Raw genomic sequence first — 144179 nt, 5'->3', positions numbered from 1 at the left:
TTGATACATTAAATAATATCTTGCTAATGGAGAAATGTTTGGTGAATCTGATTCAGATTCTTCAGATTGAATGATTCTGAATTTCAGTGATTCATCTTCATAAATTTCTGAAGTATCTCTTGCTTGTGATGTTTGACAATTTATTGAAATGTTAAGAGATTCTGAAGGCCGCACAAATAGCTGCTAACTCAAAGACGAACACATCCGTGAATTTGCAGAAGTTCTTCAAAGATTCATTAATTTTTTGAGAGTTAACTCATGTTTCGAATGTTTTTGACTATTTTCGGAAAAAATTACAATGTTTTGAAGGTACGTGATTTTTTACCAAGATTTAAATATATAAGATGTTCTTTGATATTGGAGATCTTCCACGTGTAAGACTCTTCGGTGGTTTGGTATTGAGAACTCCGTCTCTGGATCCAAAACCTCAAGGATTTCGAGATCAGCTACTGACGCTATTTGTAGAATGTTTTTCCTCCTTCTGACTATTGTTAAGTGATTATTTTAATGAAGAATTAAATACAGTAATATTCTGGTGGTACTGGCTACCACTAATTATTTGCTTTGAATGACACAATAATTGACGAAAACGCTCTTATTTCTCGATATTTACCAAACCTGACATTGAAGCTCTATTCTGTCGTTTTCTCCAACTATATGATTTTTAATGTAAAAATTTAAATGGAATTCTTACTTCTGTTTCAAGTGAGTATTGGCTACTTCCTACAGTGCTGTTGCTTGTCTCAACCATCCTCACAGGAAGAGAAACAGCATTATATTGTTCTATTTCTCTTCTTTTAAAACGCTTCATCTAGCAAATGATGCTGCCCAGCGCCGCTTCATCCTACATGCAGTTGGTGGCAGCAGCTGCTATTACAACCACGAATTTTCCTCCCTCCGTCTAATGTCAATGGGTAGCATAGAAGAGATGAGAAAGAGAGAAAGAGAGGGGTAAAATTCCGAGGGCGCTTTATGCCGCATGTCCCTGGGTCTCTCGTGTGTATGTGTCATCCTGACTTTAAGGGGCCCGGCGGAACATATGTGCGTTTTTGTCGTCAGCCACTGTTCTCCGTCCCCTCGGTGGGTCTGTCCCTAACGTTCCCTCCCTCTGTTCGGCTGCTGTGTCATTGAGTTTCTGTCCCATTTTCGGTCTTTACAGTTGCCGGAAATTCGATGCCGTTCGAAATTCGAAAAATCAGAGGTGCTCAAGCCCTTCTCTTCCTCTCACGCAGCAGCATGCCTGCAATCTGCACCCGTAGCGACGAAGAGAGGCGCGTTGAGAAAGGCGCATATACATTTCTGGGTGTCCCAAAATTGGAAGCCACACACTTTGGTATTGTGTGGTGGTGATGATGAGGATGGTGGGTTGGTGTGCGTTACATGCAGTTGATGCTGTCGATCCTTGACACGGGTTGAGGCGGACGACCCGAAAAGTGTGATCAACTGTGACGCTACAGCGAGATTCCATCCTCGATACGAAAGGGTCCGCAAGCGAGATCTTTACACTGCTGATCCCTCATGGAATTGCTTCGTGGGCTAGGACCAGGTCTTGTATGTGTGTGTATGTGTATTTTTTTATTGTGTGTTATGTTAACTCCCTTTCCGCTTTCCAGATTTCCGACCTTCATCGCAATCAGCTGCAGTTTGCTATGCGCATTCAATTGCAGGAAATGGGTTCCGTAGGTAAAAAGAAAAGTACACACGCCCGAAAAAAAAACTCTAATTGATTGCCATTTTGTTACCGAAAGGTATAATTTTTCCCCTCCCGTCAGCTGAGCCCAGGAGAGCGTCGGGGAAAACTGACAAGAAGCCCCCTTGTCCGATGTCAGCTGGGGAGGAAAATTTGCGTGAAATTACTGCTTCGATTTGGGTTACCCATGAATCGGCACACACCAAAGAAAATCAGTAGCTTCGTGTGCTGTCGATGGGAGTTCGAACGGTAAAAGCCTGTCGGATTATCCACGGTGTTGTTGTTGCGTCAGGTAACGTTTAGGTGCGTTTAATGCTATCACGGGGTAATAATTCGTTGTGATGGTTTGATGACAGGATTTTAATGTTCGTTTCTTCTACAAACTGCAAATGTGTGGTCCCAGGTGGTCTTTTGGAAGAGTTTTTTTTGTTTTTGTTTCTTATTATCTTTGCTTTCGCGAGAGCTTTTTTTCATTTCAACCTATAGAAGTCTTTAAAATAGTAATATCCTCTGTGAGTTACAAGGGATTTTTTTATTATTAAATTTGTATGGAGTTTGTACTTAAACATAAATTTCATCCGCATTCAAGCAGATATTCCGCTGCAAAGATAAGGCCGAAAAGCCTATTAAATCCTCAAACATTGTTAACGATTATCTGAAACGCAACGGACATCAAAGATCACAAAGGGTTTCTTCGATGTAAACGTGATTAAGTTTTCGAATTCGATATATTTTATAAATTTAAGCATAAAATAATGTAAGTTTGAGTATAAAATATCAATTTTGCTGAAGATCCATCCTCGATCCTTTATGATGCACTGTGGCTACCGTTACAAACTCGGCGCTGCATCTGGTGTACCGCCAGTCTGAAATATTTTAATAATTTTAAATTAGGTTAAATATTTTAAATTTACATTAAATACACTAAAAACAATAATTAAACTGCATCTGGTTGAACCGCTCGTCTGAGATACTTAAATAATTTAGTTAATTAGGTTAATTTGCTTATGTTTAAATTAACAACAATTTAAACATAATAATTGTTAGCATATTTTGTTTATTTAACAAATCCTGAACATCAATTTAACAATGTATAAATCTTAATAATATTATTCATCTCTTAAGAATCTCAAAAAATAGTCTCATGACCATAACAATTTGTAATATATCGTACACGTGGATTAACAGAGCACAAATTCACTTCGCAAAGTGGCATTTAATAACTTTCCTTTTATACAGGATCAGAGGAACAAAAGTCATACAAAATGGCGCCTGGTGAAAGGGACATTCAAAGCAAAGAATGTCACAATTTGGTGCGCACAAAGCAAGGGGAATGCGTGCGTGTTCGTACTTACGGCCTGTTTGTAATAAATTTTCTGCACGCTCGCCTAATGCCAACGAAACACGGCCGTGTAAGCCGAACCAGCGCAATTGTGAGATGTTATCAATTATCAAATATTTTAATAGGGATTTACGCCTCGGGCAGAAACATTGAGACACGCTCCTGTTGGTATGGTTTCTTCGTCGTGGTTTCGTCACCTTCCCTTGGCGGGTTCTACAGCAGGTCAATGTATGGTACAGAATGCTTAAACGATGCCTGAAGGGCTTTTTTGTATTTTGGAGAAAAAAAAAAACATAACTGTCCTTTTGTTTTGTTGGGGTGACTTCCATTTGGTTTCGGGCTAATCGTCTAATTCCTCAACAAATCGCTGGCACTATGTAAGAAATTGAGCATGATGTTGATGCATCTCCTTTTAGCGCTTGAAGGATCTTTACGCATAATTTAAACCAATGTTGTTGGTGGTTGTCGAAACAGAATCTCCCCCTATTCTGTTATCGAGGTTAGTATTCTAGCGGTAGCCAATATCAGCCATTACATCACGGTTTTATGTGCTTTATTTAAGTCAACTGGTACGAATGGAATAATTTGGTTTGGTTTTTATTCGTACCGAACCATACGCGGACGTTCTGTGTGAAAGATCTGCTACATTAATTATAGCAACCGTAGTTGAAGAAACTTTTACCAAGCAAGTATTGCGAAAGAGAGTTTTCTTAACTGAAATCTTTCGGTCGGCCTAGGGGGTAGTGATGCGAGATGGTAAACATGGATGGTAAACTTTGCTAAACGATTTATGTTTGCAAAGATCGGACACGTGACCAGAGGAAAGATTGGTCGTTTGTTTGAACGCTAGACGCAGCACCAAAGCAGTATGTCCATCGATAAAGTAATATCAGATCAGAGCAGCAAATTAAAGGGACAACGGACACGCGGACACTGTGAGATATTGAGGGTAGTCGTGGTAGTTGCTCAAGATTCGGCCGGCGAGACATGCGATAGGATTAGGTTGTAATTGGCTCTGCTAGGCAATTACTTTAACTGTTCGAGCACATCGGTATTGATGTTTGTTGTGCTACGCATCCTTCCCTTTGACAGATGGACGCTAATTGGTTGATACGAATTAGTTTGTTGGGATGAAAGGAAAAGTCTGGCAAGCGGGAAAAAGCAACGCCGTAAGCAACGAAGAGCTTAAGACATTACTCGTATGTTTGTGTGTGAGTTAAATTTTGTCAGATTGTGAAACCGACTATATTGTTGGCAATTTATTTATCAAATTATTTCTCTAATTGGTTCAGTGTAATGTTAAATATTGGCTAGGTATTCCGGTGGTCTCAATTAGTTGATGTAAATTAATCAGTAGACTTCAAGGTTTTTATTTTAATTATTCGATGTGTTTATTTATTATAATCATTACGGACTATGTCGTATTATATTTTTTATAACAAAAATATTTTATTAACTATTTTTAGTACAAAATCCAACTGTTTTTGTTATGTTTAAAATGGTTTAACGTTTTAACTAACACACACAATTGTTTTTGTAATTGAAGCAGATCTTATCGCAATGTTACCAATTGATATCGAAATAACGGAAAAGAATTTTTCAAAATCAATAGCAAAAAGTTCCAAAGAATGGAATTATTTCTCCATAGTAATATATATGTTTTTGTTATCGGGGTTTCAGTGCAGTTTTTCTTATCATTTAATTTATTTATTTTTAGTAACTTTAATGTAGGCCGCATCTTTTTAGATTGCCATGTCGCAATGTTTTCGCCGTTTCATGACACAAATATCTGAACTGTTTTCCTCAGTTTTAATCATACTTGCGCCCGCAACGTTCAAAGGATTTCGCTTATTATGCTTTTTTTTTCGGCGGAAACATTTAACACACTTCCATTGTGTCTCATTTGCATGTCCTGCTATCATGCGCGGTTCATCTCGGCTATTACATCTGTCCGGGTACGAAGTGGAACAATAACCTGAACACACAGGAATAGTGTCGTATGGAACCATCAAAACAAAAATAGTTCTTCTGGCCCTTTCTGCTCGCTGCTACACCTTCGAATCTATTATTTTCTCGACTCGTTTTACATCGCTCAGCCTTATGCTTGTCATTGATTTGTACGCCCGACCGTTGTACTGCATCTCGTATGTAAGGCTATGTTGTTTGCTTGCGCTGTCCCACAAACATAATCGCTCAAATGCATTCGAATTGAAGATGGCTCTCGACTGGCCTGGAGAGGTTCCGCGATCACGTGTGCTTGGCCTCCGGTGCTAGAGGGCTGGTTCGCTTCGGGTGTGAGATTCCGGAAAGAGGAGACCATTCGTTAAAAGGGACCCCCTTTATCCACAATTGCCATCCCTGGTGGAGTTAAGGGGGAGGAGAGCGTTAAAAAGGGGAAGCGGCTTGAAGTCTGCCCACAGAGAACCGGTTCATATTGTAATGTTTTTAGTTCCAGTACAACATGCATTGGTATTCAAAACAAAAACAAGAATAAATGCTAGAGCCAGGCCCGGGTTCCTCGTACACCTAGAACCCCCGTATTATCCTCCGGCATGGTGTGGCGTTGCAGGTCGCGATATGAAACCCGCTGGAGTTACCTTTACAAAAGCGCTGGAAAGATTCTACTCTCGCGTTGGACAGAACCATTTGGCTGCAGCGATGGTCTTCTTCAAATCATCCACCATATGGTTAGTGGTTTTATCGTTCGTCCGTTTCGTTTGCTCTCGTTTCGTTTTCGTTTCTTTTTTTCTGTGTAAATGCCACTCTTCTATTGCAACGCCGGGGTTTTGCCTTCCGTGTGTTGGCTGCGTGGTACTTTTATAGTAATGATATGCTTAATGTATGCACACAGTCATACCCGAATGCATATGTAACGATGGCTTTGCGGAGAAGGTATTGTTACGGATAGACGGTAAGCGTTTCCAGACTTGGTAAGCATAAATGAATGCATGAGAGCCACCAGCCGTCCAAAGCTTTTTCGGGCCAAAAGAAAAAACAAAAAATGACAGGAACAAAATGTGAGCGAGTCTCGAGGTTTGCCGGCAAATTTTTGCTCATGACCATGAAAAGTAAACCCGCTCTCCCCCCGCATCCGGGGCGGGTTGTGTGTGGCAAGAGGAGTCCCGCGTCGTACCGCGCCAACACGACGGTGGTTGGCGAATGTCGATCAACGGAGAAACCAGCGTCGAAAAAGGAAACAAAATTGCACAAAAATAAAAAAGCATATTATGTTTGCCGAGCAGAGGGAGGCCAAAAGCACACGTTTGGGAGACGCGAAACCATCTCACAGGCATTATGTTTATGGGCACCGACTTTGGGAAAGGATCAGTTTCGGTAGCTGTTGAAGGCACACCGAACGCGCTCGGTCCCGTATATGCACCATGTTCGCATTGTGCTCTAGCTTCTTCAGAATGTGTGTTTGTTTGCGCTGTGCGGAACGTGCTTGAAAAGTTTTGTTCCTGTGTGTGTGTTTTTTTTGGCACACTGCCATGGTGGAACTCTCTTCGTACCCGACCATACTTTTTATCCTTTATTAAGTGCGATGATATGCAACAATCGTTCCGGATCAATTACATTTATTGTGGGTATACTGTAGGCGGGCTCCGGGGTGTTAAACGGTTGAGATGAAAACATCAGCCATCATGTTGGTCCTGAGATTTAAAGACGGTGTAGAGAAAGAAAAAGCATTCCCTAAGAATGGGTAGTTTTGTGGTGCTGTAGTACTGTTTACAAATATTGTGTGTTTGGTATATGAAAGAAGATCGTGTTGTTTTTTCTTTGATTTATTTTTGTGTTTACATTGTTGCTTGTCATGTATTTTTGTTGATAGTTTTATTTATGGCAACAAGTCTGATTTATTTACTAGGATTTTCTTACAAAATTATTTCTTTTTTTAATATTATTCGTTAAGATTTGATTTGTTGTGTTATTTATGTATTACATTTAACGACTGATTCATTGGACAGTCCCATGGTCTTGTGCCTCAGCATTTGGCATTGCACACCGAAGACCGTGGATCGAATCGCAACCGAACCTACGAGAATTATAGATGCGGACCCATTCGTTATTTGTGAGAGCGCCTTTGGACGATAAGCGACAAATGCGTTTCTCTCACAGCCCGATGAAAGTAGCTTTAGTGTTTCCTTAACAAAATTCGTATTGAGCTGTCAAAGTACCACCCACAAAACATACATACACAGTTTGTTTAAGTTTACGATACTATAGCGCATATCTGCGTACTTTCATTTGCAATATATTTTTTTTCATGTAAAGTTGCATTTCAGATAATTTAAATGGAATAATTAAAAAAAAAATCGATTAAAAGCTGCTCGTTCCGCCTTGAATCACAGATGGAACTGTCGTAGTATGGAAATTGCAAATGTTTGTAATGTTCACAAAAAGCGATTTAGCGCTTTTTTAAGTTGAATTTAAGTATAAAATGTCGCAATCGCGTTATTAATAGCATGGTATATCGCATACGAGGTTCTATGTGACGACCTGACGGTGTGCTAAACCGAATGACGATCTATGAGACCATCGGTCGGCTCCAAGCATCCGCAATTAATGAATGAAGTTTGAAAGAGTTGCTTCGTGCAAAATGAACGAAATGAATGGCATAATAAATTTAATTATGATTTCATTAGAATTAAAATTATTTGACAATGCGTTCACCTTCCAAATATTATTGACTGCAATATGGTTTACCTTTAATAAATCTCGACTAAGTGGTTTGCTTTTTGTTACATGAATTATTTATGTAATTTATTATCCTCCAATCTACTTGTAAAACAGCAGCAACGACGGCAACTTCTTCGAATTTCGTAGATACCCCGTTATTAGCCCGGGAAGCGAATCGCTTGATAGGCAAGAATGCGATGGGTTTAGACTGGTAGCAAGACAAAAAACCGCTTCACGATTTTTTGCAAATGCTTCACTCGAATCAAAATGTAACCGTTAGCGGTAGGGGGGAGGTGATTTGCAATCCGTGTAACGGTGATGGGTTCGGTGAGTTTGGTTAGCGCGCGCTGTACGAGGTGCGGTTGTTTGTAAACAGCGAGAGCTACATAATTATTATAATAATCTAATGATTGTAGAGCAGCGAGATGTTTCCATCGTAGCAAAGGTAGCAGCAACACAGAGTTCGGACCACGCGCAGTGGGTAGTGTATGGCTTATAGCGTGAGCTGCTGCAAACGGTCGTCCGAGATGTTCCCGGGCGCACGCGGGAAAATCACGGACAATCATCTTGGATTGTAAGATCTTAGATCAGTCGAGCGCGCAGACCCACATCAGCTGGACCTAGAAATGTGGATCCCAATGTGTGAGGGTAAGGTGCGCAGGCGTGCTCGCGCGTGTACTTCGCCCGATAGGCCAGGCAAAGGAGTTAATAATGCTCTATATTTTGTGGCTGGCATTGGCCGGTGGATATTTCCTTCTTATTTGCGAACCAAATCCGCTTCATCCGCAACGGTTCGTCGACATTCATTCGGTGCTCCATTTCGTCATTGTGGTCAAGCCCAGTCCGCGCACCATTAATATCTTTTGGGGCCACCCGATCACGAAATAGGCTTTACTTGCTCCGGGGTCCTCGCACGGGGTGGTGGTGAAGGTGTGAAGCAGAGCGCGGGGTTGGTTGGTTCGGAGGGTAGTAGCTGTAATTTGGGTTGAACATAATTTTTGCTTTATGCCGAGGAATTTGTGCACTAATGTTTTATTTTTTTGTTGTACTTCTGTGTTTATGCGCGCAGCTGTGGACGGATTTGTGTGCGAAAGGGAGTACGCGTCTTCTACCTGCTTGCACCAAATAAGGGATTGAGCATGGCAATGGTTTTTAGATCGATTTGGTTATGATTGAACTTTGCATAAGCGAACCTTCGGATGGGAACACGCGGGGTTAGATGACGGGTAGGTTGCACGCGCGAACCCGCGATTTGCTAAAAGGCTGACTATTGACCCGCGTGTGCAAGCGCGATGCCGCTGTGTGTGATGGTCGTGGTAAGCGCAGCGAATGGAGAGTCCATAAAAGATTGGCTGAGCAAAAAAAAGGGCTCCATGCGAAGGTGGTGCTGTAGTTGTGCGAGCCAAGATAACCTTCCCTTTTACCTGATTTTTCCGTAAGCGAAGCGAAGCCCCATGGAGTCACCCAGGTCCAAAGGAGGATGCTTTTTCGAGAACAATGACCATTTAAGGGAGCGTAAGGGATTTGTACCGAAAGTACTTTACAACCTGGCTGATGCGGCGTGGTGTACTCGTTGGCTATGATTCAGCCATTTGGCCGGTTCCATCGAGCATCCTCTGCTCGAGTGTTTTATGGTGGTAAATGGAATGTCGTGTTATTTCCTGTCTTCGGTTTGTTTTTTTTCCTACGGTGTTCGTTTTGCCTGTCGGTGTCGTCTTCATGCACGTACAGTCAATAATTGAACGTTGCATGCATGATTTCTGTAATTGGAAAGGAAGTGTGTATGAAAATGTTGTTCTACAACTGGTTTGATGGCGTAGAAAACCAGCGAAGCAACAGAAGATGAGTTGAAGCGAGTGAAATCGAAGCTGTCACTCTAGATTTTTAATATTTTCTAGAAATGTAGCTTATTCAAGCAGTTTGAAGATCCGTTCGAGCAATAAAATTCACAACGTTTCTGCTTTTAAAGGTTGTTAAAATTATCGCTTTATTGTTGCCTATTAGCTTTGCAAAAATTGAGTGCAACAAATTATAGCAATTGATATATTATAGCAGAAGTGCTCTAATTGCAAGATAAATTATTGTACTAAAATCAGTTCGATTCGGGCACAACCCTCCGCGAGTCCTCACGAAAAACGTCTGACTGTACTCCAGTACGTGTACCTGTCACACTATGGCTAAGCTAGTAATGGCCGGGATCATACTTTATGCCAGTTTTTTTGTATGCATTTTGACGTTTCCAGGCTTATGCGCCTGAAGCTAAAGATCGTTCCGTCCAAGAATTAGATCGTTTTCCTAATCAAAGCTTCTGTCAGCTGCTAGACAAATGTCAAAACAAACCATTTTGCCTGCAAGTCTGAATCAGGTTAGGACATGTTGCTAAACATGCTATGCTAAAAATGTAAATAAACATTTTTAATGAAAACAAATAAAAAAGGATTATTTTAATAATCAAATTTATATATTATTTCAAATGACTACACTTCTACACTAGGCGACCCGGTGGCATGATGGTAGCGGAGCCGGTCTTCACACGAACGGACCGGACCAAAATCCCATCCGGGCCAATCCCCCGTAGCAAGGACTGACTATCCGGCTACGTGGTAAAATAAGTCGATACGGCCAGGCCGTTCTAACGAAAAAATAAAATACACTTCTACACTACAAATGAAATCTAAACTTCTCAAATTGTAGTTCTGCAAAATTGATCCTCAATGTCGCTCTCTATGTCAAAATGCTATATCCTCTAGGAATCAATACAGAATTGTACATCCCGGTACATGGATTATTTGACAGATACAAGCTGAAAGCTTAAGCTTTCAAACTTATTGTATGATCTGTCTCAATATACTTGGTACAAGCAGTCCACGAGATACACTATTATAGTGAATCGCTATAATAATATAATGAAAGAACTGCATGTCTGGAATCAGGAAATAAAATCGTTTATACTTGAAAGTTCTAACGTCGACTTCTCTCTTAGCTCGTAACTGTGCTAATAGCATAAGTGGCTAGTAATATTGCTAGTACTAATAATATTTCGGATGGTCTTTGTTACGTGGACTGATTCAGATGAGATTTTAGCCTCGAGTTTCGTTGTCCCAGATTCGAACGAAGAAGGATTGTGAATGGAAATGTGGAATTTCTCCATAAAAAGCTTGAATTTTTCTTATATGAACTACGTTGTAGCTAGTTGCTCACTTAGTGTATCTAACGAAAGATTCCTTGGTTTCGAAAAGTGACGTTCCTTATATCTATCTATATTTTTTATCTTATTCTTTTTAATATGAACAATCAATTGCATGTAAGTTACTCATGCCTTATTTTTGTTTTCCTCTTTCAGTCCTGTTGATGTGGAATACAGCTTGAAAAACACGTAAGTTTTATTTATTTTTATGCAGTAGTGGAACATTCAATAAATAAGTCAAAATTAAAATAACCATCCGCACAATTAAGCAAACGGTTGATAAGAATCTCCACGTAGGTGTTGCGCTGGTAAAAGTTGCACCTCCATCCAGTGGGGGATATTTAAAGAGGTCGTGCACATATCTACCGTGACGATATTCATCCGCGTTTGCCGGGACGCGGTGTATCGGCAAAAAACCCCCTTCCGTGCTGGACAAACTTTTCCCGTCCAGCTGGTCGTGGCGCGCCACCATGACGCAGTATTTCATGTGATTTTTTTTCTTCTCCCTACTGCCGGACAGCACCCCAACACCGCATGACGTGATACCAATTAATTCGCCGCCTTATGACGCCACACGGGCACATACGACGCCAAAACTTTTTCCACCGCCGCGGGGACGATGGGAGCGGAGTGTGGCAAGAAAATGTTGGATACTTAATTTTAATTTCTACGAAAAGCCCTTATGCGAAGACTTAGCACGATTTGTGCATAATTCGCTCCCTGATGGGGGGCTTGTTTGTAATTTCTCGTACCAACAACCACCATCATGTTGGTAGATAAGATTCCCGATTTGTATGAGGCGGCAGAAAGTTTGGAAGTATTTTGAGATTTTTTCTGTGTGTGTTGTCGGTGTATTTTTATTTTTGTGGGGTGCAGTACCTGTATGTTAGTACGGAAGACCGCTTGATGAGTGTGAGAGATGTGGTGCCGGCGTATATTCAGGGCCTAGGGACAGAGGACCTAGAATACGAATTCCATTTCTGAAATCCCGGGAATATTGCTGTGGTTTCGCTCAAAAAACACACTGACCTAAGATTTATTAAACGTTTCGAAAAGTAAATTGGAAGCCGGCTCTACAGGGATCCGGCAAGCATTTACGGACCATCCGTCGTAGTTATCGGAATATCCTGCTGGTATCTTCATTGGATTTGGTAACACCGGTCCCGCTGAAACCGTTGGTGCGTGATGAGTGGTACCGTCTTCTAGCGCAGTTTGAAATACGCAGTATTCAACACACGACGTTGCGTTGTTTCGTGCGCAACATCACCCAACATCGTGAGTCGACAAAATTGATGTAAATAATCCAATTAATAGATCTGGTACCTAAAGGGGCGCACTGAGAACGCTCTCCGACACCCGGGCGCGAATGAGGCGAATTTGTTTAAAGTATTTGCGCGAGAGTGAAGAAGTTGTATTCGGCCAGAGGTCGCTGCAAGAAGGTCGTATCACACACCACTCCGTTCGAAGTGGTATGCCCCCCCGTTGGTCTGGTCGATTTCCGCAATAGACAGGTATTCGCTCAGGCCCTGCGTCAAATTAAAGTCAGCGGAAAAATCTTGACCACGAACACGGGCGGGCGCGTGTATCGTTCGCCGTTTTGCGGTTCGGGCGGAAGCCTTCCCATGCTGTGAGGCCTGTAATTAGAGTGTTTTAGCTAAATAATAGCATTCCCCGGTTGAGTGACGAAGAAAACGTGCACAACGCGTGTCCGCAGCCCGCGTGTCTTTGGAGGTGTTTTGCGGTTATGGTTGCGGTCGTCGCCGTCGTTTGCGAACCTGAAAGTAGGTGCCCGTTTGTTTGGAATTTCGCTCTGGATGAGTGTCGCTTTTTTGACAGCCCACAACACCCCCCCCCCCCCCCCCCCCCCCCCCCCCCCCCCTTCCGAGCTCGGGCGATTCACGCTGTATCTGTGCATGATGCTGTGGCCGACGATTTGGACAAGCGTCTTTTTGCGGTACGGAACAATGCCTTACGGATGAGGTTTTTTTTTTGTTGTGTGTTAGGATGGCTGGAACTCGCTGAATCACGCAGCCCCAAACACTGACATGATATTCCTCTTTAAAATCCCACCCCGATGTGTGTGGTTGGGGAATTGGAGGGAAGGGAGTTCGTATGTTTTCTGGACATCATAGTCACGAGTCCGCGCACCATACGATGAGAGGTCTCCGGGATTCGGCCAAGGTGTTTGCCGATAATGCTGGGGTCCAATAACGGTTGACTCGTGATACCCCAGCGTGGAACTAAAACGTCAAGTGCGGAATCAATTACGTTCGCTATTAGACGCGTGTTGGATGCAGTGAATGCTTGTCGAATTTTGCCAATCGCTCTTACACACACCTCTCGGGAAAGATGACTGGTCTAAAGGGTGCTACGCTTAAATCGTTGTTTTGGCTCCAAATTGTTGATGAACCGTTATCAGATGCCACCCGTTTTTTTTTCTTCTTCGACATTGACTTTGCGTTTTGTACTTCGCACACGCGCGTTTGTGCGTGGGTAATCGATGATCCATGAAATGGAGAAAGGTTGCCCCAAAACGCAAATAATGTCAAACTTTGGAACCGTCCAGTTTGTTGATTCATTTAAGGTTATGCTGTTTTTTTCTCTCTCCTGATGTCCGTAACTTTTGCTTTAGTATCTGCCGATGAACTGATCTGCTGATAGATAGTATGTGCGGGTACGCTCGGTTATGGCTTGATGCATGTCAATCGAATTGGAAAATTGGGATCGTAGTCGCTTGTTTTTTGTTGCTGCTCGTTTGCCGTTCAAACTGTGGAAAGATGTCAGCATCCGTGGCACTCTTCGAAATGGCTCGCTTTATATCGTACTGCTGCTAGGAGTTTGTCATGTCGTCGAAACCCTAGTCTCCACCCGAACGGTTTTGTCGTTGGTGTCCGTCCGTTGGCCCTACGGTACGTCGCCTCGGTTTATAATTCCATGCGGAAATAAGAGCACGCATCGGTTAAATAACTTCAACTTTAGCATGAAATAAATTCTGGACCGTTACGTACGGTACGCTGGCAGTAGCACTAGCGGAAGTGTGGGAGATTTATAGTACATAGTCCTGTACCCCAACTTCTTCCGTCTATCTCCCTTCCAACTTCATCTTGCATTTGGTTTACTACCTAGGAACGAAACCTCATTTATTGGACGGAACTCGGTTGCTGGCTGATGGTACTTCAGTTTTGGGATGTTGCTCTGGTTATGTTTCTTTCCCCCCCTCCCGACGTTCGACCGGAACAACTTCCAAACGCTCGGGCAAATAAGCCCACTTAGTGTGTTGCGAAGGAGAATGAAAATGTCCGTGCTTCTATTTCGGACGATGAAGACACCCCCGAAACGGCAAACTCGACTTGGTTACGGGTGATGATCGGACTAGAGACACTCACACACGGCTCACCGCCACTTCCCATTCGGGAAGCGTTGCTATCTTTCATACGGCCATCCCATCATCCCGTACTCCTCGAGATCTCGTCTCGTTACCATGATGGCGAAAATGAACATTTACCCGCACACCGAACACGCTTGGCGCGCTTCCGTATTTGGAAGCGGTCCGCGCTTCGGTGCCATGTCCTTGATTGCCACTGGTGCTGCTGCCGCTCCTAGCGCCGTCCCATTGGGGAACAATTTTTCGGCTGATTCCCTTTCCCATGGCTTCATTCGATCAAGCTAAGAAGATTGCTTTCTCCAAACACTTTCGGTCAAAAAACAGGCACCGAAAATCTTCTGCACACACCACCGCCAAGCTCTGTTTTTTTTTCTTCTGTCTGCCTCTCGCTACTGTAGCGCACACAAGGGAGACCGACAATGCCCAGGCTCCTCCATGATGGAACATGGCAAGCTTCACTGTGTTGGTAACTGTTTTCGTTGATTTGGCAACGAGGAAATAACCATCAAAATACACCATCTCCCTTACCATCGTTCTATTTTTCTCTGCTGCTGGTGGTGTCCAACCGTTTAGATTTTCCGTTTTTTGGTTGCTGTGTGTGTTTGCGTTGGGAGTGCGAGTTTGGGGACTAGTGTTGAAAAATTGTCGAACCTTTTTTGTGTTTTTTTCCTACTAGGCCAACACCAACATTCGCTCGAATCCCGCAAAAAAAAAAACAGTCAATGGTTTAGAACTCTGTTTTTCGCTATGCCATCCTTTCGGAAAATGCCTCCTTTAGGGTAGGAAAAACGAACCTTTTTTGCACAGTGTGAGTGGTGAATGTCTATCCCTTGCGCCAATCGTGCATGCGTTTGCGAGGCGATGTTTTCAACCGGACGACAGAAATCGGAAAATTTATATACGTTATGCGATTTTTTCCATTAAATTAACGTTTTTCCCCGTTTTTTTTTTTTACTTCTGACAGTAGGTTTTCCGGTTGATTTTTTGCATTTTCTTGCCATAAAAAATTTCACCGATTCATCCCTGGAGTAATTTATATCCCAGATTTGTCCGTCCGTGTGGGTGCGTATTATAAGGCGCTCTTTCGTGTGGCGCGTGAATGGGCGCTTGCTTGTGATGATATCGGAATGATTACATCGTACCGATGGTTTTGCGCTGTGTTGCTGGGTTGTATGAAATGGGAGAGATAGAGAAAATTCTTCCCAACCTTTATGCACGTTCTAAGCGTCTGGATGTTTTTCACCATTCATACCGTAAGGCTTTTGAGAAGTTTGTGGAGTGGAGGATGTTCTTTTTTTTGGGATGTGTCCCATCCAATCTATTTTTTTCTTGGCCAACAACAGCATCACGGTCTTGTTTTTGCTTGCGCTTTTATAGAAAGAAAGCGTTGAATTGGGTGAGAAAAGTTTTCTCTTCCGTGTCAATGGAAATTCTGCTTTGGGTTGCAGACAAATTTCAAAAATGATAAGAAGTAAACGATGACAGTGACAAAATAATTGTTTTTTGTGTGTTAATTTGGCTTGTATAAAAATTCGTTGTTTTGGCATACCTTTATCAATATAAGACATAATATGTTGGTTTGTAAATTGGTTTGTAATGTGTTTAATATTTGAGTATTGTACATGTTTTAAGGTGATGTAAATGCAATTAACATTTTTTTTATCTGATTTTTTTTTATTTATTACCTCGTTTTCGTTGACTTTTGTTCACTAAATCATCTTAGAATTAAAAATATTACTTAATTGTACATGACTTTTGCATTTACAACACCCCTGATTTGTTGCTGAAACACTCGACACGTTGCACCCTTTCTTGTAGAAACCCCTCGTTGATGCATAAACTTTTAATAAATTCTAAAAAATAAGCCGGCTTTATTCACTTGTGCAAACATGGCATTTTCTACGTAAGTTTGAAGGGAGATTAATGCAAAGTAATGTTTGTTTAACCGCTGAATGATTGTGTTTTTGGAAGGGGTTTTTTATGCATTGGGCGAAATTGATACACGAAGGTATATTTTATCTGAAGTTTAGATGATTTGGCCATATGACACTGTTTGATGTACTGTGGTTTGATTGCCATCTGATTTGTCTTACGACAAAAAATGGTACGAAAATGTTTACTTTATTTAAATTAAAACAATAATTATATTACATGCGTTTATAATGTAATTGCTTACTTTAATTCCTTTCCTTAATTCCACATCGTGCACAGTTACCAATTCCCTAAACAACTGAGTTTAAATTGTTTAAAAATACTGCTAGATCATTTGTTCATGTATTTGTTTAAGCAGTCCCATAAGAGGATTGTTGTTGTTGTTGTTGAAAATATTAAAGAGACTTTGAAACATGAGAGTTTCTTTCGTCTCTGGAAAAAAAAATTAAATAAAAGATATAATAATAATAAAAATAATAAAGATAATAATAATAATAAAAAAAATAAAATAAAAATAATATTAGGGTGACCGAGTAGACATATGGGGAGCAGGAGACTGCTACGCATATGTCTACTTATTAAGTTGTAAGGTAACTTAAAATAAGAGGATTGTGCCGCTACAAATTGAATTGGATAGGAGCCTTTGTTAAGAGTTGTTGTTTTTTATTTTGCAATAGTTGTGATAAAGTGCCGGGCTCCCAAAAAGGATCGGCGTACAATAATGTTTTTCCCTACAATCCATTACAAAAATACGGAATATGTTTTCATTTGGGGGAGTGCGAGACACACAGAGGATCACGGCTAATCCACAAAACAAACAAGTGACACTTCCACGGCCCCGAGGCTTTTCTTTCGCCGACCGGATGGCGACATGACAGTGTTTTTCATTTTCTTTCGGTAAGCCTAGTGTATTCGGCACTACCCCGCAAGTTTTACTTACACGTACGGTTGATGTATACCTACGACTTTTAGCCCAAAGCGACCAATGTTTCTGTGTGTGTGTGTAGTTGTTGAAGGGCGAAGAAGTTTCATGAATATGTAAAAGATATTCGGCGTATGATTTATGGTTCATTTCAATCCAGTGTCAGCCGTGTGGGGGAGATTGGATTTGGTATGTGCGTTACTAACGATTTCTCGCGATCGACCGTGTCCTGCGGAAGGCCAATTAGCTGACTGGTGCGGGTTTAGCATATTGGAAGGATCAGGAACGCGGTGTATTAAAATTAGAATGACAATAAATTATTGTGATTTTGTCTGTTTGTTATGTTTTTTTTGCTGTACTGTTCTAGTGAATGTGTTCAACTTACAATTAGGTTTGTCAAAATGAATTTGTCTCATATGCTTGTTTGATTAATAGTTTAAGGATTAATTAAAGATGAAAAAATAATGTATGTACAATTTATCCAATTATGTGACAAAAAATAATAATTTTATACAACATTAACTTGATCAAGTGTTTTAAGCTGTTTTAATTGATGCTTACTTTATCGATGCTTCGAAATCGGAAATTACAGCTTGAAATGAATGTCGAGAAATTTCCATTTTCCATTGGAATAATAACTATGAGTAGTCTATTTTTATTATCATTGAGTTGTACAAAACTAGATTTGAATAAATGAAAATAAAGGACGCTTTTGAAACTAAATTAATGTGGATTGTTAACAATTCATTAAGCGCATAGTATAAACTTATTGAAAGACAAATTAATTATAGCAAATGATTTATGGCAAACTTTTGTCTTGATACTGGATATTCTTATGAGTCTAATGACATGTTAGTATAAAATTAGTTGCAAACCAAATATCCCAATTAGTATAATTTATTTATTATAGTATAATTCGATTTAATCTTTCCCACACGAAGTGCTGTGTTATTATATTCATTCTCAGCATTGCATTGAAATCGCATTACTTTTGGCCACCATTAAACTCAATCACTGACATCAATCATCTCTAACACTTCCCGTCAAGACCGCTCGTGGTTTGGTATCGATTGTATTCAAATTGTTTTATGGAACCTCCTAACCAGAGCTCCTTTTCATGTTAATATCAGCGGTAACATAAATTTATATGACCTGTTTTTACTCCTTCCTGCAACTGCGCCCGGCTTGCTCTCCCACCGTCAGACGGTGAAACAAGGCGGAAGATGTTTACGGGTAACCGAGTGCGCACGAATGTCATTCGGTTTTGCCATATTTTATTGCCTTTTACATGCATCGTTGCACGGTGCTTATGCTGTGTGATATGTACCCGAATACCTTACGGTTTTAAAGCTAGAGCGCTGTTTTTTTTTGCGCGCGCGACCGAAGGAGATGCGACCAATTGTGGATTAAACAAATGTAAATAAAGCCACAAAAAAGCTTCATAAACTATGGCATAAAATGCAACACCGCCACGCCGTTCTTCTTCGCCGTACCTTGTGTTGTGCACCATTATAAAACCGTCATTGTACATAAATCATCGGCTCGGGAAAGCATTACACCGCGCGCACTCTCAGGGCACACTCGCTCGCTATGCATATGGTTCGGTCGTTTATTTTCCGAGAATCAGATCATCTCGCACGGTGCCGTTAAAGCGAACCATCAGGGAACGATGCGACCGGTACGGAACTTACCAGCATTATCCATCCTAATCCATCCGATTCCTCGCCCGGTGCCTTTGCTATAGCGTTTCGCACTTTGTTACTGTTAGCGCGATAGTTTGCTTAGTGGGGTGTATCAATATTTAATCAACAGCCAGCGCATGATAATTATTCCTAAATGTTTGTTGGGTTAGGGCTTATTATGTCTGGCCATGGTAAAGGCTTACATGCACATGTCGTTTTGGAAAATGACTGCTCTTCCACATGCTATTTCAGGTTATTTCGGGACTTAAGACTCGGGACTCAATGAATGAACGTTCTTTTCGATTGTGGTCGATTTTGATGCGAACAGCATGAGGAATGTACATCAAGCAATGTGTGTATTTTTGTTATTTGAATGCAGTTTTCTTCACGTGAGCAAATGTTCAACTTTTCGGTGCATTGCCAAGGTACAGTAGAAAGAGCCACTAGCTAAAATAATACATAATATTTTACACAACAATAAATTGTCTATCTGTAATGCGGCCTCGGCGTTATTCATGAATAAACTAGAAGAAAAAAGCGAAGAGAAAAAGTTGAGTTAAAAAAGTAGATGATAAGAAAATAGGTTGTTTTGTTAAAATTTTTGAAAACAGAATGTTGTGTCTGTCGTAGTTATTTGACAATTGCTGACTAATTTAAAATATACCTGATAGTCCTTGAGATACACTGTACTTCGTATTCGTGGATTAGGGGATACTCGTCTTTTAAACTTAGCTTAGTTTAGCAACAGATTTAGTTTATAGCATAAAAATAGATAAATAGTTTGATAACTGCTTGGAAATGCCATTTATTTTGATACAAAACATAAGTTTTTAATTAGTATCAATGTATTATTTCGAATCGAGAAAATCGACTTTGTAACACTGAAGTATAAACGATATTGCACTGGGATTCAAGATACATAAATCTCTTGTGGATTATAGCGATGCGCTATAATAGTGCACAACGGAGTATATTCTGTACTAAACAGTTTTGTGCTATAAAAATATTTAACCTTGGCTAGATTATTTATAGCATATCATTAATGTGCCACCTTTATGATACCTAGGCAATGAATCACTTCTTTACAACTTGATCATGGTACAGTGACTGTGCTCGTGTAATTTATTCAATTGCTCAATTGTTTAAATCCCAAATAAAATGTAATAAAATTCGCTACACTAAGAAGAATTTCTGCAACCCCCGCACACATCATGATCGGTCGTATAATTGCTGTGACGTTCTGCTTCATTCGGCATATTGCTCCGCGGTCGTTTACGCTTTGTTTGCGGATGGTGGTGTTTTATCCTCTTCTTCCTGTTGATTTGTGCGCCATGTATGACGTTCCAGTCCCGTCTGGCAAAACATGCTGGCAGTGCACAACACTACGGTGTCTGTTTAGCAGGAAATGACTGACAGAGACGCTCTTTTCTTTCCCTTTGTTCGTTTATTTTCTGCCTGCACAAATTTAATTTGCATCTTGGATGAATGTTTATTTCTGCTGATTGATTCGGCTTGGTTCGATCCACCTAAAAAAATGGGTTGTTTATGAGTTTCAAAAGTAAATTTTATTTTTACGAAACATCAGTGTGTGTGTTGGGTGAAAGTCCGAATAGTTCGGAATGGAAAGTTAAACACGGTAGCTTCTTGTCTTTTTTTTCTTCTAAGGGTGACAAATTATCTTCAAGCGTTTAATTGACATTTCTTTTTTGTGCCATTTCTGCAACGATCATAAAGTTTGGCATGAATGAAAGGTGCCACATAGGGTTGGGGTTGAGCCCCGGGTTGTATGTGAAGGGTTCCTTTCCCTGCTCATTATCAGCACCATCATCATCAGATGCTGCAACGCTCACGCCCAGCAAATATCCCTTCGGTGGGAGCTGCTTGCATCAGTGTTCCGCCACATCACAGTTCTTTCTTCCGATCCCCTGTTCCCTTTTGATGCTTGTTTTGCCGTTTTCAGTGCCTCCAGTATACTACGGTTCACTGTCACCACCACCCGTATGTTGTCAGAAATATGAAATTGAGCATAATTCATTTTTTTTTTCGTTTCATTTCGTTTGTCTTCTTCGGCTCTTGCACCGTGCACCGAAGAGTGGAAAAAGGGGGAATGAAGTCGATTTTTTCGTCCCGTGACACACAGCGGAGGCTGTGAAATTCTTGATCCGAGAGATATAATGTGCACTTCCACCACATGGTTGATATTTGCGCGTCATCTCTCTGTGGGCCCCCTTGGTATATGCCGCGCGAGGTTGAGCGGAACCATACGGTGCAACGGCGACCAGTCTACTAGCACACATTCTGGTGACATAAATACAACGGTGCTGAATAGTCCGAGCACGGTGGCACGTGGTGTCGCGACACATGGTGTTGACATGCTTGGGTTGGAATATTTTTGCCTGCCCCGTACATATATAGCATCGTAAGAGCGAAATCATAATTGCTCCTAAATGACTTCTTCGAACACCATCCTCTGCCCGTTCTGGTGCATGCTGCGAACGAGAGCGGGTTGGAAAAAGAAGCACATTAAGCCACCTTCTCCCTCGTGGCTATCATCACGCCCTGTCCTGTTTGGTGGTCCCGGTGTCCGTATCCTCAACCCCCCCCCCCCCCGCGCTTCGTCTTGCTTGTCTGTAAAAGTCGATTGCAATAGGGACAGTGGCAGCATATTGGAACAGCAGCGCATAAATGTCAAGCGTCATCATTAATAATGCTCTGCTACAGACTCTAAATTTTGCACATCCTTCTTCACCAGCCGTCGGGCGGGGGCACCGTGATGAGCGAGAGCACACACAGAGGGAGTTCAATTATTATTGTCAGCAGCAGGAGGCAACATTTGAGCCATTGATATATACTGCGAGACAAAGAAAGGGACGCGCAGTTCGTACGGAGGGACTCGTCGGGAGGATGTTGTTGAGTGAATTTCTTTCTCCGCCCTCATGATTGCGCTTTGGTTTAGAGCGGGCTAGAGTGAAGTTTAATTCACAACACTACAAATCAAATACCAGCTGTTGCTACTGCTACTGGTGGAAGGGCATGCTTTAGTACCTGTTGTGTACCGACTTGGATGTCTTTCATTCATGGAGATGTGCGATAGAATTGCTTTCACATTTGGGACATTGAAGAATAATGTTTCGAATATTATGCATTTAAACTTTTATTGTAATGAATGTTATTACAACCTGAAGTATATACACATAAAATTGATTCGGATTTAAAGAATTTAAAGTTTTATTTAAGAATTTTAAGTTTTATAATTTTTGATGTCAAACATGATCCAAGATGTATGTCAAATAGAGTTATATTCTTAGGTTCGTTCGTTTCCCTTTTTAATATAACAGTATAACTTAGGGTATAGCAGTATAACTTTGATCGTAGACCTTTATTTAAAATCGCCTTTCCTCCTGAAAAGTTCTGATACGGCCGACTTTCTCAAAACACTTACATACAAGTTTACATTATTTTCTGTTATGAAAATAACGTCGGCTAAACAATAGGTTTTTAAAAGAACTGCAGTAAACGATGATGCACCATAAACCAAAGATATGCATGTATCACCTACCAAAAACTTTGGGGATTTCTTTTCCTACAACCAGGAACGATTGTTCCAATGCATATAACCATCGAACATATTGGTTGATTTTTTATTTTGTGTGACTTTTGCCACGATTTCGGAACGGAATATGATGTTGGTAGTCGAAAACCGGAGAAGTTGTCGGCTCCCTAGTCAAAGAGAGTAGTGTTCCACTCAAACAAAATAACGAAAACGAAAAAGAAGAATTAGGAATCAATGACTCCGAAATTTCTCACGCATTTCTATTATGTTGTTGTGAATAGTTTCTTCATTTATCATTGGTTATCTTATCAATCGCGGTGTTGTTGTGGACCATCAGGTTAAGCTTCCAGCAGCAAGTGCATTGTGAAGATGGTAATTAAAAACAAATCCAACCATTATCTTAATTGCGCTAATGAACGGTCTTAGCGTTGTCAATTATCTACCTCGTAAAGCACTTCCCGGTTACATGCGTTCACGATCCAATGTGGGGGGGAAGGGGGCATCGTTCCGATGGGTTTTTTTTCGCTGTTGTTGTCGTTTGAAGTGATTAATTAAAATGAAATCTCACCGAAATAAAATACACTTTTAACAATCCTGCAACCTGAACTGAACCTGCAAATGCGCTTATCACGAAACGTCGCCAGGGAAACGCGTTCGACCACCCAATACGGTCGCTGCTGCGGATAATCAATGCGAAAATCGCGCGCGGCACCTTTAACGAACTCTTTCTTTATCTCGAATTAATTGTGGTTTTTTGTGTGGGAAAGGTGAACGGGAGCGGCACAACCCCCGGGGCAGAAGGAATAGAAGGTGCAGTGAACGAATTGAATATTACTGGGCGCTTAATGGCTTGCAGCAAACCGCAGCGCAGTTAGTTCTTGGCGTTTGGAAACATCGGCCGGTTGCTGTGTTTGCTAGCGTAAATTGCATCCTTTGCTGATTATCTCGTTGCCGTAATCAAAGCTGAATGCGCAGTGTGTTTGTGTGTGTGCACCGATTGCTTCGAGCGACATGGCGCATAAAATGCCTCATTTTACGGACTCCAACTGACAGCATCCGGTACGCTTTGGGGAAAGGCACCAGCTTTTTCTATGTGCTAGGAACGTACATGTTCTTGGGGGAAATTTCGTTAATATTTAAATGCCCGCTCCTGATGATGTCTCCCTTTTTCTTGTAAGGAAGCTTGCCAGTCTATTCGTTTAGTGATTCTGTGCAGTTTCTATGTCTACACGGACGAGTAGCATGATATCGGCATTAAATTGGTTGAGATACTTCTTATCATTACCCTAGAAATTGAGAAATTATATTGTAACACTCAACTGCGTTCAACGCTTCAAAGCAGTTCAACTTCACAATGTTCACCACGGAATTCATTGCAGTCGTACTTACGGGCAGTTCTCGTCCTAGCCTAATCTAATATTCTAGTTCATTTTAAGCTCTCATTGTTTGCTACACATCACGCAAACACAATTAGTTCACTTACCATTGCTGTTTCTTTATTTATATTTTGCTTAACAGCATATCTTCTATATTCACGCAATTGTTTTATTTTACGATGTAAACTCGTAAATGCGTTTGTTAGGCTGGAAAAAAGTGTTTGTTTTCATTGCGCACTTGTTATGGACGGAAAATAAGTCCATTGTTTCAAGCTGTTAATTGGTTTTCATTATTTCTTTTTAATTCAGTTCTTTGTGGTGTGAAAAACTTTCGATAAGATGAGATTTATTTAACTAAATAAAATTACTGTTTTATCTTGTTTAATGAGAAAAATATCTAATTTTCTAACACATATTTGAGTTGCTTAATGCGTTTTTTTTAAATTAATCAATACCAATGTTTCGTTCTACTACGATGGCAAATCGATCGTAAAGGTTTGAAAACAAACATGTGCTTTAATTGAAGATGTTTGTACCGAATGGTCCCGTCTGTGTGTGTGTGTTAGCACATCTCACCATTTAAGGTTAACCACTGAATTTACTTCAATCACTCGAAACACACAATCGGCTATAAAAAGTACTCCCTTCAATCGCGTTGCGGACATCAACAGACGGGGAAGGGCATGAATGTGAGCGTTATGGGTTTATTTCGTTGCTCTATTCAAAACAATCGTATCAGTGGCAGGGGCCATCGTCCATCCGTCGTACCCACTGTAGAAGACGGCGACACCGCCGGTATACATTCAACCGTTACGGGTTCGGAGCGGTTCCTCAAATTTAATAATAAAATAAATGTACGTCGATCATTTTACCACCGGCCACACGGCGGAGGGGACTCTTCTTCAATTGCGGTGTCATATCAAACCGCTGGAAACCTCTCTTGAAGACGCGGCTCACGCAGACACAGCCCCAGCAAGCGTCCCGGGCCGACCGACCGAAGAGGCTTCAAAACGCCTTACGCCAACAACGCCTTCGCTCATCGTTTTGACATTCAATGCTTACGAGTAAATTATGTTTATTTATGTTTAAAACATACATTCACGCACTGCGCACGGTGACGGGGTTGCGCCTTCCCTTTTCGGCTGGTCACGGAACCGATGCGCTCCATTCCTCTAGGTGGACGGCGGAGGATTACCGCGTCCCCTGTTCGCTGTTTTCTTCCATTCTCCATTCACACCATTCCCCTGCTTTCCGAAAAACCCCAGTTGCATTGCTTGCGTTTTCCGTCAAAAAAGGCCATTAACCCTTTATTGCTTTATTTTTTCTCGTTGCTTCGGGTTACACATTTCTCTATTTCAAACGTTCTATTGCTCTATTGTGTCCGTCCGTCCGTTGATTGAACCCGCCCGGGTGTGTTTACATCCACCCACCCGATGTTGGGGGTGTCTGCTGCATGTGATACGTAATCGATTTTCTATTTCCCCCCCTGTTTTTGTTTGTCATTATTTATGTTGGAGGATAGGTAGGTTTATAGGTGATGCCCTTCTAGTTTGTTGTAGGCAAATTGTACCGCCTATGCTTGGTGGAGCAATGATGGTTTTTGGGGAAGAAGCAATATTTATAATGGCTTAGCAATAGTCATAAATTTCTGCAACACGAATAAGGGTTCTTTTAAAAATATCTATGTATTTTGATGTACTTCATATATGTCTACATCTCTCGATATATCTAGTCAATAACATTGAGAGCTGGGAATTTTAAGAAGTTTTTGACTAATTCACAAAAAGTAGAAACGTAATCTAATGTCTACAGCATTAGAAGAGCAAATAGAAATAAATACGAAAAGAACGTTTCGTTTCAACTATATCTTTATTCTCCATCTTCACTGAGTGTTGCTTGAGAAGGTAGAGTGTTGTTTAGAAGGTAGAGTTCGTATCATTCTGATAACACCTGATACCCTTGTGCTTAACCTGAAGAAAATTGTGGAAGGTACCCCTGGAATCCGAGAAAGTTAATGGAAACTTCCAATACTTCTTATCGTATCTTCGCCTGCACGGTTTGACTCTAGAACCCTGCGGAAGGTAACGATTATTTCTTATAAGATTGAAGATGCGCTCTACCGTCCTAGAATCGTGCCCCCGGACCAATGATGAAGGATTTCACCGTTTTCAGGACACACTGCTTTTGCTCGTATCGCCGATCCAAGCGCTAGTATTTCATGCCAAGGGTTTTTATCGGCAACCAAACAATTTACGGTGGGGTTACGTCCAAAAGGATTCCCCGACGGTTAGAGAGCGGTCTTGGTGGTGGAGAAAGCAGTTCCCTACCCGAATGTGAGAGAAATAGACGAGAAACCGGCTTACTGTGAAAGGCGTCATTAGGTTTTATGTGCCAATGTAGAAGCGAAGGTAAGATAACGGAAATAGATAGGGGCGCAAGTGAGCGTAAGGATGGATAGGTATTTTATTTCACGTATTTTCCAGAATCCGTCCGTCCGACCAAACTACGCAGTGTGTCGTCCCGTATGTGGCGTAGAGGACAAAAAAAAAGGATCTTGTGCAGTGGAAGATCCAGACGCACGGTGATGATGAAAGATGGCACTCTTCAGACCGTTGAGAGACTCATCGTCATCGTGTCCAAGCAAAGGTGGCAGTGCTTGAGCATCAGCAGCAGCAGCAGCCTCGTAACTTGAAGATGGTGCCGTATCCCGGTGGTGAATGTAGCGGCGACTCACCAATCCACTTAGGACAAAAATGTGGAAAAATTGTTCCCAAGATAAGAGCACCACTTCATGCCATATGTGTGCTGTGTGTTCTTTATTGTAGGAGTAGTTAGTCCGTGCTTTAGTTTTCCGTTGCCTTTCGCCTCGATAGTGAAAGGATAGGGAGCTTCGGCGGTGGACTCTTCGTTAAGCTAGCGAAAGGTACAGGATGACTAGAATTGATCGTGCCTCGGTCTTTGATCCACCGTTTATTCCGAGTGGCTTTGAGAACTGAGCAATGGTTAAAGGTAGCTGTGGATCTAGCTGTGTGGGGAAAGGCTGAAAAAAAAGGAAGGAAATGTAAATGATATTCTCTTAGCTTAAGCCTCAGGTATATGCGGCAATGAAGTGGGAAGGTATCACGATAGCGTTGGAGAGGGCAATTAAAATAAAGTTACTAAGTAAGGGATTTAACGTATGCCCTGGCGAAAATGGTTCTCTATTCTTATGGAGATATGGAAGCGTTCTTGGGTTGTTCCGGAAGGATGGAAGGAAAGCTCATTTCCCTTCGATTTACGACACGGAACGCTAGATGGTGTCGTCTGTAATAGGAGTGTATAACTAACAGGTTAAAGCAATGTGCATTTTTATGGCGACGCTTATGACCATAAGTGTCCAGAAATGTTACTTATGCGTGATGATGGCATTTTTTTGATACGACTTTCGGTTACGGAACGAAGCCTCACTTCGCTCGAGTGCATTTATCTGATGGAAATTTACTTGGTGGCAACGTCTGCGTTAAACTGCTTTAGCTTTCGTGGCGGGTGTTCCTCGAAACTGTCACCGCGCGGTATGTTGAGTAATGTACCGTTCAGAATCTTCAGGCAAAACTTGAAGCCTAACAGGTTTGTGGACAAAACTTGTCTTGAAAATCCATTAATTTTTCGTTAACATTTCCTGCGCCTATATCGACGCGCTCTGGTGTTCAGATCGTTATGCGTTTCGAGATTCGAGAGTGTGATTAATGGAGCCACAGGTGCCGGAATTTACTGGCGTTAGCGATAGCAGCAACGGGGCCACACCAATCGGATATTACACTCCAACAGCAAGAGGCCTCCGCCGACGCGGGACCTTTTTCGTTCGAATCGTTCTCGCAGCGTCTTGCGTCTATCACTTCCTGGAAGCTTCGAAATCTTCCCGCCCGTAATGCCCGAAATCACCTTAAAAGTGAAACACAAACAAACTTCAGAGATCATTTTCCAGGGCCCATCATTCAGAAGCCGCCAAAGAGAACATCAAAAAGGACAGCAAACAAAGTGCGACCCTGCGGATTGGTTTTGCTGGTTTTTTGGCATTGCGTCCCTCCCGCGGCTATTTACCGAGGAATCCCTGAGTTTTTCTAGCTCAGTAAAATTTAGGCCCTGTGTTGCTGAAGCCTCCTGTTTATTTTTTTGCTGTTGTCGTTTTAAAATTCCCTTCCGGATATGAGAAGTCTGTGACCAAATTGGTGTGGGGGAAAAAAAGGGAGATCGTTAAGGAAATCTAATTTCCCAGTGGATGGCAAAAACAAAGGGAACACACAAAATGAATGAAGTAGCAAGCAAAAATTGAATGCAAACATTCCTTGTTGATTCAATTTAACGCCAATTTGAAGGATAAAACCATTTTTCGCTCAGGATGTTGGTTTTTGTCCTTTGCGAGTGTGGGCCCAGGTAGATATTAAGTGTCTCGTCCCCTCCCCGGTAAGGGAGACTTTGGGTTTATTTGGTTATGTGGTACTTGGGTTTCGAGCCGATCCATAAACCTGGTTTATTTATCGTGATTACTTTTGTTTGGTTCTTTTGATGAATTTCGTTTAGTTTTATCGCAAAATCTTTTTGATGTAAGCGCTGGGCCTATTTTATGCAATTTACCTAGACACGTGCCTGTTTAGTTATTTAAGTATGATAATTTAAAATTATAATATAGAGTGTAGTTAATTTCTTTCTTTTATAAATTAAGATACGGTTATGGAAATATTAGGTTGATATATTTGGAATATATTCCATTTTCGGAGTTGTTTTAGAACTGAAGTGAATAACATAAACGCCGAAATAAAAATTACAAAACCGATAAATGAACAACAGGAATGAACTCTATTATCTATTCTCTCTACTATAATGAACTCCACTTTTAAGAAAACATAAAAAATATTCAGAAATAGTATAAAAAATCCATAAAAGTACACTTGTGGAAGCTACAGAATCTTCCCCATCATATCACAACCAAATTTTTGTGATTCGTCTCACAATACAGTCAAATGTTTTCTCTTGATTCTTTGAAGTGTATATCCCATATGCAATGGAATATTTTCTTGCCTTTGTCGGAAATGAAATTTATTATATTAAGGCGTGTGTCGCTATGAAAACCTGCTTGTACAAATTTATTCCACCCGATGAGTCTTGGTAATAAAATTTTATTACTTTCTTACTTCTGGCATTCAACAATAATGATGCATAAGGCTCGCCTCACTCGTTTATTTTTTGTTCGTTACGAAATGGCACCCAAAGCCGAAAGGGGTTAAAATAATGAAAAATCTTATGACATAAAATTAAAGAATATAACTCATCTTCAAACTGCAAAGCCCCGTGGAAGCATATGTAGCGGAATCTAATGTGTTATTAAAAATCAATTATATTCTCAACGGGAAGCCAACGGTTGCGGAGGCGCTTCCTGGCGGTGGTAGTAATTTTAAATGAAAAACAGTAAAATACGTTGGTTTGAAAAATTTTCTTCAGACTCTCTGTTCACCGTCGGAAACAAACGACATCGATCCCGGGAGAACGATCAGATGTGTCGTAGTATTTCATGAAAAAGTGGCGTTTATGAAGATTCTTTCGCACCTCTTTTCGGGCGCGAGGTTAGGGTGATACCGCGCCCCCACTGCCAGTGGAAAAGACCCCAAGGAGCACGACCTCTAATCGGTGTGTTTCTTCTGGTAGCACCACCGATTGCGGAGCGGGTTTGAACGATCCGCTACAAGTTGGTAGGAAATTTATGCGATTGTTTATTAAAACGTAACCCACGGTCACATTTAAGCGAGAGAATCGGTCGTTATTCGTGTTTCCTTCCAATATGGCTTACCGGAGGTTTTCGGTCGGTCGGATCCATGGCAGAAAAGAATAAACTGAATCGTTTTTCTTACGGGTTTTGTGTGAATTTGGGACGGCAGCGGTGACGGTTTTAAAACGCCGGTTTGTTCGTCTTGCTCTGGTGTTGCCTGTGTGTGTGTGTGTGTGTGTGTATGCATATGACCATACCATACCATACGACTGGCACCAGCATCGTCAATGAAATTCTTCTCAACTCTGGTTAGAACCATTAAAAATAATCGGTGGCAGCGTTACCATATGTTTCCGTTGCCGGACGGGGCAAACTATAAAGGAACGCTCAAAATGAAATGAGAAATGCGAAGGAAAGAAGCATCGATGCAGATGGATACGGAGGAAGCGAAGACACAATTTAAACAAGATTCTACCGGCCGGGGCATGCCAACCGATGGGTAACCCATTTTTGGGTTGGGACTCTCTTGAAGTTACAAGTGTGTGCGTCAATGCGTTTGTGGTCAAGATAAAGGAAACGATTTTTCTTCGACTATGTCCAAGTGTACCAACCGAACCTGACTCGAGAAACACACTCTGTAACATGTGAGAATATATCATGGCTGTGTTTTTGTGTTGTACAAAATAAAATGTTTTCTTTTACATCCTTTTTGGCACAACACTAGTGTAGTTTGTTGCATTTTGCACACGAAAGTAACGAATGAAACATTTATAACTTAGGACTTCGAAGTATTTTACACTCGCTGTTGTGAAAACAACGCGTCAATGTAGTGGTGCGCACGCGGTGACAGCGAAGGTTACTGCAGTAATAAGTTCACCGTTTGATGAAATGTCAAGCGAGATAGGATCATGACGAAACAGTGTGCGAGTCGACATTGGAGAAAGATGATGGCCGTTAGGAGAGCGGAAAATTGTATAAATAGGGGGTGAAAGGGACGATTTCGTTCTTTTCCAAACTAAGCGGCAATAAAGACCAATTTGTGGTTGCTAACGATTAGCACAACCGACAAAACCTTTTTTCGCCGTTACTTTTACAACACTCGCCTTTATTGAAGAATTTTATTACTGAGCCAAAATAACTTTTGCTAACAATCCCTACTCGTTTGTCTCTCTGACCGTGAAATGATAATCCTTTTGTGGTGTTATTTTCTGACATCGTTCTGACTTTGACGAGCGAACTTCACAGCTGTGAAACGAAACAGCAATTCAAAATTTGTTTGGAAAAGGCCACGTTTTTATATCGACCAGAATGAGGCATATGGTTAGGTTTGTTATTTTTGGCAGGGCATAAGTGATATTATGAATTCCAAGGAGTATGGTCCATCACTTGGACGTCCGTTTTTCAAAATAAGAATTCTTCATTTTCTGAATATTGTTTATCCTTTAAGAGTTCTGTGTTATTAAAGAACGAGGAAATCCTTCGGGTATTCGTAGAATCGATTGAAACATTATATAGGTTGGTTATATTTTAATCCATTTACCACCCGAAAGCCATCTCCCCAAAAAGTCATCGACGCCTTGCCTAGAATTTGTGGAGAGCCGTATACAGATGTTAACGTCGAAATCTATGGAATATTGTTCTAATCTTTAGAACAAGATTTATTTGAAATGTTCTTCAGTGATCTACTGACATAATGAGTCCAGATCCAATTAGAACAACGTGGCTACATCCTGTTTTACGGTGATACCTTTTGTAGAAGTCGGCAACTTCTTCAATCGAGCACAGTGAGATCTATAAAGGGTTCTTCCTGAGGTATGTAATGTGGATGTCGTAAAGGCAAAATTTTAAAGATGTTCGAATCTTCAGCTGTAATGGAGATGATACTGTTTGTGCCAGTTCGGATATCCTTCAAATGGGTATGGGACCTCAAGATATTCAAACTATATTCATCCGCTTGTGGTTTAAATAACGATCCAGCTTTTCAAATAAAATTATAAGGTTATTCAATGTTATCCTTGTGTAACATGATTGCTACCATTTGGTATCGCTTTGGTGTCGAATTGCAATATTGGAGGATATTGAACTATCTAAATACTGGAGCAGAGGGAAAAAACGTGTGTTCCAGAAAATGTAATATATGAACAAATCGTGATACATAAATTTTGTGAAATTATTCCGTATGCACAACGCAATTGGCACCAAACCCGCGCACAACTATGCGAAAAGAAGGTGGCAACAATCATAAGCCCCGAGGGAATGATCTAGCCTCGGTTTTGGTAGCAGCGAGGTGTAGTACGGTCAAGTCGCGCAACCTTTGCTGATATGGGTAGCTTCCAACTCCTCCGTACGTAACACACGTACCCCGAAACGCTGCGGGGTGAAAATCTGTCGATTGGTACGGCGGTTGCTATTTCGCTGCCGATCTCCCGCACAATCTAAACTTTAGCATTTAAGCGGCAGTGGTTGGCAATTGTAAAATCTGCCCTAGCCTGTGAGTGTGTTTCCTTATTGGTAAAATGCAGCTTACGCCTGGAAGCTCCGATTGGCCTTTGCGTGTTTGATCTTTAACGCGGGTGCGCGCAAGCTCACGACTTTATTTGCAATCATTTGGATAGAATTCGTTTGAATTTCGACTCCACTATCTTGCAAGCGTAGCAAATTATTGGTTTGGATTGGTGCGGTTTGTGCAAAATAAACAAATAAAAAGTCAACGCATTACACTTTGTGCTGTTTATTATAAATTCAATTCTACATTCCAGGTAACTCCTTCAATTTGGACGAATATTTCATATGATAAACGATAGGTTCGTAATAACTCTACTGCGATGCTGAATAATGAATTTCAAGCTACTCTCTTTCCTACAAAATGAATATAGGAAATGAAAACATATGATTTACATATCTAAGCACCATAATAAACTGATCTCGTATTTTATTTTCCATTTCTTCCAGAGTTCCTGTTGAACATCTTCCACAGCGCGGTGTCGGCGAGCAAAAGGATTTTCTCGGAAAAGAGAATAGAGGGAACAGAACTTGTGTAAATAGAAGGAAATAATTGGTAAACAAATTCGTTACCCTATCACGCATCTTGTCGCGTCTCCCTTCGCATACATCTTACGACATCGTTTTCCACACAAAAAAAAAGCTCACACATAACGAAACCCAAACCAACGAAGCCCTCCAGGTCCAATTAGAGAGCGAGAGACCACCGGTTCGAGGTTTTTGGGCTGTGGATGCGGAGTGCTGGAGAGGTGGTGTCGAATTCAGCACACACACTCAACACTTTCCTTGCCGAGCAACAATGTTTTGCCGGTTGCCGTTTGATGTGAGCGTTGATGCTGGAAGATGAGCGCGCAAGGATACGCGGCGTTGTATTTTCAACGCACCGGCCTAGGACCTCTCGTTTGTCTGTTCGTTTGAAACGCATAAAATATATGATAATGATGAGTGAAGATCGCTAACGACACGACAACGCATACCAAACGCATCGCAGCGGGGTGAAAGAAGTGGATACAATGAAAAATATTTAACACTAATGTTCCAGGTGAAGCACGCTTGTGTGAGCGTGACGTGTTTTATGTTGTGCAAAGGTGCTAAGTATGGTAATATTGAGCGAGAGGCAAAAAGAAGTGTGAAAATATTCTAAACCGTACCGACGGAAATGGCAGGTTTTGTTTTTGGTTGTTATGGGTGTTGTGAAGAAAATTGCTTATAATCGATAATGATAAAATATTGAAACGAAAAGTGAGATCGTGCGAGCCCCGTGTGTGTTTGTGTGTTGAGAATAGTGCTTATTCTGTTGTTCTGTGTAGGAGCAAAGTTGGTGTGCACAAATGTGCTTGATATAGGGAATAGTTTAAGTTTACGCAGTGTGTTTGCCGCTGAGTGGAATTCCAGATTCCACTAATCAAACATGGATTACCTGGTGCTAGTAACGACGCTTATAGCACTGTTCATAAGCCCAACGATACAAGGTAAGCATCAATTTTATATCTGTCATCTTGCTTCATTTAACAACTGAGAATTTTTAAACATTCTAAAATCTAGAATTTGGACCATTGATTTATTTAAAGTATTTTTTCGTATGGCACATAGTTTGTTGCCTTATCGCAACAGGCTTTTCGAATATTCAATTTTAAAATACGCTTTTCGACACCACAAATCCTTAAACACTTTTATTAACCTTTCATGAGAGTACACGAGGGTTAAAAAATTCACTTATGTTCTGCTAGCCAAAAAGAGGTTCGAATGAGGGCCGGCACGTGCTTATATCTTGTCGATCCTCGGTCGACAATCCAGCCTCTCCAGTCATCGCTCCAACGATGCTTCGGGATCCTTTGGGTTTTGCGAGTCGACTTCTGCGCCCTCTGTGGGGAAATACCGTAACCTCGATCGGCAGGGTATAACGATCTCGGTCGAACTGTTTAACACAGTTTTATATAATTGAGCTAGTTTAAATACTGGAGTTTGGGGCGGCTGGTAGGCGCCGGTCTCCACACGGCAGGACCGGTGCAAAATCTCTTCCGGATTAATACCGCGTAGCAAGGACGGACTTTATGGCTACGTAGTAAAATTAAATTTAGTAAGCCAAAAAAGGCAGGCATGACCTAGAAGGTCGTTACGCCAAGAAGAGAGCGAGATATAATGGAGTTTCCCTTAACGCTCAAACCCATCATTAATGCTTACTATCGCTGAAAACAAAATTTTGGTGTTCATAGTTAATATCACAAAACATTCAGATGTAATGCAATATGAAGATTTCGCATTAGTGAAATATAATGACGAAATTCTTGTAATACCGCTACAAAAAATTCGAGACATCCTTCAAAGTTTCTTTAAAATTTTACATTTTTTTTATTTTTTAGTTAGTTATAAGGTGTTGGTGATTGAAGATATTGTGGCTTGAAATACGTAGATCTTCAATACAATTTTTTACAATTTCATACACTTCAGGTATTCAAAATATACGTTATGTTTCAATCAATAATCATAAATGTCTGGTTTTCATGTTCTAATACATATCTATTAAATAGCAACGTTGATAATCTACCAATACCTCAAGAAAAGCTCCTCCTGCTGTGAAGAAAACTTTTCCATGAAACTCCCCTAATTTGAAGATGGAAGTGAAAGTCTAGTTTACCATTCGTAACGCGCTAATTAATTTAACAATGTCATTTCGTTGACATCAATCAGATTAACTTTTTTCTTTTCTCTCGTCCTTGAAACACCTTCCCTTTTGGTTTTCGCTTAAGTGTGGAATGTTCGCGAAGCGGCGAAAGTGAGCAGAATGTCGGCAACGAGCGGTGCGTTGTTTTGCGCGAACCTTGGTTGGAAAACGGATGAAATATTTAATTTAATTTGAGCACCTCTTACCAAATTCCAAACCCTGCTTAAGCCGTTCAGCTCCCACCATCACCGCAACACTGTCAGGTGGAAACTTTACAGGAGGGGTAAAAACATAAGGATCGGGAAAGTATTTGTAATGCACTTGATGATGGGGCGTAGCGAAGATGTTACAACCGAGAGAGGCGTTGGTGGGTGAGCTTCAGACGAGAGCAGTGAAATAAAAAAGTTTTATTCTCAAGAAGTGTAGCACCAAACCATGCGCCAGGTACAAGCTCGAGGGCACGTTAGGTGCCCAAGTCTTTGAATTTGTTTTGTTTTATTCGATGTCTGTACACGGGGAGCACAGCACAAGAAGCAACAACACTTCCGACAGCGTAAGAACGTTGATCTGATCGTTCGCCTCGGTGTACTACGGCTGCCACTCGACGTGCTACGGTGGACAACGTAATTGAGATCAAAGTTGCCGCTAGCAAAGCACAGAAGCTGTGGTGTTCTTCCGAAGCAGCCCGAACCAAACCTTGCCACGGGTACCCCAGGAGGACTTTACTGTTACTGATGTTTCGTCCATCGTTAGCAAGACTCCGGCTCTCAGGGAAAGAACATTTCCGGTCCCGAAGAAAGTGCAAAACATTTTGCTCTTATCGTAACCCATCGAGCGGCGGGACCATCTAACTGAAATGGGAGGGAAATGTCTTGCCAAACGCTGGAGCGTTTCGCTCGCCGATGATGTATATAAGCGTTACCACAGACCCGCTTGGTGAAGCTCGGTGGGTTGGAGATCTTTCCTTAATGAATTTACTTGTGCAAAATTTTCGGGAACGCTGGGCTTAAATTAAAAGATACTTATCTGCATAAAATTATCTCCGATATTCAGTGGCAGCATCACCAACCAACGACTCTTCTCCGCTGTGCTGTTGTTGTTTTGCACCGCCTGGTGTCCAATCACCAAGCGCGAGAAGGGATGTGAAATGTTCAAGACACCTTTCGGCATTATTTGTGCCTGCAATCTTCCTGTGCCAAACGGAGCAGCTACGAAAAGACGTCGTAATAATATTCCTTTTTGGTAGGCCTTAACATCGGATGGCCGGGTCCGGGGGTGAGGCAGGTTGGATGGAAAGTTTTAGCGCCTTTGGGGTGAATGCGATAAGAACAATTTCCTGCATTTCGGCCGGGGGGGCTAGGAAGAGGCTGGGTGGGTGAAATGTACCATCAACGACCCAGGGAGCATAACGGAGGCGGTGAGTTTTTGTGGGATGAAGAGACAAAAAGAATTTAATGAAAATTACCCGAATTAAACGACAGTTTCCGTGAGCAGGGAAAAATGACTGCGGCTAGTTTGTTAAACCGTTTGCTGGTTGATTACACGATTAAAGTCTTTCTGCAAACCGAGCACCGATGGAGTTTTGACTGAATAGACATCCACAATGTTAATCAGTTTGGGTGAGGGTTTTGGGTGAGTGCAGGTGAAGTAAGCTGCAAGACGCATAATGATTTGAGAGAAATTTGAGCAACTGGGTTGAAGGATGATGTTTGAGCTTTATTTTAAGATACGGTGTGGGCAAACCTTGTCCGTGTTGATTTCACAAGAAAAGGAACAAAGTAATGTTTTTTTTGTTGACAGACACATACGCAAACGTCGTTAATGTTTCACACAATCAAGCGTGATTTGCTGTGATGTAGTTACTACTGAAGTTAATGCTAATGTTCCATTCAGTTAATTAAGCCTAAATTGGCTTAAAGTTGAACGTGTACAGCGTCCAGCGTGAATCAGTGAAGTTTCCTTAGGCCCAAAATGCCACTATCGCAAAATGCAACAACAAAAACAATCATCGACAATTTTGCTTACATTGCTTGGAAAAATGATTGTGAATGTACTTATCTTACGATGGTTTAAAACAGTGCATTAATAAAAACAGGAAACTTACGAAATTTTTGACAAAGATTGGTTGTCGCAAAACTATATCTCTCCGGGAACCTAACAAGCGCAGTTGATGTCAGAAAAAAACGACATATTTTTGATTCGTAATGTGCAAAATTTTGGGGAAAACGATTTAATAAAAAACATAGAATATTGTTGAACAAACGAGAAAATAGTTCTAGTTCTAGCGACAAAAACGTAAACGTAAAATAATGGCATTTTTTTGTTATGAACTAAAATACTTTTTTATATCAGTTTAACAATTATTGTTTCGTTGCTTATTCGCAAATAACACAAAGAACCTTGTTTTATTGATTCCGTATCAAAAATGGAAACAAATAAACACTCAAGAGCGTCACCCATATTTTGGGTGACGTGGTACAGAACTTGTTTTAACCAAGTGTTGGCATATCTGTGCTACTCAGAAACCTTATTTCTGAATAAGATTTTAGTTATGGACTTAAACACCACTAATATAAAATAATAAAACCTTTGCTTACGAATGATTTCTTTAAAATTCTATTTTTCTAGTCAAATCCTAGAATCCAAATCTTGTCAGAAACAGATGTGTCCGCTTTTTCCAGGCCTCAAGCTAGATCCGATGAGCACGAAACAGTATTAAACTATAAAAAGTTTACTCTAATTTCGTTGCCTGAATGACATTCTATTTTTAGTGCAACAATTTCAGTTCAAATTGATTTCCCATAAATTTTCAAAAATGAAAGACATCTTCCTAAATTTTAAGACTCCGGTTTTAATGCTTTTCCTACGATCAGGTCCAGAAATCGATGACCAGTCGTAGGAAAAAGTTTTCGGGAAAACTTTCTTTACTTCCCTATCGAAATTCATGGTCTTTGTCGTTACTGCGAAATCGGCAAGGGAAACTTTTTATCAGCGTTTCCAAATTAATGGTCAAGCCCCAAAAAGGAAACCAAATCATGGTTAGAATGTGAAACTGCCTTTTAAACATGAACCAGAAGAAACGAGCTAAACAAACAACCTCTGAATTCTGGCTGCAGGCAAGCTATGCACAGCAACCGTTTGCCTTGAGCTGAAGCTTCCTCCACTCCTTGTTATTCCTTTTAGTGGTGCGGCAGGAATATTTTCATTTCCCATTTGCCCAGCAAGAGAAATGCTCTTGCGTGTGCGAAGCGAATGGAAGATGATGATGGTGCTTTGCCTGCGAGGCGCTTTGCCGCTGAACGTTAGCTATTATCAAGTGTTTCGCTTTCGTTTATTAGATTGGAGCCAAAGTTTAGAAAGTGCGAAGAAAAAATAAAAAAGGATCCTGTGAGAGGAGAACGTTTAGACCGGAAAGTTCATCAGGGAAGGCGTCACTTCTTCTGCACGAAGATCTTCTTCTGCAAGGATGTTTTTTTTTCGGAAGCACTAAGAAGCGAACAAAAAAATCAATAACAAACTTTACTGCCTTTGCCGTTGCTATTACCTTTACGCACGCAGAAAGAGGCGGAACTTTGTTCCGAACTTTTATTTGTGATTTTATTCTGCCGAGATCCCTTTCTAACGCGGCACGGTGGTTTCGTTTTCCGAATGGTTTATGGTTCGATTTCGGGGTTTGATTGTAAATTTTCGTTCGTTTTCATTAAAACTCGTAAAAGTGAAATCAATTTACGCGTTCGGGATGGAAGATTTTCCTGTTGTTGTTTTTTTTTCGTTTTTGTTTAGCGAGTTTATTGATGTGGTTTGAAATGTTTTCTTTTTATCGATCCCTTTTCGGGATACGCTTTACGGTGATAAGAATTTTAGATCGTTTTGTAGTTTTGCTAGAGAAACTCTTGAGTTGTTTTGTTTTCCTTTGTAATTGCTATTGGAGCTCCAAATCCTTTCGAGAATTATTCAGCTTCAGGATATTTAGTGAGGTGTATTTTCATGTTTCTTTCGCTACTTCATTACTTTTCAAGCTCCTTTCGGCAAAATAATCTGGTTTATTGTTATTCGATTTAGTAACACACAGAATGAGCCATTTCCTGGTGCTTACCTTTGTTCGTTTGTATGAATGAAAAATTTAAAGCAAACAATAGCAGCCAAACGAGACGTGGAAACGTTTGTTAATTCGACAAGATATGACCTATTCTTTTCGAAGCAAGATTTATTTCTATCCGCCGCTTTCCATTCATGCCGTGTCTCGGTGTCCGTTTGCAGAAATTCAAAAGGTGGCCCAGAAGTGTAGTTCTTTCGCTCGATTTCCTTAGGTCCTTCCGATGGCGTCCGAGTTGTATATTGCTCGAAGGATGGCCACCGGTTTGTGGTAGCAGGTGGAATTGATTAACTTTAATTTTCCGTCCATTGTATTGTTTGTGATGCCCGGTTTCACCAACCACCCCCTCCGGCACCGCAAGCCTTCTGGACGTTGGATATTATTTTTGCCTCATTTCTTATTGCCCTTTGTCAATAATTTATTCCAAAACAGTCATTTTTGGAAAAAAACATGGCTGAAAACATGGAACCAGCGATGGGGTGAGAGCAAGAGCAACAAGAGCCTGGCCAGTATCCTGGTGTTGGGCAACGACCAGAAGCAGAACCAGTCGATAATTCTTTGGCTGGGCCCGTAATTTATGACTTTGCTGGCGCCCTTCGAAGCATTCTTCCTTGCTGCCCGGTGAACCTTTAAAAAGTAGCGTATTTCCCGTGTGCTTATTGGCGAACCGCGTGGCATCCGTTGGACAACAACCAATTACTCTTTCTCCCTTCGGGTGAGTTCCCTTTTTTTTTTTCGTGGTGCCGTCTTCTCCGCCATTTTACCGTCGCATTGCTACCGGCGCCAATTCGATTGTGTTGCTGGTGAGCCTTGGTGTTTTCGGGATGTAGTTTGGAGCAAATGTTTGATAACATCCAAAACCCCTCCCGGTAGCACTAGGTGGCTGGAGGGGGGTTCTCGTTGTCTCGTGTACGTGCCTGTTGGAAGGGATTTTCGGCAGCAGCGGTAAAAATGAAAGTGTATTTTCCTGTCAACAACACCACGGACGGTAAAAACTCGGAAGTCCCCATCGACGGTGGATGAAGAAGCGCTAGACGCGGGTTTGCATTGTTTGAACATGACAGCATCTTCTTTGCAGGAGCATAAAACAGGTATTCTTATTATATCCGAATTTTATATTTTAGGTGAACAGTGGTAGAGAAATAAAATGTTTATCTTGTTGCAATATTGACATTTTGTGTAGTACAACTCGTCGCAGCCATGTTAACAATGGCGTTGTATTTATTTAGCTGGGATACAATGTAATATTCAGTGTCCTGGATTCGTTGTTTCCCCAATAAATGAGGTTTTGCTTATTCTGTTAGCACCATCGTTCCTAATCCATCCTACCTAAAGCAATGGAAACCGTAAAGGTAGTGCCCTATACGAGCGCTTTGCTTCCACCCTGCAGACAGAAACAAAGACCGAAAGGTATTTTTATTGATTCAACCTGCAAGCGAACCGTTTTCGGCCAAATGTTACTGCTGAAGCCTGTGGCGTGACTGTTGTCCTTGGAACCCTTCGGACCATTTCGGTCACAGTTTGCTTGAAGGTGGGGAAACGTGAAATGAACAGAAGGAGACGTACGTTCTGAATCCCTCACGTCCCACCGGACGGGCATTGTGATCCGACACTCCCGCACACAAAATACCGCCCAATGTGCTCCCGTCCCCTTGTACCGTCAAATGCAACACCACCTCCCTGGGTCTTCGTGGTGTAGTACACATGCGCGCCCCATCCCCTCAGGACAGCATGTGGGCATCATCGAAGGGGGTTGTTTTTTTTCGGGGGTCGTTTCGACCTTATCTTGAACTTGATCTTGGATACCACCGTCTCTAGTGCGACCGGCCGATACTGGCCGAAATTCCATTGTGGAACGTGGACGTGAACCAGGAAACCAACATTCATTCGACCGGGCACACACAATGGGTATTTTCTCGCCTACTTTTAAGGATGATCGGGGTAGATTTCGTGTGCCCGTTAATGGGCAAGGAAACGTGGAAAAATGATGCAGTGTTTGGGGGGTGGGCAGCGTTGTAACAAAGAGTAATGTACAGTGCGTAAAATGGCATTAAGTGCAGATATTTCTGTCGGAACTACCGAATGAATATTAAAATTCACTTACTTTAACAACAATTTGAATCGGTTTCGGTTGAATTTGATGTAATTTTGAACGGAAGTTTCACGTTGTCTACTTTTAATTTTTAAAGGTGTTTTCAAAACAAAATTAAAACACAGAGATGCAGAGCGCTTCGTCCAATTCCATACGACATTTGTTCGAATTTGACCTATTTGAGCAGCTTAAATTCGTAAAAAATATTAAATTATAAAAAAATTAGCATAAGAGCATTGGCGAACTGAAAATTAATAAATTTTGCAGCATCGTGTATAATTCTACTATTTTTCTATCATTTAAACAATCAAACAAATCTGATTTGATTACTAAAAAAAATCGTGATGTGTTTCGATAATTTTGTAAACGCTCTGCCTTTCAATTGTTTATCACTTGCGTATATAATTTGTCCTACCACTGTACACATGCACTGTATTTCCTTTTTGCGGGTATTCTACACCATTTTCATCAGACGGTCGAATGAAGAAAAATGGAAGCGAAACTAATTTTCCCAATTTTCTTACGAATTTTTCTTTTACACCCTCTGCGAGCTAGGGGACTAAGGAATTGAAGCTCCGTCCTGTGTAACGCTTTCCTTACATGAGACAGCGAGCATGTGAAAATCCTTCGCACAATTTCCTTTAAACATGCAACCATGTAGTGAGTTTTTCCGTTCGAGGGGAAAGGGCATGGAAAAACGCACTATCTGCAGCCAAAAGCTCAACCCCACTACCTCGTTTTTCCACCCTTCGGTGGAATTTTCAATTCTGGTGGCGCCTCTTTTTAACATCGTGTGCGCCGGTTTTCACCAAATTGTATCTTTCCTTCGCGCCACTAATACTCCCGATCACGTGACAAGAATTCGTGAAAAGTCTGGCCTGATGAGCCTTGAGTTGGTCGTCCTTTACCGTTTCCCTGCGATTTTCGTTTTCTTTTTGTTGTTGGTTGTTGATTCGTTTGCTCCTAGCTACACCAGTGCTGTTCGGTTGGATCCTTTTTTTGGGGTAGTTTTTTTTTATGCTGTTGTTGAATCCGCTCCAGCAGTCCCTTTTGGTTTTTCGAGACACGCGCACTTGTGACTGTCAAGGAAGAGGAAGCAGTAAGTGTGTATCTTTGACACGGTAGCCGTGGGTAGTGTGAGCGGAGTTCGTTGGCATGTGTAGTGTATTTGTTTGTCTTCGCGACGGTCACCCCACCCCTGCTGGCCAGAGTTGGCGGAGGGTTGGCCAGGTTTTTTTTTATGGCACACAACACCCAACCGGGAAACAAAACACCAGCGCCCAAAGTGTTGATGGGTGTTTTCTTTGTTTCCGCAAAGGACGTACTTTTACGTTGTGGGTTTTGGAGCACCTACATGAAGCTTTTAGTAGTGCATCGTGTGCCTTCTGACTTAGCGTTTGTCTCTGTCTCTCTCTGTCTCTGTCTCTGTAGAAGTGATGACAGGATACGATAAGTTACGGTTATGCAGCGTAATTCAGGAAGGCGTACAGAGTAAGGACGCGTATTTGCCCAACTTTTCGTTTAGGGGTTTTTATTTTATATTCGTGCCTTGTTTTGTTGCATGCGTCGATGTTGAAAGGTAGTGTTAGATAAGCGTTTTTATGTCCTGTACATGGTTTGGTTTCGTTTCGCAATTTGTGCATTAGAAAAATTGCTCAGTTGGAATTACTTTTTTTTTTAATGTTACTTATACTTTTCTGTTACTTCGTGCAGTATGTTACTGGAAGTTAAGAAATGTTCATGGTTGACTTATTCTTCATGTCTGTCATCAATTATTATGCTGTTGAAATTCAAAATTTTACCTTTTAAAGCTCCTTTTCTTCGACATCTTAATCGTTCGTTTCGTAATGACATTTCAACCCTGACATGTGCCTTGCTGTTGTTGGCAGATGTCAGTACCAATTTGTGCATGAACGTGTTTCGAAACACTTTACGAAAATACGCGTCGAAGGGGTAGTGAAGCGTCTACTTGTTTTTTGTTTTCCAAAAAGCACTGGCGTTGGGTGATAATTTAAACGTCGCTTTCTTCGGTGTGTCTTACAGGGCTCTCGCGCAAGTTTATTGGAGGCCACCGAACAGCAGGGCAATTCGATCTGATCAAGGTGATTAAGCGAATGGGCCATAAAATTTAACTCCCTCCCACCCCCTCAGTATGGGCGGTCATCTGGCGAAGAATGTCAACTTCATCAGTTAAATTACGCGTTTTGTGTACACCCTTCTCTCGCAGACTTCCGATGTTCTCGGTAATGGTGCTCCGGACTTTGAAGGAGCTGGCGCGAGTGTTGCCCCGGGGTGTACCCTTGAACGCACGATATCAATTTCATTCGGCATAAATGATATTTCCAGGTGTGCGGTGAAATCGTAACCATAAATATTGTACGATACTTTCCAGCTTTACACACAATTTCTCAATCTTTATCTGCGCTATTGACATGACGTTGTCAATGGGTTACAATCATTAAGAAAATAAGCAACGAAAATAGTGTATCAGCTTACCGTGTTTCAAAAGCGGGAGGGGCACGTTTAGAAAGTTCAAAATTATTTTTCCTGTTTGTTTGCAATATTGAGCATATTTTGTGAAGAATATTTACCATCAACCATTTAGAGCCGCGGAGCGCTACAGAAAAGTGTCTGATGTTTGTTTAGCACTTGATCGATACTTACATTTATTTGAATTAGTCGTCGGTCACATCTGGTGTGACGAAAACTCTTCTAAACGATTACAACGCCCTCCTTATTTATTGTGGCCCGCCTTGGTTTGGTAAATGGTGCTCCACTGCCGAATGGAGTAGTATGTTGTGTTTGTTGATAAATTGTGAGTCCAATGAAATAAATATGCCGCCCGTGACAAGTAGTGTGCGTGTGTGTGTGCATATTAGAAGAAGTGTACAAAGCGTAAGGGAATATCATAAAACAGTTCATTCCCACAGATTGAAACGAATGTGTGGTGTGCTGGATGCGATCTGGATTACATCAAGCCACCGATTAGACTGTCATAGAGGCTCAAACCCAAGAGGCCACGAAGAGGTCACTTTTCCAAACACGCTGACATATGCTTTTTCTCCGACTTTGAGTGATGGCGGCCGAACACCATGGTGCAGATCAATTCGACTGCGGCTGGTGTGCGCTGAAGCATTGAGCAGTGAGAATGTCAGTAACGAGCGGACAAAATTCCTCTGCTCGAATTTCGGTCTTAAGGCTTACGAAAGATATAAGTCATATCAATTTATCAAAGTTTATTTCGTAAGGAAATACATTATTTTTTGTATGTGTGTTTGTGAAGAGCAGAAATGCCACATGTTTTCTGATGACTTCTTACATATGCTATAGATATATTACTACTGCAACATTAGCTAATTATTTGCAAACTTTATTTTTCTTAAATTTTTATTGTAATTTGTAATCATTTTACATGTTATTCTTAATGACTGACTAAATAGGTTCTTTTAAATATTATTAAATCTATAATAATTTCAACCATTATTGTTGTACACTTTGTGACGTTTGGAGAAAACAATTGTCCATTTTCAAAAATAGATTAGTCTGTTGATATTTATATTGAAGAATTATCTAAATGTTCTGCTACATTTGCTAAATTGTTCTTCAAGATCAAATAATAAATTTCGAACACTGACACCGATACTAGAGGTGGATCATTCCTAGAGCGACTTAATTCGCGGGTGACTCTTTTGAAATGTTGCTTTGCTAATTCAAAGTTAAAACCTCAAATAAATACAAAGTTCCGTGCTACGAAAAGTCCACGGGATCAGGCGGGATTCTTTCCTTACCTTCCTCATGGATCCACCAGGGAGTGAAACGGTCCAAACTCAAATAAAAAAACACTGATCACGATAATGAGAACAGTTTCAAACTGCAATCGAATTTTATTATGCTAAATACATTAGCACACACCGCACAGCAGAAATGTATTGTTCCGCAAAACGACTTGTCCACGGTCAATATTAAATGGCACCAATATACGGCTAATGCCGCTGCTGCACTTATGTTCTAAATGTTTCGAAATTAATTTTATTACTTCATTGCAGACAAACGCTACGTAATTAACGTGTGCAGCATTATAATGGCATCATATTCTGCAAATTTTCCGGACGTGGTTGGTCTTGGGAGAGGGCCGGAATGGTGGGAGGTTGTCGTATTTAAAATGCCACTCTGATGGGCGTTACTCCAGTCGATGTGCATGATAACGCATCGCAGCATCCAGTTGAATGGGGTGTTCGGAGTGCAATTATGGGTGATTTGTGTGCATTTACATTTCAGTAGTCGGCAAATGAGCATTCTCACACCGCGCCGACCAGTCAATAAAAGTCAATTCGTATTAATGATGATGTGGCGGTACGAGAGTGCCAGACAAGATCGGTTTCAGTTAAATGTTTATTAGGGAACAATAAAAAAAAGATTGCATGTGTTTCGTTTGTTATCAAATTATATGAAAATTATTTTAATTTGTTTTTGTAAGTATTTTTTTTATTTGTAAACATCATAAATTCTAGTCCTGTTATTCAATTTAAAACATCACTTTCAAACAGCAAAAACAAATAAAACACATCGAAAGCATATTTTTGTTATTGTTGCTGTATTCAATTTGCTTGCTGCATAAACATGCCAGACATGTATGCATTGAAATGGCAAACAAATAAAAACATACTGACAGAAGGTAATTAAAATTCGTACTATCGCAAACCAAACGGATCCGCATCCATCGCAAGGCAACATCGCGTGTACCTACATTTTAATTATTCGCAATTAAAAATGTTATTTCCACTGAAACTATCGAATCCGCAATGGTGCAAACAACCCGGGGGCCCAAAGTGGTAGTGGAAAAATAATACAAAATAACATTTTGCATGCGTAACTACGGGTTTCACACGCGTAACTCTCGTTCCCTGCATTTCAATTTCTCCGGCTGACATTCATCACGGTTTGTGACGGATTTGTTGGAGGGCACGAGTGTGTGCCGCGGTGGTTGCAGAACCGTTTGCTGTTTATTATGACTGGAACGATGTTTGTATTGGCATATGCCAACATACAAGCATGCAGCGCACAAAGCATGGCGAGGAGGGCTGTAATAGGCGTGAAGGTCTGTCCGGTGTCCAGCAAAACTACAATTTATGATGGAAAAGTACACCTGATTCTAGCATCAATTCGTAGACGTTTATGTTTCGCTTGGTCTGCGTGTAAAAAGCTTTTTTTTTTACATGGCCATCGTTCGTTGCTGGCAGGCATGTTTTTAAATACTCCGCCGAGTCCTGGAGTTGCCTTTCCTTTAGCCCATGGAACCACCCCCCTTCCCACTGGGGCATGTAGGGAAAGAAAAGCATGCAAATTTTGTCTTCACGCGCCGGCTGTAATTTTTATGAGTACTGTTTAACGTCGCCCAAACAAGCAAACATACAATTTTACCGCCTTGTTTGTCTCCTCTCTCGCGTGTACGACGGAGTTGCTACCGAGATTTTTACGGTCATACTAGTGTGTAGCTGTATTTTTTTATGCTTGTACTCCTTTTCATACGTCTGACTTGGTTGGTTTGTGATTTACGATAGTGTTCTAGTTGGGACCCCCCCTAGCATGTGTGTGTGTGTGCGTCCTCGGAACAGCGGTTTAGTTTATGGCGCATTTTATATGGTCTCCGGAATGTTATCATGTTTTTGGGGCAAAAATATACCCTAATAAAAGCATTTCATCAGCCTACGGACGCCTGCGTATGTACATGGAATTTGTGGTCAGACCAACCGATGGTGTGGCCGTGATTTTCGTGCCATAAACTGGCTTGACTGTGGAGTTGTGGAGGCTTAATTTTTCTGCACTGGGAAACATTTTTCGCGCCGGTTTAGTTTTAACTGCGCTCTTCCATACAACGGCCTAAACATTTGTGACTTCGTTCCAGCGCGGTGACATGTGTCGGTGTGTCTCATCCATCGGTTAAAGGGAAGTGTACTTAACGGTGCTAAATAAATTAGCATTGCATGCAAATGAGGATCTCCAACGAAATCCAAAGGTGGCTCATGTGTGCGAACGGGTATCGCACTTGTGTGGTGTACGAGGGAATGCTCAAAGTGTGTACCATCACTGGAATTCGAAGTCCCAGCACACAACATCTCTTGTACATTTTATTGCATTTTTTGTTTTGTTTTTTGGTCCATGAACTGTAAGATGTGTCTCGATGATGCTTCACCTAGCGCCATTACTTTTACATCACGCTACTATGTATTGGTGTCACCACTAATGGTATTTCGTTGTTCTCTTCCTTTTACCCCTCAGGTATGTGCATCTCATTAACTTCAAAACACCGATGAGCGGAACGTCTTTCTGCGATGGCCCCGGTGAGGGATCTTCGATCTCTGCTGAGTGCTGTTTAATTTGCTCCAGCTTGTGTGAAACTTCCCGCCAGGCGATCCGGGATGAAAGTACATGGTCAAGAAAGTGCCACAGAACACTCTCCAATCCTCTGTGCGGGATGACCTTACGGGACCGTGTCGTTGCAGGCACAACAAAGTGCATTAAATTAGTGATGCATTCTATTAACTTAGTTTCTGCTCCTTTCCCGGTCGTAATGCTTGCCATTATCATTACCCGGAACACCTTCACAGCATCGGATGTATTCATTTATAGTGTCACGGTTAGTCCTATGCCAAGCCCTGGGTTCAGTGAGGTCTGGTTCAGTTCGGGGACCTTTTGGGTAGGACAATGAAACACGACACAGTGAGGCTCTCGTTACTGCTGTGGAACGATTATCATTTTTCGTGCCAAGATCATTAGCACGATCTGATGCACCTTTTTTCCCCGTGTATTGTCGTTCCCTGGCTTTGGCGCCTTTCCTTTGAAGTTCAAGCTGAGTTCCAGCTGAAGATGCGATCAATTGCGCGAGATTGCGGAAAGCTGTGATATGTTTTCGGGTGCAAGTAAATTAAAACAAATTGCATTTTAAGCAGCTGCACAACCATCTAGAGCTACTGATTTGGTAAAAAAGCGATTAATTTAGCACCTCTTCGGTTTTGGGTAGAATGTGTTTACGAAGTGCAGATCGCGCCAGATCGATCGAAGTCTCTTCTTGGACGAGTCCATTATTTTGCATATAAGACCTGCTAATGACCAAACCCCGTTTTGGGTTGAGCCTGTGATTACAGATTTGGATAAACGGTTTCTGCGGTTTGATTTCATTGCAACCTGCCTCCAGAGGACCTTGTGCATCTTTCCGCCCGGTGCGGGGTGCAACCTGGGAACCAAGCCTTAGATGGTAGTGTTGGCATTTTCGACCCGAAAAATATTGGTTTTACTGTGCTGTGGAGCGTGTCACGATCGAATCGTTCGACTGCAGCATCTCCCCCATCGTATGATGGCTCTATTTGGGCATTTTTATTCGTCCCTCGTCCTATTCCGCCACCGGTCGCACCAGGGAGCGGACGATGTTACGCTCCGAGACTACCGTGCACATATATACCGCACGCCTGGCGGTTGATGACCAAATCGTGATATTAGCGATCGTCGGACAAACGATTCAAATGTTGTTTCTTGTTTTCTTTTTTTTCTGTTTTGCTCCAATGGTTGATCTGCTCGGGCAAACGTTTACCTTTAATCACCTTAACCAGCCGAGGGAGTCGTGTGTAAAACTTGTTGCCCAAGTCGTCAGTGGTCGCCCACCGATCGGCGAAAAAAAAAGATGTCGTCAAATCGGTTTTTGGCCTGCGGGTTGGCACGATTTCAATAACAAATGTTTCAATTTAGCTGAAAGTTCGTGGTTGATGCTTTTTTTTCCTTTTTTTTAAAACCATGCCCCGGTTGCTTTTATTGGTTTTCGTTGTGGTGCGTGGGAAAGGTAATTTATTGTTGTAATTAGTTTTTCCCTAAATTACTTTACACAGCACCGTGGATTTCTTGGGCCCTGTGGCGGGAACTAGTGAAAGGCATGTGCAATGGGAACGAAATGCCAAGGAATCTGGAGCTCGGGTTTTACGTTTGCCGGGCGAAGAGGACGGCATGTTAATGATCAAGACCGGGGGAAATGGTCACTAAATTAGCTAACTAGTGCAGAAATGTAACAGAATTGAGAGAGAAAATAGTTTTACTGCTTTCAATGAAATATTTCCCAATTAGCCGACAATAATATGCTCTCATAAGAAGAAGAATGCCTTGCGCACCGTAAATATGTAGTTGCTTCCGGGTGTTTAGCATATCTTCGCCAAGTTTTGATTGCATTAGAAGCGTAAAAAAGCTTTGGTCCGTTCGGTCGCAATGGCCCAAATGGCGAAAGTTAGTTACCCAATCCTTTGCCTAATGAAAGTATGATTTATGTGTTAAATTTAATGCTAGCCAAATTATGAACTATAAACGGAGTTTATGGTGCTATAAAATTTTTAGCAATGCGAGGTGATGCGCCCTGAAGATGTCGTTCGGAGTTGACTGTTTTATTGTTATAGCTACCGAAACTTTGAACACATTATGATTTTCATTTCGTGGCACGATTCTCATTACATTAGGCTTCGGATGGTTGCCCGTGGTGCGGTGTGTGAAAGCTGTAATTAACTTGAGTTTTACGTTTCAATTACATTACTTTTAAGAGCGTGGAGTGGACCATTGACCTAAACTATTGGTTGAAGCACCCCTAATTAAAATAAAAAAGAATTCATATCGTTCTAAGTAGCAATGTTGGATTTTTTAATAATTTACTTGATCAAAGCAGAATATTCACTTATCGCGTAAAAGAGAGAAATAAGCTGCATATTTTTGTGGATGAAAAGTCACCTGATTTGCAGAATAAATTAAAAAGTACTAGTAGAGTCAAAAATTGTAAAGTGTAGAGAAGGATTTCAACTATCTAACTTTGCAGTATAGAAATTTTATTCCTGGTTTCGACTTTCTCGGAAATTTGTGATACGCGGATTTTCCCCGGGTTATAGCGGTCCGCTATAATAGTGCATCTCGGAGACTGTTTGTTATTTGTTTTGATTCATAGTTCATTCGACTAGTTTTGTAAGTTTTTGCAATAATTTATTTGCTATAGTTACATTTCAATTTGTGTACAGCTCAGTTTATATTTTTAGTTATCAACCATTTTTTGTGCTATAAACTGCACTAATTTTGAGCTATAAAATGATTCAGCTGTCAAACTTCAAACCCTCGTATTACCGAACCCGCACATAAGTGTTACTGTGTATCTCAAAGAACCACCTGAATAATTCAGTTTATGCTACTTGTTTGACGGGTTGTTTAATTCCATTTTAAATTTATCAATAAACAGTACAACTCATGAAATATGTGTTATATCTGTTATGTTGGATTATCACTTGTTGTTGTAAAATGCATATTTCACATAAAGTTTAAAAAAATTACTTTGCAATATTTATTTTACTTCCTCCTTAACAATTTATTTTTACTATCTTCAGCATCAATTACATAGTGAACAGTTTCAGGAGTCCTTCCACTCACATCATAAGGATACGTGTTACCGTACAAATGAGTTCTGTAATGGGTTAGAAAGTAATAAAATTGGCTGAGAAAATGATAAACTGCCGTCGGAGCCGAGTGTGGTCCGTTTAACGCGCTTGGTTTGCTCCGCTCGCTAGGAAAGCTTTCATTCTCTCCGGTTTCTCCACGTTGGGAACCAGCACCATGTCCTGTTGCTGGCCTTCCGTGGGGACACATAAAATCCGCCACCTAATCTGATGCTGATGGCCATTAACCAACCAGTTGGGTTTGGCTTCCTGTGGCCGTCTCGAACGGGTGGTGTTCGTGCGAATGATAGCGCTGCTGCGACGACACACACTGTCGGAAGGTTTGTCTCGTCGCCCTATGATACACCACATCCGGAAGCTAAACTAGCTCTTGTTGTGCCGTTTTTTTTTCGTGTACTCCAATGTTTTAGGTAGCCAACGGACGGAGGAGACCTCAACCCATGGGTCGATCATCTTTTTGCTCGTATAATTTACTGCCGAACACACGTCGTCGCCGGCGATATGGACGTTTTCAGTTCGCCTCAGGATGGAGAACACAAAAAAAGAGTTCTTTCTCCACATGCCTAGACGAGGAAGATTGAGCTACAGGGAGGCGTTGATCAATTAAGCATTTTACGAGTGTATCTAACGGAGAATGCGTTTCTTCTGTCTCTCTCGCTATCATTGTGCATTTTGGTTTGAAACGAGCGATCTTCTTCATCTGCTTCAAGCCTAACGGTGGGAGGAAGGTCTCGGTCAGGTCTGGTGCAGACGTGCTGGGTCCATCGCCCACGTTGACACAGTTTGTCCCTAGGAATCAAATTTAACTCTATCACCACCGGTGTTGTGTGTGTGTGTGTGTGTGTGTGTTCGGCAAAAGCAACGATAACAACTCATTTACGAAGGGTGTTGTTGTTGTGTGACGCAGCTATAAAATACGGTCGAAAGTATGATAGTAAAGCATCAAACAAGCACCTCGGTTGCAGAGCGTGCGGACCCGTTAATCCGGGCACACCGCAGACGCCGAAAAATAAAACTAAAAAAAAAACTGTTGTTCGGGATGATTAAGACGCGGAAGTATGCCATAAATAATTATCAAAACAAATAGATGAGAGCCCAGCTGCCGTCCGAAATGGTTCATTATCAATTTTAATGTCTTGCACCGGGTCCGGTACACCATTCTTTTGCGTTGTTCGGCGAGATATACATTTTTTTGTTGTTGCTCACTCAAAACTTTATTTTCTGGATTGTCTGCCACCGCTCGCTAGCTAACTGGCGGGCGAAAGTGGCACAGTGTGCAGCGGAAGCTCTCAGCATTTTCGCTCGTTAGCTGCTAGTCTGTCTGTGAAAGACCCCAAAGTAGGGGTGTGTATCCTCCATCGGCGTCAAAAATGAACGATTCTGCGGGACCTTTAATCCGGTAATTAGTGAAAGAGCAATGAGAGAGCAGTGGATAAAAAAGCATATAGTGCACCACTTCCCACAATTGCATTTTGTAGCTAAATTAATTGCTCATCCGTTTCTCCAACTCCGTTGGTTGTGTCAGTTGCGCGCGGCCCGTATTTAATCCGCAACGACCACAAGACCTCGCTTTATAGTCCGTGCCTATCCTATGGCGTCCATCAACATACAATTGCACTTTTTTTCTGGTTGCTGGCCAACAAAACGAGGCGCTGCTGTGCCACGGGGAATGGTACCCAGCTTCACGATTCCAATTTGTTTGTCGTGGCAGAAAGCGACGGTTTGACCGAGACGGGGTCAAAATCATGGTGCGGGTCGGGAAGGGTATAATTTAACCAGTTGGATTGGGGTGGTCACGCCGGCGGATACTACGGTATCGCGATGGTGGCCACACCGGCGTGGCGTGAAGTGTCGACGGTGATTTCTGATGGAAAGGCTCCGTCTTCATCGCGAGCACCGACGCTAATGGTGCTGGTAATGGTTATGGTTTGTTGATAATGTTGTGTGGGCCTCTCTCCAATGTGCTTCCCGAAAGTGCAACTCTCTAGGTCTGGGCTCCGGGAAGGATCATTTCGTATTGACGAAGCGCATAGATTATGGACAGTGGGGGCGGCACACCCGTTTGAATGAGGTGAAATGGTACGTTATTTACACTACGTCTCTTAAGACTTCATCTCACCCTCAGCACAGTTCCTGGTCGTAAACTGATGAAGGCCTTTCTCAACTGTTTAGGAACGGCCGCATGTGAAAATAGTGCAAAAATATATTTGCTCGAGGAAGCTATCCTACTTTGTCCGGGAGGTGTATCAAACTGTATTCCCACTGGTTACGGTTACTGTATCTCTTGTGCTCGTTCGTTATATCATGTTTGATCTAACAGAAGCTCTTGCCACTATTAACTTCTATGTATTTATCCCACTTGCTTTCGATCGGAGATAGCAGCCAGCTACCTCAAATGAGGGTTTTGGAGTGTGATGGAGTACAAATTTGCATACTTCGCAGTACGTTGATGGAAACCGGGTAATGCACACAAGCACTGTTGTGAAAACAACGCGTCAATGTAGTGGTGCGCACGCGGTGACAGCGAAGGTTACTGCAGTAATAAGTTCACCGTTTGATGAAATGTCAAGCGAGATAGGATCATGACGAAACAGTGTGCGAGTCGACATTGGAGAAAGATGATGGCCGTTAGGAGAGCGGAAAATTGTATAAATAGGGGGTGAAAGGGACGATTTCCTTCTTTTCCAAACTAAGCGGCAATAAAGACCAATTTGTGGTTGCTAACGATTAGCACAACCGACAAAACCTTTTTTCGCCGTTACTTTTACAACATTCCACAAATTGTTAATCGTGTAACGCGATTCACCCGAGTTCGTTTTTTTGTTCACAATTTCACGCAGTTAAGTCACTCGCGGGTAAAGTGCAAATCGTTCGATCACCAAGTAGTGTTACGGTACGCGCGCGAAAACTACGAAAGTGAAACCGTCAATCGACAGTGGATTTTAGTGCACTCATACGAGGTGAAGCGTTTGTTGTAAGGGACATGGAAGAAGCAAAAAGTTCAGGAAGTGCGAGTGTGGACCGGGAGCTTCAGCCGGAGCCACTTCAATATACTTCAGGGAGGCGTACTGATACACATGCGCCATCCGCTGATGAAGAGTCCATCTGCTCAAGAAGGACGAATAGATCCGACCTGGAAGCCAGAGAGCTCAATCTGGCGCGAAAGCAGCTGGAGTTGGAACGTCGAGAGCTGGAACTAGAGCGTCGCGAATTCGCACGAGAACGCGAAAGAGCTGTTTCGGACGGAATACCGAGCGGAAAAGTGGAAGGATTAGAGGGCTGGGTGCGAGACACAGAGAGGCTGGGAGCGACGCCGACAGATCGGGTCGCAGCCACAATAGCGCAGCTTGACCGGCGAGTTCATCACCCCTTGACCCCAGTATCGTCCCCGGATGGATACGGAGCACGAATGGCGCAACCAAACAGCAGCAGGATGGCGGTCAACCAACGTCGCTGGCGTCCATTCGAGGGCGCGATGGCCGCATCACCGCCATGCTACGACCAAACGTTGGTCATCGATGAAGCCGCAGCAGCAGATCAGGAATACGCGGAATGGCGTCGCGCGGTCGATGAATCCCTTGCAACGCACCGTGAGACGCAGGACGGACAACAAGAGAAACCCGGAAACACGACAGCAGGTGAGCGTGGTGTGTCTTTCCAGGTAGCAAAGCCGTTGGATGTTACCCCAGAGGATGACACGTTAACAGCTCGTCAAAAGGCGGCACGAAAGATTGTAAGCAGAGAGCTGCCTACCTTTTCCGGGGTACCAGAACAATGGCCGATGTTTTACTCCAGCTACGAGCGATCGTCTGCAGCTTGTGGTTTTAACGAGGAAGAAAACCTACTACGGCTACAACGAGCCTTGCGGGGTCAAGCCTTGGATTCGGTCGACCACATTCTGCTAATGCCGTCGGGACTGAAAAAGGCACTGGACATCCTCAAATCCGAATACGGTAGGCCGGGGCTCATTGTGGAGAGTCTAATACAGAAGGTGAGGAAAATGCCCGCACCTAGGGCGGAAAGTTTGGAGACCATAGCAGCCTTCGGGAAGAGCGTACAGAAGATGTGCGCAACGATCCAGATATCGGGGATGCGGCAATACAACTGCGACGTCGCACTACTCGAAGAGCTGGAGGCAAAGCTACCCCCGGAGCGTCTACTAGAGTGGGCCCGATACAAGCTACAATTGTCGGAGGCTACAGTCAGTGAGTTTGGCACTTGGATAGGAGAGATCGCAACTGCGGCCAGATTAATGGCGAAACCATCGAAACGGGGGCCGATTATTGACCGTCGTGAATCGAACTGGCCGCCGAAAACTCGAAACGCTCACGTATCCGTACACACATCTGAACCATCCACCAGCCGCGAGTGCAAGTTGTGTCATGACTCGTGGCACAAACTGGTGGACTGCGAACTATTTCGAGAACTACCGTTATCGGAACGACGTGCACACGTACAAAACGAAGGCTTATGCGTACGATGTTTGGCAGCGCATCGAGGTGTGTGCTTCATAAAAACGGTGTGTAACATCGACGGGTGCAAACTAAGACACCACACACTGTTGCACGAGAGAAATGACACTACGCGTAAAACCGGCACTGAACACAACACTAAACAAGGCGCCACACGTAACGGTAAACAATGTAACACACACTCAAGCACAGATGCAAACATCCTACTACGCTATGTACCGGTGATCCTCTACGGCAACGACAAGGAGGTGAGGACATACGCCCTCCTCGACGAAGGGTCAACGGCGACCTTCATTGAACATAGTTTGATTGGCGAGTTAGGTGTTGAAAGCAGGCCGGATCCATTGAGCTTGAGGTGGACGGGAGGCACAACTCGGCAGGAAGTTGGCTCAGTCCGTGCGGCACTTCGCATCGCAGGCGTGCGCGATGGGTCAAGATCATTTCACCTAAAAATAGTGCATTCTATTAATGACTTGTCTCTTCCAGAACAATCGCTAAACATGGAAGAGCTAGGTGAGAGGTATACTCATCTGAAGGGACTGCCCATTGCCTCGTATAGTAAGGCGAGACCACGCATACTGATTGGAGTGGACAACTGGAGTCTAGGAAGGCCCCTCAAGTATGCAGAAGGACGAAGTAGTGAACCGATCGCCACAAAGACGAAGCTTGGCTGGACAGTGTTCGGGGCACGCGGCGGGTCGATGCATGAAGATGAAGTCCGCAGCTGCTACCATGTCTGCATATGTGACGACGCCTCGAACGAGCTTCTACACAATACGTTGAAGACACACTACGCTATTGAATCGCTGGGAATTAGCAACGTAAACCATCTCGTTCCGAGGGAGAGTGAAAGGGCCAATGCAATACTGGCCTCAGAAACCCGGCTGCTGGATAATCGCTACCAAACCGCCTTGCTATGGAAATACGACGATGTGCGGTTACCGTGTAACAGGAGCATGGCGTTGAGGAGATACTTGGGCCTACGGAAGAAAATGGAGAAGGATCCTACGTTAGCGAATGCCATTATCCAAAAGATGAAGGACTACGAGGAGAAGGGCTACATCCGCCGAGTGACGGAGAGCGAGATTGCCGAACGGGGACCCAGAGACTGGTTTTTGCCGATCTTCCCAGTCTTTAATCCAAATAAGCCTGGAAAGCTTCGAATGGTGTTCGATGCTGCCGCGCAGGTCCAGGGAGTTAGTTTAAACAGTTTTCTCCTCACAGGACCAGACCAATTGGTAGGATTGGTTGCAGTACTCTACAAATTTCGCGAGTTCCGGGTTGCGGTAACGGGAGACATTCGCGAGATGTTTTTCCAAGTCCGTATGAAGCCAGCCGACCAGCGGAGCCAAATGTTCTTCTGGAACAGCGATACAACCCCAAATGGATCGCCAAAGATTTACGCAGTCTCCGTCATGACCTTTGGTGCGGCATGTTCCCCAGGTAGTGCCCACTATGTGAAGAACATCAACGCGGATAGATTCGCAGACAGATTTCCTCGAGCTTCGGAGTGTATAAAGCTTGAGCACTACGTAGACGACATGCTGTCCAGCGTTGAGACGGTCCAGGAAGCGGTGACGCTAGCAGAAGACGTTCGACACGTACATGCACAAGGTGGGTTCGAAATCCGTAACTGGCTATCCAATTCCAGGGAGGTCGTTGAGCGCTTGCGGGGGGGAGCATGCAACCAAGCAAGCATCGAGATGTGCCCCGAGCAAGGTACTGAGAAGGTGTTGGGAATGTGGTGGAACACGGAAGACGACACGTTCACATTCCGACTCAGCCCGAAGAATGACCAGGAACTATTAGCTGGAATCCGGATGCCCACGAAACGCGAGGTACTTCGAACATTGATGGTCATATATGACCCATTAGGCCTGATTGGCCATTTCCTGATGTTTTTAAAGGTCTTACTGCAAGAACTGTGGCGATCCCGACTGGGATGGGATGATACACTGGAGGGTGACGTCGCGAAGAAATGGTTGAAATGGGTCGCCGTGCTGCCCGACCTGCAAAAAACAACCATCAGAAGATGTTATCGAAAACTATCATCGTACCACACCAAGAACATACAGCTGCACATATTCTGCGACGCCAGTCAAAATGGTATGGCAGCGGTGGCTTACCTGCGTTTCGAAGAAAATGGTGTAATAGAGTGTGTGCTAGTCGGCTCGAAGACGCGAGTGGCGCCGATCAAGTACCTATCCATCCCGAGACTCGAGCTGCAAGCGGCGCTAATAGGAACCCGTTTTGCCAAGCACATAGAAGAAGAACATCGATTGAGTATTGCTAGAAGGGTATTCTGGACCGACTCGAAGAACGTCATTAGCTGGATCAGGTCCGATCACAGGCGATACTCACCATTTGTGGCTGTGCGGGTAAGCGAACTGGTCGAATCTACTAAGGCGGAAGAATGGCAATGGCTTTCAACTAAGCTAAACGTCGCGGACGACGCGACTAAGTGCGACAATACAAACCAATACCGGTACGATCGAGCGACCCGCAACTAAAATAGCAGTATTAGATGTAAAACCGCGGAAGGAATAAGGACTTATCAAACGATCAGAACATACAAAACTAGGAACCGCGTGGTTTACAGTGACGTTTCGTTAAGTGAAGCACCGAGCTGCAACACTGGAGGGGAGAATGTTGTGAAAACAACGCGTCAATGTAGTGGTGCGCACGCGGTGACAGCGAAGGTTACTGCAGTAATAAGTTCACCGTTTGATGAAATGTCAAGCGAGATAGGATCATGACGAAACAGTGTGCGAGTCGACATTGGAGAAAGATGATGGCCGTTAGGAGAGCGGAAAATTGTATAAATAGGGGGTGAAAGGGACGATTTCCTTCTTTTCCAAACTAAGCGGCAATAAAGACCAATTTGTGGTTGCTAACGATTAGCACAACCGACAAAACCTTTTTTCGCCGTTACTTTTACAACAAGCACTGAGACCTAAAATCCTTGACGGCTTGATTCGGTGCAGCCTGCCAGCGTGTATTGCCGGTAGCAAACATCGACTTCAATTAGCACGCCCCTTACACGACGGCCACCGATAGATGATGCGCTTCCACTTATTCTAGCCACGTTTGCATCCAATTTCCGTCGACGAAGACGTCCAATTCCCGGGAGCAATTATGTGGGAGATGTGTTCTGCCGAACGGTTTCTCGGTGCTGTCAAACGCAATGCTTGAGTAGGAAGTGGAGCAACCAAGTTGGAGTGGGAATGGGAGAGATTTGAGGTTGTATGTTGGAGTTGAGATACATGTTCGGTGAGCGGTGTAGTGTTAGCGGTGCATTATGCTAAATCTGGCCTTCGTCGCTAGTTTGTAGGACATGGGTCTCGCGTGTGTCACCCGTGCAACTCCCGTGTGTGGGCGACCATTCATTTTAATGCCGGTTGGTGTATCGATCTGTGAAAACATAAGTTGCTCGTTGAGAAGAACATCTCCTTTTGGACTATTAGCACCTATTAACCTAGCGGTAGTTTACGTGGGTGTGCCATGCATATTGCCATTGCGTTTGACACTTACCTATTCTAATGAAATGTGGTGTATGTCGAAGGTATCGTTTTAGGGATTTACAACCTTCAGGCGTAAGGAAAAATGCGTCTGATGCTGGGTAATGTCTGAAGCTAACTGAGATGGATGAATTCTACCAGGTTTGGGTCCTATTTGGAATAGCAATAGAACAGAGGAGATGCCAAATTCCATGAGATGCCTTATTCCATGTAAATTCTTCACCGCTCCATCATAGCTCCATAGGCAATCTATCAAATATAACGTTTTCAGATGTGGAAGACAGATGGTGGAATTGCCTGATGTTGTTCCTCTTCGAAATTTCCCAAAAACTCCTAGTCCCAAAGGTGTCCCAATAGACCACCAGCGTACTGTGATAATGAAAACATACCACGCTGTTACCCAACCGTATACGTGTCCTTGAGCTCCTTCTCATGATTTTTGTTTCTCTCGTTTTTGATATGCCTTTTCACCAGGCGTGTGCGGTGGCTCCTCTCTGTATGTTACTCTTTATCAGCGGCACCTGTTACGGTTACTTGCGTTTCATTATTCTTCCCGTCGGAAAAGTTACGCGTTGCGTGATGCTATATAATTTGGATTTTGTTTTTTCGCGTCTGAATTCGGAGGCCATTACTCACCGCATTTTGGACGGCTCGTAATGGATGATAATGGCAGTTGACAAGCATCACCGGTAGCGGAATGTGATTCGATATGGTGCTATGCAACAGTACGCGCGCCGTGATGTAAATTTGTGCATGATTTGTGGAACTGGCCTTTTTAGCCTCGAATTTCATATTCCAGGTGAATATTTTGATGATAAAATTTGATTGAAATAGTATCAAATTTAGAGATTTGAAGTTTGTTTTTTAAATTCTTTTATAAGAATTTAATTTTCTTATTTTCTTCTATTAAATAAAAAAATATATAAAGTATAAATAGTATATAAAAATATTTTGTAAAAAAAGTTATTACTGAAAATTATTAATGAATCCATTTTGATTAAAAATGGCAATTGATTACTCGTGATTTTTTCATGCATGGTACGCAATTAATAAACGAAAACAGATGTTCTGTTAGGCGTACTTCAATGTTATGAAACAAGCTGCATACAAACAATCATTAACTGAACATAATAAACTTCACCCTCTGTGCGGATTTCTGCCCTTTATACGCATTAATACGTGAATTTCATCTTCCCTACGAACGCTTTCCATCAAAATATTGTAGGTGGGAAAGCAATGTACAAAACACAACAAAAAATAAAAAACCATGCACAGAGATGAAGTACCATGTTGAAGTGCAGCTGCAACAATGCACAATTGTTGTGCGCGAACAAACAAATATCTGGCACTGCGGGCACACTCTCCACTTCAGACTTGCTGAGCTGTCAGGCAAAACATACCCAGCGCCGAGAGAAGTTTGATTGCGTATGTTCTGCTTGCGTTCGCTGTTAAATCGCGTCTTCTTCTCGCAGCGGTAAAGAATAGCTTGAGGATTTGTAAATGCGAGTGGTGCAGGTTGAGAGTTTTTCCTTTCATTCAGTCCTTTCGCTTTTTTCAATGCATATGATTTTGCTCTGTGCAGAGTTTTAACAGATTGTTGGGGTAACGCTCCGTTGGAAACTTCGAGGAAAAGAACGCGTCGAAATGAAAATTTTTGAATGGAAAAAGCGTGAGCTTTTCAGGGTTTATAATTTGATGATGATATTTTGAAGTTTATTTAAATACTATTTTTTACTAAGCATAGTTTTCATGTTAGTTAAAAAAAATTTGTACAAAAATACTACAGTTTCAAGAATCTCTTATAGCAGGGTTTTTAAACTTATTTTGTTACATAAACTTCCACGTGTTAAAGATGAACAAAGGCAGATACCTCATTTGTCGGGATGAGAGGATGATAAAGCCTTCTTGAAAACAGCAAAAAAGGTGAATTGTGGTAAAACTTCCATAATTACTTTTGGTCGACTATTTATAGCAAGAAAAAAAAACCCGCTATCTGCTTTGTTTCGATGGACAACAAAATTGTAAAAGGGAGGAAAAAAAAGATGAACTTTGTGTCTTTTCTTCTATTCTCTTCGCGCGGAAAAAGTATCTTCAATTTTCCAGCACATAAACCAGAGACTGGAAAAAAGTCCTGTCGATGCTGGTGGTGCCCATTACTTTCCCCCCGCTTATGCTCCCTGCGAACGTCGATTGTGTGGCGAAGAAAAGTGAAAGCAAAAATCTGGGTAAACACCACCCTCAGGTGCGCGACTGATGTTGTTGCTGTTGCAACCCACTTTTTGCACGTCTGGTCACGAATAACTCGCGGGGATTTGCCCAGAGATTGCAATTTTTTTTGTACTTCCACTGTAGCTTCCGGTCCTGCCACAGAAGGTACCCGTCCCTCTAACGGGTAATGTTGATGATATTCCTGCCCTTGGTCATATCGTCACACGGGGGTCGTCGTCGTTTGGATCAGACAAGTTTTGCAGAAACCTCCTGGATGGGGTCTCTTCTCTTTAGCGTGCTGGATTGCATCCTTCTCGAGGCGGAATTGATGCTGCGTTTTGTTGGTGGCCGCATGCGGGGATACGTGGATAAAGTTTCTCCCCGCCATGAACGGTCAATCCTATGGTATTTAATTATTAACAATGTAATTATGAGTTATGTGTCTAGTTTTCTAATTAGATTACCAGCCAGCGGGAAACTTTCATCGAGCGAAAAAGTGTCTGGAGAAAGGTTTAACAAACGCTATTTTGTAAAGATTGAACACTTCTGCCGATGGTAAATACAGCTATGATATTGAATAAAATTATCACTGGTAGTGTTTTGCTTAATAACTCTTATGAGAAGAATCATTCATATGAATATTGAATGAGTCATTTAAATCTGCAGTTGATATCACATGGTTCATGAATCCTCAGGGATTTTTATTTATCAATTACGAAGGATGTGAGCATTTTCACAGTATCCAGGGTGCAATAAAGATATGGTGTTGATTAAATTCTTATATTATACGAAAAAGAATAAAAATAAAACTCAAATCATGTTTCTGAAGCGATTCATGAATCCATGAGGATTGACGAAGCTTTGGAGATTTGCATATCTCTGAGAAACCGTCACGCAGGACTGACTAGCCGGCAAAATAAAATAAAAAAGGTAATAGTAAATAAAGTCAAAGAGAGCCAGAAATGACAGGTTGACCTGACCTGTCAAATGACCTCTTGAGGTTGTTGTGTCAATAAAGAAGAAGAGGAATTGCGAATCTTTGAGGATATGTGATTCTTTGCGAATAGGAATTTCATAATTCTGTTTAAAGATTCATTCAGATTCACTAATCTGAATCAGCTTCAATCAGACCCTTATTCTTATGTATTTACTTATTTCATCCAATGACATTTGACGACATTTGTCGTATTATCAACATTGTGTTGAGTTTAATACAAATTTTACGCATTTCCTCCTCTCAATTTGCCTTTTTCCGGGCATGCTCGGTTCAGATCCTTATTCTTCTTCGTGGTAAAATTATTTCTGGTAAACCGTTAAGTTGTTGCCATTTCTCTAATTATTGATCTGAATCAGTTACGTAACAAAATAGCCTATTGACAACCCTTGTTTACTATCTGCAGCAAACGATTCCTGAAGATCCTGGTGTATCCTGCAGGTGCGTCTGCAATATCGTCTCTGTGTCTCATAAAATATCGTTAAACAGCACCAACAAATTACAGGCATGGACCCCGCCAATAGCATAAATAAGGTACCAGAGGTACCAGATACTCGTTGCTGTAAGCGCGCGCGAGTTCGGTTTGCGGAAAATTTAGCCGTCGCCAGCGTATCCGTATTCCGGGGTTTTGGGCTGAACATAATTAAAGCATAGCTGCAGGGTCCTTTGGTCGGCTTTTAATTAAAATACAACTGCGCGAGTTCGCCCGTGGTTTACACTGAGGTACACACATACACAAACACATACTGTTTGCTCGACACTTTATTGCACATTAAATTTCTGGCTGACTGGGTTCACTTGGTAGCGCACTGGGTTGTAGCTTAATACACCACTGCTGGTTTCGGGAAAAAAGGTGAGATTGGAATGTAATTTTACCACCTCCGCTTACACGCTGTTTCGTTGGCGACTAAAGTGTTGTAGTGCGATCTCGTACGTGTAGCTATGCGTGGATAGATACTACCAATTGTCTAGGTGGTTTTAGAAATAGTGTTTCATGTATTCGTCGTCAGGCCTGTGAGCTGCTTCTAATTAGACCGTACCACTGTTTGCATATAGATGCGCCAGCGGTGCAACCGTGTGTTGAGGGTGCAGTTGGGATTTACATCGGCAAAAGCGCACCTGTTGCGTTGCATGAGCAAAAACTAATTATGTTCATCTTCATGCAAAGCACCGTAACAGTTTAGAATAATTGCAGCAGCTTAGATGAAGCGGCTATTGTGATGTAACATTTGTCGAAATTAAGGAGAGTTTACACTTGTCTCCACATGTTTTATATAATTTTAAATTTATTCTGCGTCATTCAGGCATATTAGAATATTCTGTGCCAATATCAGATGCAATATCAGATTGAGCTTATGCATACATTTTGCTCGAGTGATGGTTCAGCATTCTTTGATTCCGTTTCCCAAATTCGATACGGTTGCAGAAGGTCACTTGCTTACCAGAAATGGGCAAGTGAACGTGGTTATCGATATCGTTGTTGTGTCGCTTCAAAGGCATCCAAGTCCGGCATTTTATATGCCCTGCGTCCGACTGGTGACATGGTTTCGCTCGTTACTTTCCCGAGCCGAGTTCTGATGTGTGCCGTCCCGAGGCCCGGCCTCGTGGCTTTATGGGCGATTTGCATAATGCTTACTGTTTCATGCTGCTGCAGCATGGTGGAAAATATGCATGAAAAATAAAACATTTAAATAAAACGAAACACTAAAAGGCGCCCGCACACACACACACACACACACACACACACACACACACACACACACCCATCGAGCAGTGTTATATTGTGTGTGCTCATCGTTCACAACAGTTGAAACCATTGTCCTGTGGATGGTATCATTTGTTAGGCAGTGGAAGAAAAATTTACGCATACATCAAGCTCCACACGCCGAGCATCGTTACATCCGTGGAGGGAACAATTTGTTTGCAAATGAGGCGAGATCTGCTTTGGGTGCACACATTTCACTCACTATCCGTTCCGACGGCTGGCCCCGACTGATGCTGTGGGGGGCGTCCTGGGAGGAAGCAGTTCGCGCGAGAAAACCCCTCATATATGGCGCTGAACATCTCGTCGCAATGTGAAGATGAAGCTTCCTGGAACGCAATCTATTGATGGCTCCTCGCGGTCGCCACGATCAGCAAGCCGGACTGCTGGGTGTTACCTTTTAATAAACCGAAATATGATCCACTTTCCGTGATTCCCACAATATATGGTCCGCCGAAGGCAATATTTTTGTTGCTGTTGAAGCATTAATTTATTCAAAGGTGAAGAAAAACCGTCAATCTCGTGTGTAACCATATCTGACTCGCCCGGATAGAGTGGCTACTCTGGATTTATAAAACATAATAATAGGACCATCAATTCCCACTTCCCGCTTGTTTGTCACCCAAAGTTTGGCACATTCGTTATTCCTTTGACTTCACAACTTATTAAGCACGCTTCTGTGAACTTCGCCGGAGTTCCAGAGCTGTGTGCGCATTGCTGCGCAGCACCGCGAGAAGTCCCCTGCTTTGGACATTCTTTACCCAGTGCTCCGAGCCGGTGAAACGAATCTGTCAAGCTGCGATGATAGATTGTGCTGTCGGTTATGCATGATGATAGTGGAGTCAAACTGGAGCAAAGACTATTTTTCACTATCCATCATGTGTCCTAGTTAGGGATTTTCATGTTTTCCTTCGGCCGGTTTGTGCAAGGCAAAGGCAAAGAAACCGAGCTGGAAAGTTTCTTTTCATCGACATTGGACGACGTACATTACTCACCCAGTGGAGCACAGCACGAGGAAAACTCTGGAAAATTACTTCTGGCGTTAATCCGAAAAAGATGGAATGGTCACGTTGTAATGAATAGTGTGTGTATCTGGTGACAGATGGGATCTCCCCGGAGTTCGGTAGTGGCCCGGAAACTTGCCTTTCGATACTGCCCAAAGTTGGGTTTGCGATGTCAGCTTTCGAGATGGCGGCAATCTTTCTTTGTCCTCCAACAAGGGGTCAATACGTATCTTTCCGGATGCGCCGACCACGATAAGATGGGAAAACGATAGCTCGTTCTTTGGGGTAAATACATCGTAGCAGATTTTTTAACCAAATAGAATGTCTTGTGTGTGTGTTGCCTCTGTGAAATTAGAACGAATCTTCCAAACTTATTCGGTCCTACGGACTAGCAGACTATCCCCAAATCTAGCGATTATCATGTGGCAAGTGAGATTGATTACATTGATATGCCAGGCACGTCCTTTCGGTTAAACCCTCCGAGTTCTACCCTTGCTTAGAACCGGAGCATCAAACAACTCCGACTTCGACTCCATCGTGTGATGGATATTGTCGCCATGAACGAGACGGACGCGAGATGGTTCGGGATAAATTTCATCTATCAGCACATTTGTTTTACGACAACCTTGCACAAAGCAGCTAATTTTTCTCTGCGTCTTTGTGCCAAAACCCCCCCTCCGCCGCAGACCATTGGGTTTATGAGCATGCGATGGGGGTTGCGTTTGTTTTTATGGTGAATATTTACATTTTGCTGAAATCGAGCCTCGTCCGCGTTCGGCTAGAATTATTCATCTGTGATCTGCGGCGCACAAATAATGAAGCACAAGCCGGTGAGTTTATCTTTCTGCAGGTTTTTTGTTTTGTTTTGCAGTTTATCTGTTAAGTTTATTTTGTTCGAACGTTTGTATATTGGAGGAAGAAAGATTTTCGGTTGCTGTAAATGTTTTGTTATTTTGTTTTCTACATCTGAGGCAGAAGGAGTCTCATATTAATTACCATTCTCACAAACCATTTTCTATTCTTCAAAGCTGGCAGACACACCGATTTCGTGATCGAGCATCTTTTTGATGTTCGGAGAGGTCGTCGAGTTTGTCATTAGCTTTCTGACAGCTTCATTAAAAATGCCACAAATTTTATCTCACATCGCAAGCTCCACTCCACTATGGAGAGGTTCTAATTTGTGTGTGTGTGTGTGTGTGTGTGTGTGTTTTTGTCCGTCAACCGCAGCTAGAACGGAAGTTCGACGAAATGAAGCTATTTTTCCGCCAGAGAAAAACCTGTTTGATGTTGGAAAGCGATAATTTGATGTCTTCACCGCAGCAATTATTTTGAATATTTGATGGAAAAAAACCCCCCGATCAAGGGACGATTCCAAACGCAGGATGATCAATTTTTTATTGGAATTGGCTTCAATGTCACCGGTGTTTATAGAAATGGGGAAGAAGAAATAGCGGATGAATTTTAATTGGGTGATAAATGAAACTAGTGGGGCGGCCCGGTGGCGTGATGGTAGCGGAGCCGGTCTTCACACGAACGGACCGGACCAAAATCCCATCCGGGCCAATCCCCCGTAGCAAGGACTGACTATCCGGCTACGTGGTAAAATAAGTCGAAACGGCCAGGCCGTTCTAACGAAAAAAAAAAAAAATAAAATAAATGAAACTAGTCGATAGGGATATCAAAACTACTCCGAGGCACAGGAAAAAAAAAACGAAACAGGGTATACAAATCTGAAACGCTTTAGTTTTGCGTTTGCCCCATAATAATTACTATGGTACGCGCGATTAAAGATTAGTGGGGCATCGTAAATCATCGTCTCCATTATATTGCTGGACAGCTCCCTAACCCACGCACGTACAACTTGGGCGCGTGCTTGGGTATTTTCACGTACAAAATATGCGATATAAAATTAAACTGGGACCGATGGGGGTAAACGCGGCCACCAGACGGTGCGGTGTGGTGGGATTGACTGAGTAATACCTCCAAGGATGGATGGATACATATAAAATCTGCTTGCCGTCGCTGGTCGAACTGGCTGCGCCACCTGCCATACGCTCGCTTTGCTGCAGTTTCCCGCGTTACGTATGCGGTAGCCGGCGGTTGGGACGGGGAAATATTTCATCCACGTTTCGTTTTCATCCTCTCGCGCGCGCGCCCCAACACAGCCCCAGTCCGGAGCTTGCCGTGCCGGTTTTACCAGATAAAATGATAGACAAACAAATTGGAATGCATTACTCGTAACAACATCAGTTTTTAGTTGCATGTTGAATTACGAAGTCGCTGAACGACAGGTTGAGTGATGGTTTGTTAAGAATTAATAGACTAATTTCTGCCGGGTGAAGCTCTTGGAGCATACGTGGAGTGGTTGCTGTTAATGTGAATGTTGATGGAATGCGCCGGCAGTCAATTTTACAGGTCCAAGAGGATGAGTGTGTTTTTTGTTGTCGGTTTCGTCTTAGTGCCAAATGGCCGTTTGCATGTACGAAATTTGATTGAAAGTACACAGATTAGGTTAAGTTTGTTTAAATAATTAAGAACATTAAGTTGAAGATGTGAAATGCAAAAGTGCCAGAACTTTGCGATCGAATGGAAGTTGTTTAAATGCCGGAGTCAGCGATCAAAGGGATGAATTTAAAATTAGCTCCTGTTCTGTCTGATACTTCGTTCATAGTAGAACTAATCTGTGATGTTTATTTGGGACTTCTAGTTCATCTACCCTTCTCATTACTTATCTACTAATTCTGTTTATACCATTACCTTTAGTACTTAAGCTCTAACAGAAATTTTCAGAAATTCATTCTTAAAACATAAATTTTACACTAGTCTTTACGATTTTTTTGAAAGTTTCTACTATGTCTATGGCGGCATTTGACTAATTATTAGCAAAACACACTGTGACGCATCCGTCCAACAGAAATTTGCACAATATACCAAATAGTTCGCTACTCCAGCACATGTTTATCTCATTATCAGCATGATCAAAAGGAGCCTCCCCGGATGTGGTGTGTATCCCGAGTGCGGCATAAAATCAAATGGGCTCATCATTTCGGATTTTACCCAGATCTTTCGACGAGTACACTCTCTGCGGAGACCTATATATGATGCAGTCATTTACGGGAATCAATTCTGGATGCTCCCCGTTCTTTTTGTCGCGTAAGAAAAATTGGAAAAACGGCGAAACATGGTTGAATGAAACGGGCTTTAGATGTTGTTGTTCATTTCCACAGTGGGGTTACGGCTTATACGGTGTCTATTCGCGATTTTTCTCCACCAAGTCCCCCCCCACCGGCAACTATGGCGCAATCGTATCGCAATAGAGGAAACATCTCATTTTATTTCATTATTAAATCCGATGGAAAGATAAACACACACGATGGTCACAGTCTTGCCGATTGTGCACACTTGACTGACATCGTCACCCATGATAAGTGTGTGAGTGTGTGTTTGGTTTTTGCTATGGAGTGATGGAACTCCCCCGGACTGGTTTGCTCTTTTTTACTGGTGGAGTTGACACTAAGGGAATTTAATATCGGTGTCTGCTTTAGGGGAAGGCTAGAATTCGACTCCTCTGTCTGCTTTCGGGGGAGATTGGTAGCTTCAGTGGTAATATGTGGACATCCGTTTGAAATTAAGCCAGAAGCACAGGGCGACACAAAACCCGGAAGTCATCTCGCATCTATCTCGGGCTGGTACGGCAGTGATATCGCAGCAGTATGTCCCAGTGTCTTATCTTGCGTTGGTAATCGTTTCCAACAGCTAGGGTGCTTCTGGAACCGTTTTGGGGCGATATTCATGCCCGCCACCATACGGCACCGGAGCGAAAGATATATTAATCTAATATTCCTTTAGGGATGCTGGGAGATCACTTCGCTTTTAGTATTCCTGAGTTGTTCCCACTTTAATGCGAGAACTCGTGTATCCCTCGCGTTGCCCTGGGCAGAAGGGTGTCAATTTTTGCGGTGTTCCGACAGTAGATACAGCAGCTAGATTAAACGGGCTCCAAAATGGAAGCAGCGCGTGGTGGTACATTTAAAGGTTCAGTTTGGTCGATTGGCTGAAAACAATGGCGACCCTTCATGATTTTCGGTGTTTGGTTGAAAATTGATAGCAAACTCAACACACACACAGACACGCGTCGCATTGCGATAGAGCTAAAGGGCTCTAGGACATTCATTGTTCTTTCCATGCTCTGCTGGGAGGGGAGAGGCGAGAACGTAGTATTTGTGTATTTAATTTTAATTTTAAATGCATGGTACACAAATACACAGCAACGTCAGAAATTAAGTGAACAGAACAAAAGTGGGAGTTTGAGTGCCATAAAAGCAAGTCCTGGAGCCGTACCAAAGTCAGGAAGTTCCGATAGTAAAAAGGGTTATGCCGGTATCTCGTTGCTAAAACCAAGCTCGAAAATATTGCGGGGGAGAAGTTGTTCGAGTTTAGAACTTTGGAAACCTATCACTCCTTCGTAGGCTTCATCAGGTTCTGGTACCGAGGGGAGAAGAATACTACATTCCAACACGGACTCTACTCGAAACAGTCAAACAGTGGGGGAAATGACGATTACAGAAATCCTTTTGGCTGGAAAACGATTCCACATCCCTGAATTCCCCCATGTGCCCTGGGTATTGTATAAACAAATGGGGTTTTGCGCTTGTGCGCGAAGCGGGGCAGACACACGATGATTTGCATTTTAGATTACAATTTTTCCGACGGTCTCATATTTTCACAATTTAATTTCTCTCTCCCTCCAAACACTCGCCCCCTTCAAAGTTCTGTAGGGGGGCGTCTTACTGATGCGATATTTTAGAACGATTCAAAGAGTGGGATTAAACCGGTCCTCTCGACGACGCTTTCGATCGACATGGTGCCCATAACACGTAATTGTAAAGGAATGATGGCATGAATTTTAAGCACTTCGTTCGTAGCAATTGTTGTTTTAAAGCTCTTCAGCTCTTGCCCCTGTACGATGATGATGTGTTAACTATCGGATTCTTTTATACATTGGAAGCGAATGCGGGAAATCTGGAAATGCCTTTATTACAGTACGAAACGCAGGACGTGATTTTGCTTGCATACTCCCATGGAATATTGATAAGCGTATGAGACTGACGAAAACTCCGAACTTGGTGTCACCGGCAAAAGTGGACAGACGTTGACGACACTCAAACTTGTTATGCTTTGCTGACACTCATTTCTTCACCTAATGACAGGCAAAGTTTTCACCCAGACCACTGCCCTTACCGGTTCAAGTGATCTACCCAGCAGTTCTGACAGGTTCCGTTTCAAACGTATGACTTATTGACATCCAGTTTTGATGTCTACCTTGTTTTTTTTTTTTGGCTCGGTGCGTTAAACTACAAACGAATGTGATCTGTAAGCCGCGACGATTGTCATCAATATTTCAGCAGGACCTAGATCCTCTAGTCGAACTGGTTAGGAGATTTGTGAGGCTTCCGCTAACAAACCCACCATTGCCATAATCCTTAATTTGCTCCAATCACCTCAATCAAAAAACAAGTTCAACCCCACTCGAAAAGGCCCGGCTAAACTAAACTTGATAGCAGATCATCCGTCCTTAGTCCGTCGCATTCTCGTGTGACTTTTCTTGCCTGTTTTGTCCACCATTCCCAAAAAAATAAAGGCTTAAACAAGAGAGAGACAGAATGGTACGAAATGTTATATACACTTTCCGGACATATTTTCGTGCCCTCACAAATCTTCATCTTCGCTGGACATTGTCCAAAAAGTGGTCATGATGGAAAAATAAAAGCAAGAAAGTGGATCAGATTATGTTGTTCTTCTGTGCGCGTGTTTTTTTTTCCCAATTCGCAGCTATCGGACACTTTTTTGTTTTGTCGTTGGTGACTTTTCTTGGAGAACAAGAAGACCGAACCCACCGATTCTGTCCCGTTCGATGGCTATCTTTTTGGCGAATTAATGAAATTATGATAATCCTTTTTTGCGGTGTGAGATCTTCCTTCGAAAGATCTGCTTACAAGAGCGATGGAAGGCTCTTCTTTCCTGGCCGGAATCTAAAGCTTTAGGTTGTTCTGTTTGCTTCGATTGAAATGCCAACTTTTTCATACCTCACCATGATCCAGCGTGAACAGAACATCAACCGAATATAATTAAGTGTGCTAATTGATTTTTATGCTCTTTTCTTTCATTCCAGGTAAGAATTCATCCCGCGCCTAAGCTACGTTAGAATGTTTGACTAGACCAAAAGGATGGTTACAGGTGATTTCTTAATTCTGTGTGTTGCAATCGATGCGAGACTTAATTTACGGAGTTAAAGATGTTTGAAAAATGTTATAAAATATTTCAATGAAATGTACTGAAATTTAGAAAATATTGGAATTTTAATAAGACTAATTTCGGAGTCTAATTTTCTTAACAGACGGTTTGGACGATTTTAAGTAAAAATACGCCAAAAGTGGTTAACTGTAGTAAACTTCAATGTGTCGTTCAAAGTTTCTGCCAAAAATATCGCCGACTAGCAACTTAATAAATTTTCTGGGCTATCTTCAACAATTTTAATATTTTTAGAGTTATTTTTGTCGAGATAATTCTAGTTAGGGTGTCTCAATTAGTCTCTCAAACAGTCGCTTTTACATTTACCACATGTGTCAGAGCTCAGCTTTATTCGCTTATTTTTATTTATTGTTATAATATTGGAGAATTATAATAATATACTATAAATAATTTAACTGATCTGCTATTTCTAGTTAATGCCCTTCTGCACAGTTCGAATGTTAATTTTAAATCAAGACATTTTTACGATCAACTTTGTGCGATTTGTTCCAGCAAGCCATTCTCCATGCACAATCAAAAGAAATGATTCAAACCTCATGCCCAGATTTGATACATCTCAAGCAAAAGGTGTTGCCGACTCATGACGAAAAACAGAATTTTGTTCGAACAACATTGTTGGACAAATTCTCGAGCATTACAAACCGCTTTTGCCCCGGCGACTGTTTGCCGGTCGATCCCTTTACATCCCCTCATTCCTCGCTCCAATTATTTGACGTTTGAAGAGGCCGGTCTGCGGGACCGGGAACCCGCAGCCGAACATCTAGTTTTTCGAGTGCGCCGACAACGGTGACGTTTCGTGAAGATGTTTTGGAGCCGGTTTTCGTCACGGTTCGCTGAGTCGTCTTTCGCTTCGCAGTTAACCCGCTCTCATGCACAACACCGCGCGAGGCTCAGAAACCAGTCCACACGCGATCCCACCGCGCCCGGTTCTTATAGTGATGAATCGTGTACAACGCAAAGTGAGACATCTTGGAAAGATGGATGATCCGAGCGCTTAAATTTAGCATTTGTTTTGGCGTTTCAGTTGTTGCCGTTTCGGTGATGTCAACAACAAGCCCCCAGGTCTTTGGGGACTCCTGTCCCTCAGTGTGACGGTCGAGGTTATCGCAGAGGTTGAGTGAAGAAAATGTTTTCTCTTTCTGTTTTGGGTCGTGTAAAAGTTGCACGCGCTTTTTTTTTTGCTGTTTGAAAGAAAGAAGCATGTTTTGATGGTACCAGATCGTTAGAAGCTGCTTCACGGATATGTGCAACCCGTGCAGGGGTGTGAGAAAAAGCTAAGAGTTGGAATTGTTTCCCACTCACGGCGCGCGCGTTTTGTGTTAAAAAATAGCTTCAAATCATTCAACCCGTGTGCTCTGCCCGAGCTGCTTTTGGGTGTGCAACAATTTTTGTTTGGCTGTTTGCTAATGGGATTATTAATGATGATTTGTTGAGCAGTTTGAGCATGTTTTGCCGGCTTCGCAAACTGGAATGAGTTTTTAATGTTTAGCTCTGTTGCGTGCCGTTTTGGCACAAAAGACGAATTTGTTTGAACAGATGATCGGTAAATGCTAGTTGGTACGTTTCGGACTATTTCCATTTTATTATTTCTAGTTTTCGTGATGTATTGCTGTGAGGGTGATGATTTATCTAAGAAACGTCATCGAGATGAATATCTCAATTAAGCAAATTAAACTTCGCAAAGAAATTACCTATACAATTTCTACAATAGGGCGCTGTTTAAACTATTCCTTAAATTCATAATCGATGACATCGTGCATTTTGGATTTACTATTAGAGACTATTATTTTAAAAGTATTTATGTTGTTCTTAACTGATTCAATAATAAAAACAGAAAAATACCGTGAAATAATCATTAAAGATTGGTTATCATAAAATCAAGTCTTTGTCACAACGTACGATTGCTGTCGTGCGACAGTAAAATAAAAAAAGTATTACGAATTACCATAGCTAGTTATAGAAGCCTAATATTACTGTTTTGTTGTTAATTTATTATTTACATTTAGGCTTTTGTTCTGTTGATTTAGTATAAAAAAATGCCAACTATAATTTAATTCTAAGTCCACAAATAAGCGTCACCCATATTTGGGTGACACGAGTCCCTGGAAACATTCCGCGTCACCCAAATGTGGGAGATGTGGTACGAAACGTGTCAATCAGATGAAAAATAAAATAAAAGGCTTAACAAAAATATCACTTTTATCGTGACAGATGTGATGATTTCTCACAAAAAAAAAACATAGTACAGGTGTTAAGTAACTCCAGTTATAAATAGTATACTGAATTCAAGCTGTGAGTAGCTGCCAGTGAAATATCAAAACACGCTTTATATACGGCATGTAAATAAATATCTTTTGCCTGTTTTTTCCTTCTATCAAACATTATGGAAAGAAAAAATATCCCTATCGTGTTGTTTTTATTACTTCGTGCTTCAAATATTTGACATGAGACGCAGAAATTGATACTGGAAAGGGCGACGAACAGAAAGGGCAAGCGACGGAAGGTTTGAGGCTTATCCTAAACGCACCGAAACTTGTGTTACTTCTTGTCATTGTCGCGGTGTAGCTGGATAACTGACGCCCGCCAAATGTTGTGTCGTTGTCTGGGCGCGTTGAAGTTCGCAGGCGAATTTTTGCATGTCGTGTTGATCCAATACACTGTAAAAAAAAAAAGGAAGTGGGGTTAACCGAAAGGAGAGGGAGGCGGTGGAGTGTCGAGGACTGCGTCGGTTCGGTTCTGCTGCGTGTGCCAACAGGAGACGTGTTTGGTCACGGGAAGGGGGCACTGCAGCACCGACTACTGGCCTGGTTGGAGAGTAATACAGGCGCAAAACAACAGCGAGAAACATAGACCCCTGCTGGTGCGGTGTGATGCCCACGTACAGCCCCACGATTTGCTACTAGCATTGATGCTGATTTATTGAAACAGTATGTTTCCCTTCGGCTGTTACCACCAGCACTAGCGACAGCGATGGTAGTTTAAACAATTGGCGGTATGGTTGTTGGGCAGGTTTTTGGACCTACGACACACCATCCACCATAGCCTATGTTCGGTTTTATGAAATACATCTGTTGCACGTCTAGTGCTTGTAGGCATAATAAGAATTCTACTCAGATATTCTTACGTAATTTCATTCAGTATTTTTTTATTAACTAGTTTAAATTCGATTGCGTGAAGAGTCTTCTATATCCCTTAATTCTATAAATACAGAAGTTTTTAATTAATTTTAATGAAATGATTAATTCATATCAACCGTCATTACAAATTCATTTGGTGACATTGCGATGTATATGCTGTTATTGTTATATAACTTGACACAATTTGTAAATTGTGTGATGTAGCAAAAGTGTTGAGAAGCCTTCAATTAAATCAAAATCCGTGATAGTTGTTGGAATGATATGTCTATTCGTCTCATTAGGGTCAGTAAAATAGGAATGAGAATTTCTCTTACATGACATATCAACGTACCTACTTTACCGGTAGTTAAGCACATATTTGTTCGCTAAACATTCATAACATGTTATACGTCAGCATCAATATTTTAAAGTCGAAGCCGACGTGAAGTCAAAAGGATCTTATCGGAAGACGTTAATCGTAAAGGCAAAAAAAAAGAAACAATTTCATACATCAGCTAGAAAATTTACAGCCACGGTGAGGCTACACCCAATACTTTGTTGAGCAAAGTTTGCATGAAGAATCTATACCCGCAGCTTGGAGTATACACATTCCCCGTGTCTGCCGTATCGAGTAGTTGATCTAAATTATACGTTGCAACTTCGCTGGTCGTTGCTGCATCCAACGCACGCGCCACCAAATGGTGGAGACCCGGCGAGCTAGGGGAATCATCTCGATGGTGGTCTCTCCGTTGGACATCGTGTCCTAGGCGGAGGTTTGGGAACTAAACATAGTTGCGCTTAAATTTCAGACAGTAAAACTTTCGAACGAGACGAGCGACGTGCGAAATCGGAACGAAACCGCCTCCAGAAGCGGCGAGCATATTCTTCGTGCATATTTTCTGCAACCAGTTGTATTAACGTCTGTATCTTCTCATGTCCGTGGTGGGGTGGTGATGGTGGAATGTACATTCACGATGAAATTCCGTTGACCGCATCCCACACACAAAACACAAACTGTCCAGCTGATATAGCTCAGTTATTCGAGGGAAAAGCAAAATAATTTTCTTGAGGTATCATGAGGTCCGCGGTGATGGCTGTATTTGGAGTTGTAATAAAAAACTCGTAAAAATCTCTCCAATATTGGATTATCAACGGGTGGCTTTGTGGCAGATGGCTTACAGGGGGTTGTAAAGGGAGTAGGACAACAGGCGGGTGTTAGCCGTTGCTCATCAGTATGACTGTTATGAAATTGGATACATCCATAATAAAGCAAGGCTACGGGGATTCCTGCAATACCAGTTGAAAACAGAACTGAGATGATTCCGAAGAAAATCATGTCAATGTTGTTACCACCCGGAACAGTCATTTTGTAACCGAAAGCATGATATATTCTGTTTCCTGTGCAGAGTTTTTGTCTTAAATATAATTAAATAAATTCATGATTTCTACTTTTCTAGAATAGTCTTCCTACGACTAGACTGGATTGGAAATTCCAGTCTTCTATTTATATTTTATTCTCAAATATTTATACATATCTATATTTTTGAGTACAATATTCGTTGCTTAATACACATTTACTGAAAGCTTAAAGTCTGAAATAATTAAGAAAGAAGTAATAAAGGTTTTAGTAGATTCAGTCATTGCCGCTAAATTGTGTTTCGAAGTCATCAATCTTTGGCAGTGTGCATAAATGTTTGTCTCAAATGTATCCATTTCGGACAGTGTCCATCAATCAAAAGGTGATACAATTTTTGTACAGACATATTTTTTTGCTTTGACTATATACTTCAAATAAACTTAAAAAACTGGAACGTTTTCTTACGATCATATTCAATACAAAAATGGTTGATTTTACCCTTTGTCGATCAAGCCCTTTTAAGCTATGATAATTAAATAGAAATCAAGATATAGTTGTTTTTTTTTTGCTTTTAGTTATTATTATTTTATTCAATTTCACAAGTTTTCGATCCAAAAAATCATGGTTTAAACTTTAACAGAAAATTAGATTTCCTCAGACAATCTTTGTTGATTTGCAAACACAAATTGATACACACTGTCAAAAATTGTTGCAATGGAGATCAAAATTGATCCACACTGTACAAAATTGGTGACCTCGACACCAAAACTGATGCATTTAAGATATTATTTAAGCCAAGACAATATATTATTTAAGACAAATTAAGTGGCAACAACTGTATGTAAATCAATATGTACCATCCTAACTTTCTAAGCTAAGCTAAGCTAAGCTGGTGACCTCGACACCAAAACTGATGCATTTAAGATATTATTTAAGCCAAGACAATATATTATTTAAGACAAATGAAGTGGCAACAACTGTATGTAAATCAATATGTACCATCCTAACTTTCTAAGCTAAGATATTTTGGACAAAACTATTTTATTGTCCCATAAAACGACAAGTTTGTTTTTTTACTCGTCGATACAAAGCTACAATGGATGAAAGCAGGAAGCTTTCCTTCCTGGCATAAAATAGGTCAGGATCGTTTAGGAAAATCATCACTAATGGGGGGTAAAGCAGACGCCCGGTTCCGGGGTAAAAAGCACTTCCAACACGCGCCCAGTAAGCGAACCGAGGCCCACACTTCTCGGTTAACCAATTTGCGTAAAAAAGCATTTGGCAATTAGGGCCAGTAAAAAAGCCTAACCAAACGTAGCCTCGTTATTGTGTTGTACGGTCCCAGCTCCGGCAGAGTTCCGTGGAAATCTCACTGTAAATATTCTATGAATATGAAATGATACGCAACACCGAAATGGGGTTGGCGTGTCTAAAATTAATTAAATCCTCAAAATGGAGCCTCATTCACAATAGGCCCCGACGGCGACGCTCCCATTTCGGTGGGGCTAATGGAAGGATCAACACAAGGTTTTTTGTTGGTGAAAGGGGGTTTGAAAGGGGACGGGGGAGGGGAGAGCAAAAAGGACACAGGACGATATCCACAGAGCACATCGACATTGTTTGCGTTTAGGTGGAATCAAGCCAACAATCGTGTCCTTGCATTGCTTACCATGGTTGGGTTCTCGCACCCCCCCCTCATGTGTGCGTATGCTTCGGGGATGAGCAGCGTTGTGTGTGGTATAAACTGGCTTACCGGGAGCGCAAATTTAGTGTACATCCGCATCATTTTCCGTTTTTCGTTCATTTTACCGGCACTGAAAGGGGAAGGCGTTCCGCGTTGTGAGGGCACAAATGGGAGGAAAGAAACCACTTGTCTGCCAGCATTTTGTTATTCCTAATAATTTGGCCCACGATGTTGGAATGTTGGGTTTATTATTTGGAAACTTTGCGTGCTTTTTGAGTTCGTATTATGCGAAGCTAGAATTAATGAATGCAATCGATTTTCACTGTGTTGTGTTTTCCTTTTTTTTTTGCGGTGGTGATGTCGTAGCACCCAAATTAGCTCCAAATTTTCGGACCATTACCGGGACATTTTATGTTAAAGTTGGTTGGAGCGCGATACAATTCGCGGAGTACCGTTCGCGGGGAAGCGAGGATTTTTTTTTGTTTGTTGCTCCAAGGGCTCATCCCTTTTATATCCTAAAGCATCGGCTAAAAGTGGTTTGGCTACATTAGCATAGCCGCTCGATGATGTTGATTGCTGGTAAATTAGGTTATGTTTGCGTCGTTGCTTGATTATGGCCTGCTTAGCGAGATTAAGCCGAGTTTAAGGTGAAACTGGTGTTGGTGGGCGGGTGCAGTTACCTGGTCGAAATTATATGAACTCTTTCCTCGAAATGGGCATTAAATATTAATACATTGATAAAGAACGGAGTAGAGTTAATCCGTTGATGAACTTTCATCTTCATTCGAATAAATAATTTTTTAAGTCAAGTTTTATTTTTTTCTAATAGATTTACTTAGTTGCAATAAATAATGTTTAAATTACAAAGGTGATCTTAAAAATAAATTTCTATACTATTTTTAAAATAAAATTTTGGAATTTATCTATTTTGCTTTCTCTATGCATTCTATACAATAAATAATAGAATATAAAAATGCTCTAAAACTCCATATTTTGTTTTAAAACTGCATAGGAGAGCTCCGTGTCGTCCAGCGCTAAAAAAGAACTCCATTTCCAACTCTTCGGGGGGGAAAAACCATGAAAAGAAAAATGGAAATAGTTGTTCATGTTGACAGCTTGCAACCTCATTATACCCATCCATGTCTCTCCACGCTAGCGTCCACTCACTCAGCATCGTGAGTTGGCATCGGGGACCGGCAATGTCATTCTGTTACCTTTTGCCCTGACCACTTCACAGCACACCAGTGCGCAACGCTTTGGCTGTTGTGTGAATGCAGCGGCATTTTTTCAGCTTCATCTGTGCACCTCCAGCCACTCACGGGAGTGTGGGATGGGGTGGTAATTTTTCAACGATTGAACCTAAACCTTTGGCCACTAAATGCACTCGGACGCACGGGGGTAGTATATGGATCTCTCACGCGTTTGGCAACGAACCCGTGAGTCACGAGGAGTCAACGAAGTCACGTGTCGGGTGTTGATGATGATGATGAGCATTGAATGAACCGGACGAAAAGGAAGACACATGACACGGATCGTTGACCACACGGGTTTTCTGTGTGCGCCCGCACTAGGTGTGGTGGTACACTTAACCGTCTGTTCGGCGTTGTTGCGAGCTACGCTGAGATGAGTGATTAACCCACGTCAGTTGTTGACCCGACATCAACAGGAGTGCAATAGTTTAGCGTCACCCAGGTCGGTTTGCGATGAACTATAAGCGCTAATTGGAACTCCATGTATATTATGCTTGCGGCAGCACAGCATGATCGAGAGAATAATTTGTTTTGTACGATCTTTCGGGAAGGGAGTTAACCGTTGTCCTTAATTGAGCTAATTAATGAGCTGATAATCATGTACCCTGCAAGAGTTCCAGAAATTATTCACTTAAAGGTCAGTGTGTTTTAAAGGTGGTGAATTTTTAGTATTTAAAGCAGACTATTGAAGTTTGTGGTGCATTGTTTGAAGTATAATGTTCAGTCACTTCAAATGTTTTCTCTTGGAGAGCATAAAACTGACCCGAACTGATGTCCCATAAATTTCTAACAACGGCGCCGCACAGTAATCTAAATTTTCGGGCGAATCAAGCGCCGTCGGAACTGGCGATGATACGGTTTTTGTTCTTACTCTGCCCGAACACACGGGGTATGTGCCATAGTTTGGTCGTTAAATTTGTCAAAGGCACCGCCATTAAAAACTATATCAATAAAATGTCTCAATAAAAAACTAGTGAGTGTGGGGAATAACTCGAAAGCCAAACAAGAGGCCGCGGAGCGATTTCCTGCGGATGGTGTGGATAGGAGATGCAATAAAAGTGCAAGGTCCATCACCCATCCAGCGGATAGGGTCGGAGTCGGAACACCCGTACCCGATGGTTTCTTTCATCCTCGTGGAAATTCTCGTGCGAATGATACAGATTCGTTGCCCCGACGAGACCGGGGGAAGCAAACAGGGCGTTGGATTGGATAGGAGCGAATGGCGGAGTGGCTGGACCCGCTGTTTGGAGACGATTATAGTATTGCATGGGGAGTAGACCGGGCATCGTCACCATATATTGGGGGTGCCATCTCACTGCACAGCTCATAAATTTTCGGGATGCAAAACAACACAGTTAAGCTGCAGCTTTGCTGTGAAGACAACGTCAAACACGAGAGGGAGGGTGACAAAGATGCACACAAACGCGCAAAGGAATGTTTGTGGCGTAGTTTATAGTGAAGCTGGTGGTGGCGCCTCTGGAATGTACGGTCTCTTTACCATGCTGCACCATGGAGGATCACAAGAGCCACACTTCTCACACGTACTCAAGATGAATCACCGGTTAGGAAGGTTACCCGTTGTGGTACGCAAACCATTGACCGGTGGCGGTGTGTTGTTTTGATTAGGTGCGCGTTGTTTGTTGATAACGATTTTAATTAAATTTGGTTGAATTGGGAGGCGGCTTTTAAATTGGAGGGGCCAACATTATATCACCCAATAACCATCGTGGGAGAACGCCAGCCTTTTTTTTTTTGACAAATGCGGCCTCGCTCGTTACCTCGCGCGCCATAATTTCCTACTTAACGGAATGATGAATGGTCACCATCAGAGTGCGATCATCACAATTTCGGAGTGGAAAAAAATACAATACCACGGCGCACCACGAGTGGCTGTAGGTGCTCTCGCTATGCTTGTTTTTTGCATGATGATTGGCGTTGATTTATTTATGGTACCGAGACTCGCTTTCCGCTTGTGTGTAGCGCGTTCCGTTTCTTCCATAGCCCCACCTCGCTTAACCTTACGCTGGCCCTGCCCTGCTGATGGTGGAATTTCGAACTATTATGTCAAGTGGAAGAGGGCAGTTCACACCGAACATTCAGAAGTAGACAGCTTGAACAGCTTGTGGAAAGGAAAATATTTACCCATCGCAAATGTCGGCGTCGACTGCCATTTCCCCGATTTTCTCACTTTGTTATTGCGCCGGAGATGGAGGCGGCGAAAAATCAAAACAAGACCGCTCGACACTGAAACCTCTCCGAAAACTGCTCTGGACGGTGCCGAATGGCTGCTGTTCTCGTTGCCATTTGCGTTGCGGAAGATGTTGTCAGAAATTGCTTCATCAACGTTTGCTACTTGATCGCTGTTCATCGCAACCGTTCAAACGAGAACTGGTTGAGTTTGAATCAGCGATACAGTATTTTTTGAGAGAACAAAAAAAAAACTCCAGAACATATTAACTATGGAATGAACTGGTAACGGAGTTGTAGCCTTCGGAACATGTTGCATTTTTTAAAGGTACTCATTTCAACGAAATCGTAAACAAGATGGTATGATTTATGTTTTACAAGGAATGTGCTTCGGTTTAAAAAAAAATAGAGGCGTGTCGTCACATTTGCTATATTCATTAATATACCTCAGAAGAGGATGTTGAGAGATATATCATTTTCGCGTTTGTGATGTGAAGTTAGGTTCTTGGTGCTTCCATTTTCTTTATTGCCTTATTGAAAATATTGGAATTGTGCATATATAATAATAAGTCGTGGGGGTTAACCATTAAACCAGATCTTTATTCCTTTAAGATCAGATTAGGAGTGTCTGTTTTAGAGCCTTGCGTGGCTCATCCAGCTGACATTGGCGTAACTGTCAGTTGGGCAAGGTTGTGGGGTTCGGGTATGACATTACATTGGCATGGTTTACGGCGAACGATTGCTCACGAGCGATCGTTCGTGATGAACTCACATCCCAGTTTGCATGCTATATAGCATACCCTAATGTTTGTATTTCACAATTTTAAACGAACGTCAATACGACGGTTGCAAATCATTTAATGTGTTATATGATGTGCAAAAATTGTTTTCTTACATAGAAGTCGGTAGTGTTTTATAATGAATCAAATTGTTTAGGTATTTAATGTTTTTCTAGGTTTTAATTATATTAAATCTCCTCAGCTGTCAACGCATATCATCCCTAACTTGGAACAATGACAAAACAAACCAATCGATCGATCGATCGGTACTCTCCAGTTACTCTTGGAGTAACTGGAGAGCTCCATACAAACCTGTATCGATCGATCGTGGTACACTGTAAAAAACAAACATGAAAACGATACAAACTGTTCTGAGTAGAACAGTTTTCATTTCAGTTTTTTACCATTACAGTGTTTTATTGCATGCAACTTGAATGAGCTACGCAGCAGACCCAACTGACAAAAAATGAACAAAAAATGAGCTCTCATGAACCAAACAGATGACCCAATCGACAAAATGTATGCAATTCTGAGGGCAAACCAATTCATTTTTAAAGGGCTTGACATAACGAACGATCGTTCGTGAGCAATCGTTCGCCGTAAACCATGCCATTATCTTACATATAATGTAATTATACCACCTATAACTATTAATATATATATATATAATTAATTCCAAACATTTCAGAATTCATGAACATTCTTATACAGCTCAGTCAGACAGATACAGATCTGATGTTTTGGAAAGCACATAACCTCAATAGAGTGTACACTTTTAACAGTAGCTAAAGAATAATACTGTTAATTCATTTCGCAAAAGGCTACTGGTGCTCAATGCTTGACTAATTGGCGTCGCCCTGTCGCTCTGAAAAAGATTCTGATCATGGAAAATAAGCTAAGAAAAAAAAAAACCCCAACCTGCATTACAGGTCTGAACCACCATATGGCCATTGGGAAGAACTAAAGTTGCTTGAGCTTGGTTTAACGGCTTTAATGTCTTGTCTCGTGTGGAGGGCGTTATTTTTTTGCCAACATACCTCACATTAACGATGCCTGCAGGATGCAGTGAAGAACCGATTTCTTTAGCACATAAACTTCAACCCAGCGTTTTAGTTTGGCGGAGGTTTACGTAAGTCGATCTATGCAGTTGAGCTAAGCCTTTGGAGCGAAAAAAAAGAATAGAGGAAAGGAATAGCCAGCATGAGCGACCGATTATGGTGCATTTCATACCACGCACACAAATGACATTTCCTTCAAGACAATGGCTAATAAATGTGCAATTATGGAACGGCTCTAGGCGGTTGCATCCCACGTACGGCGTTTATGTGTGTTGGCCAAGTTGCCATCGTGCGTCATGTGCGCGTTCGGCGACAACCCCGGTTTGAGGCCCGTGTGTGCGCGCAATAACGCGTGCAGAAATAGGTAACAGCCACACCGCCGATCGTCTGTTGCATTGCAGCTATAAGGCGATAATGCGAGGTCTCCACCTGATTGATCTTCGATCTCGTTTCTTGCATACGTAGCAAGTTTGCGTCTTTTTTTTTGTTTGTTTCGGGACTCTCTATAGCGCCATTTTAGCGAGCGGCGGCGGGTGTATCTGGTTTCCTTTTAAGCGTCAAAGCGGCGACGTTGGAGGGGGGACAAGTATGGGTGATAGCATTGACAATTGCACTCGTTGAATTGTGTGTGGGGGAGAAATGGTGTAGGCAAGATATGCTATAATGCTCGTTTTAGACCTCAATATAATCGTGCTATTTCCCTGTTGAGGCTTACGCGTGCACTTTATTAATGCTATTTTTTTTGCATGCGGTTACCTACTCTTAAAATATGCAAAACTTTGGGCGATATCTTGAATAAAATGATAATACGGCTAAGAGCCGTTATAATTATAATAACTAAATAAATAATAAATAAATAAATAAAACCTGGAAAACGTTCTCTCGATTGGACTATTATTTATTTAACCAATGTTGATCATTGAGTAATTCTTGAGTAGTTTCATATGTAGTAATCTTCTGAAGTATCTGATGAAAAAAAAAAATATAATCAAAGTCTTCTCGACATTAGCGAAGATACTAAATAACGCTTCAGCTACAGTAGCACGATAAAGTTTTCTAACAATAGTGATGTATTAGTCAACCAAACTGTTAAGCGCTTCAGCTATGAGTTTAGGTGCGAAAAATAATTCCAGCAAACAAGTTATTGGTGCAGTATTTGTATCTTAAAACCAAGAACTTACTTACTTGTCAGGCGCTACAATCGATTCGCGGTTTAGGCCTGCTGCAGGAGTCCTCTAAGTCGCTTCTGGTCCAGGAGTCCTCCCGGTCCTTCTGGTGAGCGCATCAACGTCATCCCGCCATCCTAATTTGAGTCTACTACATCTCCTCTGTCTATTTGGACGACCTAAAAGGACTTTACGGGCTGGGTCGTCCGGTGTCATTCTCATGACGTGACCAGCCTGTCAACGAAGCCTGGCGAGTCTAATTCGCTGTACGACAGTGAGTTCGCCGTACAGCTCATAGAGCTCTTCATTGTAGCGGATCCTTCATTGTCCTTCTGAGCATCTTCCACTTGAACGTAGCTAAGAGGGTTTTGTTAGTTTTGGGGCAAAGTCCATGTATCAGTGGCGTTTGCGAGTACTGGAACTATATAAGTTCTATGCAGTCCCAGTTTCGTTCGTTGCGACAGGTGTTAAGAGTTGAGAAGAGACTGTAGATTTTATTCAGACTATATAAAGACCGGTTGGTCCAGCAGCACCCTATCGCGTTTCACATCATTTATGTTATTCTGACTTTCGTCCCAAGATATGTGCAATTTTGAACGCATACAAAAGCGCGAAAATCGAAATAGAAATCGAAACTTCGAAAACCAAGAACAAATTGAAACATTTTGATTAGGTTTTGATTAGTTTGATGAGAAATAAATTATAAAATAGTAATTTAAACTTTCATGCTTTCTTTTTTCAAATGGCGATAGCTACATTTAACTTTTATTGTATTTAAGTTCTGAAAGTTTTGGGAATAGATTTATCGAGTGCGTGGTTTAATGGACTAACGTCTCCGTCTGAAAGCTGTTGAAACCAAACGAAAGATTTATCTCTTTATGCTCTATAATTAAATAGATGTTTTGGAAATTATAATTCAAGCCACATTCACGCAAACACAATTTCGTTCCGACATTTATTCCTTATGGTTCTCATAGACTTACTCACATTTGTCCGGGCAGATCCAACATCATCTTCATCGTCATTATCATTTTTTTTTTGCTGCGTTCCGGTATGTCAGATGCACTTTCGCTGCAGGCAGAACCGAGCAAACTTTACGACGACAGGTCGTATTCAGACGCCATTCGAAGCTTAATCCGTGAAAGAAGAATCTCACGAAGCGAACCAGTTTGGTTGGTCCTTGGGATCGGGCTGACAAATGTACTGCCCGGTTTGGCTGAATTGCTAAGAGAGGTCGGTTGCTGCTGGTGCACGAGAAAGTGCAACGCGAAGGAAACGCGAGCTCGCCCGGGGAGCCCTCGGACCGCGGGGCCACAGGATCATGATGGCACTAGGTTGCGTTGATTAAATGAAGCTGTCAAATTGAGTGTATATTAAACGGCTTCCATTTGCATGGCCATCCATTGCAGACGAACCGAGCTACTATGCTTCCGGTCTTCTTATCCGAGCCTGCTGCCCCGACGGCCTCCCGACCGTTTGCCATGAACCGCCCGGGTGCGGTTGTCCATAAGATATTGGGATCATGAAATGAGAACTTGTTATTACAGCAGGGCCGAGGCTGTCGATTCTGCCGCCGCTTGGTGCGGTAGCAGCTAACGCACCGCTGTATAAGCCTGTGAGTCATTTGAAATCATTACGTGAACATGGCGCTATCAACAGCTTCCCAGTCGTCTGCTGGAAAACACAGGCTTTTGGGATTAGTTTAGGGCTGCCTAACGGGACCCGTGCGGTCGGGAGTAACTTTAAATTATAACTTTATCAACTTGTGCCATTTGCCATGGTCTTGGTGTTTATTTCTCCCAGGAGCCTACGGAAAGGATTCCGGATTATAGCTTCCAGACCGGCAAGTATGTGTGTGTGTGTGCATAGTTGTATAAAATTTGCATATTTGACAATGATCCGGATTTCTGCTGTTAATTCTTGGGTGCTTGGTGGTAGGATTTGCGAAACCAGTGGTGCAAGCGGTGGAATGTTTCCTGTTTTAAATAGACGAAAATATTAATCGATCGGTTCTGTTTCTTCCCTGTGTATAGCCGCCCAGTATCGTCCTCCTCGAATCATCGAACATCCCAACAACCAGATCGTGCCGAAGAATGAACCCGTGACGCTGAACTGTAAGGCCGAGGGTGTGCCGGAACCGACCATCCACTGGTACAAGGACGGTGAACCGGTGAAGCTTACACCGAACCATGTACTGCTGCCGTTGGGTTCGTTGTTCTTCCTGCGGACGTTACACAGCAAGAAGGAGAACGACGCTGGTGTCTATCGATGCGTTGCGTCGAACATTGCCGGAACTGCCGAAAGCCGCAACGCTACGCTACAGATTGCATGTAAGTAAGCTAATATCTCTATGGGAAATTGAAATTCTTCCTTCTTATTGTTGGATTTTGGGCTAGGTAGGTACCTCAAAGGAATTAAAGCTTCTTCGTGTGACAAATAGAGAGGGTTAGAGTGTGTAAAATGCATATTTGGAATACACTGGTGCAATGTTTTATGTTGTGAGTTATGATGCTTATGAGTTATAAAATTAATGTAAAACAATTCATATCTTTATCCACTCCAATTTTCGGAGTGCTCCTCGGAATGTGGGCCCAAAATATTCAATGTTATAAAACTTGTCACACCTAAACATCGATACGAACGACCGCACGCCATAATTTACGATGCAAAGCACTCTGGCGATAAGCAAATGCACCTCCAAAAATAAATGGAACTTCTTCAAACTTTCATTCAATTATGTGCGGGTCCCACCGGAGACCGGCCGCTGCATCAATCATGGCCCCCAGGAATAATGTACTAGTGTCGCGACTGCATCATTCACTCGTTTTTCCCTATCCTTCGTGTTGATGTCGGAAGTGTTAGCCTTCGCTGCTTAACAATATATGCAAGATAAGTTAGTAAAGCGGAGAGGCGGTGTATCATGGCGCCATTCGGCCTTTTGCTGCTCGTAAATGCCGCCACATCCCAGCTCCTTCCTTCCCTTACCGCGGAGTCTCGCACACAAAACAAGGTGCACGCATCTATGCTGCGCTGATTTGCATAATTATTTATTACAACAATAATCCTACCTGATCGGAACAGCGCGCTTTCATGCGGCAGCACCTGAAATGGCAATTCCGTTCAAACCACTTTGTCTTCTATCTCTGTTGGGAGGCCATCACCGTTGGCCGCTTGCCGCTCCGCGCCAAAGTATATTCCCCTCGTGAGCGAGACTCCTATCATCCATGCAACAAATCGAACCCGGGCCGGCATGAACTTAGGTCGGCGCGAGAGTAATGATGCTAATGCTAAGACAGGGCAGGAAATTAAATGATAGCACTAACCGTCGCATCTCTCGGTACACCGGACTCTTGCGCTCGAAGCATAATACACGACTGCTCGGTGGTGAAGATCCACACAAGTCTTCTTTGTTTTATCCATTTCGCTAATGGTTGGTGCTTCCCGGGTGGAACGCGCCGATTCAAGGTGGAGTGATGTTGTGTCACATTGAAATTGATGCTTTGTCACTTTTATAAATAGGCATGAAGGTGTCGCCGAGGATTGATGATGTTCGATTTTGTTACGCGTTCGGTACGGCAGCGAGGCGAGACGCATAAATCTAGCACGGCGAAATGGATACGGTAGTGTGTTGTTATGCAGATTGAATTACGGCTCAGGCATCAGGCGAAAAAAAAAACTATCGACGATGGGCAGTATAATGGTGTTCGTTTTGTTGGGTGAAAGTATCTACCGTGAAAACGGTTGTTTTTCTGTGGATTGAAATGATTTTGTGATAATGGTCAGCATTTGTTTTCTGTTTGATGTTATAGGTTCATTTGGTGAATTTATAGCAGATTATCTGTTAGAGGAGAACATACAGTGGTGGTCACTTATGGAAGGCAAGCGCTGAAGGCAAGGCAGGGCTGCCAGATCTTGGACATTACATTACCATTAGTCTATTAGGAACCTCTTAATTTCCAAAAGCCCAAAATTTTCAAACATTAGAAGCGGTTTTTATAGGAAAAAGAACAACAGCAATGGAGCATCCCTGTGAGATCTATAAATATATTTTAAGATGATATATAATGTCCTTGAATCGTAATTCCTTGATAAAATCAAACAAATATATAACACTAGTTTTATCGATAGTTTTACGGTACAGTAATATCCTTGCAATCGTTTTTTTCCAATTAAGCAGGTAAAATTCGATTGAAATTTATAAACTGTATTCGTTTATGCAAATTTAATATTTCATAAATTTTCATTATTTTTTCTGTTTTTATTGATCTAACTCTATTGAATGTTCCGTACATGTGACGTAATCATTCGAATTTTCTTCAGACGTGGAGTACTCTTCAAAACTTGAGACAAAATTTGGCTCAGAAAATGTTCTAGAAGTTCATAAATGTGTACAACATATTCTAAAATATCTAAGAATGCTAAGAGGTACACAATGTCCATATTGCGACGACTACCACTGTAAATTTTGAGTAGAGTTTAGCACTCAAAATGGTCTATGGTAACGAAATTTCATTCAATGCTCGAATTGCTATCATATTGTATTTATGTACTACAATGATGTCGTAAAGCAGTAAATGTCTAGTTTTTTTTTTCGCATGTTAGACGTACTCACCGACATGCATATTAATACAATGTCTAATTAGAGCGTTCTGATGTGCGCTTTTACCCCATGATGGCATTATTTGTTCGACAGGTTTTCCCTGTTTGATATGTGCTTGCACTCGCTAATGAAAACAAATCTGCATAAATTATGCACCTCCATCGCCCTCCGCCATCCGTGCTGTGTCCACATGCCCCCGCAGTCAGCACACACAACGTAAGACAATGGAACTGTTCTGCATATAGCCCCAGTCGCATCGTCCCGACGCTAGCCCGTCAAAATGTTGATTAACAAAACCGGTGAAGTGCAGAAAGCCGACACATAAACCTTCCCCCTCCGTCTCCTGCTTGTAATGATACCGGATAATGACATACTTGACATGCATCGCATCCAGTGGCGCACTGGGGGGAGTCCATCTGACCATTTCGCGCTTACCCAGTATCATTACAGGGACAGAACTGGGTTGGTTAAATGCGTCGCGTTGCCGTTTTACATCGAGCGCTCGCTGTGTATGTCACTTGACGCTTGCAAATGCCTGTGATGTGTCTGCTGCCAGTGAGCGATAGCGGTGGCAGCAAAACGCTGGTAAGGACAGGTTGAACTTGTTGGCTTTGCTACGGATCATCGGCGACCGTTCAACATAGCCATTAGAAACACGATTCTGTTGCATCTCAACTAACCTTTATAATTGAGCCCCTGTTCGTTCGAGCCAGGGGTCTCTCATAATTACCTGTGCCGGTGATCCACCGTCGTGCATCGTTGGTCACATGGTACGAGCAACCAATTTAACCATACATGCACTTTTGCTGTACCTTTACACCCGGCAGCAGCCCCACCATAACCGATGTGTCGCGCTCGTCGATGATGATTTCCGAACGGGTTTTCTGGACAAATCTGAGCACCTTGTAAAATGGTGTCAATTCGATGATAATGATAGTCGCTAATGATGGCAAATAACAGCATTTGCTTAGCTATTCAACGAAACCCCGTACTCGACGCTGCCTTTTTCCTCGGGATGATGTTTAATTTCTCATTTTTTTTCTGCCCTTTTTCCCATTTTTTAGTACTGCGAGATGATTTTCGTGTCGAGCCAAAGGATACGCGTGTAGCGGCCGGTGAAACAGCCCTGCTGGAGTGTGGTGCCCCAAAGGGCACACCGGAACCAATGATCCGATGGATGAAGGATGACAGCTCGATGGATGAGCAGCTTCGGTTCGCCAAGGAGATCGGACGCATCCGGATCGTGGATGGTGGGAATCTGCTCATCAGCGATGTACGGCCGGCCGATGGAGGGCGCTACAAGTGTGTGGCGTATAACATAGTCGGTTCGCGCGAAAGTTCCGTCGCGCGACTCACGGTGCAAGGTAAGTGGACAGGATAATCGGTGCATTTTAAGTAAGATGTAACCATCTTCTGTGCATTGCACTTGACGTGCCGTGTCGATGGATAACTACATAATGGCTCGCAAAGTAGACACTAGGAAGATGGAGTAGGAATTCGTTGGTGTTGGCAAGACGATGGAGTTAGAATTCATTCAGGATGGAGGGAAGATGGAGAAGGAATTCGTTGCAGATGAGAAGATGGAGTTAGAATTCGTTGGAAATGGAGAGAAGATGGAGTCAGAGTTCAATCAATATGGAAAGAAGATAAAGTTAGAATTAATTGGGGACAGTTTAGACATCTGGAAAACGTTGTGCAGTTGTCTAAACTGAGACATAAAACTGTCTAAATTGTCATCTTAGATATGAGACGTCAAGTATACGTATACAAGGTTCTTACAGACATAACTTAAATAACAATTAAATGTTAATTTGATTGTGTTTTAATTCCATTCTTAAAGAAAATTATTCCTCAACTTCTCAATGTACTCAGGACGCACTAGTGAAGTTGATTAAAAATAGTCAGAATAATGAATTAAATTATGTCATCCTTATTACATCTTCCCTGGGCATAGACACAGATGCTAGTTAGCTGAATGCCTCGCAAGAGAGCAATTGTTTGCAAATGGTAAACACGCTGAGCATTTCCATTTCTGCATCTGCTACAAAGAAAAATGCTGATCCAATGCTCCCTTTTTCCCCCCCGGTGGTGGTGTAATCGAATTGTAAATTAGCAGCTGTCGATATCATTCTTCTCTCCGGCAGGCCACAACATTTGCCACAACACAAAGAAACCAGCACTGCCCTGGTTTGTTTTCCATTCGATTGGTTTTTATCCTGCTCATAAATTTTTATATTACTTTCCTTGCTTACGCCCACCGTTTCTTTGCCGAGTTTGGGGCGTCACTTTCCCCCCCATAAAAAAATACTCACGCTTAAACGTCCTTAGAAAGTCTGGAGAAGGCTAAGATTGGCGTGGCAGAAATTCACCCCCTAAACTAAGCCTTGTCCTCGGTGGCGAACGGGCGCACACCTTCTGTGAAGGAATCCATAAACTAATCAAACGAATTTCTTTGGGGAGCGCTGGGGAAGGATTCTAATGCTTCCTTAACAGCTACCGCTTATAGTGTGCCGTTCTGTGGCTGTGCGGAGTTGTCGTCGGAGGGATTCTCGTTTCTGGGATTTATTCTTTTGCCATTGCCGGTTCCGGTCACGCCTGCAGTGTTCCGCTTGATGTCAGTTGATTATTGCTGACTTCCGGGGTATTGGCAACGAATGCACACTCATCGTGTTGGCACTGCTGCTAGTGAACCGAGCTCCCACAACAAATGGCAACGGTGATTGAGAGTTTGTTGGATTGTTTCGTTTTCCGTCATGATTGCGAAGGGGAGAAAGTCTTTCCCTTTATAAAAGGCAACGGAAATTCCTTAATTCTGGCTTGCCAACCGCACCACGGCGTTGGATTCAGCATTTTCCTTAAAACAGTCTTAAAGCTGAAGCTACTCAAATCATACAATCGGAAAGCTTACACACTAGCACTGCTGCCTTTGCATACACTGATGTGCGCTGTGCCTACAAAACCCCAAAACGATCGACCACAAAAAAACCCGGCCATTCATTGGTGAGAAAATTGGAATATTGTGCCTAGTCATAAATCAATTCACCGTTTTAGTCCGATTCATTCTAATGATAGCACCAGGCGGCCATGGTGTTGAAAATTGCTTCCTCCTAAGGGTATTCCAGTGTGTGTTTGGTCATGATGGTGCTGTTGTATAGCATGGCAGCCCCGGCACCGGAAAACGGCCAATGCGTGCGAAGCTATTTAGGCGTAGCACAAAACAAGTAGAAAAACGGAACGAAATGTTGAATAATGCGAAAAGGGTCCTATTTTGCTGACAAATGTTGGGGTCTGTGCATTTTATCTTTTTTGTCCTATTGTATGGGCGCCCGTTAGATGGATAGATTGTTTATTATGCCAAAGGTGAAACGGTTCTAGCATGTGTGAATTGGTGTTTGAAAGTGAAGCAAAAAAAAAGTGCTAAAATGATATCTCAACATTATTTTTCGTATGCGTACCGTGTAGCAAATGGGGTTTACCTATGATCATCTGCTTTTTATTTCTGTTCGTGTTTGATTTACTTTGTCAGGGGTTTTTTTTAATGAATTATGATGTCTGAAATTATTTGAAATATTTTTTATGTTGGTATAACGTAACATAAAGATAAGCAATGAAAATACATTATATATGGCTTGTTTATATTGCCGGTATAACTCTTCGCTTCAGGAGTTGTAGAATAGTGAAGATGGTTAGGCACAATTCTTCAACACGTCCGTGCAGGGTTCAGATCTAGATTTGACCAGGTATTATGGGCTGTCTTCGTTACGATATCAATTCTGGACACTGATTTCGTAAAGAAAAAGACACATTCAATGACAAAATAGCATTAATGGAGTGTGCAACTTTTAAGAAGGAGAGAAGAGATCCCTGTCCCCAAACTCTTTTACTGTTACGAATTATCGTCAATTACACCTAAAACTGCATTAGTGATTTATATCGTAAATCAATAATTCATTGTCTTGCAGATATTATTTATTCTGCTTCCTTTTGTAACACCGTTCACCGTCGAATAGTCCTGAGTCTGTGGAAGGGGCCCTAGTTGTGTGCGATGAACATGGTGAAAGATAAATTCCTTTCGACCATCAACTCCCGGAGGGTAACCATCCTTTCGTTGCGGTGTGTTGTACATCCCAGACCCGCAACACGGGGATTGGTATGGCTGTCCCCAGGAGCTTTCGTGCTTTCCACACAATTTCTGACGCTTGTCGAACCCTTCAGCAAAGACCATGAACCAGCAGAGGCACACAACAGTTGAACCCTGTTGCAAAAATATCTCAACAGTAACACGTGACGGCTTCCTCGGTGTGTACCTCGTGGCGTAAGCAGAACGAAGCCCAGCCTCTGTGCGTTGCGCCAACTTTGGGTTTGACTGTTGCGTTTTCGTTAACGTCAATCGCCTCCGGGACACAGAAAAAAATCAGAGGGTTGTAAAAAAAAACGCGTCTTTCCAACCCTTTTCGTAAGTTTTATTTTTGATTGATTGATATCGGTAAATCTGCGCAGAAGGCGTAATTTGATAGTTGTTTTCCACGGGTCCGTTTAACCTGCACGAACGGTCGTCGCGCGCGGCCTCACTGTGATCATCATCGCTGATACCCCCATGAGCATAAAAAAAAAACCGTCCATCGATGTATCGTTGGCTGCCGTTAATTTTCGTTACTTTTTGCCCTTAAGGGTTGGGGGGCTTCGATGCATCCGTCAAAGAAGCGAAAATGGAGTTAAATACCGTTGCGAAAGATTTTGTTTTGTTTTGTTTTTATGAACCTTTTTTTCCCTTTTTTCGGTAAAGCTAGGGATATTATCATGAAATGCGTTTACTTTTTCGGAGAATCAACGTATATTACCATGGGAATGGGCGTCACTGCATTTTACGCCTCTTAATGATTGATTAGTTTTTTGTTGTGTAATTTCTTATCGCTCTTAAATCGCGCTTCTCGCTTAGTCCTCGCGGGCAATGTTACAGCAGTATCGATATTTATTATTTTTTGTTGTTGCAATTTTTAGACAGTTATAGTAAGATATTTACCAATAATTTAGTTTTTATCTTTTATAATTAAATAAAAATGATCTATTTTAATGAATTTCATCTTAATCTTATGTCTAATTACAGTAAAACCATACTTTAAGCTGGAACCAATGGATACGACAGCACTGGTGGGACAACGCGTACAGTTCCTTTGCGCTGTCGACGGCGACCCGCAGCCTCAAATCATATGGAGCAAAGAGAACGGTCACATTCCTGTTGGTAGAGCCGACATTTTAGAAGAAGACCGCAGCTTGGTGATCCGAAGCGTGGTACCGAGCGATCAAGGTCTGTTCATCTGCGAGGCTCACAATACGATCGGTCAAATCAGTGCCAAAGCTCAGCTCATTGTCAACTGTAAGTGTATTAAATATATTCCTGTGTTCTCCATAATTTATCATCAAACTTGTTCTAAAAACAATTCGTGAATTAGATTCCCCGCTTCTTTGTTAGCTTTGGACATGCAGTTGCACCGTCATATTTCACGTACTTAAACACCTGCCACCCGGTGTTGTATTACCATTAATCATTTGTTGATGGTGTATGTGTGTTTGGTGGGCTTTTACCAGCTACCAGTGGCGTCGGTGCACTCTGCCAAGTTTACTTGCCCCCAATAGTGCCACATAGTTAGTTCATTCTCCCGTATGAAGGAAGTATATTTTATCCAGCTACCAGCGGCTCCCTAATGGCATCAACGAAAGTCCGATAAGAATTAACGTCAAAGATTTACGACCTGGTACATCCTTTACTTTTGCTTCGTAAGGGGTGAACACTACCACCACATACCATTTCGTACTTTGCGTAGCTTTCATTATATGTGCATTTGGTTGAGGGTTTTTTGTGCTTCATGCAGCGTAATATATACGTTTTAAAGTATCTCTAGGTATGTGTGTATCATCGGTTCTAAACCGATACTACTGCTGTCGGAAGCCGGGGCGGATTGTGCTATCATCCGCACGGAACGCCGGGTTTACGAAACGTTTTTTGTCTACCTTCATGAGCGTTTACAGCTTTTTCGTTAAATTTATGGTGCAAACTGATTCCACGGATTGTTAACATTGTTTCGACGGGAATTTAGTGGAGCAAAAAAAAAACTTACGCTAGTAGTATACAGTACAACATAAAGTGCAAATTTTGTAGTAAAGATCTATTAAAATCTCTTTTAAAATATTCATTTTAAATATTGGTATTGAATAACAATGAAAATGCAACGAACGGAAATGGATTACCGTTTTGTTTTGATACGTCTTTAACTTAGTCCGCCTTTGATCTTGAGATATTTCATCATCTGCCATCGAATAATGATCATTTTGATTGTAATCCGCTCTGTTTCTTGTTTTTTCTCCATTCCAGCTCCTCCAACATTCCTGATAAAACCGCAAGATCAGAAAACGGCCCTGAACGGGGTGGCATCGTTCAAGTGTACCGCCTCAGGCAACCCCCAGCCATCCGTGTTCTGGACGAAAGAAGGCTCCCAGACGCTCATGTTTCCCAACAATACGTACGACAATATGCAGGTTTCGGTACAGGGGACACTTCAGATTCGCGGTGTGCAGAAAGATGACGATGGTTACTACATCTGCTCGGCGCTGAGTGTCGCCGGTTCCACGACCAGCAGGGCTTACTTACAGGTAAGGTTAAAACGACGCTCAACAACGGCTCTCAATTCATATTCTAACGCCTTCCACCCCCCCACGTTATCACTCAATCGTGTACACTGGTGCGCCTTCTTGCAGGTTCTTACATCGGAGGACAGCAATCCACCCCCGATACTGCAGATCGTACCGGCTAATCAAACACTGCCCCGAGGCACGGTTGCTTTGCTGCCGTGCCGTGCCAGCGGTAATCCGACGCCCATGATTCGCTGGATGAAAAATGCGACCGATATCAACCTTTCCGGCGGTAACGGGCGCTTTTCAATCATCCAGGGTGGCACGCTAAGAATTGATGGTAAGCATAAGCTCGCGCTCTAGCTACAACGTTCGTCCATGATATACGAACCTGATTGGGGGAGAAAGATTGTCGACTGGCACGACAAATAAGTCCGCGCGTTGTTCCTGTGCGTTAGACCAAGCAGGAACCTTTCTTCAGCGCCTTACGCTGGGACGATTCGGGACGAACGGAGAAATATAATAATTGAAATACAACGAAATGGCTCCTATGGCGCTTTAAGCTTTTCCTCGGTGAGCATGTGTAAACAGTTATGCTTGCATGCTGATTTATACTAATTTCCGTGCGCGACGATAATGTTGGTTTAGCATTGCTCACAAACTTCCTGGCACGTCATTGTTCGTGAAAGGCTCGCGCCAAATGTCTGGCCACTAAACCGCACCGAATGTGACGGCTGTTGCAAAAATTCTAGTCGCGTTGCTGTAAGGCGAGCTCCTAATCTTTGTTTACAATGCTAAGCCGAACGTAAAAATAATTTTCAAAGTGCGTGAGAACGATGGATTATGGAAGCCGCGGTAGCGTGCCCGGTACGTATTTTCGAGAACAAAGAATGGCAAACGGTTCAGAAAGTTGTACATGCAACATTGTTTAATTGTGCAATTGTGAACGGCTGTAGATAGTTGGCATCAGTGAAAGCTTCCCTCCTCCCCAAAGCATCCAATTGTTCATGAACAACGTTGCTAATGTTAGACAATTAATTTTGGTTCTTTTGTTTGCTATATTTATGGCTAGATTTTTCGTGATTTTCGTTAAATTTTCCGCAATGAGGTTTACAATGAACCTTGTTGAAGGTTAAAATACAATCACCAAGATTAATGGAGACAGTTCTTTGTGAAACACTACCGTCAAGTTCTAAGATAAAGTAAAGATGTAGCGGGCAAAATATAAAAAGGAGCAGCGCCATTTTAAATCATCTCTTCTACCATCTCAGCTGTCAGTAGAATAAAAGTCTAACGTCTTGATAACAGGGGATTTAATTGTCAGGCTTTTCTCGCAACATGAAAGGCGGGAAAATAAAACGAACATCCCCCAGTGTGTACCCAACCCTCACCACCTGCCCAATAGCTACGAGCATGGAAGATGGAGATGATAAGGAAGAGGGAAGATGCGTTGACTTGGTGAAAAATATAATTACAGCTAACAATGCGGATTACTTCTAATGCGAGTTGAAAAATGGTGAAATGATAAGAGGGCAAAATGCTATAGACTCCCGCCATTTTAATAGGAGATGAGCGAAGGGAAAAAAAAAACCACAACAGCGAAAGAATCTTTTACCATCCAAAAGAGCAGGAGCACACCGGAATGGAGACGATCGTTCGTCTTTATCATGGGGGATTTCTTTTTTAATACCTGTCTTTGCCCGCACTTTGCTACGAAACGGAATGGTTCGAGGTTTTGACAGAATGCTTCCGGGTTGCATCAACAGACGGAATGTGGTTTTGCTTCCCTGTGGTTGGTCCATTCGCAAGGACCTTTCTAGGAGCAGAATACGCAAGGATAACTTTCCGCTAGGACAGTGCATTTTCTGCCCTGTTACACTCGTGTGGAAGCGTCTTATCAAAGTGGGGGGAAAAAAACTAAAAGTTAATTTATTGCTCCTTTGTGACTCTCGACGCAAGCGAACGGTAATTAATCCCGTTTTTCATCTTTTTAATTACGGCGTGTGCTACATAATGAAGCAATACTTTCTACACTTTCTGTACCTTGTGTGGAAATGAATATTTTTTTTGTCTGTTTATCAAACATCAGTTATTCTGCGAAATAGATTTAAATTGAGTTCACAATTGCTATGTTGGAGAGTGTTAAGAGTATATAACCTCTCCAAAGCACATTTTTATGCAATTTATTCAAATTCTTTAAACTTCTTTAAATATTCCCGCAATGAATGCTAAAACTCTTTGTCGATGCAACAAAACAGAGCATATTTCTGCCAGGTCCGCTTCAATCCAGGAAAAGAATCTCGATTGTTGCTTGGCGCATCGAATAGTATTCATAAATAAGGCAAACGTTTGTCGGCATGGCTTTCTTCCGCGCGTGGTGGAAAGTTCCGCTAGTCACAGTTTTAAATCGTTTCACAGCGCAATACAGCCATGTGCAATGGAAATCTCTACCTCCCAGCGGGAGACAGTACGTTAGTACATGGTGCAGTTGTGTGTGCTCAGTGCCAACGCTTCCACTGCCGGCCGACAACTTACAGTTTGCCATTGCTCCGCTTGCATAAACAAGCGAACCGAACCCGCCGTAGAAAGTAACAGATCATCTTCGTCACCACATACTCGCAAGCACAAGTCATAAGGGCACTTGGCAGTGCATTCTCGTATCTCTGTTGATCGGTGATATATCTGACATTTTCCCAAGCATCATCAGCAACAAGCGTCCCCGTCCCGGTCGTCGGATCAAGTTAATCCACGGTCGAGCGGCGGATCGTTGCTCCCTTTCGATTGCTGGTCGATGTAGAGTCGGTGGGGTGTTGTTACCGTTTGTTTGGTTGAATATTGTTCGTTCACTTCTTTAACCATGAAATGCTGCCGGTTTGTAACATATTGCAGATTTGCGAAATGAGGACAGCGGCTGGTATCGATGTGTGGCGTATTCTGAGAAAGGTGAAACCTCGTGGAGCGCATATTTAATGGTAAGTCCTTCTGTACGTTTACTCCAAAAAGCGTAGGTGCATAACTTCTTGCAGTAATGCTGGAGCAGCAACCAAACGATTGTTAGATTAACTAACCCACTTTTGGCTGTTGTTGTTTATTATTGTTCCGTGTATGTTATCGTCCGCAGGTTGAAAGTAACCTTTCTTCAATGCAACATCGTTCACACAATGCCGAACTGCTGCCATCGGCACCGGGAATACCGAAAGCGGTCAATATTACCAACAGCAATATCACACTGACCTGGACGCGCGGTCAGGATGATTTGCAAATGAATTCCGTCACTGGTGGCTATACGATAGAGTACTACAGTCCCGAGGAAAAGGCGGGATGGATTAAGGCGATGAGTCGTATACCCGGTTACACTGCTACGGTTAGTTCATATTAAATGAGAATTTATCAATTTTTACATAAAATGAACATTACTCAATTTTTATTCCTTGCTTCTATATCTTCTTTTCAGATAACGAATCTGTCACCTTCCACTTCGTACATGTTCATTATTCGCGCGGAGAATTCCTACGGTTATTCGGCACCATCACCAACATCTGCCATTATTCGCACGCTTTCGGCAAATGATGGAGTTACAATGCCCGAAGAAATAGAAACTGCTCGTCTAGTGCTCAGCGGACAGGTTAGTATTCCTTCTTAAAGCAACTTTGTATTTCTCATTCTGTAGCATTACCTTATTATGTTCCGTTTTCTTTTAATTATGAAATTGGTTGCAATCAATTAATAGATCCTGGAATTGGTTGACGCAGTAGCAATCAACTCGACGACTATCCGCCTCGAATGGCAACTTCACATCAGCAACACGGAAGAATACGTGGAAGGTTTGTACGTGCGGTACCGAAATCTTTCGGCAATCGATACGCAAAGCTACAGCATGCTTACCATACCGATGAATCCCTCCGAGACGTATGTCATAACGGGCTTGGAAAAGTTCACCCGGTACGAGTTTTTCCTAACGCCCTACTTTAAGACGGTCGAAGGACAACCGACAAGCTCGAAGGTGGTACAAACTTTGGAGGATTTCCCCACGGGCGCTCCAATGAATGTGCAGACGGGCATGGTAAACTTAACTACCGGTTTGGTGAATTGGTCACCACCGTTGGAACAGCACCTGAACGGTGTTCTTCTTGGATACAAGGTACAGCTACGTGCTAGCAACTCATCGAAAGTTCTAGCCCAGATCACACTCAACGGGCCTACGACATCGATTGTGCTGCATAGTCTTACGACCGGTATGACGTATACGGTACGCGTCGTTGCGTATAATCGGGTTGGTGCAGGACCCTACTCGAAGCCTGCCTATCTGATCATGGATCCAGCACACGTCATAGCACCGCCGAGGGCCCACAATTCGCTCAGCGAAATCGATGGTTACAGGCAGCAGGGACTGCTGCACGAGACCTGGTTCATGGTACTGCTGATAGTATTGCTGTTGGTTATCTTAACGAGTGGATGTTTCGGCGCGGTAATGTTTTTCCGCAACCGTGCGAAGGTTAACAAAGAGATGATAAATGCTACGATCGCTGTCAACGCCAGTATGGACCCTAGCCGTCGACCGATGATGGTGTCACGGAGAGATGGATTATGGATTGATCGTGGTCGGAGATCGATCGATACGGATAAGGATTCTGGACTGAGTGAAGCTAAATTGTTGGAAAGTTCTCAAAACACTTCCAACTATGCGGATGTCAGTACGGATTATGCCGAAGTGGATCCAAGAAGTATAACGTCATTTTACAACAGTCGTAAGGTAATTATTTAAACGCTGGTAATCTTGCGAATGATCTTTGTTGGATGTCTTGTTCAATTCTTTTTCATTTATTCTTGTTGCATTGTATACAGTCTCCAGACAATCCCTCTCCCTACGCAACAACAGTCTTAGTAAATGGAAACTGCAATGAAAATGGTAAAATATGCTACCAAGGGTTAGATGGGTATATATCCGGTGCGTCCACCAATCGTTCAGACCCAGCAACATATCTGGCGGGGCATCCGAAAGCCTTCACTCCGGTGCCATATAATCAAGGTAATGTTCAAAGTTACCATCTGTTGTATATAGAAACATAAAATACTAACATTTTGACACATAACAATAATGCGAACATTTGCTGAACTAATGGAACCAAAAAATAAACTAATCCCCCAACATTCTCCAGCTCCTGCCAACTGGATTGATTTCCTTCCTCCTCCACCGGAACATCCGCCACCGATTCCACAAGCTTTAGACCACCATATACATCTAAATCATGTGTATCCCTCGGAACTGATCGGTGGCGGTGGTGGCCTTCCACCAACCACGACTGCGATCGGTTCTCAGGGATCATCCGTTCGCTGTGGATCGGCACAATCCGGTAGCTATAAGTAAGTAGCAACTGTTTCGTTCATGTGTATGAAGAATTGTTTGCCCTCCATCCGGGAGTCCCGGTGATTGGTGCTGAGCGTCATCGAGTGCAAAAATACTAATACAGCTTCTTTTCCCCGCCCTCCCCCATTCGCATCGTGTTTGGTTTTTTGCTTCACCGATTGTACTAACACCGTATCCAATAATTGACACCCGTGGCTACATTATCGCGTGTTTGAAGTGGTGGTAGCGCTCAACACTCATATCAATATGTAGATCCATCCCTGCTAGGACGAGGATCATCTAGGAGCAGCTCGAACGAATGCACCATGCGTAACGTTCCACCGCTTCCGCTGCCGAATGGTCCCCAGCAGCAGCAACACTTCCTGCCGTATATGAACGGTACGCCCGGCTCCGCGGAGCAGTCACCCTACTTCAACGATGAAGTGTACAACAGTCCTGTGAAGAACGGTGACATTAACTATCATCCGTATCGGATGCCTAATTCATCGTCGGCATCTTCCATATCATGCTGCCAGTCGAATCATTCCCGTAGCAGCCATTCGGCCGGTTCGAAAAACCATGACTTTCTAGACCAACAGCAACATCATCATCTTCAACACCAGCAGCAGCAGCAGCACCAACTGCACAGCAATATGATGCTGCAAGGACCGCCTCATTTAACCAAGTAAGTATTGAGTGGTTTTGGTATTATTTTTTGATTTAACCTTTATTTAAGTTTTTGTATAGAAATTCCCTTTAAGCTACCAAGATTAATTGCTTTAAACAAATGTAACATTGAAGATACTTTCGTTCCATTTCCGTTTGCAGACTTAATGGAATAGGTAGCTACGATGGGCTTACCCCATCAAAGGTGGTATCGTTCAACGAACAGTATCAAATGCTAGATGAAAGCAGCATCAACGGCGAACCGGGTGGCAGAACTGAACACGAAAATTGCACCTACTTCACCAACTATTCCGATGCGTCCGGCGCTAGCAGTAGCAGCGGCAGCGGCGGTTTCCGAATGCATCCCAAGTTTGTGAAAACCGTGCACGTAAATATTGAAAATGCCATCAACGGTAACTATCACCACCATCACCAGCAGCAAATGCACCGAGATCAAACGATAGGCACCGTGCCGCAGCAGCAACCCATCATCACCAATGGTCATCACAATCACAACCACCACCAGCAGCAGCATCATCCGTACGTGTACAATCAGCAGCCGCAGGAACCGATCACCGAGCACGAAGAGACGGAAACTGACAAAATGCTAACCGGTGGCAGTAGCTTCAGCGAAAACGATGACCATACGGCGAGCAACGGTGGTTCCGGGCCGGATTCCGACACCCACGACGAGGTGACGAAGAAGCTTTGCAATGGCCGTGAAGATGATGCATCCATTTGTCCGGTGTATGAGGAACCGGTGCATCAACCCTCATAAATTAGTCCCACGGCGCTACGTAAGTAGACATGCGCTTAACCTGTAGATTTGTTACGCACAACACCGTGGTACCGTGGAAGAGTTTTACTTGTGTTCGCAAATACTCAAACAACATGATTTCTTTTACAAGAGGATCGAACCGGAAAGAGATATCTGCCTGTAATGGACGGGAATTAGGAAGGCAAACAAAAAATCCGCAACTAACTGAACAAATGCTACATGGTCATAAGCCAATCTGCAACACCCATAGGGTCGCGCGATTGGGCTGTTCGATACCAAAACGTGTGGCAGTCCCTTAGGAAAGTAATAATTTATTTAAGCAAGGAAGATGATATGCCATGGTTCGATTATTGAATTGCTGTCGGTTAGGTAACTTCATTTGGGATTAATAATTTTCTTCACTGCGGACAAATTTTTCACACCATTTTCATAACCTAATCACGATTTTGTTGAAATATTTCACTATTTTATTTGCTGTGTTTTCATCTTTCCATCCATCGCGCGGCATCAATTCATCTTACTTCAAATTGAATCTTTGCCGAGCGAAAAGGCAAACGGTTCTAACGTGTGGACATGATTAATTTCACCTTCTTCCTGCTGTCGGACGCGGCGACGTACGCCAGCATGTGTGATGTTGTGTCGGTGGCTCTTTACGTCTGGCGTAGAGCGAAAACTTAATATGACAACACACTTCCGTTGCGTGTTAACCCGTCCAAGCGTTGGGCAAGCGTTATCCTCTCGGGTCGCGATGACAAGCGCACTTGTGTTCCCGAACCTCTAGCTGTGTATGCCCGAACATGGTTCATAATTTATATTTAGCGAGTTGCGGCCACTCGGCTCCGTGGAATCGGTGATGTGGTATAGCACCATATCTTGCGGTGTACAGTGGCACAGTACTTAGCTGCACAGTGCATTCGCCCGAAACGGAGAACAGCACCGGGAGGGATCATGTCAAAAATGTTTAGTGTCGTCCAGATACCGACAACTGTGCAGAGCAGTTGAGCGTTTCGGTGTCTGAAATATTGTTCAATAATGAAGAGACGAACGAGCGCGCGTGTGTCTGGCTCCAATGGCTTCGGTAATGTCTGCTTCACTTCATCAGTTCGCGCACAGTCGACGTCAGTGTAGACGGTGCACTGGTGGAATTTGGAACGCGTTGCAAAATTCCATCGAACATGATTCGCCAATTTGTCGGATGATGTTTTTTTTTTGCGTGTATCTGGAAACTTTCACTTGTTGGGTTGTTTGGAATTAGAATGATTCGGATGAAGTGATGGAATTAGGGGTAATAAATGCCCTTCTTCTATTTTTAATCAATTTAATTTTTCTATTTAATAATTTTTCTTCTATTTTTAATATCCTTTGTTGAAGTGGTATGAATATCTGATATTAAATGCTTTGTAATTCATTGAATCGCTATACATTTTTGGGTTTAATTTTGTACAATTCTTATTGTTGTGCGATAAACATCCAGAATAAAAACGGAACAAGAAAGCGAAACACATGTTTTTGGGGAAATCGAAACAATAATTCATCGCCGCTCCAGTTGGTATATGTGGATGTATCATTTACGACAACCATACGGCATTGTTTCAACCCAGAAAGCATTAGCTCCTTTCTACGAGGGGCGGTTATTCATCATCCTGGCGGAGTAAACGAAAGCTTTCTGTAATTTCCGTCAGGATGCTTGAGACGTACCGAGGGCCGTCCGGAAGATGGGTGTACTTTTCTTTTGCTGGCGTTTCGTTGAAGATGTTTATTGTTATTGGTATCATAAAAGTGGGGTCTTAATGTTCATCATAATTGTCGCCATTAACGGTCGCTCACGAGCAGAAACATTTGGACGGGAAATGGAAGAAATGATTCAAATAAAATTGCTCATGCGAATGATTAGGATGATGGTTGCCCGCAGATGTATGATGCATGTGTTTATTACAGTTTGCAATTAGTTCACTTTATATTCTATCGTTTTTTTTACTATTATTTTTCCTATTTTAAAATTTATTAATTTTTATTACAATTGTTTTCAACTTTCATTGGAGTAACAATCATCGAAATGAACAATATCTCGCAGAAGAAGAAAATTATTTTTAAATGAAGTTGACTACTTCATCAGCGCTTCATGTTTCAGCAATGTTGTGTTTGATCGGTGCGCGTATCACGTAACGGAGCAATATCAATTAATCATAATCAAAATTTAATTAATTCTTAACGAGCAATGGTAGCAATGACACTTTTCATCAAACAGGTAGCGAATTGTATTGCAACAAGATAGTTTAAACTCAGTACAGACAACATGCAAAATGGGGAAACATGATCGAAAGGCATGAGGATATCAGTTTTTCATCAACTTTGGAACAGTAAAGTTGAGTAGATTGATAAAAGAAGGAGAGTATGGGCAACATCGGCAGGTAGTTAATATTCGATCCTATTAAACTCTCGTTTATTCGAAGGTGAACAACAAATTCTGATGTGTGTGTGTGTTGTATTTGTACCTGTGATATTATTTAATGTGATAAGCAAATACTCTGAATCGGTAGCAAGTTTCATGAGGTTTATCTTTTCAGTTCCCATCAGTAGTCGGTTCTGTAACCCCTTTGTACTTCGAATTGCTTCTTAATCAGAACGGGGAGAAGGATAATCATCAACGAAAAGCCTCGTTTTTCCTCCCGATTGAAAACAATTGCTACTAAAATGTAAAATCTCTCTAAGTGTATACCCTTATCCTTAACGGTACCGACGATTTTGCTAGCTTCTAAGATGGAACGAAAGAAATAAACATGTACAGGACACAAACATATACTATAAGCTCATTGACATGAAATCAATATACCGCCATAAACACAATAATCACAAAATGCTCCAGCAGAGTAGTAAACTATAGCAATAATTTTGCGCTCATGAGTAGATGAAAACATTGGTGAGAAACTTACAGTTGAAATTGGGACGAGCAAGCATGAAGTTTCGGGGGCAAAGCACGCGCACTCTGCGTGTGCATGGGATGTGTTAGTACAGTGCGACACATTTGTTACTTTGAACGAGTTCCATTACCGAATCAAACCAAGCGCACAAAACGAGGCGACGAAGGTAAACGAAGAAAGAAGGAAACGTTTTTGAATAATAGAATTCCTACATCATTATTCGAAGCGAAACGTGATTTGTTCATGCATATACAGTAAACGAAGTCTTGGAATCTCACGGACTTACAACCTATAAACTCTCTATAGCTAGGCATATAGGACACGGCGATCGTAAACGCTTCGGAAGCAATCTTATTACTAGTAACCAACGTAAAATAATCCTGACTATTGAAAGCATCGTTGCAAAAACCGACTGCTCCCCACTATTCCCTATCCTCCGACAGAATGCTTCGAGTAGTGGAAATGTCGCTTCAATATAATGTAGATGATGCAAAACCCGTAAACATGAATCAACAAAAACAAAAAAAAGTGAACCACCCAAAAGAAAATTAAACAAAAATTAAACCCAAGAGCTAACATTTTTTGAAAACGAAATCCACACGTGTGTGTAGCTTTTAAGCGCAACAATGAAACAGGAATACAAACGGCAGGACGTATTACTTTACGGCACGGTTTTTCTACCGTTTTTTTCTACCGATTTTGGGCCCGTATAGAGCGTACCGCGACTGGCAAGTGGAGAGTAACATGTGAAGCTGCTATAGGTTACCTACTGGGTGGTGTAGGAGAACAGTGGTAAAGGGAAGGAACGGAGAACAAGGACAGGGTAGGTAGTAGTTATGTGATTTCGACGCACACACTGCTCGAAATTAGTGGTTGAGAGGATTAAAAATCACATTGTGGCCCCGAACCAGTGGGACAAACATTGTGTGGAGAGGAAGTTGGGTATTTATTGTGTGGAATTGGTTTGGTCGGTTACAGTGAGTAAAGTGAAGGTCATGGCAAATGTAGAGAAATGCAAGAGTTGTAAATAAAATATTAAAATGATAATATGGCGTGTCTAATCCAGTGTACTACTTGGAGAAAATTGAGAAAGTAATTTAATTTTCTTTTAATTATAAGAAAAATATTAAACGAAAAGTAATTGTGTAATTAATTGGTTTTTATTGGCTGAATTTTTGCTTTGAAAATGGTGAACTTTCATTTTTTTTATTGATTTTTTAGCAAAAGGTAAATATAGGCATACATCTCTGTTTGATTACGTACTGGAAGATACTCAAAAAAATGTAATTGTATGTGTTTGTATTTCACATACTTTCAAGAACATTCAGTTTCTTCACCAGCGCCATCTAGCGTAAAACTAAACTAAAAGCTTCAACCATACCTTTGCTCTCAGGAGGGTTTCTTTAACAAGTCTTTCAATTCTTTAAATTCGCATTGTACATCAAATTGCATTATTTATTTAACTTAAAGAATTATATTACCCTGTTAGTACATCCTGAATGTTTAAGAAACCCTTTTCGTTTGGCTTAGAAAATGCTTAGGAGTTTATACTTCATTTAAAACTTCATACGAAGTTCGTGAGACATACCGTTTCAAAGTGATAGGTGAAATTTTGGACGAGGACTTAAAACAATTTCAAATCAATTTCAGCTAAACCATTATTTTGAAATTGGTGCACATAATATAGCACAGAAAGGGAAAAATATTGAATTGGTTCCAGCTCTATCTATCGAATATGTTCTGGTTTTCAAAGGTGTGAACAATATTTAGACCAAAAAAAAGGCGGACAGGCTGTCTAAATGTACTACCAAATGCCTTAACAAATTAAAGTGTTCCATTCATTTGTTTTATGTCTTAATTCTCTATAAATCTGATATCAATCAAGACTTCATGCTTTCGTTGGAATTTCAACAGAGCTCAGTTGATTATTCGGCTGGGATTGTAAATACTCTTTCTTCTCTATCAATCTCATCTTAAGCTTCACCATTTAGTACACACCGGTGTTCCCGGGACGGATTTATGATCGGTAACGTACGAAATTTCCGCCTTGCAAACGTGATTCCGAAACAGATCACTGTACGGCGGGGGAATTTAATCAAGAAAGTGCTCCAAGCTTACCAGACGCCAAGTAGTAGTAGGACCATTTGCAAGTTCTGTGATCCATCCATACACCTAGCACTAGCAGCGTGTGCACAGGACTCCGATAGAGACCTGGTAAGACCTCTCTAATCACAAAACCATAATCAAATGAATACTTACTCTGACGTTTCAGTTTCGCACGTACCGGCTGGTACGGAAGCAGATGGGCAGAGCATTACTTCGGAAAACAGATTCCGATTTTATTATAATGAAAAACTAAATCCCTGATAAGAAACACCAGGTAGCTCCATCAGACGATGAATGTACTCAGACGATGAGTGTTCGGAATGCTTGAGCATGAACTGAAGCAATCAATCGTAAGTCTTGTGAATTTATACGGAAAATTACGTAAAATTATGTAACTAATAATAAAATGCTAACAAAACTTCTGACTATTTTGGGATTCTTTCCAGTAAAATATGTTCTACAAAACACTTGAATCGGTAAGTGATATTTACAATTGTTAGACCTAGCGTTGAGGAATAAGGTATTATTAGGCCCTTTGCATTAACCTTTTGCAAAACTCTTATCACAATCAGCGTATCAGAAGCGTCACAAGTTTATTATTTCAAACCCCTCCTCCCCATGGGGTTTTACAATCATGATCGAAGTCTCTGGACCCTTTATTGTCCCTCTGTAAACTCTCAAGTACTTTGTTCGTCCAGTGTTCCTCACAACCTGGGGTCTTTTTTTTTAATGCGTTTCATAATGTCAACGAAATCATCTTCAGAGCTTCCGGCTTCAATGGGAAAATGGGATGAAAAAATAAATCTGGTTCCTATACTGCTTCGGCTGCCCGGCGTCTGATAAGATCTGGCGAGCGTGGAGAAATTGAAATAATGGAAATAAATGCCATCTCGCACACATAACCACACCATTCTGCATGTTGATGAAAGTTTTGCACCGCAAGGGGAAAAAGGTTTCTATATTTATGTTTTGGCAGTACACTGGCAGAAGGAGAAAAGGGTACCTGCTGCTCTGGCTTCTTTTCCTCCCTAACGTACATATGCTTCTACCATCTTTCGTACCGCGCATCGGTCGCAGTTGCAGATGTTGTACTGTTGTGCTGCCGAATCACCACGAAGGAAACATTCCGACGGTGCCCTTTTATACCACGGGCTTCTTCACGAGATCCGTATCGGAACTCCATTCAGCCTTTTGTGATAGTCAATTCAGCTGTACACCACACACCCGGGTTGATGGCCGCGCGCGCCGGAAGCTGAATGTGGGAATGAGACTTTACCATCACTCTTCATCGGCATCAAGGCACTCGCACCTTCCGAAAGTTCGTCTTTCGGTGGCGTTAGTTCGTAGCCTTTTTTTGAAGCACGAGGGTATGAAAATCAGCCCATGAATTATGACTTTGGTCTACTTTTGCCAAACACGCCGCACACCTGGCCCACACACACAGATGGTTGGGTCGGGAAAGTGGAAAAGGAAATCAGCTTTCCCATCAGATTTGGGGAGAGGCGAATTGAATGAAGTTGGGAAAAAACAGGTTCGCTTATTCGCCACCCCCCCCGGGGCAGATTGGGTAAAGTCAGGAAAATTATGCTATATTCATCACTCGGCTAAAAGTTGTGCAGTTTTTGTGTGTGTGTGTGTGTGTGTGTTCGTCATGATCGTAATTGACATCATTTGCATGACAATTCAATGCAATGCTGTTGCTCTGAGGACATTTTCTGTTCTCGCAGGGACGAATTGACAAAAATCGTTAACGAATATTAAATGAGGATGAACTAACCACTAACTTTAAAATGCAGGTAAATGAGATATTATAGAGGGGATTTAGAATTAATTGAGTGATAATTCTCACAAATACAGACACTACTAAACAAAAATTAAAGATGGAGATGTTTTTTTTTTTTTTTTTACAACAATCATTGTACCTTTTTCACAGAACCGTTTTCCTGCTTAAACTTTGCTTCCGGATTGGCCCATGTCGAGGCAAATGTTACACCAAATGTAGAATTGTTTTTAAAAAGAAAAAACGAAAGAGAACGAGAAAAAACTTTAAACCAACGATTTGCTACTTTGCAGCTTGTGCCTTTGTGCCCTTCCACCTTGGTGCAAAAAAGTTTGGCGAAGAAAAATCAAAAGTCAAAATGTTTCTGTAAGCAACGCAAGCAAACTTCGAAGAGTGTAAAAATTCGATCCGTTGCGCACGATTGCGCTTGGGCATAGGGTGTCTTTTTCGGGGATTCGATCCTTTTTTTTTGGTTCTTGGATTTGGTACAAGATGTTACACTTCATGCAATGCAAATGCTTCCAGTCAACTGGTTTTTACCTTTTTTTTCCACGTTGGGAGAGATTCGGTATCGGAAGAAAACTTTTTTTCTATACCGTTTCCGGCTTCCCCACAACAAAACTCCCCTTCGACAATAGTAAAAGACGATCTGAAGGTGAAGTTTATTCTTGCTTGCTACCGTGTTCCATCTTTTGGGAGCTGCGAAAGGATCACGTCCCCGGGCTTATCCTCTTCACCGGGCCCCCTGGTTCGCGAGGGCAACGGAACTAACGCCGTTTGTTTTATGAATATTTCAACCGTAGAAGTTCGTTCATAAATATGCAAGATTTAAAGTTTGCAAACACGGGGAGTGTATTTCTGTTTTTTTTTTTCATGACTGAAAATGGTGGCAGCCAGGTTGTGACCGTTTGTCGGAAGTAATGGCCGGTGTGTGGTGTGTGGGATAGCGCCTTGGCAAAGCAAAGTTATCGCAGAGTGCACAACTTTCGGATACGCATCACTAAATTGCCATCAGGCTGATATGGGTTTGGGTTTTTTATTTTTGGTTTGGCCGCCTGTTAGCCGGCACTTTGGTAAGGTCCTTTTGTCGAAAGTTGTGGTCATTGGCCGAATATTGAGTTGCTTGATTGGGTGGTGGATGGATGATGTGTATGCCGTCGTGGCACGTACCGATTGAAATTGTGGCTGTTGAAGGTAAAGCAAAGTAATGATATTTTCATTATTTATGGTTGAGTTTTACAGCTTTTGATTTGGGTAGATGGCATGGAAGCGTGTTTGTTTTCTGACCTGTTATCAAATACGTGAGCACGTAATGTATACGGTGCTTTTCGAAACTCTAAACTACTATTCAAAAATTGCTATTTTTAGTTATATTGTTAGAATATTAGCACTTCTTAAATTTATCAAAAATAATTTGTTATGTAAATTTCAGGTGTTTCTATATATATTTTTCTATATATTTCGTTATCTCTATGAAGAGAACCAATTTATCAATCATTAAAAGAGAGGATACTTTAAGGATATTTCACTAATATTAGTAAAGTTCTGGGAAATTGGATATTAACGTTGTCTGTTAGTCACTTGTAGTTGACGTTCATGCATTTTTCATTTCCTACTGTTTATTCTCTTATCCTTTTAGTTCATTCTATGTCCAGTAATCCTAGTAGGTAATACTGTTTATACTACAAAATTTAGGTATTTTTATTATCATTTTTCTAAATAATACTCTTTACAGTTATGTTTTTGGAGTTATCTCTAATCATTTATTAAATCTTCATAAACAAATTATTCTATTTTTTTTTGTTTTCGTTTTACAAATTTCTAATCTCTTCTTCAAGCCTTCGTACTAATGTTGTGCTTAATAAATTTTCTTAAAAAAGGATTCTTTAGAAGGAGTCATCCAAATCAAGAGTTAACTCTCAAAAGATTAATTAATCATCAGAGATTTATGAAGTCTAAGAAATTACTTGAATCCTTAGAGCTTTATACACAATTTTGTGCCGTATCGAACACTACGGATATGTGTAATCTTCTAGATGCTTCTCAAAATGGCCAAGTTTTACTAGTAGCGGATCAATTCCCTTGGAGGAGGCCCTCGGCGAATAGTTGATAGCTGTTGATAGTTGGGGTCCCTGGTTGGAAAGGCATACGGAAAGGGTTGAAGCGTTCCTTTTCGGGCCCTTTAGTACCATAACTCATACACTCTTTCCTACTCAAAAGCTTTTTTCGGGGTCTCACCACACGGCGAGCCGCCTACTTCGCCCATCGTTAAATCCGTAGCTGATGGCGGGGGATCTACACGGCTATTGAGCTATAGATTGCATATTTTAAAGGCACCCTTGAAGGTTTATTGCGTATACATTTTGTGCAAGACTTAAATGTGTTTCCTTTGATATCAAATTTGGCTTGTTCAAATTGACGATTTGCAACAAAGATTTACTGTGGTATTCCAAGAACTGCTCCTTTTTTTCGTACATGACAATACGAGACATCTTTGACATCAGTGTAGTTAAGGTCTTGACTACGTTGGAGGGTTGAAGCTGTTAGAGATAGCTTCAGACTTGTGAACCATGAGAGAAGGCAGACTGCTAATGAGTAAACCATTTGCCCTATTTAACTTAAGTACTTCCAACGCTATTGATTGCCCTAGAAAAATTACATTAGACAAGCACTTATCAGCAGAAATTAGAAGGTCTTTATTTTGGTACCAGTTAGTATGGGAGGGATACAACTTGAACCGGATTTATAGTCACTTTTCGTCGTGGGAAAAATCCATATTGCTGCGTAGAGATGAGCAACTGACAAGGGTTCAGGATCGAATTGTGCACAACAATCTCATAGACCTTGGCCCCACCAGGTAAGGAAGTTATTCCGCGGTAGTTGATGACAGAGCTCTTGTCACGGGAAACATCACCGAAGGCTTCCGTGAAGCAGGATGGCCAATGTTTGCAAGAATATTGTATTAATATTAGAAGGATATTTTGCAGTGTTATAGTTTTTAGAACAATACAATTAGAAAAGGAGAGAGAGTTGAGGAGGAACTGCAATAATACACAGCCATCGTTCATATTTCTATAGAGTGAAATACTTAATAACCCTTCAGCACGGGCTAGGCCAATTAATTTTCCGCACAATATCATCCCACACCCCCCCCCCCCCCCATCCCAGGACACACGGCGGAACGATTAATGGGCAACAAAAATAGAACGTTCACTCTACATTAAACTATGATAATCATCGGAATTGCAAATGATTACGGGGTTCGGGTTGAAATGACATAAAATTGCCTGAAAAATGTAGCGAGCATAAAATGTGCTCCACCACCACCGACCACCGGGACGGAAACGAAAATGGCGCCTGTGTCTGACACTTTCGTCCGGTTGGGCGCAAAAGCTTTCGAAGCGCCACCGTGTGTACTTCCTTGCGCACTCGGGAGGAACGCATCGTGCGTGGAAATGAAATTTTGTCACAAGATAGAGTGTGTGTGTGTGTGTGTGTTTGGGGGGGGCACAATAAAAAAGCCCTCAAAATGGCCAAGTTTCACTAGTCGCGGATGTGCTGCTGCAGGCGGATTGCATATAATTTTAATTACGAGCTCGAATTCTCCACCCGTAACCGTTTATCTGCGTTAATTCGGGATATGCTGCATAATTCATGGCATTCCGGTTTTGCTGTTGGCTCACCCCTCCCCCGGGACCCACCCCCGGGTTGTGGCGTGTGAAGAGAGAATGAAATATCGTCACACACCGGCGTCCGGCCAGGTAGGCATGAACGATTTTAAAAGCATTTTTCTTCCTTTTGGTTTGACTGGTTTTCCGAGGATTTCCTTGCTTTGTGTGACCTTTTTTTCTTTGTTGAAAAACATGCGAATGTTGCTTTTGTAAAAATGATTTATTGAATTATCCTTATGAATGTCATTGTCTCTAGCAGTATAAAGGGTTCCCTAGAGCACAGAGGACCAGGAACTGATTGGATTGTTTTCATAAAAACTTTTATTTTATTTCCATAGGTCTGTTCTCGGGTCTGGTATGTAAAAATTTAGGTGATTTAAAGTGTGGAAAAATAGAGAAAATTTTAAAGGACTTTTATTGTCAGAATGAATCTTCAATCAAACAGCAGGAGAACGTCGATTATCCGAGGCCTGATTAACCGGCAAACGGATCGTGTCCTAATAAATGATAACCTTTTTAACCGTTGAGGCCCATGAAGAACTTGCGATTTTTATATAAAGAGCTAACAAATTAAACTCGCTGAAAATTGTTCCTAATTGTTAATAAACAATAACTTCTAAAATAAAAAAAAACATTTTAATGCTTTTAGCGTTGGCCTGTCGTGTGGCCTTCAATTATTGCACGTACAAAGCTGAATGCACTGTTATCCGTGAAAATCGATTAATCGGCCGGTTCGCAGGTTGGTTGAACTATCTCTGGAAATGTTAGCTTTAACTGTAACACACTCCGTCGTTAGATTCACCCGGTAGAAGACGTTACTCTATACGGTGTCTTTTTTATCTACAACCAAAAAAACGATGTCTTTGCGAACGAAGCATGCCCGTTGGAGTCCGATTTACAAGTCGTCTGCCTGCCTTGAGGGTCACGGCTTTCAAAGAACCGGAGGGAGGATATACAAAAATAGCTACCTCAATCTGCTTTTTTCCCACCCTGTAATGTCTTGGTTTTGCGCTCACGGAAAGACGCATTCCGACAGGGAATTGCTTCGTGCAGATAGTTCGCATGTTGCACGAAATAGCCCATTCCTCAATCTCGCACAAGCGATGGCTGCCCCTTGTGCACCGCTGAGGCAAGAGGCAGCGGGATATGTTGGGCCCGGTCGGTTATCGTGCCCCGTTGTACCGGTGGCGATTGGAAACTCGGTGACATCGAGGGTTCAACACGATTAATTAATTTCGATTAGTTTGAACGCAAGCTTCTGCATGTGATCCAAGGGTGGGGAGGGGGGTGGGGTGGGTTTGGTGGAGACAGTGTATTTAGCTAGTGTCACGATCTGGCTCCATAGGCAAACAGGGTGAATAGGGCGAACAAATCGACGGGATTTTCTACCAGTAAAGCGCTAAAGTCTACCTTCTTAAAGTAAGAGCTGTTTAAATTTCACTGGTAGCCTGGTGAGTGAACTTTCGAACTTCACGTAAACAGATCGAGGCAAAAGCATTGTAAAGAAATCAATCAATCCACCGCCAATGCCATGCTTTGGGCTATTGGGAAAGGAATTGCAATTTGGGGATCGTCTGTCTTGAGGCGACTTGAGAAAAATATTTCATCTATTTCGCTTCCAAATCGATAGATGATTGAAGAGAAATATTCCCAATTCCTATTCCGACGGTGGATGGATTCGATTTTGAAAGTTTTTTCCCCCCAAACCTTGAAGGATTCCCTTGCTGGATGGGTAAGCGATTGCAATTTTATGTTGATAAATGAATGGTTTCCTTTGGGATGGTCATACGTTTCGCGATATTGTTTTTTATGTTTAAGTGAGATTTATAGCAAAGTTTGTTTAAATTGTTGGTAAAAAAAGCTTTTCTTCTAACTTTATTCTAACATTTTTCGCATCACAAGCACGAGGGCAATTAATGTGTTATTTTAGCCGAGCTCTGGTTCGTTGAAACCCGACTGCTGTTGAAGGAGTAATGTTTTGCAATTAATCTTCCTTATGCTTTCGCTTCAGATGCTCCAGACTAAGCTCTCCATTTATTCGTTAATGATTTCGGCGCATATTGAAGCTGAGAGTCTTGGTCCTGAGATTCATGGTAGGTAATTATGGTTCTGTTTACCTTGTCTGTTTATGGCCATTTTCTTAAAGCTTGGAATTGCAGCTCAAATTGCCTGCTTGGTGGTAAATCCGGACAAATATTTCATTTCTAGTGAATAAATGTCTTATTTACCTTTTCTTTCAGAAGGTTTTAAATAGTTGTTTAAATTTTAATGTAAAATTATAAGACAATACCTTGAAGTTCGAAAAACCCTTAGACATAACATTCCAAAGACTGTAATTATTACGCTTTAACTCGTCTTAATTGCTCAACCCCCCACCTTGGGTATTTTCCTTTTTTTTAAAGGTAATTCGCAACATAATGACCAGCAGGGCAAAATCGAAACAAACACGACGTCGTTTCGAACTGCAGTCACGCCATCGAAGGAAATAGCTTTCATAAAACTATATCTTAAGCCCCTTCTCAGTACGATTGCTTTCAGGCAGGCAGGCTTCTAATCAACAAAATTACACATTCAAAATCAATTACCTCGCTGAATAATTGTTTGCTACCACTGTCAACCGATTTACTTTGTGAAAGACGCTTGTAAACCGAACTAAATCATGCTAAGGGAGTGTACCGAGCGTAAAACACGCACTTAGGAAATTATTTGCCACGTTGCCAGCTTAGCATTGTAAACAAAAGCCGCGTGTACCGTCCGTAACCCGTTTTGGGTTGATTACGAGCTAAATGTTGTGGAGTTTGGTGAACAACCTTTATTAAAGCCCGTGCCGCAGCCTGAAACAGTTTGTTGTATTTCAATTATGGCGCTTCTTGGGCCAATCCATCGGGCAGGGGAATTCAAAAGAAAGGTACCTTGACGTGGCACATAGCTCACTGGGAATGGGTGGACTTATATTTTACCCTCCCATTGTAGGCTGCCCCCTCTACCGTATGCCTGCCATCAATTCTTAGCGTGCCACCCTGGATGATTGAAAAGCGCCCGTTACCGCCGGAAAGGTTGATATCGGTCGCATTTTTCATCCAGCGAATCATGGGCGTCGGATTACCGCTGGCACGGCACGGCAGCATAGCAACCGTGCCTCGGGGCAGTGTTTGATTAGCCGGTACGATCTGCAGTATCGGGGGTGGATTGCTGTCCTCCGATGTAAGAACCTGCAAGAAGGCGCACCAGTGTACACGATTGAGTGATAACGTGGGGGGTGGAAGGCGTTAGAATATGAATTGAGAGCCGTTGTTGAGCGTCGTTTTAACCTTACCTGTAAGTAAGCCCTGCTGGTCGTGGAACCGGCGACACTCAGCGCCGAGCAGATGTAGTAACCATCGTCATCTTTCTGCACACCGCGAATCTGAAGTGTCCCCTGTACCGAAACCTGCATATTGTCGTACGTATTGTTGGGAAACATGAGCGTCTGGGAGCCTTCCTTCGTCCAGAACACGGATGGCTGGGGGTTGCCTGAGGCGGTACACTTGAACGATGCCACCCCGTTCAGGGCCGTCTTCTGATCTTGCGGCTTTATCAGGAATGTTGGTGGAATGGGTCTGAATAGTCGATGGCAGCTGATGAAATGACGCGAGATTAATGTCGGATTATGTTTGGTGATCCTGACGACGAATCAAGATGTAGGAAATTTAGACGAATGCCTAGGATTTTGTACACCGCATTGTTCCAGATTATTCTAAAATGTTGGAGAAGAATAGTGCTTATTTGAAAAATTGGTCTATTCTTTAGAATTAGTTATTTTCTTTGGAATTGGTCTACTCTTTGGACCAGCAATATGTTTTGAATGTCTTATAAACGATCAATTGATAATCTATGTAGTATGTCACTGATATCTGAAATGTGCAAGTTGTGTTTTATGGCAGTATCTTATCCTGTTATCCGACGCCCTTTTGACAGTCTGAATCTTTTGGCTTAGGTCTCCAAACATATGTGGGCATCCAAATGAATACGGACAAAAGGTTAGAACTCCCGACAATTAGTAAAGCAGGAGCGTCAATATTTCCACACAGAACAACGCTTGAACATCCCGCTTTCTCGTCTGTAGGAGAGTGCATCTAACCCCAGTAAAAAAGGTCGTGATCGGTGAGGCGGCAGTGTATTACGATCACTCCACTATTGCATTCGTCGTATCGCAAAACGTGTGAGTTTCCGCCGAACTCCTTTCTATTCTTGATCTCCAACTTTCGGCATATGGACACTAGACACCAGTGCAATATTCCAATATTAGCCTCACTAGTGCGCAGTACAGTACTTTTTTATGCAAACTGGATCTTTTAAATCCCTCATCATTTTAAAGGCTAATCCTAGAGTTCTGTGTGCTCCATTTGCTGTTTGCTACCATCTGGAATACGTCTTTACCGGCACAACAACCTCAAAAAGAGCAGGATAGTCAGTTCTGCGTACGAGTAATTGGTCCGGATGGGATTTTGGACCGGTCCTTTCGCGTGAAGGCCGGTGCCGTTACTAATACACACCACCGGGACGCTCCAATTCGACACAAACTTAGACATAAAATGACATAATAAGTCATCTACTGCGAGTCCATCACAGCAAAGACTCAGGTATATTCAGGTGTCGTGAAAGGAAATACAAGAACTTCTCCAAATAATAGCTATGTAAAAATCTAAATCAAAATAGAATGGACCACCCTCGGAACTACCTTATTGAATCATTAAATATGCCTTTGGGATACCAATATATAGCAATATGGGACATGGCCCTAATCGATTTAAGTGCCTTTTTGACACTATATTGAGTTAGTTCATAAAAGTTTTTGCTTTGTAAAAATAATAAACACTGTTTTGATGCTTGTAGAAGTTATTTTATCAGAAAATAGTACAATATAGAGTCACCGGAGCCAAAATAAGGCCAACGACAGATTGCAGAGACAATTAACAAGGAGTTTGTTTAGCAAAACTGGGACTGTCTATCAACAAATGACGAGCATATTTGAACTGCTCAAGCTTGGGCAAAACATTTCCTAACACACTCATAACGCTATTGATCGAAGTTGGCATCGTTTATTTAGCAACGAAATAATATTCGCATCGCGTGCAAGAACAGTCGATCGTCGATTCGTAGCGAGTTTTGTGCATTTCGAACGGGAAGCATTTCACCGCTCATTGATAACCAATCGACCACAACGACGTCCCCAATAGCGTGCCGCTCTAATTGAACTAGCATAAATTTTTCAAACCGTAACATCCGGCGGGAGACTAGTGCCGGGGACCTATGTTGCGTTGCGACCAATCATCACCCGGTTGAATTCCGGTGTGTGTGTGTGTGTGTGTGTGTGTGCACTAAATGTGCGTGCGTGTGCGATTTCTACAACACGGCCGGGACACACACACACACACAATTCGTGATGCCATTGAATAGCGCGGATTTAATCAAATTGTCTGCTCGTGTCAATTTGCATAAACGATGAAGTCACACTGCTGCCGGACCCGCTGGATTCGACAGGGGGTTTGGAGTTGAAATTTTAATCAATTTAACAACAATCGGAAAACAAATCACTCGACAATTACCGGTTTTGCGGGATTGCTTCGGATGTACAATTATGACATCGCGCGGTACTCATCGGTTCCGCGCAGTCCCTTTTTGCCGGTGGAAACCGTTTTGCTGCCTCGTTGAAAACTCCAATCAATCATCGTCCCGAGATGGCATCGTTGGCGGCAGAAAAGGGGGGGCGAGACCAGTATTGGGCAGCTAGGGGGTTGCAGAAGGGACATGATTTAGTTGCGTCTAAATCAATGACCCACCCCTTTGGTCGCAGTGACGCACAAACCATAGTGCTCTTTGGGTGTTTTTCGATTAATCAGCCGAGTTTCCAATCCTGTGGGAAATATTTTTCCTCCAAAAAACGTTAAAATGTACCCTAAAAGAAAAAGCTTCCAAAATCTTAATCTCTTGTTAAGAAATTCAAACCATCGAACTTGGGATAGCTTCTACACCTTTCCGAACACATAAAGAAATGGCTGGGCAAAAGTTAGTCCCATGTCCCCCATCGATAGCAGTCACATGTATCAAAGTCATCCCGAACCACCCCCCCAACCCTCTCGGTACGGTTTGGTTCCGTTGACGGCACGGGACCGGCTGGGGAACGGCCATTATACGAAGTAATTTCCTTTCACAACACAAGTGCATGGTGCCGTTTTAACAGATGTCACCATAAATCTTACGTTTCAATGCGAAACTGTCTGCTAGTGCAACTATAAATTCTACTGAAGGGGAGGGTGCCCTAATGCGTTCCATGCGGTGGGGTGTTTTTTTTTTTATAAGAGCTTTACTGTGCTACTTGTAAAAGGCAAGCAAAAAAAATTGAATTACCTTGCTTTATTGTACTAAATTCACTTATTTCGTGTATTACTTCCAGTTGATTTCTATTTTTCTTTACAAAAAAACCCTTCTTGATTTGCAACTTTTGCCCTTGTGAAACGTATTATGCACCCTTGCATTACGAAAGAATGCAATTTTGCGTCAAACGGTTGTAAACGTTCCGTCCGAATGGCAGTCCTGGAACGAGTTTTCCCCCGTTATCGAACCTGCGGCGTATGATTTAGCAATCAGCCATGCACTTCGATGGATTATTTTTATGACACTCAACGTTTCGAGTGTGTGTGCGTACACACATACACATTAGGAATACCGGTACCCTCAAAACCGTTTGACATGCAATTAAGAACCACTTAACGACGTTTACAGAAGAGGTTTTTGGCTGACGTTGTTGAAGCAAAGGATGTTGTGGTGCACACGTAGCGAGGAGGGTTTTACACTGCAAACCCAACGTAAGCTGGGTAACGTAAGCGCAATCGGTGGAGGTTGATTTAATTTGGCTTTTGCAACCAATTATCGCTTGTTTTCTGGATGAGATTGCGAACGCAAAGGAAGGTTAGTTCCGGGTGCATTTCGGTAGCTCAACGAGCGGCACTAAAGGGTTCGTTGTTTGCAGTAATGCTGGAGCTGTTGATTGCCACCCGGAATGTTGTCAAAATATGAATAAATAATTAATAACACTTAGTAATGATTTATAATGTTCTATTTGCTGCTTTCCAAGCACTAAGCATAAAATGCAAAATAGCAATAGCGAATTATCCACTACATATGGTGGATTTAATAGTTGCCATCTTTTTCTCCTCGGGCAATAGCATGAAAAGCATACATTAAACATCAATTACCGCGTGGTCGGTGGCCACCAGTATATCATCGAGCGGGAGAAGAATATTCGCTGATAGTGTTAGCCAACCGTAAGACGCAACTAGGAACAGACGCTAGGTGACATAAAAATGGGCAACCCGCCGGTGGGAGCATATAAATTCCTGGGTGCGCTTCTGTGATGTGAAATTTATTGAAGCCATAAGCGGAATTTATAGTGTGTTTCAGGCTACAGCTTAGCTTTTTTTCGCTTGGAACGGTTCAAATGGTGCAAAAAAAACAAAAAATGTCGAGCGTCTCCTTACATTCCAACACGTTTTGTTAAAATGAACCATTTCGTAGCGACAATATGGGGTTTTTTAGACGCGTATCTCCTTGAGGGCGTTTACATTTTTATTCTAATTTTATTATCCAAATTACTTACGGTAGCACACAGCTAACAGCAAACGAATAGTTTAGATAATTTATTTTATATTTAATGATCTTCTCAAATATTTTTTACGACACGTGAGTGAAGGCTTTGCGAAGAGTCCTTATGGATTTATATTTTTGATTAATATAATGTTTTTTTTTTCTTTTTTTTCTTGTTTGTTTGTTCTGTAGTCAAACAGTTATTTTTATTTTTGTGTCATATTCCGGTCTTTTGATGCCTTTTCGATTTGTTTTCTATTCTTTTCCCTCATTTTATACATTATTTAAGCTTTAAATAGTGTTTTTTTGTAACGTTTGAAGTGTTTTTTAACATGTTTACAAACATAATGGTCTTTTAGTTGACTTTTTTTTTATAAATGTATTGTAATTTACTGATTTTACAGCAAACACACACACGGGCAGCAGAATATGTTATCCCCTCATCCGCGGAAATGAACACCGTCACACGGACAGCGTAATTTGATTTACAACGGCAGTCCACGGTTCTGCGTACCATGGTTTCCGGTGGTAGGTACCCATGGCCATTAGTTTGGGAAGATTTGGTCGGGATCCGGAAACGCAATCACCCATCCTTCGCCCGTCGTCAGGTCATTACGCGAAGCATCGTTAGCGTCGCTTTTTGGTACAATTTCGCAGGCTGTTCCGCTGTTAGGAAAACGAAGGATCTGAAAGGACACGCAACCCGTGGGGGTTGAAGGATGTAATTACGTGTGAAGGGAGTCATGTAACCCTAGCATCGTATTGAGCTGTAATTTGAACTTGTTTTTTCCACGATGGAATAGATCTTTAATCAGATTTGGATTTAAATTTTACTACAAGAATTTAGATGTATACATGATATTTATGATATAATTCTATTTTAGACTAATTTTTCATATGAAGATATAAAACCACATCAGCGAAATAATCCTCGACCAATATCGAGAAACGCAAAACAAAAACGAACATCTCTTTCGGAAGAAGAAAGTTCAAGTGAAGGGTCATTAACGCCTTATATGCAAAATTACATCCTTATCGAAGATGCTATCCTCACAGCGATGCTTCTCACGATCTTGCAGCGCAGCGCGCCCATCCGATGGGGGTGTTGGTCGAAATAATTGGCACCACTCCGAGCGAGCGAGGTCCACTCCCTCACGGTAAGCGAGTTACCGAAAACGGTTCCACTTTAATTGGGAAGAACCAAACGGACGGACGAGATAATTTCTTCCCCACGCAACACCCCTCCACCTGAGCTGAAAAAAAAATCATGATGCAAAAGATCGTGCTAATGATCGTGGCACGAAAAATGATAATCACGTCCCCAAGCCGGGTATTTTTCGGTGTGGACATTTCGTTTGAGGATTAAGGAAATGTTTGGGGATCTTCTTGCAAAACGAACATGGAACTTTGTATTGCGTGACCGTGTTGTGTAGGTGGCGCTGACCGGCGATGCGATTATGTTTTACAACGTGACGAAGCGGCTGTGAATCGAATGCGTTGCTAATTTGATGTTATCGTGATCGATCGGTACTGCAATATTTTTTTGAGCGAGTTTTGGGACTTTAATTTTGAATTCTTACTCGCTCAGTTTAAATTTAATATTTTTGTCAAATAATTTTTCATCTTGTTCTCATTAATCTTTGTACAGCAGCAGCCGCTGTCCGAGATATTCGATCCAGTTCCTCGACTTGCTGCCACTTGACAGATAAAGAAGGGGAAAAAAACTACACAAAACTAACGTAAAACCTGAACATAACACCCAAACAACGAGGGCAAGCTCTCCACAGCGATCTGAACATTTGATGACGCGTTTGATCAACGCCTTCACCGTTCAAAACTGAAATCCTCTTACAAAACATACTTTCTCACTTTGGCCGAGGAATGAAGAAGGAAAGCAAAAAAAAACACAAGCCCATTAGCGTGGCGCACTCGACTTGTGCCCACGGGTCCGAATGACAGGTCACAGGTCCGCCACACCGGTACCACGGCGAATGGATCAAATTCCATCGTGGTAAATGATTTAAATCACTCAATCAAAGGCTTCCCGATGCGCTTCACTGGTGGCTAGAAATTGATACACGTCGCGGACCACCCAGCGCCACGTTCCGCGCCAGGCGCATTACGAACTGGTTTTTTTTACTCCGCGCTGACCAAGCAGAAGGCGGACGCTAATGTTAGAGTGACGCCCCCGTATGAGGTTTTTTTTTTTTGCGTTTTCTTCGTTGGCCGCACCGGCTATGGGCGGTTTAAATTTCTCCGTCCAAACTTGTCCTCTCAGGCGGAAGTCGGCGGCTTTTGACGTGACGAGGTAAAAGTTGAAGGACTTGTTCTCGGAGGGGCGAGTTGCAATAATTGTTTTTATGTAACTTGTTCGGGTGCTTCTCTTGTACCGTGGAGTGGGAAAACATAGAAAATGATCTTTCTTTTCCTACTAACTTCAGCATAATTTGGTGAATGTAGCTGATGATAATAAAAAAAAACATAAATTGAAGTATCGTAGAGCTATCTGCGGGATGCCAATTAAATCAAGCCATAAAATTTCGTCTTGAACTTTATTGTTGCTCATCGGACCATAAAAAACAAACCCGTAACAATGTAAATCTCTTTGCCGTGAACAAAAAGGTACAAGGTACACTTGTTATTGGATTGAGTCGTGTGGAAAAAAAATCTTCCAGACCTAATGTATTCAAAATTAATGTAAAACAAGTAAATAATTGCCATTCATTTCTTTGCCATTAGTCAATTGCAGGAGTTGTTTAAGAATCAAAAACGGCTTTTTAAAGTTCTTTATTAATATATTTATTTACTTAAATACAATTACTTCAGAGATGCACTTCTGGGGGCACTTTTAATCATTGTTTTGCACCACCCTTAATGGTAGAAGCCATTTTTATGATCGTCACTAGACACTGGTGCAGTAAATACAGTCTGTTCTGTCCTTCATCGTTAGCATCGAACCAACCACTTTCTGTCGGGTTTTTTTTTTGTTGTGTTGTAGTCTATTTTTCAAATACAAGTCTGTTCCGCAATTATTTTCCATCTCGAAAAACAGCAGACTGGAAGACACTTCTCGAGCGAGGAGCTCCAAAGGGAAAACTGAAGAGCGAAGCAATAATAAAAATGAACGTAAAACGATGTAACTGCAAGGATGATTCTTTGTTGTAAGTATTTTTAGTGTACGGAAGAACTCCATTATTACTATAGTGAAATGTGGTTCACATATACATGACATTTTTTTTTATTAAATGTTAGAGAAATGTTAAATTTTATAGTCCTTTCAATGTACTTCGAAGACTTTCTTTGATTACCTAATTTTAAATGGAATGTTTCCGCTACTTCTTAAGCTAATGAAACGCACGGCATTTGTGTTTCATGTCCCACATCTAGCCTTTTGTCTACATTAACACTGTGAAATGTAGGACATAAAATGATCTAAATATGCTTGGAAATTCCAGTGAAATAAAAAAGAAACATAGGGGCCACTTGTGTACACATCATCGTTCAAAGCAGCGCTTCACAATCAGTGGACAGGACATCAGGAGCTGCTGCACAGTCCCCGACAGCCTTCAAACAATAATGCGATGGCAAGTCCCGTGAGTAAAGCCTTCCTCGCTGTACTTCGCCTTTCCGCAACCAGGAAACAATCGCTCAAACAATGGCGCCATATTATGTGGACGGGAACAGAGAAAAAATACCGGACCCCATACCCATACCCAAGGTAGTAGCGCAGACGGCCAACCCTGTGGAGCCGGATTACTTATTCAGAGTAAAATCGAGCATGGAAAGTATTACTTCCCATCGGCGAATGTGTGGTGCGCACCGTGTTTACCCGAGGCGTACATTCACGAAGATCTATAAAAGATGGAATTTGTATCCATGCAGATGACATTCTTTGCTGCTCGGCGAGTAAATACAATGTTGCGGTGACGATGCTATCGCTTTAATATCTTTAAGCAAGGAACTAAATGCTTGTTGTTGTTAAACACTTTTTGGAGTAACTAATAGCAGTATTTTCCATTAGAGAGTTTGCTTAAAGCGATTTGCTTAGTTTGAGTATAATGTACAGCTCAATAGAATTAAGACAGCGAAGGAGAAGGTATTTGTAGGGTCAATGCTAGTAGGTAAGGTAATTGTATGGTCTGCGACTCTTTGGTGGCTCTTTCACTGTGGCTCTTCGTCGAATTTTACCTAATATTTTAGCTAACTTTGAACTCTATTACCTGGTTCATGGGAATATTCAAATAAATCCAGAATATTGTTCAAATTTTCCCTCAGAACAACGAGATCTTGGGATCTTTCGATATCCATCGGGTTCGGTTGTCTCGATGACTGATTTAGTGGACATTTTTACATGTAATGTATAATATACTCCAAGTATATTGTACATTACATATATACTATATACTACAAAATTTAAGCACCAAATTTAATGTATTGGCTCTTTTAAGCTAATTTCATTTGTATTTTTATAATCTTTGGTCCTGGGAGAACCAGGAGATTGCTGACCGCTGGATAAAATCATACCTGGACCGACGGATCCTTGTGTAACAATAATGAATGTAGGTAAGTCTTTAGATGGTCTTTAAGACCTAGTAAGAAGATAATATTAACTTAAATATTTCTTTAAGACCTAGCAAGTCTCTCGACCATGAAGAGTGAAATGGAGAAGATGAAAGGAGAGATATATATGAGAAGTTTGATACCATGTATCGCTATTTTAATTTGGAGACATTAAACCTAAAGGGAAATTTCTGTTAAAAAAAAATATTTTAGGGGAGTAATTGATCAATTTAGAAGCTCCGAGGTTTTTGTGAGGTGTTGAAGTAAATGTTTGGAAATGGAACATTAAAACATTAAAGTGCAATCTATTTAGAATTAAAGTTAAATCACTCAACTGACATCACGAATATGTATAGAAGTCTATAAATATCTTCAGAAGTCTTTTTCTCAAAAGAAGACTTTACCCCAAAAACCTTGTGTAACTCGTACCACAATACGATATTTTGTAGATGTGAAATGCAAATATAGATCTATTAGAAATTAATTAAAAGTAGTATAAAAGCACATAAGCACATAAAAGCAAGCAGCAGCAAAAGTAGTATAAGGCAAGCAAGTAGTATAAAATCTCTTTAGATATTAGAATACAATATATTTAAAAATACCGATGTTTTACAACAAACCCCACTAAATATCATTGTCGAATAGAAAAAAAACTGGGATATCGATGAATAATCAGATGCGAGATAGAAGTCTTATAGCTTCTAATTGAGTAGTAAGAACAGTAGTAATAGAAACCCATTTTATGCAAATTATGCATAATATTAGACTTGTTTTTACTATGCCTACTTCGCTCTCAATCAATTCTTTACAAATCGGTCAGCAGTAGCTACAACATATCTCTTCCACATCCTTACGCTAAACGCTCGATATCATTAGCTGCCACGATAATCATAGTCATGATCATAACTGGTCCCATCATAAATGAGCGTACAGCTAGGGGGCAGGACTAGGGAACCACAGCGATGACCGTACGAATATGCTCATTTCAGCACCACATAACCGATACGGACCAATTATTCCAACATTCCCGAAGATTGCACCATTAATATGCCAGTAGCCAAACGCTGATTAATTCTTTACGAGCCCGAATCATGCAGGGGACCAATCATGCGGCAATTGTTTGCCCCGATGGTAGTGTGTGGGTGCTGGCTTTTTTTTTGGTTTTTATTCTGTTTGCTACCTACTCCTCGGAAGGACGCTAGCGCTTCATATCGCTCCTATCGATCGATCGGAAAAACAATCCTCCCTATCGATGGTTCCCAAGTAAACAGGCGGAAGTTCTCATCGTATGTACCCATAGTGTACCCGGTCCGGCACGTTGTAAACAAATAATCAACGTATCAAAATCAACCCAAGGCCAACAACTACCATGCAGGAAATGGATAAGCCCACAGAGAGTGCGTGAGAGAGAGAGGTGAATGGATAAACGTGCTGTGAATATCTTGCATGGACACTGTTCAAATCGATGGACCCACCAGCGACACCACGATGTGTGCCACGACAGCAACCTCCGGTAAGACACATTACTCTTCTCGCGCTCTGAAGTTCTCATCCCGTTTTGCTTTCCATTCCGTAGGTTCGGGCCAGTAAATGGAGCTGCTTTAGGACCCCATTTCGTTGGGCACACCCCAGCCCCTGGTGGAAGGAGTTGCTTTGGAGCATAAATTTTCCTCGATTGCAATCGAGTTCCTTCCTGCGCCGGCCATATTCCCTGTAATGACTTTTCCCCGCGGCGGCACCACTGGATTTTCTTTCTTCGCATACAATGTGCTGGTGGGGGCATTTTCCACCACCGAGCTCCCCCAGAACTCTTTAAGAAAGCAGTACAACAAGACAAATGCTTGTAGCACTGAATGGGCGCACTATTACCGGAGAGTATTTATCGTCGTTCATTTTGAATGTCAAACTGCTGCCAGCTTTGGAAGGTAAGGTGGATTCCTCGCCGTAATTGTGGTGAAATGAAAAGTTGCAACACTTTTCCGCAACCTAAAACGTGGGTAAAACTTCGCATTGATCGCCACATTGCCAAACGATACGGTAACATTAGCTGGTTGGTAGGGAAAAGCGCACCATTCACGTCCACACCGGAAGCTTGGCCATATGCAAAAGGATCGTGACGTGGATTGTGGAGTGTGGAGCCGGCCGGTGTGTTATTCCTAAGTACCAATAAACCCGGAACCATGGTGGGCCAGGAAATCGTTCGTCCGGCGCTGTTCAAATACGATCCGTACTTTGGGGCCCATGTTTCCCATCCTCCCGCCAGACAAAAAACAAGAGTACCAGGCTTGCGGTTGCTGTACACAACCGTCCTTGTGCTTAACCCCCCCCCCCCCAGAGTTTCCTCGCGCGGGGCGTTATGGTGTGTCATGCAGAATTTATGATTTACGGACGAGTAATTCAATAATGCAAGGATACAAACCTCCGGCTGCGTCCATAATCACAGACAGAAAATGGCAAAATAGCGAACCTCTATTTGGCTGTGCGTGTGTTGGCACGGAAAACAAACCCGCCGGACAGGGGACGGCTTGTAACGGTCTGGGTTCGGTTCGGTGGCTTGTTTGTTAGCCCTATTATGTTGTGCTGCGTTACAAGGTTGGATTATACTACCATTCTGCTGGGATGCTGGCCAGGCGAAAGTATTTGTTTTACAACTCTCCCCAAATCGGCCTGCATTATGGCCCGTTGAGTTATTAGGTTGCGAGGGATGATGGGAATCGATTACTAATAAAACATTATAAGCCCCCAAATTCGAAAAGCTTCTGTGTTTTTATGTGGTTTTTTTAATGTATCCTCTAAAACGGTTACTAAATACGATGTTGTTTGCGGTTGTTTTTCAATTCCTTTGTTTGTTCCTTCATCTCTTTTGTTGTTTTATTAATTCCGCGATAAATTAATGGTTTATGCCTGTTCAGTTCCGATTCTTTACTTAATACTCTGAATTGCAGAGTAGTTTGGCATCATCCCATTTGGGTTTCTGCGATATGCAACTGATTTCAACTGATCGCTTATGGATCCCTTTTTTTTGCTATATGTCTTTCGTTCCTGGACATTTTATAATAATCATATTCGTGTTTTATATTCATGTTTATAGTTCATAAATAATAAATAACTCAATCGAGCAAAAAGGTAATAGCCTTCATGAGAGGGAAGTCTAAGAGAGCGGACTTAAACGGTTATGGTACAATAAAGTTTCTGCAGTAAAATACGTTCGGCGTGAGGAAATATTTGACGGTTTTGTGTTTTTCATGCTGCATTATTCATAAATTTAGTTAAACACAATGCGTCAAAGCAACCAAAGATTTTAAGTTCATTCTCAAGATGACCTAAACATTTTTATCCCTATCTCCATCTTTGATGATATTTTGTCTCTCCAAGTAAAAATGAAATTTTTCTTCTTGTTGTACTGGTGAAATGTAATGTTATTTCGTTTACCCAATGCCCAAGTATGTCGACTCAAGAACCTTGGCGTCAGGCTTGTTTGGGGCATCACCTTTCGTTATCTTATTGATACAGTCGTTGGTTCAGTTCGAAGGATCATAGGCCTTATAGAAAAAGAACTCACATGGGACTTTTTTGATCACCTTTGCATCAAGGTGCTCTTTTGTCTGTTGGACAGGACGAGGCTGGAATATTGCTTAGTGATCAGGTCTCCCTCAGCAAGGATAAACATCGATCGAATCTGTTAGATCATGGACTATTATATAACTTTTCTTTATTACAAAACACTTAGTTGAAAGACTAATGAATAACATTCAACTGTACGAAACACAACTTGACGGCTAGGCGAGAATCACGCTATCACTATCCCTGACCCAGGCACGCATCACTAGGAGACCGATCGTTGTCCCGTATATTCCTTGTCCAGGGGTAGGCAACCCCGAACAGGTGTAGAGGTCTTTCACCAGATAGGCTTTCCGCAAACTCTCTGGCGAACTTTCCTTTGGCACTACACTCTTGCCCTGTGGCCTACAGCACTGCTTGAAGTTCCTTACATTAAATTTTTCATGGATTTTTTAAATGGTTTTAAGACATTTTTTTTTATTTGTTTCTACTTGACACTTGTTTGCTGTCTAGTTCTTCTGTATTTCACGAGCAATGATATCCGTTAATATTTTTTTAATGTTAATTTAAATGTGTAAAGTAGTATCCGTGTGCTATAGTAATAATATTTTCTCGGCTTTGTTTAAGTTGTGACAAGAAAAATTCCATTATTATGAACTGAAAGGTTTCTCAACTGACACACCGATTTGAGCTTTAATGAGAATTAATTTAAACTTCCTTTATTGATATTGATATAAAGCTGAAGTTCCAGAAAGAAGGAATAGTTTCAGATCTACTTTCGCAAACTCCAGTTCAAATTGAACAGAATGGAGTATGGGATTTATAACTTTGCTACTGGAACTCAAAATTCCTCTATTTCATTATACGATCTGAATTTCTAAGGTCTAAGCAACCTTCTAGGTCATGCCTGCCATTTCCGGATTACTAGACTTATTTTTACCACGTAGCCGAATAATCAGTCATTGCTACCAATTCACCTCCACTGCCCCAATTTCCGTGATTTGAGTGACCAACCGTGATTTGAGTAGCTCTTCTACTGAATTTGTATGTCCACGGTTATTAAAATAATAAAGTTTGGTAATACACTAGCTCACAGACAATGCTTTCGCAAAAGCCAACTGGGATTAAAATGTTCTATACAATTCGCATAGTCGTTCATCTTTCCTTGCGCCAGAACGAGACAAACGATTAAATGAAGTATTTATGTGACTTTTACATTAGCAAGAATTCATAAACTTTTCAATTTAACTTTACTCTATAATCCATTTATCTTAACATACGTTCCGGTACAGTATCGTTTGCACAGTAAGCTTTGCTTAAAAAAAGATTATAACCGTTAAGAATCAAAAAAGGTTTTATCAGCATCGTTGATCTTCCTGAGCTTTCGAAACAAAACAAAAAAACAGAAAACAATGAACTTTTAGAACAAAAAAATGTGAAAACTTGGCGCGAAAAATGGAAGAATCATAACATCACCACCTTAGGGCTTAAAAGATTCACCCGGCAACTATAAGGACAATCCAACGGGCAAGCAATAATAATGCAATTTAAAACTTCACCAGGTGCTGACACAGAAAGCTCGCACTTGTCTACCACGACGGTACGGGCACCGGGCACCGGAACGTTTATTTTCTTTGTCCAGAAGGTGCTTAATGCAAAAATCCGGCGTGCAGTGGCAGCAGCACCACCGAAACAGCAGCTGGAAGGTGAACAGTTTAAATCCACCCACGGCACCGACCAGGTGGAGGGGAGCGTTAGTTTTCATTGTAGATGTCTTTTCTATCCCTTGAAAGATGTTGCTGAAAAGGCCGTGGCCCATGCCAAAAGGGAAGGAGGGTATCTCCATGGGGAGAGGGGGAGGAATTATGCAAATTGCATCCGGGAAAATGTTGCATTTCCACTTAAGGTTTTGCCAGTGGCAAACTTTGCATCCGCCTTACGGTACTACAGCTAGTCCCAGTAGTAACACCTGCCGGAAGCCACTGGAAGGAAAACGTCCGCAGAATATCGATCTTTTGTACTATTGTCCGAAACAGTTCCCTGAGCGAGCGATCCTGTTTGGGGGAGGAGGATGATGGGGTGCGTTCCCCCGGGGCAAAACGATGCTTAATGTTTGGTCATTGCAAAATCAGGCGAATGGAGTGTGGGTTCATTGAAATGCAAAGCCAGCACAGTTTTGGAGAATATAAAATATACCGCACACGTACCAAAAATTATGTTGTTCTTTCTTTTGTTTTTTTCAAAGAATATAAAAAAAATCAGAACGACAATACGTAGTTACGCGAGCAGATTGAAACGTAGAAACGTCATTCGTTAGCTTGATAATTATTATCAAAATGGACCTTATCATGTTTTTAATTGATTTGCTGCTAATTCCTATTCAACCATTTGCTGTATTTCGTTATATGACACTCTTGTAGTACATATGTATTCTTTTCTTATATGGAATATATTTGTTGTGTTAGACATTATCGTAAGGTAATTGTAATATAAGTTTATTTTTCTTACACTGAAAAATGTTCAAACCCCAGAGTCCGTTTGGTGGCCCTGGTGGCATTACCAATGGAGGCGCCTAGTGCTGTAAACGAGTTGATAATGTTAAAACTAGTTAATAAGATTAGTTAATGAGAATACGAGGCAGTTGCGAATCAAGGGGAAAGTGTCTTAATTTCAACTGGATCAAGTCATCAGGAGATCAAGAATGTATCAGATGTCAGTAATTTTATTAAGTTACGTAGCATGATAGACTAAGCGATGTACTCTCGCTTACACAAGTAGATCAGTAAACTATTCTTTCGTTTAGGGTAATATGATCGATAATAGCTCGAATTTTCGAAAGCAGCTTGTTTGTTATTGATTAGTAGTTTTGTGAAGTGGCCGAATGTTGTGAGTTGGAAAAACACATACACATATTTCTGAAAAAGTACTTTCTTGTTGCCTGTATTAACTTCTCTTTTCTTCCCTTAGGTAATGTTGCTCTTCGCTCCTCTCAGAGGATCCCCAGTTCGACCAATTTCACCGTTTGTTGTAGCGCCCTCTATGGTAAAAAAATCGAAGCATTTGATATTGATAGTTTATTTCAATTTAATTTTTTGTTATCCTTTCCAGACAAATTTCGGAAGATCTTGTCGGTCTTGGAGTGCGTTCACTTTCTCGTTGTATTTTTACATTTATGCTCATTCTCCCGCATTCCATAGTGAAGAACTAGCCAAGTTGGATGTTATGGCATGTGATCCCTAAATGCTTGTTATTGCAATAAAACGGGAAAACATATTTTATTTACGAAAGAAACCAATTCATTTTGACATTATTTGGTGATTCTAATACATTTCATGGTAATTTTTACCTAAGTCTTGCCCAATCGGGTATTCTCCTAATTCCTCCGAGTGGTCACTGTGAATATGCTAGCCTGGCCATTCTCTATTAATTATTAATTATTAAGTTATCTTCTGATAAGTCTTCTCACCTCATAACCCGACACAGTTTTGAGAGAGACGAAATTATGAAGAAAGTCATCAAGGCACTTTCTAAGGCACGCGTCGTGTGATCATGGAACATCTACTTGTCATGTAAAATAACCTCCAAGTATTTAACCTGTCGGGTTCTCTCGATTCGTTCCGTATTAACAACGATGGATGGAGGGTTGTCCAATCCACCAGTACACTTTATCGTGCAACTGGTCTTTTTAGTATTTAAATCTAGCTTTTCAAACTTCAGCCAAACATCTCGAGCGTTTAAGTCGAGATTAACGAGACACTCGGTTTGTTTGATGGCCTCGTGCGAGATCAACATAGCAGTATCGACTGCAAAAAGATTGATCTCACAAGACTTCAAACCCTGTTTCATGTGTTTGATAGCAAAACAAATTCAAACAATCGCCGTGCTTTTGCTTATCAGTTACACAGTTCAAACCTCAAACAAACCAATGCTTACAACTGACCAGCACTGATTTGCAGCAGCTGTTGAAGCCTTTCTGATGGGTTTTTGCAAAACATTGCCCTCATTTGTCATCCGCAACGCCATTCCTTGTTGTTGTTTGCTGCGTAATTACATTGGTTTACGTTGCCCAACCATACACGCGGTGTAAAGTCATGCTGTTATGCTGCCAGATAAAATACGTCATTTCGCAATCGTACGTTACGTAAAAGTCCCAAAATTAAAAATTATTACACGCATTACCATTAGCAGGGCGCAGAAGAGGCATGATGTGACGGACCACCCCTGTGGTCCAACATTCGTTTCCACACTCTAATTGCAATCAGCAGCGTGCCGTCATTATCACGTGCTTTTACGCTCGGTAGCCCGGCGAGGATCACGCATTCCGACACTAGGCGCCTTCGTTGCTCAATTCTTTTGGGAGGATTTTTTGTGTTCTGCGGTGTCCTTCTATCACGTTCACCGTAGGCCTTGTAATGGCCTACATCATTAGAGGATGATGATGAAATTTTCGTCTCATACCTCGGCCCAGCAAGAATCTTTCAATATTGGGATGTAAAAGCGAAGGTGAAAGGTGCGAACAAAAAAAAAATGTCAATCCCGCTCATCATTATCACCTTTTTACCATCAAATCCAATAATCGTCGTTAGCAGTAACATCACTTCCCATTTGCACCTTTCGTTGGAATTAATCGGCGTTTTCTTGGTGACTGCTGATGGGGGAAAACATTGTTGGAGAGTGGAAAATTAGAACTGAAAATTAAATGGAAATCCCTTATTGCATAATTATTTAAAACAAAATCCCCATTTTAACTCGCCTTAGTTCTATTGGTTTTGCTTATTCTTCTATTCTATTCTGTCGAGTAACGATTTCCTTCTGTTCGATGTTTTCGAACCGCCGACCGGCTCCCACACGTACAGTGTGTTTATTTTTATTGTCATGTCACACACCGTCAATACTGTCTCGGGCATGTCAAAGGCGCGCACCGGCCGACACAATTTGATTGCAATGATCAACGTACTTTATGAGCTACTCGCGATTCGAAAGATCACCCCGGTGGGCAGAGGGTGGTCTTCCTGCTTAAACCAGTAAACGCCCGGCGAACAAAGGTCGGTTAACGTTTGGTTTTTTGTTGTTGTTTTTGCGGTGACTCAACTCAATTTCAACAGAACGCAAGTTGCTGAAATCTCGTACACGATCAAAGAGTACCGTCCCGTGCAATCCGCGCAGAAGCGGCACAAGGTGATAATTCAGCGGCAGTAAGTGTTGATGTGCGCTATTAAAATAAAGAAGACGCCTTCCGCCAAACCAATCCCAACGCATTGCGGACATTTTACGCACCAGAACAAAAAAAAATCATAAATTTGAATGTAGTATCATTATTTTAGGATGGTACTCAGTTCGGTTCGGTGCTCGAACGATGAGATCAGCAGCTATGTTTATTTTAGTGTTATTTTTATATTATGTTATTGTGTGACATAACACTATTTTGGTGAAAATAATTATCAATTACACAATGTGCGAAAGGAAAATTCGACGCAGACAATTTTTTGTAATTTTTCAAAATTATTATTATTTTTTTGTAACGTCTTGAACCATTTTAAGAAATGAGGATACTATTTATTTAAATATCAAGTAAGGATTAGTAAAAGTTGTGTTGAAGCGTTGTTAAACTGTATAAAGTAATACTTCATTAAATATTAATCGATAAACACAAGAAATAAACAAAAGTTTGCTTGAAACAAGTACAAACAGAACATGACAAAAGGCTGGAACAGCTCAAAATACATTCCAACAGCGTACTTCCCGTGTGTGTAAGTGACAATCACAATGTCACAAGTGAATTAATTTAATGTTTCACAACCGACTAGCATGTATATACACTCCTCGTGTGCTCGGGAAAAGTTTGGCCAGCATTCGATTCCTGGTGCAAAAACAATACACCATCACCATCACCATTCGCTTATCGTAAGCCAGAGCAGATACCGTGCATTAGCATTGCAAAAGTTACTTCAACTAGTGCTTCCTGTGCTCCATTTAATTAAGGTCTAGTCCGGTGGAAGCTGCGGATGTGGTAACACTCAAGTTTACCCTCGCTTTCCAATTATCGGTATTGTCCTAATGCTTAATGCTTTGTGCGTTTGTTCTGCAAACAAAATGGGATCACTATTGTAATGCGGGTTTCAGGCGATGGTGGTGTGTTGCTGCTAAGAGTAATTGATTCTGCTGTACCGTGTGTGTTGGGTGTAGGCTGGATTGTAGCTCAAGCCGATAAACTTTTGTCTTGCTGTGGTACGGGCATGATGAAGGAGCAACTATCGTCATTCTTTGATGCTCCTCGTGTGAGGATGTGGTTGTCAACGGTCCGCGAACAATATTCCACTGTAAGAAAGGAGTAAGTTTCCATGCTGTCGAATTGATTGCTGTATGCAAATGTGGAAGTTTCTCCCACTGAAAAGACACATCTAGCTCTTATATTCTGTACAACACAAAGCTATATACGGTGCGTTTGGTTCAAAGAGATAATAAGTTCATTAACGTTATTTTTAGGCTGGGTAAGTTGACAAATTTTGTAACAATTGTCAATTATTTATCTGCATCTCAACACTCTAACACTGTGTGCTTTGATATCATTCAGCCTGATAATACTCCGTACAGATGAAAGGATTTGCGAGATCATTTTTGGCAAAACGATGTAGCCGAATTAAAAATTGAAGTTTTTTTTAAATAATTGTGAAAATAAGTTTGTTTAATATGCTTGATCATTAAATTCTCCTATTAATAATACATATATAAGATACATTTGCGGCTTGAAAATGGTGACTTTCGGAGTTTTTTTTAAAGATCAAATAATCTTTAAATAATAAAAAAATGTTCATAATACCGCAATGAGCCGTTTTAGGCTCTTAATAATAAAACAACTACAACCGACAGCCAGGTGATCACCAGGTGGACATGATAAAGGACTCCTGATCAGAGCTAGAACAAAAAAAAAAGAATATTGATATGAGAGCATACACTGGAAAGTCATTTTAGGGAAAAACTATAGTGGCTGTGTACGATGACATAAATAATAGTATGAAAAGCAAAAAAAAATACAGATTTTGCCCAAAACATTGTTATAAAATATGATTAGCAGATAAGTCTTTGCTCGTAATGGCCGAATTCGCTGTACTTTTCGACCAATAATTTTGAAACGCAATCAGTCTTGTTGGATCGAGGTTGAACTGTTTCACTAATTCAGATTAAAATATTCATCAGATTAAAATGGAACAAAAGGATTCATCAAATAACATTATTCTTTAAAAATATTTAGTAATTTAGTTAAAGATATTGGAAATTGCAAATTTGATGTCTTTGTTTGTTTAAAATAAGCTGAAAAACTGTGGAAAATACTTTCTCCATTCTTATATGTTGAGTGAAACAAAATAAGTATATCATATACGTTAACTTCAAAATGTATTTAAGAAATTGAATCACAAATTACTTTACAACACCCTGTTGCTTTGAGAATCACCATAAAAAAAACTAAACAATAACTTTCATCAAAAACCGTCTTAAATTCAAAACAACTCGTTTAAGTACGTCAGCACATTCCATAACCTTTGTTTCGTTCACAATTTGCCAGCAAGTACTCAATCACGCCAGCAATTCTTTGTCGCTTACGAACTAATTCCGCATGCAAAACGGATTCATTCAACTTCTTTTCCCCCGGTGGATTTGCTCGCCATCACCATCATCATCCCATCGGTGCACTACAACTGCTTTGCACCCCAAAACTACTCCCGCCAGTCATAAGGAACTGGCACTGGTTGCACTCCATTCTACCACGCTGCTGTTCGTTTTCCCCCGGGGAGAGGAATGACTTCGTTTCGATGGCGGAAATTTCTGCAAACCGTGCATTAACTGAAATGCAGTCGTACAATGGGTGGAACAAATGGAACCGTTTCTTCATTGCAAATGGAACCAATTCTCGCAGGACTTAAAGACGCTAAAAGATGGTATGGATGGACTGTAATTATAAGAGATCAAGATCATACTTGAAGAGTTATGTTCTTCAAAAACAAACTTAATTAATAGATTTTTGATTTAAATTGTAATATTAAATTAGTTAAGCTTTTTTTCCCTCAACAGCCTAAAGTTATGCAATAGGCGCGGCATCAACGTTCTAATAAGCATATCGTTCAAACAAGCTATAAAGTTTGTTTAAACACTAGAACTACCAAGCGTTTTTAACGTTTGTTTAATATTTTTAATTCTTACTTATTAGCACTAGAACTACTGGACCAGCTATTTCGACTGGAACGCTTATTAATTTCCGCACATTAATTTTTGGGGTAAATAATTTTTACCATAGTTGATGCATGACTTTAACGTATCTTTTCTGTGGTATGCTGTGCATTAACTAGTAGTTCTAGTGTTAAAACCATGATTTATTTGGAGCATAAAGTTTAATAATTATTAAACATGCTTAGACTTTTGCTTAGTAATAGAAGTTAAAATAACAAAATAAAAACAATTAAACAATTCAAGAATTTGGTAGCTCAATCTTCACAAAAAACCCAGCTCGTTCTACGATAAAAATCACCCGAGAAAATATGTGAACCAAAGCATTTATTTATGCAAAAACTGAATAAAAACCGAGTGAAGTAAAAAAATAAAACCCAACCCACGCACAAACCCCCCCCGTTTACGGTGTTAGCGATCGGCATGTGGTGCGACAATTTTCGCGCCTTCGCACCTTTTTACAGTCTGCCATGACCTTACCGAACACTAGCCCGGGCAGACGATCCTCTGCATTCGGCGTGGGCGACTACCCTAAGCGTTTGTTTATGGTTATGTCTGTTCCGGGGGGTGATAATTAAATGCACTGTGAAGCGTTCGCCGTAGACACGTTCTCGTTTCGCCGTGGGAAGAAATGGATGGTACCAGCCCTGGAAAAAGCTTTCGAAGCTTTCCTACAAACACTTGTAAGCAAAGATGGAGTTGATTGTTGCAAGTGTCACTATTTATTAACACACATTAGTTTGTTGAACAATGAAATTTCTGGAAATTATGAAAATCTTTTTTTTTTTACTTTTCTCAATATGTAACTAAGAAATACGTAAAAACCGCCGTGCGGCATGGGAAACACAAAAAAAAGAACAGCTCGTATTCCTATCCCAATAAATTACGGATTAGCCCCACTGTGTCTGCCGGGCGCGTAGTAATAAATAAGCAAAGCAACATATTACAACAAAATGGACAGCTTTGTTCAGCTAACCATCTTCTTCAAACGCAATACATCACACCACCACTTCCGGGGTGTGTCGGGAGCGTCATGTCATTTGCCCGTCGACAGCCGACAGTCTAATTGTTGTACCGGGGGCCACTCCTCTCGATACGGTCGAAGGTGTTCTCTTCACCTGTCTCACCTGTATGGGACGCGGCCGGGAACAAGACTTTAAAGACCCCCTTTACCACACCGAGGACGCAAGACCACCCACCACTATCTAATCTTTATGTATGCATGAAACTGTACATTTTATTTAAATCGCGTGTAGGAATGAGCTTTAAACAAGATTTACTGTACCGTTGATTGCATTGAACAAGAAGCTTAGAGAGGTTGCATTATTTAAAGACAAACAACGCAACACAAAACTGGTGGTGTGGTTGAAGTTTCACGTACAATCTCGATAATATGATCTATACACCGCCACGTTGTGGAAGTTTTTGGAAGGCAATTTCTGGCGGGTTGCACCGTCTGAAAAGTTCATCATCATCTCGGTGCTCGGTAAAATTCTTGCCACGGCACAACACAACAGTCCGTGCAGAATTTCCATAATTAATTGCACGTAAACCTTAACCGGCTAGACGGGCGGGAAGCTTTCTCCCGTGGTGCTTCTTCCTCCGTCGGTTCCATCTCGCATCACTCGATCGTTATCGTTGATGCATGAAAGTTGCTGAAACTATGAAAAAGTTGTAAATTTATTAACAAGCCAAATCGAGCCAACCAATTCGTCCTGTGTGTGTGTGTGAAGCAATCGGAGCAGAGAACCACCCCGTTTAGTAAATCCCATAAATAAGGGGTGGTAAATATTACTTCCCCAGGTAGTGACGATCGATCCGTTACGGGTAGTGATGGGAAATTTGAAATGGATTAATAAATCCATTGCGACTCCGAAGCCGAACACCCGGACTCAACTCCGAAAAAACATTCGAAGTCGACTCCAAATGAAATCCCAAGTTGACTTTGGATTTCACTCCAGAATCGACTCCTGAGTTGACCCCAAAGTTGTCTCCAAAGTTATTTTTTTCATCGTCGATTCAAGAGTTGTTTCCGAAGTTCTCTTCAGAATCAACTCCAGAGTTGTCTCCGAAGTTGTTTTCAGAGTTGACGCCAGATTTGTCTAAAAAAATGTCTCCAGAATCTATTCCAGAATTGTATTCAGAATCCACTAAAGAGTTGTCTTCGCAGTTGTTTTCGAAGTCGGCTATAGAGTTGCCTCCGGAGTTGTTTTCAGAATTATCTCCAGAGTTGGATCTAGACTTGCCTCCGGAGTTGTCTTCAGAATCGACTCCAGAGTTGTATCCGCAGTTGTTTTCAGAATTGGTTTTTTAGAGTCGACCTGTCTAAAAAGATGTCTCCAGAATCGACTCCAGAGTTGTCTCCAGAGTTGTTTCCGGCGTTTTTTTTTTAAGGTTGACTCCAAACCTGTCCAAAGAGTTGTCTCCAGAGTCCACTCCAGAGTTGCCTCCGGAGTTGTCTTCAGAATTGTCTCCTGTGTCGTCTCCAGAGTTGTTTCCGAAGTTATTTTCAGAGTCGACTCCACAATTATCTCCGAAGTTGTTTTCCAGACTCCAGAGTTGTCTAAAGAGATGTCTTCAGAATCGTTGGAGTTGAGTCGATAGAGTTGTTTTCAAAGTCGACTCCAAAATTGTCTCCGCAGTTGTGTTCATAATCGACTCCAGAGTTGCCTCCGGAGTTGTTTTCAGAGTCAAATCAGGAGTTGTTTCTGAAGTTTTTTTTTTGAGTTTACTCCAGAGTTGTCTAAAGAGATGTCTTCAAAAATGATTCCAGAGTTGTATTCATAATCAACGAAATAAATCAAAAGAGTTGTCTTCAGAGTTGACTCCAGAGTTATCTTCAGATTCGACACCAGAGTTGCCTCCGGAGTTGTCTCCAACGCTAACTCCAGAGTTGTGGGTTTAAACATGGATTTTGCCCAACACTAGTTCACGGTTTAGTTCACGGCGCTTGTTTGTGGTGCGAGGATATGAATCAGCAATAATCCATCCTGTTCGTCTTCTGTGGCCAATTCTGCTGCAGCACGATTGGTGGTGGAGCGCTGTTTGCCAACATTTGCATCACAATAGAGCACTTTTGGGGGATGGATGGATGGATGCTGTGGGTGGTAAATGTTGGAACAGAGAAAAAAAAAACGAAACAGGAACAAGAGAAAACCTTGGGCTCAAATTGGTATTGTTAAGTAAAGGCAAGTTAAAACCATCGGGCACACGCGTTACATTCGCGTTTCGCATTACATGTGTTTATGTTTGGGCTCGGATCGCAAGCATAAATTTGCAGCTTCACTAGCGACGGCGGTGTGAAATTGGAAAGACAGGGGGTGAAGGAACTATTTACGATACAGTAACATCGTGTACCGTACCTTACACAAGGCGGTATCTGCGCGCGCGAAGGCACCAAGGTAGCCGGCGTTCATTAAAAAGGCTCGCACCACCGTACAGCGCTGCTGAGGCTGTGGAGCATCATCATCGTTTGGAGCGCTCAGTGTAGCACTCTGGGTGGGTGAATAGGGCGGTGCACAGTTGCATCGTCGTTCCGGACCTGCTAGGATGTAGTTTTTTTTTCATGCCCCATACACCGTAGCTTAACATATTCCAGGCACAAACCGTGACGCAGCTTGCAGTGTTAAGTGTTTGTGTGTGTATGTATGTTTTTTTTTAATGCCGAGCTGCGTTGATCGGTGTGTAGATTGAGCAACAGTGCATGGCACAATGTATGCACAATTGAGTTGTAAAATTTGTACGCCATCGGATGTAACATGCGTACAACTAGGTCTTATTATTCTGTTTCTTTTGGGAGTAAATTTTACTATGATATGAAATTTTTAATCTGGAGAAATGTAATTGTGTTAAAAATTGGTAGAAACTATCAAGAAATATTTAAAAATTTTGATTGTTAGTTTAGTAGAAATAATAACTTAACTTTATTGTCGTTTTAGAATTAAAATACATTTTACACACACAAACATTTGACTGGAATGAATTTTTTTAACCAATATACTTTGTTACTCAACAAACAAACCTCAAACAAACCTTTTAAGATAAATATACTTGTTTATTGATTCTTTTAAAAAAAATCAATTGAACTATTTACTACATGACTTAAAAAATTATAAGGCTTCTGGTTTTATCAAAACAAAGAACAAAAATATGAAAAATGATGGTTTTTAACATGAATCAACAGACACCTGAAAAAAATGTCCAACAACATATTTACATCTCTTAAGCAAAGTGGGCCTGGTCGTTCTTCATGAATTAAAAAAAAAATTATGCTATTTAAAGCAGTTTACAATCTGTTTGATATAATAACAAAATAAAAATAATTATATAAGTAATAAAGTAACATTTATTTAATAAATGAGTGATAAAACGTTAGCAATTTTCTTACTTGTCACTATAACGCAGAAGTGTAAGCCAAAGAAATTAATACTTGCTTAGAAAAAAGCATTTGAAACAACGCAATTGGATAAAAGTAGTAAAAACATTAAAGTCAACAGCAAAATTATTGTACAATTGCAACAATTAGGTAAAAATTGATAAGAAAAAAAAATCACACAATTAAAAACAGTAGCATAATTAACGTAACATGTGACAATAAAATACAAACGTGAAAAGAGAAAACAAAAAGAATAAAAAAATGTGAATAATACATACTAAACTAGCGTAATAAATAGGGAATTGAGTCGTGTTGATTGAATAATGTGCAGCATGTATTAATTTCATGAAATTTATATTACAAAAATAAATTTATTAATTTAATTTTGATTTGAGCTAATGTTTTGCAGACTACTGTACCGTTGTAATGTAACGATACTTGTTTTTAACTTACGCCCGGCTGATGCTGGGGAAAAAAAGCGTAACAAGAACCGATACCGAAGACACAACACCGGTAGCGTACAGGAAGCGTAACGCGTGGCAGTTGTTATGAGTATCACGATTTATTGACCATTTTGACCGGAAAATGGTTAAGTGCAAAAAAAAGGAACCAAAACCAAAAGGAGGCTAAAAAGAACACCGCCATTTGATGGGAATTTAATGCTACCGATCGCTCATACGCGCGCTGAAGCTTTTGGTAGCTAATTTTCGTATCGATTTATAGTCCGACGGATGGGTTTTAACGTCGCTTCCCATGCACAACTTTCATTGGATGGATACGCTTTTGTCAAACAATGGGACGTAATTTGAATCTCGCACAGTATCGGATAATGAGCCCTCCACTCCGCCAGCATATCGAGTGATAATTGTTTCATCGTTAAGATTCTTCAGCACCGAAACTTGAGCCATCGTGAGGTCGCGATGGTGCGGGAGTGGATACTGTTAAACTTCCGACCAGCCACCGACTTGGCCGGGTAGCCGACGAGCAAGTTTTAATTTGGATGGGTTTTTCGCCTCAACCACTGGTTGGGAACACTTGGCTGCTTAATATTCATGCGAACTGGAAGGGCTTTACACTGAAGATCAATGAAAAAGCCATTTAAAACCGAACCATTGCACGGGCAGTGGGAAGAAGCGATGGCAGCAGCAGCAGCATTTGCATCGCCTCGGTGCAATCTGTAGTACATTTTGGTTGTGCAGAGTGGATCCGTTTCCGTTCGGTTTCGGTTGCATTTTTGTACATTGTGAGGGTTTTGGTGGATGGTGTAAAACTTTGTCAATTAGGTTTGCTGGTTGTTTTTGAGCGATGGTTAATGAAAGCGAATTATATTCACCGTAGATCCCCATGACTATTGTCCTAATTGCATGTTGTAGCCGAAAGAGGATGATTGCAATTTGTGGTGTGGAATTAAGATGGATTTGAAAGTAAATGAGAAAGATTGTTGGAATGTAACAACTTTCATGCTTAAGATGCAAATGGTAGACATTGATCGTGGTTTCAATTCGTTTGCTAATTATGTTATAACGAACTTATTCCCTTTTCTTTAATAATTGATGGTTTTGAGCATCATTAGTCGATAGTTTATATCACTTGCAATTTGTTGTTAGGAATTTGAAAATAAAATATATTTTACATCGCAAATTTTGTAATAATTGAATTATTCCGTGCATTCCGCACTGTACTTTGTCTTTTATTTGCAAGATATTTTTTAATTGATTAACATTACATAAAATTTAAAGAATTTAATTTAGAAGAGAATTCATCATTCAATATTTGAAGAAAATTATTATGTAGATCAGTATTCAAGGCTTTGGAGAAGGTGTGAAAGAAAAGTCATATTTTGATAATATTTCTGTAATATGCAGGATTTAACACACAAGCGGAAGAGAACAGTAAGAAGAATTGCATTACTTTGAACTTGATTATGCAGATTTTTTTTCGAAATGTTCTGTTTAATAAGTCTCACAAACACATAAATCTGTTGTGAGTCGAATTCTGATTTAACTGAAGATTAATATGGATGATTCTTCTCAAAAAGATTCATGATGTAGTAAGCTAGTTAAGAATTCTTTGAAGACTTTTGAACATTTTCTTTACCTTACATTTCCTAAACGACATGAGCCTTTAAAGTCAATATAGCAATATTCCGAAATAGTGAGCATTGTTTTATTGTAGTAATCTTCAGAACTTGTAATACCTACAGAACAAAAGGTTTGTTTTCCCTCTAAAATTTTTAAATTTTCAATATTTTATTTATATTTTGTGCAAAAACATCTACTTACAGTTGTTTCTCATCATTTTATCATAAGTTGAAACAATGTAGAATTCTATTAATTGCTAATTTCACTTATTAAATGGTAAACGACAACTGTGAAACTTACTTTTCCGATTCGATTTTTTACGAACTTTGCTCTCAACATAATCGAACAAACTAGACCATCTTCGTGATACTGTCACAGAAAGCCCTCGTAACGGATTAACTGTTTAAACTTGAAATTTTTAGTTTAAAAAATACTATATTGAAAATCAAGAAGAGTAATTTTTAGTAAGAAATTTCATACCCTGGGAAGTTAGTATTGAATCACGTTGAAATTTAAATCGAAAAATAATCGATGATACAATTATAGATTTTTTTTGCAGTTGACTCTTATCTTAGTTTAATGTTTGTTACCAATTACTCAATATTTAATCAGAGATTATGTTCTTAATGTTAATTTATTACTTAGTAATTATTTTACGCATTTTTCCACACTAAATTCCGTTAAACTATACCGCTCCTATTGCACCGTTGGATGCGTTACGCTCACTGGAAGCAAATGCAACACCTTCTCCTACTGCGTCACGCTCCTGCAACATGCTCCATGTAGCATTACGCGGCACCCCCTTGCGAAAGAGACGCCGGCACAACATTTCGCCTAGTGCGGTCACAGTCTCAGCAAACGCGTGCTCTCGGCCATCTCTCACCCGGAGCGGATCCAGAAAACTTAACGAAAGACCTAAACGAATGACGAGGGAGGCGGCGGTGCGAGATAGCAGCACAACCGAACGCAGCAAACCCTGTACCGGTGCCCGCCAGCCAGAAAGGGATGCTGCGAGCGTGAGCTTCTCTCATTTCGTTGTTACGCTCCGCATTCCCAGGAGGGTTTTGCTACCATCGCGCGTCATCGTTCGTTTCGCTCTCAGTCTTTTTCGAAACGCGTCCAAGTGAACGTCGAACGTGTGTGTGGCTCGGTCGGTTGTTGTGGCCCCCGCGCGTTACCAGTGTGCAGCAAAACAATGGAAACCGTTCCAGCGCTCGCGTAGCGTGACTCGGTCGTTGCAGGGCTCGCGTAGCGATTTTTGTTCTTCACGCACCAGCGTCCGTTTTAGGACGTGCTTTTTACACTGTGTGAAGGCTCCTTCGTGTTCAAACTCTTCTCCCGCGTGCAGGTCCGCACGTCGCAGTGGCCGATCTTCGTGCTCCTGCAGGATCTTTCGTCTGAGCGTGGTCTGAGGGTGGTGCATTTTGGTGTATGAAAACCGTGAGCGGTGGCATCTGGTGGCTGTTGGGAAACAGGGGCAGGAGGGCAACGTTCCTTCAAGTGCATGCAATTCGGTGCATCCGTGCATGCGCCGTTATTTGGTCGCGCGAAGGTGTGTGTGTGTGTGTATAAGTGTGCGTGCACCCGGAAGAGGGAGTAAAGTGCGTGTTGTTTGCAAATTCCATTTCCTTCCATGCCGGTGCTATTTATTTATATTAATAGATTTATCGATGATACGCAGTGCATAATTTAATTGCATAGCCATAGTGTCTCTCTCGCTGTGTGCGGGTGTGTGTGTGTGTGATCAGCGCTTCAGGAAGAGTGCATCGATGCGTGTGTGATGTGCGGCCCGGTTGCATGCGTTTGAAGTGCGGCAAAGTGAAGACGTCCCGGCATCGGCATTCGGTCAATCCGAGCGTACGTTTCCCCTGCCGTTTGCCTCCAGGTTTGCCGTCCCGGGGCCGTGCGCTAGTTTGCTGGATGCAAGTGCAAGAATCCGTGCCTCCGCCGGGCGCTGCTTCCATGGGCCCCACCACCGTGCGTACATGTTCCGCGGTTCCGCCAGCACACGAATGCTATTTCTGTACCGCGAATGAATAATTGCCGGCAATTTACGCCTCGTCTTCGCCGGCA

The 144179-nt window shown here is 41.7% G+C and overlaps 2 protein-coding genes across 2 annotated transcripts; one reads left to right on the top strand and one right to left on the bottom strand.

Annotated features, from left to right (window-relative positions):
- The first annotated feature begins 33402 nt into the window (after window positions 1-33402).
- On the top strand, window positions 33403-101202 carry LOC128710450 (protein sax-3-like). Its single transcript, XM_053805502.1, has 14 exons — window positions 33403-33463; window positions 85215-85511; window positions 88846-89145; window positions 92889-93158; window positions 94155-94432; window positions 94538-94751; window positions 97301-97383; window positions 97533-97775; window positions 97866-98036; window positions 98142-99164; window positions 99257-99440; window positions 99571-99775; window positions 99997-100443; window positions 100587-101202. The coding sequence occupies exons 1-14, from the start codon at window positions 33403-33405 to the stop codon at window positions 101200-101202; spliced, it is 4392 nt and encodes a 1463-aa protein (XP_053661477.1).
- A 13408-nt stretch (window positions 101203-114610) lies between these two features.
- Window positions 114611-143529, bottom strand: LOC128718685 (roundabout homolog 2-like). Its single transcript, XM_053812304.1, has 3 exons — window positions 143285-143529; window positions 114997-115297; window positions 114611-114892 (listed from the first exon to the last, which is right to left on the bottom strand). Exons 1-3 carry the CDS (start codon window positions 143527-143529, stop codon window positions 114611-114613), a joined length of 828 nt encoding a protein of 275 aa, XP_053668279.1.
- Window positions 143530-144179: the final 650 nt, after the last annotated feature.

This window comes from Anopheles marshallii, chromosome 2, assembly GCF_943734725.1.
Source record: "Anopheles marshallii chromosome 2, idAnoMarsDA_429_01, whole genome shotgun sequence".
Classification (NCBI taxonomy): domain Eukaryota; kingdom Metazoa; phylum Arthropoda; class Insecta; order Diptera; family Culicidae; genus Anopheles; species Anopheles marshallii.
Note: the sequence above shows the minus strand (reverse complement) of the source record. Positions and strands in the feature narration are given on the sequence as shown.

What these genes read in the sequence shown, in the direction of transcription:
- LOC128710450 (XM_053805502.1), top strand. Translation starts at nt 33,403, where the DNA reads ATGGATTACCTGGTGCTAGTAACGACGCTTATAGCACTGTTCATAAGC. An exon ending in TGGCACGCTAAGAATTGATG is followed by an intron (nt 94,752 to 97,300) that starts GTAAGCATAAGC and finishes AACATATTGCAG; the next exon opens with ATTTGCGAAATGAGGACAGC. An exon ending in GGACCGCCTCATTTAACCAA is followed by an intron (nt 100,444 to 100,586) that starts GTAAGTATTGAG and finishes TTCCGTTTGCAG; the next exon opens with ACTTAATGGAATAGGTAGCT.
- LOC128718685 (XM_053812304.1), bottom strand. Translation starts at nt 143,529, where the DNA reads ATGCACCACCCTCAGACCACGCTCAGACGAAAGATCCTGCAGGAGCAC. An exon ending in CATTGTTTTGCTGCACACTG is followed by an intron (nt 115,298 to 143,284) that starts GTAACGCGCGGG and finishes TCATTTCATCAG; the next exon opens with CTGCCATCGACTATTCAGAC. An exon ending in CCAGCAGGGCTTACTTACAG is followed by an intron (nt 114,893 to 114,996) that starts GTAAGGTTAAAA and finishes GCCTTCTTGCAG; the next exon opens with GTTCTTACATCGGAGGACAG.